This window comes from Protomyctophum bolini (assembly GCF_963924005.1).
Source record: "Protomyctophum bolini genome assembly, chromosome: 6".
Classification (NCBI taxonomy): Eukaryota; Metazoa; Chordata; class Actinopteri; order Myctophiformes; family Myctophidae; genus Protomyctophum; species Protomyctophum bolini.
Genome location: NC_137867.1, coordinates 42,321,112 through 42,422,102, shown reverse-complemented (window position 1 = coordinate 42,422,102; position 100,991 = coordinate 42,321,112). Strand labels below are relative to the sequence as shown.

At 43.3% G+C, this 100,991-nt stretch overlaps 3 protein-coding genes across 11 annotated transcripts; 2 read left to right on the top strand and 1 right to left on the bottom strand.

Annotated features, from left to right (window-relative positions):
• The first annotated feature begins 1,914 nt into the window (after positions 1-1,914).
• gle1 (GLE1 RNA export mediator) lies at positions 1,915-17,543 on the top strand. Its single transcript, XM_080765099.1, has 16 exons — positions 1,915-2,100; positions 2,852-3,154; positions 4,456-4,611; positions 5,340-5,488; positions 6,354-6,414; positions 7,114-7,227; positions 7,657-7,806; positions 7,934-8,159; positions 8,621-8,733; positions 9,678-9,890; positions 11,552-11,742; positions 12,129-12,258; positions 13,217-13,321; positions 13,962-14,044; positions 14,671-14,734; positions 16,498-17,543. The coding sequence occupies exons 1-16, from the start codon at positions 2,002-2,004 to the stop codon at positions 16,564-16,566; spliced, it is 2,226 nt and encodes a 741-aa protein (XP_080621225.1). The 5' UTR covers positions 1,915-2,001; the 3' UTR covers positions 16,567-17,543.
• Positions 17,544-17,938: 395 nt separating this feature from the next.
• ptgesl (prostaglandin E synthase 2-like) lies at positions 17,939-25,533 on the bottom strand. Its single transcript, XM_080765529.1, has 7 exons — positions 25,189-25,533; positions 22,801-22,992; positions 22,273-22,328; positions 21,710-21,862; positions 21,102-21,302; positions 20,682-20,799; positions 17,939-20,229 (listed from the first exon to the last, which is right to left on the bottom strand). Exons 1-7 carry the CDS (start codon positions 25,525-25,527, stop codon positions 20,101-20,103), a joined length of 1,188 nt encoding a protein of 395 aa, XP_080621655.1. The 5' UTR covers positions 25,528-25,533; the 3' UTR covers positions 17,939-20,100.
• A 1,559-nt stretch (positions 25,534-27,092) lies between these two features.
• On the top strand, positions 27,093-97,068 carry LOC308317473 (ral guanine nucleotide dissociation stimulator-like; the record flags this gene model as incomplete). 9 transcript variants are annotated; one of them, XM_080766501.1, is made up of 18 exons in its annotated part: positions 27,093-27,545; positions 72,000-72,304; positions 72,730-72,804; positions 74,215-74,435; positions 76,085-76,209; positions 76,485-76,700; positions 77,178-77,281; positions 77,756-77,840; positions 83,447-83,524; positions 84,056-84,142; positions 86,210-86,242; positions 87,539-87,663; positions 88,617-88,712; positions 89,427-89,649; positions 91,727-91,801; positions 92,305-92,742; positions 94,873-94,987; positions 95,618-97,068. In XM_080766501.1, 18 exons carry the CDS (start codon positions 27,525-27,527, stop codon positions 95,791-95,793), a joined length of 2,598 nt encoding a protein of 865 aa, XP_080622627.1. In that variant the 3' UTR covers positions 95,794-97,068. The 9 variants fall into 9 exon arrangements, with proteins under 9 accessions (XP_080622627.1, XP_080622630.1, XP_080622625.1 ...); XM_080766504.1 differs by lacking the exon at positions 27,093-27,545 and adding an exon at positions 37,856-37,951 and having other exon boundaries at positions 74,215-74,408; positions 92,428-92,742; XM_080766499.1 differs by lacking the exon at positions 27,093-27,545 and adding an exon at positions 37,856-37,951 and having other exon boundaries at positions 74,215-74,408.
• Positions 97,069-100,991: the final 3,923 nt, after the last annotated feature.

Below are 100,991 nucleotides of genomic sequence, written 5' to 3'. Positions count from 1 at the left end.
ACCTTCACAGCTTTCTGCTTCTATGCAGGGCCGACGGCGTGGAACACTCTCCCTCCATACCTTCACAGCTTTCTGCTTCTATATGGGGCCGACGGCGTGGAACACTCTCCCTCCATACCTTCACAGCTTTCTGCTTCTATACGGGGCCGACGGCGTGGAACACTCTCCCTCCATACCTTCACAGCTTTCTGCTTCTATATGGGGCCGACGGCGTGGAACACTCTCCCTCCATACCTTCACAGCTTTCTGCTTCTATACGGGGCCGACGGCGTGGAACACTCTCCCTCCATACCTTCACAGCTTTCTGCTTCTATGCAGGGCCGACGGCGTGGAACACTCTCCCTCCATACCTTCACAGCTTTCTGCTTCTATACGGGGCCGACGGCGTGGAACACTCTCCCTCCATACCTTCACAGCTTTCTGCTTCTATATGGGGCCGACGGCGTGGAACACTCTCCCTCCATACCTTCACAGCTTTCTGCTTCTATACGGGGCCGACGGCGTGGAACACTCTCCCTCCATACCTTCACAGCTTTCTGCTTCTATGCAGGGCCGACGGCGTGGAACACTCTCCCTCCATACCTTCACAGGAAAGCCTCTGTATGGACATGTTTAAAGCACAGCTCAAAACATATTCTACTACTACACTCTTGCTTTTCGTTTTAAAAATCCTTTTTGTTATTCATGTCCTCACTGTATTGGGCGGCTGTGGCTCAGGAGGTAGAGCAGGTCGTCCAATGATGGGTCGGTGGTTCGAATCCCGGCTCCTCCAGTCCACATGTCGAAGTGTCCTTGGGCAAGACACTGAACCCTACATTGCCTCCAATGAGTTGGTTGGTGTGAGCTTGCCACCATTGGTGTGTGAATGTGGGAAGTGAGGACGCTGGCGTCGACTGTTCGCCGCTTCACCTCCCAATGTATGAATGAATGAACCACCATTGTAAAGCGCTTTGAGCACTTGGAAAAGCGCTAAATAAAATGCAATTCATTATGTATTGCCTTATTCACTGCTATTATTTTAATGTTGTTTAATTCCTTTGCTTTTCTTTTTTTTCCCTCTATTGCTCTATTGCCCCTGTTCATGTCATGAAAAGGGCTATACAAATCAATTTATTATTTTATATACAGTAATTGTTTCTCCCTCTTCCAATGTGTTCTGTTCTCTGACTGCAGGCTGCAGCGATGTTGATCCTAAGCTCTAGCCACTCTTTGTTTTAAAAAAAAAGCTATATATTTTTAATCAAAATAAATACTAAAATACACTTTACATCTGTGAGAAAACTGGATCACAAATCAGCAAATGCATGGGGGTTGATTGGTGTCAATTTGGGGGTACTTGAAATGAAGGTCCCAGGCAGTGAATTTAGTGTATGCTTACTGAAGAATATGGATGAAAGACGATTCAAAATAAGACTTCTCAATAAACTATAGAATTAAAGTTTCCCAAACCCACGCAGTTCAATGATCTGTTCATTTGTTTCTCTAATGTAACAAAACGATGTATTAAAGCTGACCGGGGGTCATTGCTATGCTGGCTTGTGGTGGACATTTTTGTAAAACAATAATATAAAGAGATAACCATAACAGTTCGGAGAGGAGAGGAGAGGAGGGGGAAGAGAGAGAGAGAGAGAGAGAGAGAAAAGAGGAGAGGAGAGAGAGAGAGAGAGAGAGAGGAGGAGGAGGAGAGGATCCATCCTTCCGTCCATCCGTCCATCCATCTATCCATCCATCCATCCATCCATCCATCCATCCATAGGTATTCTTTCCCAGCTCTACATTTTTTTAACCGACTTTATAGTCAAATAAAAGGAGTAACCCATAGATAGCCCGGAACCATACTCACGTTCATACAGTTGCACGTCGGACTGTTATTGCATCTGGGTTGTTTGAACTTGTTTCCGGCCCCCGGCTAGCCTCAGCCTTGCTAGCCCCCATACTCTCTTTGCTAGCCGCTTCAACGTTTTCACAGCTCAGTTTTTAGATCCCATCATCATCATCATCATGCCTGCTGAAAGTCTACGATGGGAAACATTAGATGCCTTGAAAAACTCATCAAAAGGAAAACTCAAATATAATACGGAGTGGCCAGAAAAGGGCGAGGTGAGTAAGGTTGCTAGTGTTGAGTATTAAATAGCCCTGGGCAGTGCTTACAGCGAGTCTCTCTCTGTCAGAGAGAGACTCGCTGTAAGCACTGGACCAGGGCTAAGTATTAAACAGCTAGCTAGCTTCCAGAAAACATGATTTCTTATTATCTTCCCCAGAGTAATCTTCCCTAAGTCGAGTTAGTTACGCGCTAACTTATTATCAATGCAGTGGTTTTCAACCCTTTTCATACCAATGAAGGTCCATAATCATTATTTATTCGCCATTTAAGTCACAGACCACCGTTTGATGACATTTAGCTAAATCCACTAAAACGAAAGAATATTTGGTTGTCGTTGGATAGGATAACAGCAGGCAACCATTGGTACCATTAGGAGAGATAACAGCAGGCAAACGTTGATCAAAATAACAATTATTTTACAAACATGCTTGTACTTCCTGTAAATGAAGTAATGCAGATGGATAACAATAATTTAACTCTTGAGGGCGTAAAGCGTGTCCATTTGGTTTCATTTTCCACTCTCAAGAGTTAAAGATCTACAAGAGTCCATTTGTTTACCAACTCTTCCATCATTTAGCTGGGGACCACCTGGAACCCACACTGTGTGTGTGTGTGTGTGTGTGTGTGTGTGTGTGTGTGTGTGTGTGTGTGTATGTATGTGTATATTATAGATCCACCATTTATACACCGGCCCATCAGATTATTTTTAGATTGCGTTGAGGTCTGAAATGTGTGTGTCCCGTACAGGATATTTTAGCGGGTTACAACGATGTCCCCAGCTTGTCCCCTCTGTCCGGGTTCATCTTGAAAAGACTCAGTCCCAGAGTGCACCAGAACAACAGCAATAAGGCCTGCTCCCTGGGAGGAGGAGGATATGTCTCCCGTGACTCCAGTCCGTGTGAGGAGATCCCGTCATCATCTCCACTGTCTCTGAGCCCAGTTCTGTCGTCGTCAACAACAGCAACCCCTCCTCCTCCACCAAACCTCGGTGGTCTTTCATCATCCACTCCACTTGTTGTGGCCCTTTCCTCAAAGACTGACACGGAACAGGCAAGTCGCGCGATCTCCCCGTTCACTTGAAACTTTTCTTTCCCCCCCCCCCTGGGTCTTCCAGAGATTAAAAATGGGGTGCATTTTGCATTCCCAAACGCAGTTTATAGTTTAAGGGACGCAATAAAACAACGACCTCTGCATCCACGGGATGCACTACTGTACTGTTTTTTTTTATATTCTAGTTTATTTTGCTAGCTTTAGTTATAATAATCATTTCCTCTTCTGTTTTCTACATGGATATAACCACATTATAACCATATGAAATGAAATGGCAAATTTGTAAAAATGGCAAAATATGACTCTTAACTCATAAAATGTCCCTGGGACTCATTACATTGAAAACCTATTTACAACCCTGGTCTTCTCTGAATATCTTTGTCACATTCATTCATCAATAATGTCCGTACACTACACGGACAAAATGTGTCATGTCAGTGTTCTTATTTTGATTATAACAATAAGCCAATTACTTGAATGTCAAGTCTCCGCGTTTTCTTTCTTCTGACACAGATTTATGACACTAATAAGGCACATTATCAGATTATTATTATTATTATTGGATCTCAAATGGTTTATTTGCAAGCAGAGTGTACAAATAAATGTAGTTCAGTCTCAGAGTTACAGACCTGTTATGGTCATTCGGGGGCTACAGTAGCTCTTTAAGTGTTTATATATTATCGTCCGGTCGTTTGGTACATCCGTGGCAAAAACAAAAGTGTCCACCACAAGCCAACAAGATGACACTTGCGTTGATCGGTGATTACAACTTACATTACGTTCCTATTTTGGAAGGCCTTTTCGTCATTAAGGCATGAAATTTAAAAAGATTCTGACATTTTTCTGAAATACCCATGTTTCTGTATCAGTGGTGCTCAATATTTCATGTCAAGAACCCCAAAAATGATATGTAATTTGCCACCGACCCCCATCTGAAAATATGATATTCCAGGAACCCCTCAGAAGCAAAACATTTAGTTAAAAATGTTCGCTTTGAAAGAATATATATTCAAAGATTTGTGCCGCATTTTCACGATCTTTCAAAAATAGCAGACCTACAAGCTCGTAGCGCGGCACAAATGAGCTTGTAGATCTGCTATTTTTCAATAGCTAAAGTATACCAATGCTTAGAACACCAAAAGGGGTTCCCGCCCCAAAATGGGTTAATGTATGACAAATGTTCAACATGGAAACTATTATGATGATTATGACAAAATGATAGCGATTAACTCAAATAGATGCGATGAGACGATAATGTGGTAATAATAATTGTGACAGGCCTAATTAACGATCTTCTGCAGGTTGTTGCTGACGATGGGAGGAGTGGTCCCGGAGAGGGTCTCAGTCCCGCGTCGAGTCGGCCGCCAACGCCCACCATCTCGCTGGTCTCTCCCAGAGCTACGCAGACAGCTGGCTGCATCCGCATATGCGAAGAGAAGCACCGTGCCAAGGCCAAGGTTGTTAACGCTAAAAGTCACTAATGATCTTTTCCTAAATCCATTCACTTTTTCTGAAACTGTTTCTCAAACTACTTCATGTCAAGGACCCACAGAATTATTATGTAATTAAAGCAAAGATTTGAGTTTAATAACGTTCGCTCTGAAAGAATATATATATTATTGAAAGATTTGCGCCATATTTTTCACAGTTTTTCAAAAAATTGCAGATCTACAAGCTCATAGTATAACGTAATGCTTAAAGCACCAATAGACAACCGCAAGGTTCCCAGTTCGATCCCTGTGGGCTCTCCCCAGAGTTAGTGTCAAAGTGTCCTTTTTTTAATTTATATATATATATTTTTTGTAACCCATTTTTCACCCCTGTGTCAATCATCTAATGTGATCCTGGGCTCTACACATCCTCCACCAACCTGGGGAGAGCAACGGACTTGAACTCATGCTTTCTTCATGCTTGAGTGTTCAAGTTGCTCCTTTACACCTGACAAGGGGGAGTTTCCCTGGTTGGACGTAGCGTGTGGAAGGAACACGTTATTCCAACCAGTTCCTTTCCCCTCCATCAGGCGCCCCGGCTGGCCAGGGGGAGGCAGTTTAGAGACCAGGATTACTGCATGTTTTTGTGAGGGTACCTACCCTAGGGGACACGGGGAGAACATGCAAACTCCACACAGAAAGGCAAAAGTGTCCTTGAGCAAGACTCTGAACCGTGTGTGTGTGTGTGTGTGTAGACGGAGCTGAATCTTCGTCAGGAGATGCAGGAGCGTCTGGTGGCCTCCGTGGCCAACCGCGAGTCTGAGCAGCTGAAACGCTTCGAGGAGCTGATGGAACTGAAGCAGCGACAGGAGCACCAGAGCATGATGGACATGATGAACAGAGAGTACGTACTGCACGCTAAACAATCATCATTATTCAAATGTGTTTTGTTGTGATGTGTTTGTTTTTAAACCCATTTAGACCTGAGGCCGATTCTACAAACGTCTTCAGCTGAAAAACCCTATGACCCTATCAGTCGTTTTTATGTCAAGGACCCCCAAAAATATATGCAATTGTCCGCCGACCCCCATCTGAAAATATGTTGTTCCAGAGAGTAGACCCACCAGAATCAAAGATTTGAGTTAAAAATGTAAATATATATATATATATATATATATATATATATATTCTTTCAGTCATTTCTAACTCAAATATTTTCTTCTGGAGGATCCCTGGAAACATATTTTCAGAAGGGGGGTCAGCGGCCAAATACATTTACATGACGGGGTCTTGGGCATGAATGACTTTGAGAACCACTGACATAGAAACAGATTTATTTGAAGCACGTTTTCAAGTGTAACCCTAGGATTATTTCACCGTCCCGTCCGTGGCCTGATCAAAAAGGATTATTTCACCGTCCCGTCCGTGGCCTGATCAAAAAGGATTATTTCACCGTCCCGTCCGTGGCCTGATCAAAAAGGATTATTTCACCGTCCCGTCCGTGGCCTGATCAAAAAGGATTATTTCACCGTCCCGTCCGTGGCCTGATCAAAAAGGATTATTTCACTGTCCTGTCCGTGGCCTGATCAAACAGGATTATTTCACCGTCCCGTCCGTGGCCTGATCAAAAAGGATTATTTCACTGTCCCGTCCGTGGCCTGATCAAAAAGGATTATTTCACCGTCCCGTCCGTGGCCTGATCAAAAAGGATTATTTCACCGTCCCGTCCGTGGCCTGATCAAAAAGCTCTGTTTCTGTTTTTCTGGCAGAACCAAAGAGAGCATCGGGCGCCATGAGAAGCTGAAGGAAGAGCAAAGACACAGGATGAAGGTAGGATGGATGGTCTGTGTTGTGTGCACTGGTGTTTTTGGCAGCAAATTTTAGTTCTTAGTCTCTTGAATAGTTTTCATTTAGTTTTAGTCACCTGGAATGTTTTAGTGTTAGTCTAGTTTCAGTCGAATAAATATCATAAGATTTTAGTCGACTAAATCTACAGTTGATTTAGTCGAACAAAATGAAATGAAAAGGGTGGGATATATTCCTCAGCCTAGTAGGAAAGTCTGTGAAAGATTTCACGTAAATTGCACGCTGCGTTCATGATTTGAGGCTTTTTGTTTGAAATGGACCAATCCTGCAAACTTTGCAAGCCAATATTAGCCAATTAGGATGGAATATGAAATATCGGACGGATATGTCTTGCACACATGACTATAGTGTGCAAGACGATTTCCTGCAACGATTTGCAGGATTTTTGAACAGAATCTGGAGGAGTAATATCCAAAAATGTGTTTTTACAAAAGTCGGCCTCCTGGTGGCGCTATAACAGGCCGTTCTTGAAAATCTGTGGTAGAGGTCCATCGTTGGCAAATTTGCAATCGACCGGGTTAACGCCGGAGCGTCGCGTTGCGTTTCATTGGCTGCACGTTTTGTAGTGTTTGTAGTAAGTGTGCGACGATGATGAATAATGACAATTTTCAAGTGTAACCCTATGATTATTTCACCGTCCTGTACGTGCCCCCCCCCCCCCAGATCCTGAACCTGCGGCTGAGGGAGGCGGAGCAGCAGCGTGTGCGCGATGCCGAGTCGGAGCGGACGCGGCAGTCGGAGGGCCGCGACAGGCTGCGCAACCTCAACACCATCCAGGTACTGGAGAAGGAGAAAAAAGTACCGGAGATCCGGGGTAACACTTAATAGTTTAAAAAAAAAGAGGAAAACTGTATTAAACCAACGTGTTTGGACCCGAACTAAGCTGTGAGGACTAAAACTAAGACATTGACACTTTTGTCAACAAATAAAAACTAGACTAAAATGTTAGATGGGGACTAGCGTACAAGAGATCCAGTTATACTGTAAGTCATTTTACAATATTGGTTGCATGCTGAAAATAGCCGAAAGATCGGCTATTTTCCAAGTGTAAAATCAGTCATTACAACGGCATCAAGGCCCGCCCGAAATCCATTTTAGTCGACTGTAGATTTAGTCCACTAAAATCTTACGATATTTAGTCGAATGTGACTAAAACTATATGAAAACTGTTCAAAGAGACTATGACTAAAACTCCAAACCATCCAGGAGGAGGTGCTGCAGCTCAACCAGCTGCTGGAGCCGGCCGCCGTGCAGGCCCAGATCACGGGCCCCGCCCCGCCAGACCTCCCCGCCTACATCACCCGCGGCAACCAGCTCTGCTCCCAGGTGTCCGAGGTGGTGCGCACCACCAATGAGGTCTGTCTGTCTGTCTGTCTGTCTGTCTGTCTGACTGACAAATATATATGGAGGCCATCATACTGGCGGTGATGTCCTTAATGCTCCGGGCTAATCGCCCAACAACATATCAATGTATGGTTCCCAGGGTGAGTTCTGCAGCGTGGAGGACATGGCCGTAGCAGAGCGGGCCCTCCATGAGATGCGCGCTCTGGTCCGTCTGACGCAGGAGGAGACGGCCAAGGCCCAGGAGAGGAAGGCCAAGGAGCAGCAGGACCACGAGGCCCGCCAGGCGCAGGCGGAGCTGCATGCGCAGCAGGAGGAGCAGAGGAAGAAGGCGGCCATCGCAGCCAAGGAGAAGGCACAGCGGAGAGGTGAGACCGTCGTCACAGAGTTAAAACAGACTCCCCTGTCATCGTCAGGGGAGTTGGAAGAGAGAGAGACTGCATCCACACTGTCGCGTCACAAAGTTGCTTCTTGCCCACGAGTGGCAAGACCAAGAAGTCTTTTCCTGGTTTTTAAACCATTCTGGACGGGAACCCCCTTTTGGTGTTTTAAGCATTATGTTGTACTTTAGCTAATGATCTACAAGCTCATAGCGCGGGTGCCGCGCTACGTGCTTATATAATTTTTGTTTTATTGTTTAATGCAACCGTTAATGCTGCTCAAACATTTTCATGTCAAGGACCCCCCCAAAATTATATCCATTTGGCCGCCAACACCATCAAAAAAATTTTAGAAACAAAGATTTGAGTCAAAACTGTTTGCTTTTAAAACAACATATATATGCTAAGGTTGTCAGAGGGAGGGTTTGTAACGGTTCTCCTTTCCACAGGTCTGCAGACCAAAGCTGAAGAGAGCACTCTGAAATGGTACAAGGAGCTGCAGGCCAACGCTGTGCGCTGTGCACAGTTATTTGAGGACCTCAACGACCCAAAGGATATGCAGGTGGGCTCATGCATTCATGTACACGCAATTCTGTATTCATGTTGTACAACATTGCACACCCACGGCGCCGTGGAATGGAGTAGCAATGGGCTCTACGTATGCACACGGAATAACTCTTACTACAAGGACTATTTAAAGAGGACGATTGTTTTTGTTTCAGTGGTTGAGCCGCTAACAAACGTCCTCCTGCTGCTTAACGACTAGCCTACAAATACACTGTCTGTGAGCATCTTTGTATCTTTTGCATCTGCCCGTGTGGGCAGCATAACATTGTGGCAGAGTAGAAACGTCTGTTTTTGTATATACAGTATCCTGTCTTCAAAATGTAAATAGTATCCCAAACGGCACACTTTACTACTTATTTAGATGGAAATAAGTGAATTAGCACAAAAACCCAACCCCCATTGAGGGCTTATGGTAGGGGAAATAGGCTTAGCCAATAATGCACTTTTACGTAACAACTACAAATAAAGGTAAGAAAACCTTGTATTATGGAATTCTCCTTTAAAACCTTGCGTTGTAAAATGTGCTGCTATATAAATAAAGTGGATTGGATTGGAAAGGGTTTCCCAACACACATTTCACTATAAACGTTCACACGACCCTTCTGGCTGTCAAGCGGTAGAATAGAGTTGGTGTCGAAGTGTCCTTGAGCAAGACACTGAACCCCTAATTGCTCCTGATGTGCTGGTTGGTGCCTTGCATGGTTTCCGCTGCCATCGGTGGTGTGTGGGGGTGGGCACAGAAAAACTTCAGTGCACTGTGCTTACACAGTGTGAGAATGGGTGTATGTAAAACGCCTTGGATAAAATTTAACCTTGCATTTTGTTAAGTCTGCTAAGTCCTTACACATTGTAATTGTGTGTCAAATCTAAATCAACAACTGTGTACGAATCCTTCTTTTATTTTATATATACTGTATATATATTTTTTTATGGATTCAGACGAAGAAGTTAAGAATGGAGCTCCAGAAAGCGGCCACCATCCCAGTCAGTCAGATCTCCAGCACGTCTGGCTCGCTGCTCAAGGAGATCTTTGACAAGATTGACAAGCTGCTGTGCGGGCGCTCCGTGGTGTCGGCGGGGAAGTCCGTGTCCACCTCGCAGCACCCCAAGGGCCTGGAGTACGTCAGCTACAAGCTGGCCGAGAAGTTTGTGGTGAGTGACTACTAGTGCCCGGTCGGGCCCGTTTGTTGTGTGGAACAGTGGGGGTTTCAACCACCATTCTGGGTGGGAGGGGAACCCCCTTTTTGGTGTTTTAAAGCATTATGTTCTACTTTAGCTATTGAAAAATAGCAGATCTACAAGCTTGTAGGTCTGCTATTTTTGAGAAATCGTGAAAATGTGGCGCAAACCTTTTGAATATATATTCTTTCACAGCGAACGTTTTATATTTGGGGTCCTTGACATGGAAATGTTTGAGAACCACTGGCATAGAAACATGGGTTTTTCAGAAAACTGTCAGGATTTAGAAGACTTTTTGTAGAATCGATGGTAGGTCTAAATGGGTTAACGCTTTTCAATATCGAGGCCCATTATTACAGTGGTTACCAAACTTTTTCATGTCAAGGACCCCCCAAATTGACACTCATTAACCCCCCATTAGAAAAGATATGCCAAGGAAGCCCCATAAGAGAAGACGGTGATTTTCACCAATTATTTTTTTTCATTTCAAGAATTCCCATGTTTGTCCTGAATTAGGCTACGGACCCCCGTTTAATGGCACTCTGGGACCCAAATGTATATTGTAAAATGAATGTAAATTTAACTCTGAGAGTGTACAAAATGGAACCAAATTGACCCGTTGGTGTCCATTTGGTTCCATTTGTACATTCTCTGACTTACAGACCCATAAGGGTCCATTTGATTCCTAACTATCATTTAGCTGGGGACCCCCTGGAAGTCTCTCAAAGACCCCTAGGGGTCCCCGGACCCCACTTTGGGAACCATTGCATTTATTATTCAGCATTTATTTGAGCCACGGACCACCATTTGATGAGATTTAGCCTCAAAGACCTAAAATAAACTAATATTTAGTTGATGTTAGATAAGATTCCATGCTGTATTGATGTGGTACCATCCATAGGAGAGATAACAGGCAAATGTTAATCAAAACAATTAAACAATTATTCTACATTCTCTAATTGTGTAGACTTCTTGTAATGATGTAATGTTTAACAATACTTTAACTCTTGAGAGCATACAATGCAACCCAAAAGAAGAAATCAATGAAAAATTAAAGGAATTCCATCAAATATAAAACAAATGTTTAAGAGGTTTTTGGGTCTTGGGTCAAAGAAGATTGCAAACCACTGAATAATTGAATATACAACTCTCTGTGTACAAGCATTGGTGCAGGTGTGCAGGGAAGCCACTAGGGGGCTCCCAATGACAACACCAGTATAGAATTTCAACATTGACAAACATGAGTTGTCGCCTTCTGAATAAAACACTCCTAATCTGGGCTTGAAATTTATATTTCTGGATCACCATCCTAGATACTAGATGAGAAGTACATTCCAGACATTCATTAAATACAGAATAGCCACCGGGCACCGGTCTAGTTTAAGGGACACTTCACCCTTTTTACAAAAAAAATAATATGTTAATGACGTTTAGAAGATTAACACTTTCCTTGGGGTCTTTAATATGTGGTTTTAGATCATTTAGATTTTTAGCAGTGAGCCCAGTGTCCATGACACCAGAGACACTGTGCCTCACTGCTACAATCTAAATGATCTAAAAACCACATATTACACGCATAAAGACCCCCCCCCCCCCCAGGAAAGTATTCTAAAGCTTCTAAAATCTTTTTTTAGAAACAAGGAGAAGAGGAGGTGGCGTCTCACCACGAAGCGGCCTTCCCCATCGCCGCCGTGGCGTCGGGGGTTTGGGAGAAACACCCCAACGTGGGAGAGCTCATCCTGGCCCACCTGCACAAGAAGTGCCCTTACGCAGTGCCCCACTACCCCCCTATGAAGGACGGCACCTCTGTCGAGGACTACCAGAGGTAAGTGTAGTGCCCTTATCGCACGGGACACGTGGTACCTACTCTAGGGGACACTGGGAGAACATGTGAGGGTACCTACTCTAGGGGACACTGGGAGAACATGTGAGGGTACCTACCCTAGGGGACACGGGGAGAACATTTGTGGGTACCTACCCTAGGGGACACGGGGAGAACATGCAAACTCCACACAGACAGGCCCTTTCGCCAACCCCGCCTCTGGTATGGGCACTGATGACACGGAGGAGAGGAGAGATGTTATGTTCCATATTTCTTTCTTCAAAATTGCATTTGAGAGAAATGTCAAAAACTCACACCAACACAGGGTTCTGGGTTCTTATGGGGTCTATCCTGTCTGTGTCACAAGCATGTGGTTCTCACATCTACAGGGTTCTGGGATACCGCGTAGATGACAACGGGGTCGAAGGTCAGGACGCCTTCCTGAAGAGAATGTCTGGAATGATCCGCCTGTACGCCGCCACCATACAGCAGAGATGGCCCTACGGCCCCAAGACAGGGGTGAGACTTGTCCCCGATACTCTGGTTTCATTGGGTAAGGGGTGAGACTTGTCCCCGATACTCTGGTTTCATTGGATAAGGGGTGAGACTTGTCCCCGATACGCTGGTTTCATTGGATAAGGGGTGAGACTTGTCCCCGATACTCTGGTTTCATTGGATAAGGGGCAAGCTTTATTCCATAACACTTGTTTTCATTGGATAAGGGGCGAGCTTTATTCCATGACTCTGGTTTCATTGGATAAGGGGCGAGCTTTATTCCATGACTCTGGTTTTCATTGGATAAGGGGCGAGACTTATTCCATGACTCTGGTTTCATTGGATAAGGGGCGAGCTTTATTCCATGACTCTGGTTTCATTGGATAAGGGGCGAGCTTTATTCCATGACTCTGGTTTCATTGGATATTTGGCAGTGCCTTCCATAGATACAATTGACCTATAGCTAAGATCCTCCCCAAACTGCTACGGTCCAATCACCATAACATGGGTTAGACAAACCTCTCCACCAATAGTTTTCCTATATGATAAAACATTGTTTTAAAAAAGATCCATCCATCCATCTTAAACCGCTTATCCGTAGTCGGGACACGGGGGCAACAGCTCCAGACGTCCCTCTCCAGAGCAAAATTAGTGACTTCCTCCTGGGGGGATTCCGAGACGTTCCAAGGCCAATGAGTCGGGGTAACTGAAAACGGTTCAACCCCGCTGGAAAAGGGGCCTGGATGTATCGTTTTAACCTGCGTGATGGCGAACTTCCCATGCATCAATTTCTGGAACATTTTAATCCATAAACTCCTTCAGTTAAAAAAGTGAAAAAGGGACATTTTATTTGTGTTTTTGTTATATAAACCATGTGCAATCACTGCGACATATGCCACATACAAACCAGCTCAACAGAGTCGAGTAGCTAAATCCATGTTCTCTGACTCCATTTTGATGTATTGCCCCTGCTTCCTCCAAGCCTGACCCTCATGGCTTGAACCACGGCTGGCGCTGGCTGGCTCAGATGCTGAACATGGAGCCGCTGGCTGACATCACCGCAACACTGCTGTTTGACTTCCTGGAGGCGAGTTCACTTCATACAATGCATCAGTGTTGGTTTTTGGCAGCAAAAAAAAAAAAAATGTTTTAAAAATCCTAGTCTTTTGAATGGTTTTCATTTAGTTTGAGTCACATTTTAGTCACCCGGAATGTTTTAGTGTTAGTCTAGTTTTAGTCGTCTATATGTCATGAGATTTTAGTCGACTAAATCTAAAGGTGATTTTCGTCGACTACAATTTATTTTGTCAGGCCTCGATGCCGCCGTAATGGTTGATTTTACACTTGCTGAAAATAGCCGATCTACAAGCTCACAATGCGTCGCAGACTCGCAGTGCGACGCGTTGTGAGCTTGTAGATCGACTATTTTCAGCAAGCAACCAAGTGAAAAATGACTTATAGTGGATCTCTTGTCCACTAGTCCCTTCCTAACATTTTAGTCTAGTTCTTATTTATTGACAAAATTGTCAATGTATTTAGTCTTAGTTTCTATTTAGTTTCAATTTAGTTTTTGTCAGTGAAAAAAGGTAGTCGACGAACATTTTCGTTTTAGTTTTAGTCGACGAAATCAACACTGCAATGCATACCATATAAATATTTATACAGCATATACACCAGGTGTAAACCTCTCACTGTGTCCCATGTGTTGCTGATTATAAATCCCACAGGTGTGTGGCCACGCTCTGATGAAGCAGTATCAGGGGCAGTTCTTGAAGCTCATCCTGCTCATCAAGGAGGAGTACTTGCAGAGGTGCGTGGCGGTATAGCCTTTTTACGTCCAGAAAACATGTGGGCAAAATACATTTATCGTGCTTGCATGTAAATGTGCTCCATTTGGTAAATATTATTAACCCCATTTAGACCTGAGAAAAGATTCTACAAATGTCTTCTAATTCCTGACAGTTTTCTTGAAAAACCTCATGTTTCTGTGTCAGTCGTTCTCAAACATTTTCATGTCAAGGACCCCCAAAATGTTATGTAATTGGCCGCCGACCCCCATCTGAAAATATGTTGTTCCAGGGAACCCCCCCAGAAGCAAAGATTTGAGTTAAAAACCTTCACTCTGAAAGAATACAGTATATATTCAAAGATTTGTGCCGCATTTTCACGATAAAAATAAATAAATAGCAGACCTACAAGCTTGTAGCACGGCACTCGGTGCCGCGCTACGAGCTTGTAGAGCTATTTTTCAAAAGCTAAAGTGTAACATAATGCTTAAAACACCAAAAGGGGTTCCCGCACCAGAATAGGTTACAAACCTAGTTTAGTGGTAACAACAATGAAGCTGACGGGGGAATCGTACCAGCAACTGTTGCCTGGCTGTAGACACCAAAGTTTGTTTTTCACCTGGAACTTTTGTGTGTGTTTCTCTCCCAGGATTGAGGCTGTAACCGGTACAGGGCAAATGGGCTCCGTCATTCGACTCAAGGAATTTCTAGAGGTGAGTTCTAAGTCCTTCTGAATGAGAGACACTTCCACTGTTGATTCCGTCGACTAAAACGACGACGAAAACATGTTCGTCGGCTACCATTTTTCACTGACGGAAACTACATGAAAACTAAGCTATGACGACTAAAACTAAATGTATTGACAATGTTGTCAACAAATAAAAACTAGACTAAAATGTTAGGAAAGGACTAGTGGACAGGAGATCCAGTATAAGTCATTTTACACTTGGTTCCATGTGTAAAATGTAAAATCAGCCATTACGACGGCATCAAGGCCCGACAAAACACATTTCAGTCGACCAAATCGACTGTGGATTTAGTCGACTGAAATCTTGCGGTATTTAGTCGACTAAAACTAGACTAACATTAAAACATTCCAGGTGACTAAAATATGAATAAAACTAAATGAAGTTTCATTCCAAAGACTATGACTTCAAACTAAAATGGAACTTTGCTGACAGAAATCAACACTGGACACTTGGGAGTCCAGCAGACGCTAGACATAAAACGATACACTAATAATTATGCTCCCACTGAGGTTATCGCGAGTTAAACGTTCACGGTCACGTCTGGATCTTCTTCATGGAAATGGGCGTATACAATACATTACACATAATAGATACAGTAATTAGGGCTGTCAACAGATCTTATCGATTATAGTTTAGCTGGGAATCAATGTTGTGCCTCTCCCCTTTCCCCATTGGCCAGAGGGCAGGCAGCTTTGCCCGTCGCTTCTTGGTGTCCCATTGGCCAGAGGAGCCAATCGGACTAGGTCTCCGAATTGGATCGCTTTACCTTTCATGAGCGTTCAGTTTCACCTGAAAATGAAAATGTTTGAGAACCACTGACCGAAATATGAGGTTTTTCTGAAAACTGTCAGGATTTAGACGCCTTTTTAGAGAATCGTGCTCATGTCTAAATGGGTTATTCTACTAGAAATGCTTTCTCTCTCTCTCTCACTCTATGCTGCCTACGCACCTGAAGTTTAAATGACGCTGCCATTCGTTTACTGGCAATAACAGACCCATGATTTCTTTCACACCCATCCAGAGGTCCAAATGGAGGTTATTTCTCCATCTCATTTGGATCCATCAGGCATCAGATAACATTATAGAGACAACTAGTGCGGATTGGCGATTGGGTGCTGCATTTGTCAAACGTTGAACTTGCAGTAAACATAATTCCCCTGACACATCATCACTCGGCTTATACTGTATGGAAAAATGGAACATAGCATCCCCCCATCAAGGCAATTTACATATTATTCTAAAAATGTTATGAGTAACTTATGTGTACGGAAAAAAAGAACATTGACACTTGCTGTAGAAGTCACCATGTCTATGAAATCCCATTTGTCAATCAAATATAATTAAAAATAAATAAATAAATGTTAATATTAAAGGGACATGTTGACAGATGCATGGTGGAATGATGGTAAATAATATCATGCTCAACATCAATATCATACACAGCTGATCTACAAGCTCACTGCTCACTTGTAGATCTGCTATTTTAAGCATGCAACCAAGTGTAAAATGACTTATACGGGATCTCTTGTCCACTAGTCCCTTCCTAACATTTTAGTCTAGTTCTTTTTTTTTTTTTACGAAATTGTCAGTATATTTAGTTGGAGTTTTAGTCATCATGGGTTTGTTTTTATGTAGTTTTTATCAGTGAAAAAAAGGTAGTCTATGAAAATGTTTCGTCGTAGTACTAGTTTTGTATTGAGGCCCTTTCTCTGTGTCCTTCCGTACAGACGTCATTAAGAAGCAGGCAGATCGCTCCGCCCAAAGGCCAGCTCAGCTCCCATTTCTGGAGGTCATGATTGGAAGAGAGGCATAAGAGCTTTGCTGTGCTGAAGAAGGCCCTAGTCCTGCATTAGTACCATGTATCCATGTTTGCTGTGGGTTAATAATGCGCCAAGTCAAAGTGTTTGTTTCGTCAGCAAGCTAGAATTTATGCCAATGAAATGTTAACCGCTTTCATTTTGACCGGAGAGAAAATGTTTTACTAGCCTTTTGTCAGCGAACCATAATAGACGACACCAGGGACGTGCACACATAGACATCAAAGGGGGCTTCAGCCCTTGCCCTTTCCAGACCACGGATGCAGCATTTACTACATGGTGAAGGAAATTAACACAGTTTTTTACACTGAACAAATTTGTTTAGAAATCCAGGTCGTACACACCGCATCTCCACTAGCTAAAGAGTGCTGGGTTGCACCCCGAAAATAGCTGATCTACAAGCTCTCAACGCGTCGCAGCGCGACGCATTGTGAGCTTGTAGATCTGCTATTTTCGCATGTATTTGTCCAAAAGTGCCCTCTTAACCCATTTTGGGCGGGAACCCCTTTTGGCGTTTTAACTAAGCATTATGTTATACAGCAGCATCTACAAGCTCGTAGGTCTGCTATTTTTGAAAAATCGTGAAAATACGGCACAAATCTTTGAACATAATTATATATTATTTCAGAAGACTTTTTATTCATTTCGTCGTCAGGCCTAAATGGGTTAAGGGATTTGATCCCCTGCCCCCCTCTAACACTCTGCACGTCCCTGGACAACACAGTAATACTATGTTGTACATTTCTTTTCATGCATATTTAAGAATTGTTTTGTAGTAGTTAAGATGCCACTTAACTACTGCTGATTGTTATCAGATTAACAAACTGTACAATTCGATGTATCGTATGTAAATGCATCTCCTAGTATCGTCACACGATGCATAACTGACCTAGAATTTTAAATTAAAATGTCACTTTTCTTGATTGAAATCATTGCCTACTTTCAAGATGTGTGGAGAGAAGGCAGGGGAAATCCTTGGAACAGTATCTTCTGAAGGGGTTTCTCTTAACCCATTTTGGGTCGGGAACCCCTTTTGGTGTTTTAACTAAGCATTATGTTATACTTTAGCTCGTAGGTCTATTTTTGAAAAATCGTGAAAATCTTTGAATACAATATTCTTTCAGAGCGAACGTTTTTAACTCAAATATTTGCTTCCGGGCGGGTCCCCGGGAACAACATATTTTCAGATGGGGGGGCGGCCAAATACATATAATCTTGGGGGTCCTTGACATGAAAAAGGTTGAGAACCACAGGGTTTTTCAGAAAACTGTCAGGATTTAGATTAGAAGACATTTGTAGAATCGTCCTCAGGTCTAAATGGGTTACGGCTTTTAAGCATAATACACAAGACAAACGTTTGTCAACTTTATTTTAACTTCTTAAAAGTACAGTATGCACATCAGTGTGGCTTTATTACCACTGCATTTGAAGCTTCAGTGGAAATCGGTCTAGCATTGACGGTATATCAGCATAATGATTTATGAAGATCGATCAGCAAATAAATAAGAATGAAATTAACCCTCAACATCACTAACTGTTATGAACCAAAGCAACGGAACTTAACATTTACAATTTCAGACTTCAAGCCGTCAGTTTTATCTGGAAAAAAATATTTGCTAAATAGTTTAATTTAATCATTAAGCACATCTTCAAAAATAACAGAATTAAGACGCAAACAATGCATTTAAATCTTCGAGCACAGACACATTTTGTTTCTCCACGCGAGTCTTATCGCGACCACAGGTCAAACCCCTGGATAGCCATACATGGAGAAGACTGGATCATCACCTAGATCTGCATATATGGAGCCGGCCAGCAACTCTACATCTGACCTCAAACCCGTAAGATCTCCAGTCCATATATGGAGCTGACCTGTTCTGACATTCCATATGTTGATCCTTCCCCCACCCGTCCTTCCTCTTCGACGTCTCCCTTTTGACTGATTAGTTATTAGTGCATCTACCTCCAGACAGTAATGGAAGGATACAGTAATGTCTAAAATGCAACTTAAATTAGAAACACTAAAGGAAAGGGTGAATGTACCGTTATGAAGTATTGCTGAACAAGTGAAACGTTTATACAGGAAACATTCCGTCTACCATACTGCATAGGAACCCTGTTCACAGTGAAGACATTCTGAACATCTTGTTCTAGATTTCAGAGGTGCAATACAATAGACAGAATCCACAGCACATCTGAAGGATATGCTCCAACACAGGTTAACCCATTCTGACCGGGCACCCATTTTGGTGTTAGCATCATGTTATGCTTTACCTATTGAAAAATAGCAGATCTACAAGCTCATATCGCGCCACCGAGTGGCGCGATACGAGCTTGTAGGTCTGCTATTTTTGAAAAATTCGAAGAACGACTGACATTTTTAGAATCTGATCCCAGGTCAGAATGGGTTCATCAGACCAGTGTGTGTCCAGTGGAAACCTCGTATGAATCTGATCTCAGGTCAGAATGGGTTAAACGACCACTTATGCCTTACTGCCCTATATATGAAAATAGCTCATCTACAAGCTCGACTAAGAAGTGCCGTTTTCGACTATAATGACATGCCCAAAATAGGGATGCCGGCTTTTAAGTGGTTAATTAGCCCAAAAAAAAAAGAAGGTATTTAAGCAAATGCTGCAGATCTTACAGATGGAAATGAGGAATGAATTAAAGATGAACCGGAATACATGTGGAGATCTGACATGGCACTTCCGTTTTTAGATGGAATCTCGACGGCCCTCTTAGGTACCAATTTAATCCTTTAAAAACAGGAAATATGTCCTTTTAGGCTTTAGCCTAACATTTTTCTAAATTAGATATACAAGCTCATCGAGTCAGGGGGGGGGGGGTTCCGTGGCCAAATACATACAGGATTTAGAAGGCATTTGTAGAATCGTTCCCAGGTCAAAATGGGTTTTAACCAACTAGCGCAGTGGTTTTCAACCAGTGGCCCGGGGACCACCAGTGGTCCTTGAAGGGGTTCCAGGTGGTCCCCAGCTTAAATGGAGAGTTGCTGAGTTGGTAACCAAATGGTTTCCTTTTTTTTTTACGCTCAAGTTACATTATTGTTAAACATCTGCATCACAAATGTACAAGAAGTCAATATTAGAGAATGTAGAATGTTATTTTTGATCAACATCTGCCTTTAGTCAGGCAAGGACCCCTTTGGGAACCACTGAACTAGCACATCTGCAACTGTTGTTGGTGCTGGTCTCCCTCTTCGGTGTACACCCCTGGTAATGTCCAGGAGAAAACAGACACACACAAGATTGTAGCTTCAATAAATAAATAAAAAGCCACGCTTCGGAAGTGCAGGATAATATTTTCACGCCGTTGTTACGTTTTCAGTTATTTCCATCATTTACAAAACAGGCATTCCTCTACAGCATCTCTTTATAATGCCGATGAATCACATTCTTGTGGCGTTTGTGTGCGTTTCAAGTCCTTTTCCAAGCCGCTGCCGCCGCCACCCCGTACTCTTCTCTCCTTTGTCCCGTGTGTTTTGTTTTAACTTCAGCACCTCCCCTCGTGGTTCTGTGCTGCTTTCTCCATGCGGCGGTACCAGAGTTTCACCTTGGTGTTCTGCATCATGTCATCGAACGCCTGCAAGCCCTCCATCACTCTCAGGATCCCGTAGACCGCCTACGAACGGAGAGATAGATTTTAACCCCTATATATATATATAATATAATATATTCTTTCAGAGCCAACATTTTTAACTCATATTTGCTTCTGGGAGGTCCATGGAACAACATATTTTCAGATGGGGAGTCGGCAGCCAATTACATATAATCTTGGGGGTCCTTGACATGAAAATGTTTGAGAACGACTGACACAGAAACATGCGTTCTTCCGAAAACTGTCATGATTTAGAAGATATTTTTAAAGAATCGTCCTCAGGTCAAAATGGGTTAAAGAGAATGGCACCTTAGTGACCTTAACCCTAAACTTATTTGCCTTTATTGTTGTGTGACTAAAGCTAAAATGAAAACTATTCAAGAGAGACTATTCAAGACTTCACTTCACTTCATTCGAGACTCACTATACTAAAACTAAAATCTAAATGTTCTGCCAAAACAAACCCCACTGCTCACCAGGTCTGCTAGGTTTGGCTTCTCTCCACCCATGAACTTTCTCTTCTTGCCAATGGCTGCAACCCAGTCATTGACGGCCTTGTAGAGGTCCTGTCTCACATCGTCCTGCAGGTTGTATCTGGACAATAAAAACAAAGCAAAGACGTGTTAAAACACAGAACCGAGAAAGAAAATGCTTTTTTCCCTCTCCCCCACCACCCATTGAAAAAGGGGGTAAGGGTAATAGCAAGGAGTACATGAATCACAGTATCCCCAAACAGAATTAACACAACTTTAATGTGTGATCCGAGATCATCGTATTTCATGAAAAATGCTTTAAGTCATTTTGAACTGAGGTCGAATAAAAAACATGTCAACATGTGCTCAACCTTTTTCATGTCAAGGACCCATAGAATTATCTGTATTTTGCTTGTTACTCACTTATTTTTCAGCCTTTTGGAGATGATGAACATGGCTGCAGCGCCAACATATTTGGCAAAGAAGCCTTCAAAAGTGCTAAACTTGCCCTCGCGGACAATGTAGTCGAAAGAGGCCAGGGCTTCACCCGTGGTCCGATACACGTTGGGAGATATGAGGTGCACCAGCCAGTCGTCTGCCCACATGCGCCATTTCATCTCCTCTCTTGAAAAAACAACAGGGAAACGGGCAGAAAGGTTGAGTGATTACAATGAGGCACAACACAGAAAACATTTTTACATTTAACCCATTTTGGCCGGACGTCGAGAAAAAGAAGAAAAAAAGTCTTCTAAATCCTGACAGTTTTCTGAAATACCTAATGTTTTTATATCAGTTGTGCTCAATATTTCATGTCAAGGACCCCAAAAATGATATGTAAGTGGCCACGACCCCCCCCCCCCCCCCCATCTGAAAATATTTTCAGATGTGGGTCCGCGGCCAAATACAGATCATTCTGGGGTGTCCTTGACATGAAAAAGGTTGAGCACCACTGACACAGAAACATAAGTTTCATAGGTCTGCTATTTTTTGAAAAATCGTGAAAATGTGCCCAAGTTTTTAAGTCCACATACTTCTGAGAGCCTTTTTCTGGGTACAGCTGCTGGGTCTCCTCCTGGTCCAGCATCAACCAGTACTTGTTGTTGTACTCGGTCACTTCCTTCCCCCGGTCATTGACCGCCTTCATCTCTGGGTAGCAGCGAAGAACCTCACCGACAGCTTTCTCCCTGGAGAGACAGTGTTTTTGGCAGAAGATTTAGATTTTTGTTTTAGTCATAGTTTATTTAGTTTTAGAGACATTTGTGTCACCTGGAATGTCTTAAATCTACAGTTGATTTAGTCGGCTAAAATGTGTTTTTTGCGGGGCCTTGAAGCCATCGTAATGACTGTTTTTTACACTTGCTGCGTTGCGACACGTGAAAAATCGGTGTTTATCAGTGAAAATAAAAGTTGGCACAGAATCAACACTGCCGGAGAGATAAATCGTGGGCCGAAATAAAAAGGCAATTACATTCTGTTCAGTGACTGATTACTGGTATTATTGGCATGACATTTTACAATAGAATACGATGACCGCAGGGCTAGATTCACAAGAGGATAAAGTCATCATTTTAAAAAGGGGGATGCTGTGACTTACTTGCTGACTAAGAGGGTCTTCAAAGAGCTGATGATAACCGATGAGTCATTCAGTTGCTGGTAAATGGAAAAGAAAGCGGATGTCATCAGACAGACGCTATAGCAGCACTAAGTATAACAACAAGGTTTTAGTCGAAGCTGTATGAGGTTGTACAGCAGGCTTGGGCTATTGTATGCAATTCTGTGATTAAAACCCATTTCGACATATTTGAACTGGGGACTGTGTTTTGACAGGCCTTGATGTCATTGTAATGGCAGATTTTACACTTTGGTTGCATGCTGAAAATAGATCTACAAGCTCTAAAAGCTTGTAGATCTGCTATTTTCAGCATGCAAACTGGATCTCTTGTCCACTAGTCCCTCCCTAACATTTTATTCTAGTTTTTATTTGTTGACTTAGTTTGTCATCATAGATTAGTTTTTATTCCATAATCCATTGTAGTCAGTGAAAAAAAAGGTAGTCGCCGGACATTTTTCGTCTTAGCTTTAGTCGAAGAAAACGACACCGATTGGAAGCCCTATAGCTTACCAGTTCACCATCGACCATCAGGATGGGCACTTTTCTGTAGGTGGACCACTTGATCTCCTTCCTCATCACGGGGTTCACCTCCACGATCTCGTAGGCCAGTCCGTGGTAGTCCATGAAGGCTCGCACCTTGCTGCAGAAAGGACAGGTCTTGTACTGATACAGAGTCAGCTTCAGTCCGCCAGCAGCAGGAACCTGAAATAATACATAGATATACCGTATACTATACAGCAGTGTTCCGTCCGGGGGGGACCCCCAGGGGTCTTTGAGGGGAGTTCCAGGGGGTCCCCATAGCTAAATGATAGTTTGGAACCAAATGGACCCTTATGGGTCTAACTCTGAAGAGTGTACAAATAGTTCCATTTGTACATTCTCAGATACATTTATAGCGCCCGGTTCACTTTTACAGACAGACCGGATGTTGTCCCGGATGTGGCTGCAGCTAAGTGTAGCCAACAACGGACTAGCGACTGGACAGCAGCCTAGGAGCGTAACGTAACAAGTGTTCCTAGGCTGTGGAGTATTTTTGTATTTGTATTTATTTATTCAGCACAGTACATTCAGACATTCTGTGCGACGTGGTTCAATGACGATGTTTTGTTGTCGCTTTGCTGCTGTCCAGCTCATAACATGAGACATTAGAGAGCTTAGGAGGCAGGCAATATCATACTACTCTCCCATTGGCTTAGGCAGCGTGTGTGGCAGCCAATCAGGCCTAGGCCGCCAGTATGACTACTAGGGTGTCGATCTTGTCGTCTACATTTAGTGAGCTTTCATTAGGTTTCACCTGACCAAAAAACTATATTTGGCTATGATTCATGATGACCATTTTTGTTTTCGGCATTCTGATTCTATATTATATGCTTTATTTTTGCTACACTGTGTTCGTGTTCGGGCATTGCACATTAGAGCACCATTGTTGCACTGAATGATCGTTATAGACCTGGAAATTGGGTTAAAAGTTTTGGAAATTCATCTTATCTAACTTAAACTATAAATAAATGCACCAAGTCCCTGTGTGTACGTACGGCTGTAATCCACGTAACTCGAGAACCGCTCGCCCCACCGACTTCAAATTTGACACACGCGTTCCACAACCCCACCGGGAGTGCAGTGCCCAGTGTCGAGTCCGTTGGATAGCCGATTGTCCAGAACCAGCACAAAACCCTCTGCCCGGCCCTGATCACCCATCTCCATATATGGAGCTGGCCTGTTCTGACATCACAATGATTGTTCTGACATATTATGCATAGACTCCATATTTCGGCATGCCCGACAAAGAACTCCATATATAGGCATAAAGGGACACAGATACAATAACTGGGTGGGGCATACATTTCCAACTTGCAGCGTTCCAAGTAGGCAAGTAAGTGTCCAACAGGCACGGCTCTAGTTGGTAAACATGTGTAGGAACCCCTCTATATACAGGCCTTTAGTGATCCTGCAAAGGAAATTCAATTCACCAGAGGATGCACAGCAAAGATACCGATGCAGAGTGATGCTGCAGAGTTCACACTGACAGCTACAAAAGATACAAAGTTACACATCGGGCAGCGATGCAACATATCTGTCACAGAGTCGCTGCTGAAGACAGTGTCGAATTGTTCGATCAACACACGCTTTATTGACATCAAGCATGCATCCGATGAGCGAGACCAATTTAAATATAAAAGGAAAATAAATAATGAAACTTGGGAGTTAAAAAAAACACAGAAGTGGCTGACTGAAATGTTTAGTGGAAGCCAGCTCAACTTGGATCGGGTTTTATGGATTTGTGTAGCAGCTACAAATGTATGGTGTCTACTCTAGCCCACTCTCCTTGCATCTTTATTTTGCTGCCTGGGCTGGCTTGAAAAATGAATGGTAGTCTAGTTGTGTAGCTGCCAGCGGTGTGTACTGTGAACACAGCATAAAGTACTGTAGGATACATATAGCAACAAGGTATGCAAAAAGCAAAAAAGAAAAGAACGTCATCGAGTCATGCTCATCTTTGTTGTTATTACAGATCTGTACACAAGTCCCAAACCACACCACTGATTCGCCATGCAACTCCTTGCAATGCAACATGCAACCATTATCCCCCACCAATCCAATGGCAGATGCAAGGTGCATTGGTTGCCCTTAAAACTGTTTTGTTGCTTCAATCAAGGATCAGTTGCGATTATATAGTTGCATTTGGGCTTCAGTCAGAGTTAACACTGTGGACGTTACTGTGGGCACTTGACACATGGGCATTTTGTTAAATGACCACTGTAGGTCAACTAGTTTTGTAGGACAAGTGGTTTTAGCCGGTCACAGCCACAGATGTTTCAGTAAGCAATGTTTTAGGTCACGATGATGCAGCATATATCACATATCACCAACGCAACACATTACTAGTATTTGTTTTACCTTGGCAGTGGCTTCCTCTTCGGCGAGGTGCTGCTGTTCAACGGAAAACTTAATTGTCTGATACAAGCCTATCCCACCGCCCAGGAGGAAGGCACAGCCGAGGACCCTGCTGCCGCTTCCCCGCAGCAGAGCTGCCGCCGGTCCGGAGGCTCCTCCGCCGCCGCCACCGGTGGTGAACAGCCTGGATCGGAACCCTCCGGCCCCGGGCCCCCCGGTCCCGTACGCTCTCCTGGAGCCATGCAGAGACCGGCGGGCTGCCAGGGAGGAGGACGACGGACACTCCAGAACATGCTTTAATAAGCCGACCTTACTGAGAGCTCTGGCACAGGCGGCCGCCATCTTGGATTTTTACATAAAACTCCCAGAGTGCTCCGCGGTGACTCCTCCTCTGCTCCTCCCCTCTATTATGGGCTCCTCCAGCCATAGATATTCCTCCACCAACATGTGACGCACATGTGACACGTTCTAGAGCAGCTGGTTCCAATCAGAGTTTTAAGGCCGTGACCCCCCCAAATAATCATATTTGAACTGGGACCCCCCTCACCAAAAAAAACTAAACATAATGGACTCCCCAGTCCCCAAAATGATCATATTTGAACTAGGGACACCCAAAAATGATCATATTTGAACTGGGGAGTGGGTGACTCGTGATGACACGTCATGCGGCTCCGTCACACCTCGTGACACGCTCCATATATGGCCGTCTCCATATATGAAGATCACGACACTGACCTCATCAAACCCTGGATATTCATATATGGAGAAGACTAGATCATCACCTATAGATCTGCACATATGGAGCCGCCAGCAACTCTACATCTGCAGACCTCACGGACACCAGCTTAATAGTTGAACTGCTTCTTAACTACTATGCCGTATTAAGAAGCTCTGTTGTTTCAGCACGACCTCGCCCGAGAGGAAGAAGTATATACATTTTGTATTGGATATTGTACGACAAGTCGACGACGACGACAAGATAGCACCCCTCACTTCACACAGGTGTGATTTTTTTTGTCTTAACACAAACATTAAAGTGTCCTTTAATGTCCTTTCATGTTGACAATGATTGGATAATTTAAGTTATATGTAGATTGTAGCAAATCGGCTATTTGTCCTACACAAAGTATAACCTACATTCCCTCTGACAATGAATGGAGAATTTACGTCATAGGCTATATGATATCAAATGTGTACAGTCTGAGCAAATCGACATGTTGTCATGATGATGTACGTGTACGGTAATAAGTGAGGGGCGGCCCTCACTTCACACGGGTGTGATTTTCTTTTTCAATATAGGAAACGAAAACTGTATTTTGTAGACTAAAACTGTATTTTTACTCGAGTTGTTGTGACCCATTAAAATGAGTCCCGTGTGTGTGTGTGTGTGTGCGTGTGCGTGTGTGTGTGTGTGTGTGTGTGTGTGTGTGTGTGTGCGTGTGTGTGTGTGTGCGTGTGTGTGTGTGCGCGCGTATCTGTGTGGACTGCAGCTCCTCTGTGTGGTCAATATATTTTACAACTCAGCCCTTTAAAAAAAACACATCCATCCCCATCCATCCATCAACGGGTCAGCCATCCATCCAGCAGCCAGCAGCAGCATCCATTTAAAAGCATCAGTCAGTGTATATCCACATTTAACGTCGATCGTCGACTATATAGCTGCATTATTCCTATTACTGTATGCATTGTGGGATATGCTGTAGATTAATTAATAACGAAATGGGATTTATATAAAATAAAATAAAAAGACGAGAGATACACACACACGGACGGTGACGGACCCGTTGTGTGTGTCACAGTGTGTGTGTGTGTGTGTGTGTGTGTTTTATTTTCCACGCACGACTGGAGGAGGAGGAGGAGGAGGAGGAGGAGGAGAATATACCAAATGATGTAGGCAGATCGAGAGAGAGAGAAGAAGACAAATACATTTTTGATTATCGCTGCCTGGATTGTGTGCTTCTCTGCTAGCAGCTATAGCTAGCGTAGAGGCTGCTAACAGCTCGCTGTTTATTCCCCATGGTTTCTCATTTTCCGATCGGGATGAATATAAAATAAAACACAAGAAGTGATGCTTTTTCACTCGGACGGATGTGCATGGTGGTCGAGGAGTCATTGAGGGCATTTCCCCCAGATAGAAACCGACCATCCTTTACAATGTTAGCTATATAAGGAGCATCACATATTTCTTTCTTTTTTTTCCTTTCTTTTTCTAAATCCGTGTGAAATGCTGATGCTGCCTGAAGACCAAGGAGAAAGACATTAAAGTGCATCTGATGACCTGAACGTACGTGTTTGTATGGATACAATACGGGCTCCACGAAGGTCATGATTCTGAGAGAATGATCATGCTGGAAAAACAGGTAAGGTTATATATATATTTGTGTATTATTTTATTGATCATCATTCATCATACATGTCCTGAATTCGGCGTTGTTGATGATGCTTTGATTGGGAATGGCTACTGCTGCTGCACCTGAGCTGGGATATGATTGAACCAGGGACCTCATTAGTGTCTTTTGTAATTAAAACACATATTAGACATTCAATCCAAAAATACGTGTATATATGTATTCATATACTGTATTCATATACTCCAGATTTAGGTGATTAAGCTGACCAAACACACTGGAGTATGACTGAATTGGCCTTAATATCAGGCAGGGCATCACCACTGTTGTTCCATGTTGGTGACAGGTCTATGGCCTTCAGCTATTGGTATTCTGGGGACACATTATGTTTTTACATTGCCATGGTGACACATTGGCCTACTAGAATAAAGAGTACAATGTGACGTTGCAATCAATCAAGCAGGACATATTGTGCTTTTGCTGTTTAAGAATATACTGTAGAATTACACACGCACACGTAAAGATAATTTACTTAAAATACATGGCAAAAAAAGGATTTGTTTTTCTCATTTTGAATAGATGATGTACAGTAATGGTGTTTGCACTGTACAGTGTAGGTGTGTGTACTATAGTGCCAAGATCAGGTGCCAAAGACAGTGCCAAATTCTGCCAATGAATACACCAAATACACCCCATTTCTCTTCATCTCTCTTCATCTCTCTCTCTCTCTCTCTCTCTCTCTCTCTCTCTCTCCTACTCACACACACACACACACACACACACACACGCACACGCACACGTCATACATGTCCCTGCGTTTGTTTTTCTACTAAAGGCCTCATTGAGATGCGTTAACAATAGCCACTGTCTGTGATGTTCTTGGCCCTGAAGTGGACCTCTCGTCTAGGAAATGCTTGTCCGTCAGCAGTGCCCCGCCGTACTAGCATGCACACACAGGTCCACAGCCTGCGTGTGTCCAAGAGTGTGTCCCATTGTCTCTCTTCAGCATCGTCTCTGTAGCCTCGCTATACCCGTGTTGTTTTTAGCAGCACATTTTGATTTTAGTTTTTAAGTCGTATAGTCTCTTGAATGGTTTTCATTTAGTTTTGGTCATATTTTAGTCACCTGGAATGTTTTAGTGTTAGTGTAGTTTTAGTCGACTAAATATCATAAGATTTTTAGTCGAGTTTTAGCTTGTAGATCTGCTATTTTCAGCCTGCAACCAAGTGTAAAATGGATCTCTTGTCCACAAGTGTTAGTCCCTTCCTAACATTTTAGTCTAGTTTCTCTTTTGATGAAATTGTCAATACATTTAGCTTAGTTTTAGTCATCATAGCTTAGTTTTCATTTAGTTTCCATTGAGTTTTCGTCAGTGGAAAAAAGGTAGTCGACGAACATTTTTCGTCTCAGTTTTAGTCGACAAAAACAACACTGCTCAGTATACGGTACCCATGGGGGAAAGAAAGGCCTGGGGCGGAAACCCATTGGAAAACCTGGCATAGGAAGTGGGAGTCAACTTGTATTTCGCTATAGCCAATTTGGTGATGTCAGTGTTCTCCGTTGTTTTCTACGGGGGAGGAGAGAGGGGGGAGGGGGGGGGGGGGACTCGGATCGGTAAACCAATAGGGTCCACCGGCTGTTTTCGCCGGCACCCACCCCTACTTCACCCATTTTGACCTGAGATCAGATTCTAAAAATACATATAAAATATTCAGACAGTTTTCTGAAAAATCTATGTGTCTATGTCAGTCGTTCTTCGATAAAAAAAAAAAATCAGACCTACAAGCTCGTAGCGCGCCACCGAGCTTGTAGATCTGCTATTTTTCAATATCTAAAGCATAACACCAAAAGGGGTTCCCGCCCAAAATGGGTTTTAACATGATATTAATGAACAGCATCAGGGCAGGAAAACATGTTTTTCATCCCAAGACGCGCACACGTCACCACATTCATCTTATCTTCACCATTATGTAACCACATAATACTTCTAGACCATAAATTGGATTTACACTATCACATCTAACACCACACGTCCGTGTTGTTGTTGCTTCTCCGTGAATGTCGTGTGTCCGAGTGCAGAGACACACACAGCGCGTAGATTTTGAACGAAGGCAGACAGCGATGTGTCTTTGGCCACTGAGCGTGTTTTGTCCGTGCTGGGCAGGTTGTAACTGACGAGATAATCGATAAAAGTGCGCCGTCTGTGTTTTCATCGTTTCACCACAGTTGTAGGAATGGCCCGCTGTGATTGGCCAGTAGCCCCAACAGCCACAGAGCTTGGTTGAAAACGCAGAGGTGATAAAGTCAGTGACGTATCACGGCCACAAAGTACATCCACATACTCCGCATACGACTTGTGTATGACTACCATTATTGTATTTTCCTTTATTGTTGCAGTGCCCGGATAGAGCGTTAAGCTTTGCCACAAGGCTTTCCATTTTACAAAGAGCATTAACAGCGCTCTGTTCTTGAAGCTTGACTTCACTCCTCCTAGGCTAGCACATCTGACATCTTTCTCTGATGGAATGTGACAACTATCAGAGATTTTGTCTTTGTCCACAGGGAGATTTTTTTTCCTCCTCCACTAGGAGCATTAGTTTGGTGTGTGCAGAAAGAAGGACTGGTTCCTTTTTTGTTTTTAAGTCCCTCGTACCAAATCATGTATTTCTGATTGAAATGCACAATGCACATGGCGTTTTCAAAATACAGAAAATACTACTTTTTAGACGTCTCCGTCTCTAATGAAATTGTCTGGTTAATTACAACATAGCGTTCTGCGAGCCCCATCGTTATGAGTGTCAATTCTTGACTGTCATTTGTCGATTCAAAAATAATGTTCCTGGGCCAGTCGCTACAATGGTGGGTCCAGTGATCTTGAAAAGTCACTGGCCCAGAGGACCAGGCCTATAGAGTGTCGCAGCCCCCCCCCCCCCTCGAGAGATCCGGAAAAGAAATCCCCATTCATTTTCCTCATAGACTTTTCAGAAAGTATTTATTTAAAGACGTTTACGCCGCGGACAAAGCCAACTCTTGTCGTGACAAATCATGACAATAAACACAATGTTTTGGGCCAAACAAAGAATTAGAAAGTAGAAAAACACTTTTTGTTGTTTTTCTTCTTTGTAATTATTTGTTGTCATGATTTGTCACGACTCGAGTTGGCTTCGTACGACGCTTAAAAAGTATTTAAATAAATACTTTTTGAAATGTCTATGGGGAAAATGCATTGAGATTAATTTCCTGGGCCTGGCGTCGTCATGAAAGGGGGCGGGACTGCGACGCTCTATATCCAAACATCGATGGGGTTGCGTCAAGACCCGCCCTGCAGCACTGTCTAATGTTTAATGCAATTTATTTGTGCGTGTTATATTCTTTGTTGAATTACTGATGACAAAGTCAACAGTATGTATATCCATAACATAAGCAAGCAGCAATGCACGCTAGCAGACAATACACTAGTTCTTTCTTTCAATCATTTTATTGTTATTATTTTCACACAATTATATTACATGATCATCGGCTTCTTAATACACTAGGTTAAGCTCGTCACATGAAACTCTATACCGTCATATGCATACATCTGGTGCGTATTATCAAAACATTCGAAAGTAGCCGGCGTATCTGTGTGTCAGATTGTAAAAATAATAATGATCATAATAATATTAATAAAATGATTGAAAGAAAGAACTATAGTGTCTTGTCTGCTAGCGTGCATTGCTGCTTGCTTATAATATGGATATATATATATATGTTGACTTTGTCATCAGTAATTCAACAAGAAATAGTAAATGCATATAACACAAAATATTTGCATTATACAGTGCTGCAGGGCGGGTCTTGGCGCAACCCTATCAGCGTTTGGATATAGGCGATATCGCAATGTTCAAATGCTTTCTGGTCATACAGTCTCCACTCTGAGCATGAGCAAGCCATAAAGGGGAAGTGAAGACTCCTCCGCACTTCCGTTTCGTCTTGCGCAATATTATCTGAATATAAATACTAGATAGACGTCTAAGCATATATAGCTTGCTGTTACTAGTTCTTTAGCAGAAATGGACATTAAAAAGAAAATGTAAAGATATTTTAAAATGTATTTTCAACGGATTGCTCAGATTTCGGGGGGTGTAGTTCCAGACTCTATATAGCATTCAGGAGATGTAGTTCCAGACTCTATAGAGCATTCAGGAGGTGTAGTTCCAGACTCTAAATAGCATTCAGGAGATGTAGTTCCAGACTCTATATAGCATTCAGGAGGTGTAGTTCCAGACTCTATATAGCATTCAGGAGGTGTAGTTCCAGACTCTATATAGCATTCAGGAGGTGTAGTTCCAGACTCTATATAGCATTCAGGAGGTGTAGTTCCAGACTATACATCATTCAGGAGGTGTAGTTCCAGACTCTATATAGCATTCAGGAGGTGTAGTTCCAGACTCTAGCATTCAGGAGGTGTAACTCCAGACTCTATCATTCAGGAGGTGTAGTTCCAGACTCGGAGATTGTGAAATAGTTGTCTGGCTAGTGGCTACGCAAGACAGATACCTTGCTGATACTAGTAATTATATTACTCAGTGTCATATGTTGTAGCCTAAGTGCGGTTGTGTGGTTTGCTCTTGTTGTAGTTGTGTGTACCTGCACTATCCTGTGTGTGTAGTAGTTGTGTGTACCTGTTGTGTTAGTTGTGTGTAGCTGACTGTATAGTGTATACCTGCACAGTGCACAGTCACCACCCTGTCCTGCCTTTGTCTTTAGGCCACAGGAGGCTGCACTGTTGATTACACAGTGCAGCTTCCAGTTCCTGAGCATCCTGCCCTGTCTTAACCCATTCTGACCGGGCACCCATTTTGGTGTTGGCATCATGTTATGCTTTAGCTATTGAAAAATAGCAGATCGACAAGCTCGTAGCGCGCCACCGAGTGGCGCGCTACGAGCTTGTAGGTCTGCTATTTTTGAAAAATCGAAGAACGACTGACATTTTTAGAATCTGATCTCAGGTCAGAATGGGTTAATCAGACCCAGTGTGTGTCCAGTGGAAACCTCGTATGAATCTGATCTCAGGTCAGAATGGGTTAAGTGGCTCCTTCAAAATCCCTGGTTTATACTTTGCCATCGTTGCAGCTGCGTTTGTTGCTCAGCGAAAATAAAAATAAAACAGAAATGTGTTATTTATGCCTCCCTGAGCTGTACGGTATTATAGGTACGATGAAGTGTACATTTTCTTTAGCTGGGGGATTCTTTCTGTTTCTGGCTGCCCTCCCTGTGAGTGAGGAGATGGCTTTCCCTTAACAGTTTCCATGGTAACCCCGGCATTCTACAGTATTCTCCCAGCCGTGGGACGTTACGGCCCCTGCATGTGAAAGCAGTTCACACACTGTCTCTGCACCCCCCCCCCCCTCCCCCTCGCTCTTCTCTCTCTCTCCTCTCTCTCTCGTCTTTGCATTCTTTTCACCGTCTGTTGTTGTGTGAACATAATGTTGGCACTCTGTCTGTCTTCACTTTGCACTGTACTTTAAATCTTAATGTCAGCGTTCATTTGCATTTGTATCGGGATACATAGAATTCTGTCTTTTTTTTCCCTGCTCCGTTTTAAAATCTGCTCTCTTGCACACACACACACACACACACACACACACACACACACACACACACACACACACACCACACTGTGTAGTTTTAGCCTGCAGGCGAGAACCTATTCTGATATTCTGACTGGGCCTCATTTTGTGTGGCGTTGTTAAATGTTAGCCAGTGTGTACTGTGTAGCTGTATAGTCTCACGTAGCCAGACAACGATTCCACAATCTCTGAACGCTATATAGAGTATGGAACTACACAGAGTAATCTGTTTTGTCATTTCCGTTCATGAAAACATATTTTAAAATATCTTTAGAGCTTTTTTTTTTAAATTTCCATTTCTGCTAAGCAGCAAGCTATAGGCTATGCGTTATTTTTAGGGTAAATGTGCACGACTGTAAAGATGAAACGGAAGTGGGGAGGAGGCTTCACTTCCGCTTTATATTTTACGCATGATAGAGATTCCGTTGCTCCAGACAGTATGACAGTATATGACGGAAGCATTTATACATTTGCGAGAGGCAACAGTCTGGCAACGCGAGTCTAGCCAGTGTGCAAAGACAAAAAAAGAAGTATTGTATTTTAAATGTGGAAACCTGTTTGGCATGAATAAGCACAATCATGTGCTGTCTCTGAACTATTTGCTAGTGCAACACAACAGATGAATGTTCAGGGACAGTGCAGAGAGGCAGGGGCTGAAATCTGAGAGGGCACTTTAGGACAAAGGTAGCAAATAGCAGATCTACAAGCTCACAATGAGCTGAGAGCTTGTAGATCAGCTATTTTGCAGAGCGCAACCCAGCACTCTTTAGCTACTGGAGATGCGGTGTACGACATGGATTTCGCCCCTCACCAACCTTAATCCGGTCGTTTTAACGCACACCTCACCAACCTTAATCCGGTCGTTTTAACGCACCCCTCACCAACCTTAATCCGGTCGTTTTAACGCACCCCTCACCAACCTTAATCTGGTCGTTTTAACGCATCCCTCACCAACCTTAATCCGGTCGTTTTAACGCACCCCTCACCAACCTTAATCTGGTCGTTTTAACGCACCCCTCACCAACCTTGATCCGGTCGTCTTAATGCACCCCTCACCAACCTTAATCCGGTCGTTTTAATGCACCCCTCACCAACCTTAATCAGGTGGTTTTAACGCACCCCTCACCAACCTTGATCCAGTCGTCTTAATGCACCCCTCACCAACCTTAATCCGGTCGTTTTAATGCACCCCTCACCAACCTTAATCAGGTGGTTTTAACGCACCCCTCACCAACCTTAATCCGGTCGTTTTAATGCACCCCTCACCAACCTTGATCCGGTCGTCTTAATGCACCCCTCACCAACCTTAATCCGGTCGTTTGAACGCACCACTCACAAACCTTAATCCGGTCGTTTTAAAGCACCACTCACCAACCTTAATCCGGTCGTTTTAACACACCCCTCACCAACCTTAATCAGGTCGTTTTAACGCACCCCTCACCAACCTTGATCTGGTCATTTTAACGCAACCATCACCAACCTTAATCTGGTCATTTTAACGCACCCCTCACCAACATTAATCAGGTCGTTTTAACCCACCCCTCACCAACCTTAATCTGGTCATTTTAACGCACCCCTCACCAACATTAATCCGGTCGTTTTAACGCAACCATCACCAACCTTAATCTGGTAATTTTAACGCAACCATCACCAACCTTAATCTGGTCATTTTAACGCAACCATCACCAACCTTAATCCTTATGTCTAACCAATGCTATGTCTAACCAAAGGATGCCTCCCATGCTGAAAGGAGTGGCATTTGCATTTCTTTCACCATAGTAAATGCTGCGTTCACGGCCTGGAGAGGGCAGTTGTTTTACAGACTGGTAAAAGGGCAGGGGCTGATGTCTATGTGTGCACGTCCCTGGATATGCTTCTTCAAAGCTGGGCAAATTGCATTGTTGTATATAAGCTTCACAAGTCAGCTATCATCCAGTCTATCGTATCCTGTGTTCGGTTCAGAGGCAAACTTCCAAACTGTAAAAACAAAACGACACCAAAAACAAAAAACATCTCTTGAGCCATTGTGTCCGTCTCAGTTTAGCCAATATTTAGTTTTTTAGTTTTTTAATGTTTTCAGCCAAAGATTCCACATAGAATGCCATTGTCCTTATGTAACCACATTAAGCCTGGTGTCCCAATAGCGGCGAAATCTTCCCAAGAAAATTCCAAACATTCGGTCACCGATGGCTGAGTGGTTGAGGCGCATACCACATATAGGCTCTAATGAGTCGTGGGTTTGATTCCCACAGAGTGTCATTCCCTGTCTCTCTCTCTCTCTCTCTCTCTCTCTCTCTCTCTCTCTCTCTCTCTCTCCCTGTTTCTAAATAAAGGCAGAAAATCCCAGAAAATTGCGCCACATTTTCAAGATTAAAAATTTTGCAGATCTACAAGCTTGTGGCGCGCTATGAGCTTGTAGATCTGCTAGATCAACAACTAAAGTATTAATGCTTAAAACACCAAAAGGGGTTCCCGTCCTGAATGGGTTAAAGAAGACATCGTAGACATTGTATAATTGTTCATTTCATTTCCACAAATAGCTAATCTACAAGCTCACAGGCACAGTGTCACAACACAATGTGTCGTATAATTATACTGTATGTTCTGTTTCGTACGTACAGGGAAGCAGGGAAGTCAGTTTACTTTGTGGTGCTTTTGTTAGGTAGTACATTTTAAACAATGGTCAGCAAAAATAAAGGTTTGGGAAAGTCAGAGGACATGGGCATTTCCCTGAAGAAACATTCATCTAGCTTACTAGTTGTTTCATAGGTTTAATAGGTTTACCTTGCAAGAAGGAACTCATTCCTTCCACTGCACACATGCCCTGGTTGTTTTTGCCAGGTGCTTGAAAAGTGCCCGGAATGCATTTGCACGCAGCACTACTCACGACCGCAAAGACGAACGTACTGGACACTTTTTCACGATAGGCTGCCTCTAAGCCAAACGGGAGACTTGGCCATAAAACCCGTAGTCTGAACGGCAGACTAAACACACACTCTGAACGCCGCAACGTCTAGCGAGTGGGCGACAGAAGCTAATGCTATGAGCTAACTGGAGCTAGAGGAAAGCCATAACAAAACACAGAACCAACATAAAGAACGTCGGAAACGAACGAAAACGGGAGCTTGTTGCGCCGGTTGTTTGTTTTTATATCGACGCTGCAGCGGGTAATAACCCATTTTAGGCGGGAACTCCTCTTGGTGTTTATAGCATTATGTTATACTTTAGCTATTTAGCGAGGCACAGAGTGCCGTGCTACGAGCTTGTAGGTCTGCTATTTTTGAAGAAATCATGAAAATGTGGCGCAAATCTTTGAATATATATTCTTTCAGAGCGAACATTTTTTAACTAAAAAAACAACATATTTTCAGATACATATAATTTTTGGGGTCCTTGACATGAAGAGAAATACTGAGCACCACTGATATTAGAAACATAGAAAAATGTCAGAAAAATGTCAGGATTTAGAAGACTTTTTTGACGTCAGGTCAGGATAACGAGCCAGGAGAATATCAGTCATCATCATCAGCAGCAGCACCTGCTACACTTGGAGCTTTAAATTGTAAATGCCTCGTCTCAGCCCCTCCTTTACGTCTTCATGCAGGCAAGCTTGCAGCCTGGAGCAGCTGTATAGCGCTGTGTGACGATGTGTGGCATACGGATGGAGTGTGAATGATTTAGTGAGCGTTGTACAATTATATGAACCAACTCGCGCAGCCTCGCTCGCTCGCTCCGCTCCGGGCAGAGCGAAAGACGCGAGAAACGCTACGGACGGACGGACAGTCACTGGCTCATGGCGTGCAAGGCAAGTTGAGTCTTATAGTGCTGAGAGGTTGGGCAATGCCTACCTACAATACCATCTGCAGGGTGGAATAGGAGGAGAGGGGACTAGAGCAGAGCAGCTGCTTGTTAAGCACAGGCATTCCCTTGTGAGAGACACAAGTGTTTGTTGGGGGTGTGCTGGAGTGGGTGTGAGAGGGAGGGGAGGGGAGGGGGGGGGGGGTAGAAGGAAACGAGGGGAGTGGGAGGATGGTGGATGTTCTTTTTTTCTCCTCTCAGTCCTCCTCAGTAGAGCCAGCGACAGTCAGGCAGAGCGACTCGCCAAAGGAAGGTAGCAGCCAGTCTGGGAGTTATTTTTTATTTTTTTTAATTCTTTGTACTTCTCTTTGTTTTTCTTTTTCTTTATGTGTGTTTGATGCAAGAGGGAGAGCAGCAATCTGTTGCTGTGTGTGTGTGTGTGTGTGTGTGTGTGTGTGTGTGTGTGTGTGTGTGTGTGTGTGTGTGTGTGTGTGTGTGTGTGTGTGTGTGTGTGTGTGTGTGAGGAGGAATCCTCTGTGATGTCGTTGGCTTGCTGCCGTCTCACTCTCTGCAGGTCTGTGAGATCTGTTTTAATGCAGCAGCACCATGGATACTATTACTAAGTCTGTTCTGAGATCTGTTCTACAGCAGCATACATGGATACCAAGTCCCTGTTCAGTCTGATCTGAGATCTGTTCTACAGCAGCATGGATACCAAGTCCCTGTTCAGTCTGATCTGAGATCTGTTCTACAGCATACATGGATACCAAGTCCCTGTTCAGTCTGATCTGAGATCTGTTCTACAGCAGCATGGATACCAAGTCCCTGTTCAGTCTGATCTGAGATCTGTTCTACAGCAGCATGGATACCAAGTCCCTGTTCAGTCTGATCTGAGATCTGTTCTACAGCAGCATGGATACCAAGTCCCTGTTCAGTCTGCACAAAGCCCTGGCTCAGCCGGTCAAGATGTGCATGTTTGATTTCCCCGTCACCATCCTGGACGATCTGGTGAGAATTAGAGTGACGCCTGTTACATCTTCATTATTGTACCAGCAGAGCTTTTGTGATATGCTGCAGCTCTCTCTCGCTGTGTGTGTGTGTGTGTGTGTGTGTGTGTGTGTGTGTGTGTGTGTGTGTGTGTGTGTGTGTGTGTGTGTGTGTGTGTGTGTGTGTGTGTGTGTGTGTGTGTGTGTGCGTGCGCGCGTGCGTGTGCGTTCATAACATGTGCCCCATGTATGTATATATATTCGTGCACGGTATACCTTATACTGTATTTGTGTCGATGCTGCCTATAGGCTACATAAAGGCAAATGTTTTGGTCTATACTTTGTGTACAATAACAATTCAAAGGAGCTTCATAGGCATGAAAACGTATAGCTTTACGTTGCCAAAGCAAGTGTCAAAATATAACTAAAACTAAAACGGTTGGAGGGAAATTACAGTTGAGCATTGTGTAAACCGAGCTATGTCACATTGCGTCGTTACATACAGCAACAAATAGCAGCAATTGTTTGCAGTCACTTTGGGACAAATAGCAGCATTTTTTTCTCAAGACTTATTTCAACAGTATAGAAAAAGCACTTGTGCAGTTGTGCACCGTATAGTGCACGTGTGTGAGTGCGTGCTTCTAGATTGGTATAGTGCATGTGTGTGAGTGTGTGCTTCTAGATTGGTATAGTGCATGTGTGTGAGTGTGTGCTTCTAGATTGGTATAGTGCATGTGTGTGAGTGTGTGCTTCTAGATGGTAAAGTGCACGTGTGTGAGTGCGTGCTTCTAGATTGGTATAGTGCATGTGTCTGAGTGCGTGCTTCTAGATGGTAAAGTGCACGCTTGTGAGTGCGTGCTTCTAGATGGTAAAGTGCACGTGTGTGAGTGCGTGCTTCTAGATTGGTATAGTGCATGTGTCTGAGTGCGTGCTTCTAGATGGTAAAGTGCACGTGTGTGAGTGCGTGCTTCTAGATTGGTATAGTGCATGTGTCTGAGTGCGTGCTTCTAGATGTTAAAGTGCACGTGTGTGAGTGCGTGCTTCTAGATGGTAAAGTGCACGTGTGTGAGTGCGTGCTTCTAGATGGTAAAGGGCACGTGTGTGAGTGGGTGCTTCTAGATGGTAAAGTGCACGTGTGTGAGTGGGTGCTTCTAGATGGTAAAGTGCACGTGTGTGAGTGCGTGCTTCTAGATGGTAAAGTGCACGTGTGTGAGTGCGTGCTTCTAGAGAATACCAGACAACTCGCCCCTTTACCAAATGTAGTTAACAGTTAATTTAGTATTTCCCTCCCTCTCTGAAATCTGAAATTATCTTGTATACAGATTTATTTGATTGCATAGTAGTCGATCTCTATACTCTTTATTAAATTTAGAAAGAACAACATGTCACAGAGACGGTGACTGCTTAATTAAGTTAATTTAGTTTTATTAATCACATTTCTTCCATGTAGCCCATGTTTTGTAATGGCATCATCATGCTATTATGCCCGTGGATATACAGAGTTAACTTAACAATGATACATTAATATGATAATACCTTTTTATATAATCACCAACATGAATTATGTAAATGTCTTTTACTGGTAACGTATTGTAGTACTTCTGCATTGCAGTATTGATACTTTTACTTAAGTAAGACATTTGAGTACTTTTTACACCACTGGCTGTACCACCAGTTTCAGCTCCGCTCCTCGGTCTGTGCCAGTCTGGCACACATCCTGTGTGTGTGTGTGCGTGCGCGCGTGCGTGTGAGATGTGTGCCAGTCTGGCACACATCCAGTGTCCATTGTGTGTGTGCGTGCGCACATCCAGTCAGTGTCCAGTGTGTGTGTGTGTGTGTGTGTGTGTGTGTGTGTGTGTGTGTGTGTGTGTGTGTGCACATCCAGTGTGCGTGCGTGTGTGCGTGCCAGTCTGGCACGCATCCAGACAGTCCTAGGCAACGCATTCTCCCAGCGGAGGAGAGAAGGCTATGCCCTTTGATATTTTGACGTGTTTAGTCATGCCTGTAATCTCATGGAGTCCATTGAATATGCCCCTGTTGCTGTTTGTTTGTTTGTTTGTTTGACCATAACCTCTGCAAATCTATATGGCTAGTGTTGGTGTCAGTTATTTTGCTGTTGTATCATCATTCATCGTCATGATTATCATTATAGGGGTGAGAATAACATTTCGTTTGGAATTTCTTTCATGCTTCTTCTTGGCATAATTATTACATTTTTAATAGTGTCGACGTGCCAGTAGGAGGCCTCTCTTATTATGTGTTTGATTAGTGTGGAAACCAAAGTCTCTGTAGACCTCGTTCACATGATTGTTTAATGTTTATTATTGAAACCGAAGTCGCCACCAGGGATGTGTTAGAGAGGCAGGGGCTGACCTCCCGTAAGAGGGCACTTTTGGACAAATATAGCGAAAATAGCAGATCTACAAGCTCAGAACTATTTTCGGGGCGCAACCCAGCACTCTATAGCTAGTGGAGATGCAGTGTATACGACCTGGATTTCTAAACAAATTTGTTTAACTTGTAAATCTGGAAAGGGCAGACGGGTAAAATGGCAGGGGCTGAAGCCCCGTTTGATGTCTATGTGTGCACCTCCCTGGATATCTAACTATTCATTCTAGATGTGTGAGGAAGTGAGAGAGGGTGGTGTGGAGTGCTGTGGCTTTGGCGTCATCTGTGGATCTGTTTTGGCGATAGGCAAATTGTAGGGCGTTGAGTGTGGTTGTTGATCATCTCTCTGGCAAGTTTCTCAACACATGTACTCACTATGGGTGTAAGTGCGATAGGCCTGGCCCTCCAGTCATTGAATCCGGTTACTTTGCCCTTTTTTTCGGGACCGGAACAATGGTTACTGTTTTGCCGGGACTTAATTGGCACTTGTTCTTCGTACTTCTTTCTACCACCTCATCTACAAATGATTTGCTTGCTTCGTGGACCACTTGGGGGTCCGTGGACCACCTGCCTCAAAATGCATGTGTCAATAATAGGCTGTGATCTATCTTGGAACGGGTCGGGTAGGGACTAGTTGATCACAAAGGATTGGCATAGATTTCAGTATAGCAGTCATAGCTCCTGGCTTTAGAGTTACCGTAGGAATACATTTTGAATTATTGATATCATTATACGAGGCTGGATATCACCTGGGAGTGCATGGGACTTTGGCTATTTTAATACTTTGATATGAAGTTTTGTCCTTTAGCAGCGTCATAAGGCTAGTAAGCCTCTGTGAAGTTTCCTGTCTTTTCCCCCCCCCTAATGTCAACCATTTCTGACACAGAGGAAAACGCAGTCCATTCAAAGTCAAATAAAATGGAAGTTTGAACAGGCTCAGCCGAGCTGGGGGGAGATCCATGGAAACACAGACTGTGCGTGCGTGCGTGCGTGCGTGCGTGCGTGCGTGCGTGCGTGCGTGCGTGCGTGCGTGCGCGTGTGTGTGTGTGTGTGTGTGTGTGTGTGTGTGTGTGTGTGTGTGTGTGTGTGTGTGTGTGTGTGCGTGCGTGCGTGTGCGCGTGTGCGTGCGCGTTGTGTGTGCGGCTGTGCGCGTTGTAAACAAAGATTGCACGAGGGAAAGATATCCCAGAAACGTACAAATTGACTTACAATGACCGATACCTACAATCAAAATAAATCATGTTTTATGGCCAAAATACACAGTTGCAGAGAGAGAGAGAGAGAGAGAGAGAGAGAGAGAGAGAGAGAGAGAATCCTCTCTGGACAGCTGAATCTCCTGTTGGCCGGCCGGCCACTTAGCTGGCTTTGAGCCCGTTTCTCACACACTGTCACTTCTCTGCACTAAATACACCGTATACTCGTATAGCCTCTAGAGCAGTGCTTCCAAAACCTTTTTGCTCCAAGAACAAGAAGACAAGGGGTCCATTTGAGGTCCATTTGGCTCCAAACTATCATTTAGCTGGGGACCCCTGCAACTCCCTCAAGGACCCCTAGGGGTCCCCAAACCACACTCAACAAACTGACCACATTCCCGGTGCGCATTTCCAAACGCACCCATTTAATTCCATAAGCTATAATATAGAGACATATATTTCCTATTTGTCCACATACATGCACATATATGAACCTGAATGTGGCATAATATATGCAGCATAGGCTATATTCTGCATTGCTTGCCATATATTGGCATAATATCTTAATATATTTAAAATAAAACCATAGCACCACCATTAGACTTTTCATGCCCCTCACCCCCTAGAAGGCGCTCGCGCACCACAAGGGGTGCACGCAGCACAGTGTGGGAACCACTGCCCTAGTCTGTAGGTCGTTGTGTTGTTTACTTTTGCCTGCACCCACTGTTGTCATGGTCAACCAAAGGAGCATTCTACTTGTTTCCTGGTGAATTTGATTGTCTTTTCTTAAACACGCCATACCCGCCCTATTGTTGTGCCATACACACAGGCCTGGTTCGTTCTCCACTGTGCTATCAACTGCACATCTCTAGGCCTATCCTATGTGTGCCTGATAACAAGTAAGCCCTGTGTGTAGCTTATTGTATTCCACGTAGAATTGTGACTGTCATTGTCATTGTACTGTCGTCATTCAAAAACATTTTGTCTGCTTCCTGTTATGTTTTTATGTTATCTATTTCGGACACGTTACATTCGTGGACTGTCTGTGCTATTCTGGGTACTATTATCTCCTAAACACATAGGGTACAGCAGGCTTCTTTTATCATCGGCCAAAAGCCATCCTTTTTCCTGTTAGCGTCTTGCTCACGCTGTGCCCTGTGCCTCATCATGGCCTTATTGTCTCCCCCAGACCGAAGGCATGGGGAGAGAGAGTATCATATTTTAACACATTTTGTGCCCAAGACGTCTGTGGACATCTTTGAAAAAGTGGTGCCAAAGTTTGTGTTATTGCCATTGAGAATGCATTGGGCGTTTAAGTTAAATAACACAGAAAGTGTCAAACATTTCAAAGTAAAAAGTTACAGCATGTGTCTCCACAGTCAGCTGAATTATAAAAAGTGTGAATGGAGTTTCTAGGTTAAAGTGATTTTTTTGAAAGTTTTGCGTGGGCACCATAGACTGTAAAAAATATGGACAAAGCGTTCCGCGGGTCTAACATGAACTTAAAATGAAGCCTGTCAGTCCTTCTATTGTAAGTCGCCATCTTTCTAGATCCGTTTTGGCCCAGCTGGCCATTGGCTGGCCCAGACAACGAGGCGGGACTTCCCCCCTTCTTCTTCGTTGGTTTTTATTTTGACTCGAGTGGGAGGGGGATCCCGTTCATAGACTGTAACGGTAGCCACGCCCCTCAGAACATGCGCGACTTTATGGTCATTTTTTTAATAAATGGGACCATAATTTTCCAAAAAGAATATTATGACATTAGAAATGAGACTTTAAACTAGTGACTGGAAGAAAAAAGTATTCATGACCATGTTTATTAAGGTAATACAGTCTAGGTGAAGTTGGGCCAAAATACATGGACTTCTATGGGGCTATGGGTTTTTCTGAGCCCAGTGAGAGCGCCACAACAGGCCATTATATGAACTTTCATTTCCTTAGTGGCTTCACAAAATATCCGTCTGACTGCCCCCCTGGTGGGCACTTAACTGGGGACCTCCCCCAATATAATCACATTTAAACTGTGTCTCAGGTTGCGTCCTCTGAGTCCCGCCACACCAACAGAGGGTGAGCAGGATGGTGTGGATCCATAAGGATGCTCTGTGCTCTCCTCCTACAGCGCTATAGTAGAGCTGTGTGTAGATTGTGTGTGTCCACGCTATTGCATTAAGCAACTAGTCGACTAGTTAATCCACTAGTCGACCTTGTTGGTACTAGTTGACTAGTTTCTTGTCCCGATTTTGTAGGCCTCAAGATCAGGTAGATTATAGGTATAGTCACCAATGTACATTGTTTTTAAATGTACAAATATTTATTTCCAAAAAGAAAAAAGAAAAAAAACGTTTTTTTTTTTTTTTACACATAATAGGTAGTTAAACAACTAGTCGACTAGTCGACTAGCAAACTAGGCAACTAGTCAACTAGTAAAAATGACTAGAAGTGAATGCCCTAGTCCACGCCACGGCAGGGAAGATTTGAGCCAATAATTCCCTCCGCACTTTTGACAACTCGTTGCAGCGATGTCCATCTCTTATGTGTAGCCTAGTTATTATTTTATTATTTCCATCTCTTATGTGTAGCCTAGTTATTCCTTTTCTCTGCTGATATATTGCTCCGGGGGTGTAACTTTCTTCCTTTCTGAAGTGGGTTTCTGAAGTGACGCGCGATGCGCTTCCTTTATTCTCTCCTGTGGACTAGTTTGGACCGCTTCTGTTCTGGGAGCCGGCCCGTCGGTAAATTGCCTCAACGGAGAAGCCCTCGCATTCCGAATAAGGATGTGGCCGTTCGTTTGATCCATTTAGACCTGAGGAGGACGCGTGGGTGTCGCCTCATAGCTTTTAACCACTTTTTAACGATTCTTTTAAACTTTTGCCGTCGAAAAATAGCAGACCTACAAGCTCATAGAGCTATGAGCTTATAGATCTGCTATTTTTTGAAAAATTGTGAAATATCTGGCGCAAGTCTTTGAATATATATGCTTTCACAGCATGAAATAGATTGAGAACCACTGACATACTGTATAGAAACATGGGGTTGTTCAGAAAACTGTCATGATTTAGAAGACATTTGTAGAATCTCCTCACCTGCCAGTGAGGAGCCCCCACCGGGAGGACGTAGGGGGTGTAGTGACAAAATATTACCCTCCGTCTCCGTCTTTCCTCCCCCCAGGGTGGTGGGCAGATTCCTTTTATATTAAAATGTTATTCATACATTTTCAGGTTTAAAGACAAGAATGACACACTGTACAAAACAAACATTCTCCCACACACACACAAACACACACACACACACACACACACACACACACACACACACACACACACACACACACACACACACACACACACACGCACCCTCCCCAGTCCCCAACCCCCTTTAACACTGAAAAGGAAAGGGAAAAAGAGAAAACGAAAAGGATAATGAAAACATTATACGATAATACACATCAAGAGCAGAAGCGGAAAGACTAATGTAATATTTTTAATTGTATATCAAAACACTTCTTATGGGTAAAAAACAAACAAACAAACAAACCAAAAAAAGGTTCTTCCTAAAGTCCCAGATCTTATTTATTTATGTAACACTTTAGTTTCAACTGTAATTCTTCTTGTCGCGTGCATGCGTGCGTGCGTGCGTGTGTGCGTGCGTGCGTGCGTGCGTGCGTACGTGCGTGCGTGTTGTCTCTTGTCAGATCATTGGGACTCTGAACCTTGTACTCCTTCTATACTGATAGTTGTGTGTACGGTGCGGTGCGGTGGTGAAACGTAGTGGCTCTAGCTAGGCACTACTACAGTATGCACCAGCGTTATTACCTGGCCGATGGACGGAAGTATACATTATTACTTTCTCACACGGTGCATCTTTCCTTTTCCCCTCTGCTGCCTGGATCTGGAATTCCCTTTGAGACGACTTCAAACACAGCCAAACGCTTTCATTTTCTGTTTACACTCGTATATATCTACCCCGGCGGGCCGCGTGGTGCGCGTTGCTGTGTTGTTGAGAGAAGAACTATTGTTTCAGACCTACTGTATATGGACGGACAGACCTACGGACAGACAGACCTACGGACGGACAGACCTACGGACGGACGGGACGGACAGTTCTGTTCGTTCGTGTTGTTTTCTTTCTTTTTTTTAGCACAAAGTTAATGTTTTCTAGTGTTTGTTCCCAGTATGTTGACACAGCTTGTTAAGTAAACATCTATTTTTGTTGAGGGGGTTCATGATCCAATCTGGTAATGAGTGAGGGGAGGAGGCTCTGTTGTCAGTATACGTAGCTATAGTCCCTGTTCCCGCAGAGGGGACAGGCCGTTCCCGTCCTGATATACGTGTCCTCTCCCCCCCCGCGCCCCCCGTTGTCCTCGGGTTGTTGTTGAGCGAAGCAGTGATGGGGTCCACGAGGGACCGGTGGACCTGTGGCTTGATGGGGAGACCGCTGCTGGGGAGACCGGGGGCCCGCTCCTCCCGGGACCGTGGCTCTGTGTACCGGGCTGTGGTGCTGGTGAAGCTGCTGGAAACGTACAGACAGGTACAGTATATAGGCTCTGTGGTGCTGGTATAGGCTCTGTGGTGCTGGTATAGGCTCTGTGGTGCTGGTATAGGCTCTGTGGTGCTGGTGAAGCAGCTGGAAACGTACAGACAGCTACAGTATATAGGCTCTGCGTTGATGGGGGGGGGGGGGGTTCTTGACATGAAAATGTTTGAGAACGACCGACAGAAAAATGGCCTTTTCTGAAAACTGTCATGATTTTGATTTAGAAGACATTTGTAGAATCGTCCTCGGGTCTAAATGTGTTCATTAGTATTTAAACGTGACAGTACTAGTGGTGGGAAGTAACAAAGTATACATTTACTCACTACTGTACTTGAGTAACATTTTGAGATACTTTTACTTTATACTGGAGTGTTTAGAAATTACAATACTTTTTACTTCTACTACACTACATCTCGGATCCAAATGTTTTCTTACTTTTAGTTGAAAACTTTAATAACTACGGTAGTTACTTCGATTATTTTTTACAAAACATACATTAACCACTTGATTTTTCTAAATGGGACATTCTGCACATTTTGATGCAAATAAATACTTTTGCACTTACTCAAGTTCATTTTGAATCACAGACTTTTACTTGTGAGTATTTCAATACTGCATTATTGCTTTAAGTAGCCTATATGCTTAAGTAAAAGGTGTTTAGTAGGTATTTTCCACCACTGAAACACGAACACGTATTAGCTCGTTAACACCTGCGTGTTACACTACGGTATATTAAGCCACTATTCTAGTTTGAGGACACTTTGAGGAGACTTGTTAAAGCGCAGACTAAACTAAACCACAACGGTCTATTTAAGCCGACTTCCAACTCCTAATGTGTAATGAACTGCTTAATTTAATACAAGTTGTGGTTTGATGTCAGGAGAACAACTTTAGGAATGTCGCAGCACCACTTCAGTGTTCTATAGCAGATCTACAAGCTCGGACCACCATTTGATGAGATTTAGCTTCTCAGACACAAAACTAGTATATGTTTTTGTTATCGTTGGATAAGGTTTTTCCACAATTCCCTGCTGTAATTATATATGTTGCTGGTACCATAAGAGAGACAACAGGTAAATGTTGATCAAAATGTGTAGACTTCTTGAAGATTTAAGTAATGCAGATGTTTAACAATAATGTACCTCTCACGGAGTGTAAAATGAAACATTTTACACTCTCAAGAATTAATGATCTATAAGGGTCCATTTGGTCACCAACTTTGTATCATTTAGCTGGGTGGGACCACATGGAATTGGAACCCCCTCAAGGACCACTGGTTGAAAACCACAGTTCTACCAGATATCAGGACAGGCACAGATCTTTACTTTCACCGGCAATTTGTCATCATCGTCGGATGAAAATAATTGCGATACGTTCACTTTTGTGACCTGTTGGGTTACTTTCTACATAATGGAACTTCTATTTTAGTTCAAATCACATTAGAACTTTCTTTCCTGTGTCTAAAACGTGGTCTGTCATGACCATTATCATTTTACCTGTTCTGGGCTGGAACCCCTTTTAGTGTTTTAAAGCATTATGTTATACTTTATTTTGTATTTGTATTTGTATTTGTATTTAAATCTACAAGCTCATGGTAGCTGAGCTTGTAGATCTGCTTTTTTTTTATCGTAAAAATGTGGTGAAAATCTTTGAATATATATTCTTTCAGAGCGAACGTTTTTAACTGGAATCTTTGCTTCTGGGAGGGTTCCTGGAACAACATATTTTCAGATGGGGGTCGGTGGCCAATTACATATATTTTTTGGGGTCCTTGACATGAAATATTGAGCAGATCACCACTGATACAGAAACATAGGTATTTCAGAAAACTGTCAGGATTTAGAAGACATTTTTTAGATTTCGACGTCAGGCCTAAATGAGTTAACTTATTCTACTCTCTCAGGTGAAAACAAAAAACTTAAGGGGCGAATGGATGACTCACTTCCCCCGAAAACAAGATTTATTGATCGATTGACATTGATTTCACAGTATGTATAACCTTTCAAACGAAAACAACAAGTCAATACAAAAACTGCTACTTTGTGGATGAGACCATGATAAAGACTTGTTTACATCAAGGCCCACCATTGTCGATTCATCATGACAATTAAAGACGAACAAACATACACTTCTCTGAAAAGAAAACTAGGAAATCATCATATATAAAGAAAGTTATTTTAAAAACAGAAAAACATGTAAAGTATGGGGGGGGGGGGGCTCTGAAACAGTAGAGATTAGCAGTCAGACAGCCTACGGTGACATCACATCGCCTGTCTTGTTTTGTTACCTCACAGAGACCGTGTCTGACAGAGAGCTGTCAACACTTTAGGCCTGAGGCCGATTCTAAAAACGCCTCTAAATCCTGACCTAAGTTTTCTGAAAATTTTCAAATATTTATATAGCAGCATCAAAACATTTACATTTTTGAATACTGTACATACTGTACAGAACCCGGCCTGAGGGGGTAAAACACAAGGGGTTCCCGCCCAGAATGGGTTGAGTAGGGCAGGAAGATAAAAACATCTTGTATAGGTGGAATCCTAAATCCACCATGACGTTTACAAGTCAAATAACAAACATTTAAAAAGATAACCCCAAAGACGGCGTGATTGGTTTTGGTTTGTTTTTATTATCATGCTGAGAAAAGGTGTGTAGCCTACTGTACGTACGGTAACGGTAACGGTAGCAATCTTTGTGTTGTTGAGCTTCAGAAACACCTTGCATAACAGTGCGTGGGCTCTGCCCTATAAGTACAACCACATGCATTATCTGACTACTACTGTCTGTCTGTCTGTACTGTCTGTACTGTCTGTACTGTATACTGTCTGTCGCACAGCGATCATCATATTACTGGGCAGTGTTGTTTTCGTCGACTCAAACTAAAAACAAAACTAGAAACGAAAAATGTCCGGGGGGGGAACGACATATTTTCCGATGGGGCTCCCCAAATACAGATAGTTGTTGTGGGGGTTCTAGTATATAGGCATAAAGTAGTTTTGAGAACCACTGATATAGAAACATAGGTTTTTAAGAAAACGGTCGGGATTTAGAAAACATTTAGTAGAATCTGGCCTACAGTCCTAAATGAGCTAAATCCTCAAAAATACAGAACATTTGGCAGAATGATCCTCTGGCTCTCTGAGGAGCAGTCATGACTCATGATGAGCGCATGCCTCCGCTCTGCTCTGCCTCTCTGGCACCTGGTGGTGGGAGCTGAAAAACTCCTGCTTTGGTCCGGGGACCCCCAGGGGTCCTTGAAGCAGTTCCCGGAGGGGTCCCCAGCTAAATGATAAGTTTGAAACCAAATTTGAAATGAGTTTGAAATTAAACGGGTTGAGAATCACTGCTAGAGCCGTACAAATTCACTACTTCTTATTTTTATTTTTTACATTTTGTATTTATTCATGGGATTTCTTAGATTTGGGTATTTGTTTTAAAATTCATTCAATTCTTTAATTTATTCTATTTAAAAAAACAAAATATTTTGAATTTCTTTTAGATGTATGAAAAGAAAATTGAGTTTTTACTTGAGTTGTGTGAAAAATTGGTCCGTGACCTGCAAGATGGTTCCCACTGTTTAAGAAACTGTGCCCAAATGTGCGCATGCACACACACACACACACACACACACACACACACACACACACACACACACACACACACACACTCAACAGCTGCAGTCAGATGTGTGTATGAAATATGAAACGTAGCCGAATAGACAGAATGGAATTTAAGTTTGCACAATGATGAGAAAGGTCAGTGAGGTCACAAGGGGCCTTTTGAGGAAGAACCTCCCTGCTGTTCAGGCAGATGTTGGCACACCTGCTGTTGTCCCTTTTCAGTGTCTGACTTTGACAGCCAAACAATTGTGATTTAGTTTAAGTCCTAGTCTTGTTATTCTTGTTGTTGACGTTTTAGTCATATTTGAGTCATCTGGAAGGTTTTACCTCCTAGTCTAGTTTTGGGAACCTTGGTGTTTTAAGGTTCATGTTATACTTTAGCTAATGAAAAATAGCAGAACTACAAGCTCATAGCGCAGCACCGAGTGCAGTGCTACGAGCTTGTAGATCTGCTATTTTTGGAAAATCATGAAAATGTGGCGCAAATCTTTGAATATATATTATTTTAACTCAAATCTTTGCTTCTGTGGGAGTCCCTAGAACAAAATATTTTCAGATGGGGTCGGCGGCCAAATTCATATAATTGTGCTTGACATGAAAAACCTTGAGAACCACTGATTTTTCTGAAAACTATCAGGATTTAGAAGACATTTTTTAGAATCGTCCTCGGGTCTAAATGAGTTAACTAAAAATCATAAAGATTGTATGTATTTTTGCTGGTGCCTTGATGGTGTGGCAGGTTTTACACTTGGTTGCATGCTGAAAATCTACGCGTGAGAGATTGTTAGCTCTGTTATTTTCAAAGCAACACCCGGGCGCAACCAAGCATGGAATGACTTGTCTTTTAGTTCTACTGGATCTCTTGTCCACAAGTCCCTCCCTGACATTTCTAGTTTTTTTTTATTTTAGTAAACAAAATCAACACTATCCATTTTTCTTGAGTGATACACATAATGTGGATTGTTTTGTCTCAGTAGTCAGTACTGACCAAAAGGGGGCGACAATGTTACATGAAAAATGCATGGAAGCGTTTTGCTGTTTTTATCTATACTAGGCTGTGACTCAGTTGAGTGGCTGTCTGTCATCATTGTTTTATGAAAAGAACTCCTTGGTTTTAATGTGAGATATAGAAGGCAATGCACATACTGTAAGAACAAGAAGAAGAACTCAATACTTTTCTTTGAAGTAAAAAGTAGTAATAACAATGTAGACATTTTTTATGCTGCAGATGGAATGCCCATTTTTGCAGACTGCCCATTTCAGAATGAACAATATTTATTGATCATTGACCATTTAAGACCTACTTCACGGCTATTCAAATCTTTTGATGTTTTCAAAAAGATTTGGAGGATTCTTTTGGATTAATAATAACTTGATTTATTAATTAATTCCAAACGTATACTTTGAGAGATGAATAATAACACATCTGATCATGAAAAGCATTTAGGATACCTTGTAGTGGAATATTAATGCTTGATTTCTGTGTTGGTTTCATGTTTCAATTCTGCATTGGTATACCTTAAAATTAAGTACTTTTATTTAAGTACTGTACTTAAGTACAATTTTGAGGCATTTGTACTTTACTTGAGTATTCCAATTTCCAATACTTTTACTTCTACTCCACTACATCTCAGAGACAGAATTTGTACTTTTACTCCACTACAATTATTTGAAAACGTTAGTTGCTTTGGAGATTTTCAATGCGTCGCAGCATTGACATACTCTGGAAGTATGTAATGTATTTCTAATCTATATTTATATAGTTAGCATCATTTCCCAGATGCGTGACGTCACGCTGAAGGAGGGGCCAGACGAGCCCAGTGTGTGCAGTGTTGCCATGTCTGCTTATTATAAGCGACTTTGGGGTAAAGTGTAGTTGCTTAATCTGGCTTTGTTTCCTAAATGTTGTTTTAAACCAGTGAATCTCACACATTTCCATGATGTCAAGGACCCCCACATGAATGTATTTGTTCCAAGGAAGGGAGGACCCTGATGTAAACATATGTATTTTTCTGGTTTTATCCTCGTAGCAGTTTTTGTATTGATTCATTGATTGATTGACAATTTTATTTCACAGTATGCGGAATGGGTGCATTTAAAACAAAAGCACAAGTCAATACAAAAACTGTTACTCTGGACGAAACCATTATTGGTGGGGGGGACGAATTGCAGCCGTCCGTAGGTGCCCTTAAGGAGTCAAGGGATTTGCATGTCTTAATGGCTGTTGGTAGGGCGTTCCACATATTGGTGGCAAAGGAGCGAAATTAATCCCTTGTTTGAGCTGAATCTGGGTTGCACATGGTTTGTTGAACTCCCTCTGGTGTTGTGGGTGTGGGCTTCGCTGACATTAAGGAAGTACTTAGACAGGTACAGTACATGGGTATCTTGGTGGTGTAACGAATCTTGTGGACCAGACCCATTGCAAGATGCTGTACTCTGTCATCAACCCTAAGCCATTCTAGCCCGCAGGGGTGAGGTGCGTTCGGGGAGTGAGGCCAAGTAGCAGAGGCGGAAAGTTCTTATAACGGCAGGGGGTTCAAGCAGTCACGCCCCCCCCCCCCCCCAGCGGTGGAGAAAAAAAAGGGGTTTGTTTTCCGACATTTGTACTCTCTACCTGGCAGCAGAACAAAAGCCACCTTATTAGCATTTGAATGCGGCATGGGCGGCGGCGCAACACCTATCTTCTAACCCCTCGTAAGGCTTATGCAGTGGGTTCAGTCGCGCCTTTGCCAAAATGCCAGGGGGTTCAATCGCGCCTCTGAACCCACGGAGTTTCCGCCACTGCCAAGTAGTAGCCTTGACCTGTACCCATTCCACAAACGGTTATAGAGTGGGTACAATAGAGCGTCGCAGTCCCGCCCCCCTTCATACCAGGGCCCAGATTTCCCGTTAATTTTCCTCACAGACATTTCAAACAGTATTTATTTAAAGACCTTTTAAGCGTCATACAAAGCCAACTCGAGAATATATTCTTTCAGAGCCAACGTTTTTAACTCAAATCTTTGCTTCGTGGGGGGGGGGGGGGGGTCCTGGAACAACATATTTTCAGATGGGGTTCGGTGGCCAATTACATATTATTTTTGGGACATGAAAATGTTTGAGAAACACTCATATAGAAACATGGGGTTTTCAGAAAACTGTCAGGATTTAGAAGATATTTGTAGAATCGGGTTAAAACATACATACACAAGGAAAGTACTAGGCCTACTAGTAAAGGCAAGTACAAAAGGCAAGCACTGGTCCGGGGTGAGTTGTCCAACATTCCTTCTTTTTTTGGTCTTGTTTTCATCGACGTGGGTTGCTTATTTCTCTCACAGTGACACAATCTGGCAACACTGTTCCCTAGCACTCAGCTGGGCTGTTGCCGCACGGCGCGCATGCATGTACTGACTGACTGCAGCCGGGGCGCACCGTACGTAGCATCCTCACATACACAGCTCTGAGACAGTCACCGTGCGTGTGTACGTAGGGCTGGGGGGTAAAAAAAACCAAACCATGGATGTCCGACAAGAAGGCAGCAACATTACAACTGATCGTCATCATCAGACAGCAGCCTAATATAATATAATGGTACTCCTCCGTGCTTTGTTGTCGTCGGGATGAAAACCGAGCCGGGATACCACCACCACCACCACCACCACCTCGATCAGCGGCTCGATGAGATGTTTGACGCCGGGTGGAGGGTGCGCAGTATCTGGGATGGGGTGAGGCTGGAGGTCGCCGAGGACGACAATCCTCCGGTGGTCCTGAGCAGTTTCACGCACTTGGACCCCGACCTGCCCTCGTTGGAGGTGAGCGCGGAATAATGAGGATGTAGTTGTTGAAAATATTATTTTATTTTATTTAGCTATTTATTTTTTATTTTTTGGTCGATCACTTCTTGGATTGGATTGTGATTTGTGCGGTGATGCGTGTTGTGTTGTTGACACAATTAAATTAAAGGGAGCTTGCTGGCACGAGAAAACATATACGTTTACATTGTTTACAAGTGTCAAAATATAATAATGAACTAGTTGAAAGTGGGGGAAGTAAATAAAGTACCGGTATATACGTTGGCAGTTGGGCCTTGGTATGTCACATTGCGTCGTTATATACATAATGTTATATACAGTTTTATAAAGCTTTTTTTTAAAACTAATAGTGGCAATCTTTTGACACACAATAAGTGTTATATATTACTAGAATTTCGTGCGCGCTTCGCGCGCACTCATCCCAGAGCTACTTCGCCACGCACTATGGGAAGAAAGAAATGCCGGGAGTTGACTCCACATGTAGTAACGGATGGGTTATTGGAAATGTACCATTGTTTTGTCCTGAATCTTTCCACAGCCTAATTACTAAAGGATTGTGACTGTGGGACAGACATACAGTCTGACATACAATAGGCTACACGTGTGCACAGTGAATAAACAATGACCTATATGCCCAGATTTCTTAAATTAACATAGTTGGATTTTAACAGAAAGACAATGCCATAAATCAGTCAAAGTAAGTGACAGACTCAAAAGTAGCACACAGCATGCAAGGCAGCGATGCATGCATGCAAACATGTTTGTCCAGCTGAGATTTAGTGTCTCCATCTCTCTGTGGAAGAGGTTGCACATGACCTGTACGGCCACACTGAGGCGCTCCAACACAAACACAGACACAAAACAACACCACGCTGTTTGTCCAGTTGACCCAAATCAACACCAATACCTAGCCTGTTTGTCCAAAACACAGTATCTGCTGGCCACGTTTCTACTTCGCCACAACCTAATGTTAGTAACAAATGTAGGGGAGAGCCGCCAAGGTTGTAACGCTTCACGGTTGTAACATGGACGTTATATCTTGATTGGTCAACGCCACCATGACGCCATCGCGTCAGTATGTGTACAGTAACGTACTCTACGTGCCCAGGAAGTTTGAAGTGTTTACCTTCAAAATGCGTATAATTTTACACCTGGAGTATATGTGTGCTACAATTTTTGTCTTTGGTGTTGGTGAATAAAAATCCACATGGATGTGTTCATGCTTATGTTCTTCATTAGTTTGCATCGTGTTTAGACGGAATTCACGTTCATTCTGGTCTGTAAGCAACTGCAAAGAAAACTTGCAAAAGCGGGTCATTTGTAACATGTGTTACAAATGGTCCGCTTCCATTCAATGCGATATGTAATATTTACATATTTGACATATTGGCCAATATTATATGTTCTGAAATTGTATTGTATTGTGTAGTGTATTCTAAAAGTAGTTTAGGGTTGTATAACATTGTACAACTCAATCAATCAAACGTTTGTTTAATCAATGTATTGCCCCATTGAAAAAAAAGAAAAGCCCAAACTGGTACACCCGATACTATTTAATATTTCCCTTATGTTTGATATTTTCTTATCACATCCATGGTATGAAAACAATGCTAAGGAGTTGCTTCAATTAAATATAATTGCTTTAAGCTGAAAACGGGTTATTAGTTATTATGTGTAGTGTAGTGTAGTCAACATGTTAAGGCTCATACACACTGCCCGGTATTTGCTGCGATTATGCTTTCGGGGAGCATTGTTGGCGCTGGCCGACAAAAACCCCTGATCTGACGTTAAGTGGTGCCCAAATGGTAGATCACGATCTACAAAGGCTTTGCAGGTAGACCACATGACATAGCAGTAAAAATATATATAATTTTAATATAAAAAACGATTGTTGCATCTTCCGCTTTAGATGACCTGAAATGACTTGAGTGATTGACATCAAAAAGGGCCTGTCAGCTCAAACACACAATGCAATACTTGTTGTTGCTTACAATCATCAGTAGCAAAGTCAAATACCAACAAAAATAAAAGCCTACGATTTGCATTTTTCCCCCTCTATTTCCCATTCCATGTGCGTTTATATGAAAGGCCCCTCAATTACATTTTGTCACTATTTGCAGCAATGGGATGATAGTTTTATTTGGTGGGTATGTTGAGCTGGTGGTTTTGAAAGTAGCTCTCAAGTCCATAAAACAAACTAACATAGGCTACTTCTCTATAAGCAGAATCATGAATAGGCCTATTTAATTTATACAAAAGGAGAAGAGAGAGAGAGAGAGAGCAATGTGTTTGTGTCTCAAACTTTGTCTAATATTGTTTTAGAGCAGTGGTTCTCAAACATTGTCATGGCAAGAGCAAAGGACCCCCAATATTTTTTCAATGTACAAAAATAATCCCAAAATTGCGCATCTATAAATTCTAAGCATGTGAGCCGGGACTGTGTGTGTGTGTGTGTGTGTATATACATTCCGTCTGTAATTCCCTGTAGGCTTCACGTGAATAATGTTGTGTGCGCGCGTGCGGAGAAATAGTTATTTAATGAATCGCATGTTGGTGTGTGTGTGTGTGGGGGGGGGGGCCTTACAGGCGTGCATGTGCGTGTGTGTGCGTGCAGGCGTATGTATACATTAGGGCTGTCACGATTCGCCTAGTCCACGATTCAATTCAATTTTGGATTTGCAGCTCACGATTCGATTCGATGTTCGATTCGCTATCACGATTCGCCTAGTCCACGATTCAATTCAATGTTCGATTTGAAGCTCACGATTTGCTTCGATGTTTGATTAAATTTTTTCAATCTATTTTTTTAAAACCTTCTTTTTCAGCATTGAGGGCTATATTCATTATAATTTAGGCCAATATCTTGGTTTGTAAAGAAAAACACTTGTTTCCCAATAAGTCACATTTATTTTCTATAAATAACAAATCAGAATGAGAATAAGAAAAGGTTGAACAACTTTGGGTTTTATGCCCTAACATTTTTTAAATGTTTCTTTAAGATGAGATGACTTGTAACATTCTTGTTAAGCTCTAAGTAAGTAAATAAAAAAAAATAAAAAAAGACAAATAGTATATAGACCCATCTGTTGTTAGTTCAAGTATTAAATACTAATTTAAGTGTGTAATTTCACTTATACACTACCTGGTTATAAATAGCTGCAGTAGGCTACACCATTTTATGCAGTATTTTATACTATTTCTATTTAGTGTACATTTAGTGGATGTGGCTTACATCCGGTCTAAAGCCCACCCACTGTATGCGCTGATTTCCATACACAATCCGTATCCTCCCCTCACCGGATGTTGAATTAACAGTACTAACGGCCATATATTTGACGATCTTTTACACAAAACGATTTTAACGGGCAACGTTTCACATGTATTATTAGTTTTATACATTTTAGGAGTGAAAACATGTGTGACCTGCATGGCATTTTGTAACGTGGTTCTGCTGTTCTGCAACTCTCATTAAATATTGAAAGCCAGCGTTTGCCACCACTGATAGTGGTCGCATGTCTGCAGCTATGCAGACCGCAACTCCGTGCGTTAATTGTTTTGCACGGGGCGAATTAGCTGAGAGCTTTTCTCTATAAGAATATAGTTGGCTGTGTTGTTGTCTTTGTACCATCGTCGTTGGACAGATTGATGTCTTTGTGATGTCTGCTAAGATGCTGGCCCATATTTGACGTGACTTATTTCCGTGTATCATCGTCGTCGCTGTCTACAACAGCACTGGCCATGGTGAAACGCAACAGCCGTCTCGTTCTCTCACTTGTCAACTCCTCTCTGTGTGTGTGTGTGTGTGTGTGACTGAGTGTGTGTGTGTGTGTGGCACTGCTCCGATACAGTTGGATTTTCGTCTCTTTTTTTTCTCCATGCATTCGCATGGGCGGAATGGCCCGGCCGCTCGCGGAAGTAAATTGGCTGTGTGGCGAAAATAGGCAAAGTGATCGGTGTAAGGGTGATATTTTGGCCCAATCCGATTATTGACAAAGAACAATGTTGATGTAACTAAGGGAATCGTCGAGTCATTTATTTTGTAAATAAAGAGATTTAGATGGAATAAGCGAAATAGCGATCGTATAATCTCTCCTGTTCCTTCTGTCTCTCATCAATGTCCTGCGCGAGATCAGATTCTGTGCTGCGCGAGATGACATTGTCAAGCTAGTGTGGGGGCGGGGCTGGTAAGAGAGGGCAGTGTTGCCAGGTTTGCGAATTGTAAGCGAGTTGCAGTGTATGCAAGTAGCGTGGTTAAATTCCTTGTGTTGTGGCAACAGCGTAGGGCGCAGCAAATACGACATTGAGGGGTAGAAACCATCCCGGGCGCGTGGTTCATGTAACATGTGTGTCACTGTGAAAGACTGGCCCCATTAAGTGAACGTAGTTGGCGTAGTAGACGCCAACATGACGATTTTGGTAGACGCCAACATGACGATTGTGACGTAGGCTGTTGACGTTGAGCAATAACAGCGTGTTTCATAAAAGTAATATTTCCAGAGTAAATAAGACACTTGAAGGGCTAAAAAATAGGCTATGTCAGTTCGGGGAGCGTGCCGAATTTATTTTGCATATAGAGATGTGTGGTGAAAGTGTGGTTCGGTCGGAGATAGAGCATGAAGAATGAGCATGGGTACACCTTTTCACTTGTATATATAGATAGTGCCAGAGACTGTGCTGGAAAGGACCGTTTACAGTTCAGTTAGCAGTTCTCAAAGTGATGATTCATGTGAGCCTATGTTTACAAGTGGGCCTCCTCTCCTCATATTTAGAAATGATTGCTGGTTATAATAAATATAGGCCTCCATACTCCCAAAAGTGTAGTTTGCTGTCTCAACCATTCTGTTGCCAGTTGTTTAATCATTGCCACTGTACTGTACTGTACTGTACTGTACTGTACTGTACTGTAGGCCTACTGTTCATAATAATATCTTATCTTCTTCATGTTCATCTCTTGAGTATGATGAAGCATTCTTCACATAACACAATTCACAATTTAGGCATTTATCAGACGCTCTTAATCCAGAGCTATTTACAGTAAGCAAGAGCAACACATGGTAATACATAGAAAATAGTCAACGAGGAGACTAACATCCGTTTTACAATGAAACTATGCCTATACTGTACACTATAGAGCGCTATGTCTACATTTATGTAATTTAGATATAAGCATTTCATGTAGTCTTTGCATACGCCTGTATGTAAGGTCGCAGAGGCTAGTGCAAGTGCCGCGGCAAGTGCTACACGGTTTAATATCACGTACATGTAGTTTTACCACTTTAAAGCAAGGAGGATGGATGAGTAATCACATTTGGTGTCTTGGTCTTACGTAATGTCGGATGAGATGCGACGAGGACAGGGATGACGATAAGTGATAGCAGCATGGATGGAAGTGCCTGTTGTGTCCAGCTCGTACAACAACATAACCTTCATCCTCACCATGAGATTTATTTTTTAGTTCTTTTGGCCGTCGATGTTTGTTTCTTAACGACATAATCAACCCTGTAAGTCTAAGCCAGGTTGGGACATCACAAGCACGTTATTAATGCCTGTGTGTTGCTGTGTTCTGCATCTCTGTGGCTTTTTAGATGTGGCTGTGTAGTTTCTTCTCTCCTGTGCTAACTCTCTCTCTCTCTCTCTCTCTCTCTCTCTCTCTCTCTCTTTCTCTCTCTCTCTCTCTTCTCCTTTAATCCAATCCTGTGTCCACTAACACAATTACCTAATGCCTATAATCCCCACTCCTTCACAAGGCAAAGCGGCCTTACCTTCCTTCAGAGCACAACAATGGCAGCCTTTCTTCCCCCCTGCCTCTGGGCCAGTTAGTATGCTTGTTGCACATTATTATTACGGTTATCCAGATTGTGGATGCTTTCTTTCAGCTGTGTGTTATACAGGGCACAAGTCCAACTGGGTTAGTGATGCAGGGGGAAACCTAAGCCATTTGTTGATCCCCCTGGGCTCTGCGTTCATGCGTTGGCCCTGGAGCAGTTAGCCTATATATATCATATAGTCACTGTAGAAGGTCAGATGGCGTTCTTGTTGAAATGGGAGTTTGCTCAGGGAATAGGGATCGCATGACCTTAGTTCTGAGTTCTATTAGTTGAACGTATTGGTCTTCTCGGCCACAGCAGAAGCTGCGTCAAGACCTAACTTCCCAGGCACATGATAGGCCTACCTATGGTCTTCCAGAGATTAAAATAGGGTGCATTTTGCATCCCAAAGACCAAAAACGCAGTTTATAGTTAAGGGACGCAATAAAACAACGACCTCTGCATCCACGGGATGCACTACTGTACTGTTGTTTTATTCTAGTTTATTTTGCTAGCTTTAGTTATAATAATTTCTTCTGTTTTCTACATGAATATAACCACATTATAACCTGCATATAAAATGAAATGGGAGTTAAATGCTGCAATTTGTGAAAATGGCAAAATATGACTCCTAACGTCGTTGAAGTGGGACTCATAAAATGTCCCTGGGACTCCTCTAAAAGACCATCCCTGCATCCCGGGACTCATTACATTGAAAACCTGTTTACATCGATGGTCTTCCGAGACTGCAATGCCGATGATGATGATAGACCGATAGACCGATGTTGAACACATATCTCCACTCACGGCACTGAGGAGATTATTGACCTTACAATTTACATTTGTATCATAAGTAGGCTAAGAAACTAACATCCGTCTAACGGTAGAATATCTGTACAGTGAAACTATAAGTATACACTGTACAGCATGCTATGTCTACATAGCATGCTATTCGAAATGACATAAGTTTAGGCTATGCATACGGGTCGTCAAGGCTAGTGCAAGTAGTGCTGCTGCGGGGCTAAGCTAACCTTAGTGATGATGGCTCAACGAGAGTGGACGACTTGCTGTGTTAGGGTTTAGGGATGATGTCATCGGTGCCAGTCACCAGGGACGTGCAGAGTGTGTTTGAGGGGCAGGGGTTGAAATCTCGTAAGAGGGCACTTTTGTACAAAAATAGCAGATTTACAAGCCTGTAGAGCAGCTATTTTCGGGGCGTAACCCAACACTCTTGATCTACTGGAGATGCGGTGTGTACGACATGGGCTTTGAAACAAATGTTGTTCAGCGCAAAATGGTGCGTTCAATTTAAGGAAAAAAAGCAATTCTCCTGAATGGCATGGAAAGGAAAGGAGTGGCATTTGCAATTCTTTCACCATAGTAAATGCTGCAACTCGTGGTCTGGAGAGGGCAGTTGTTTTACAGACGGGTGTAAAAGGGCAGGGGCTGAAGCTCCCCTTTGATGTCTATGTGTGCACGTCCCTGCCAGGCATCTACGTGCGATCGACCCACACAGAAGTTGGTTTTGTTGCCGTCGGTCAGTGCATGGGCCTGCTTGATGATGAACGCATTCAGGGAAAAACATATCCAGTTGTTGCGTTGTGAGCTTAATTGCTGATCTGCTATTTTCACTACTTCTACAATTTTAGCCACACTTGGATGACTAAGTAAGTAGATCATTACGAGAAAAAAAAAAAAGATTTAGTAACCAGATGAGCATTATTTTAGTCGCAACGATGATCAGTATTTATCACAGAGTGTGTAGATTCAGTGAAAATACCGTAGCCAATCTACAAGCTCTGTGACAAAATGTGATCATTGTGTGACTAAAATAATTTCTTGTGTACATAAGAGTAAACTTATTTTAGTTTGGCTTCCTTCAGACAATGCAACAGCATATACATAATATAATATAACGGCAAACACATCAAAACACAGCAAACAATCCATCAATCCATTCATCTGCAACTGCTTATTGCACGAAAAACACTCCTTGGCCTAAATACAGCCATAGCCGTCATCACAAATGTGATGAGGTCAGCACATTTGGGCACATTTGGGCAAGTGGATATGGCCGAAGTGTTTTTCATGCAAAACTAATGCTTGGAATGGATTCAGAATCATGACAACCCCCTAGTTTGACATGTCACATGCTACTTAAAGTATGATGACATTTTTGCCTTGGTCTATGGTGTGGTATACAAAAACACATACAAAAATGGCCATAACTTCTTTTTCGCAATGTTTTCCGGCAGAGCAGGCCTCTCATTCTGTGAACCTTTAATGACCAAGTGAATAAAAAAAAAACACAAATAAAAAGTATGGCATGACATCACAGCTCCCTCTCAAATGTTTGGTGCTGGCCAATTATGAATGATGTGCTTACATTGTTCCGTCCCATCCTTCAGAGGGGAGGCGGAAGCTTGGCTTCATCCCGCAGTCGGTGAGAAACCGGAGACACGGACAGAGGGAGCTTTTGTTGTTGCAGCTCTTGAGCTCATTTCAAATGGAGACTCATTTTGAGTAGCCGAGGAGTGCAGGGAGCGCCAATGAGAGAAACAGACAGTGGTGGGGAATGCCGAAGGACAGGCCCTGCAGCGCCTGGAAAACCACTATTTCTCCTAAGCAGTACTGTTACTTGGATATAAGGCTAGGCTACTCTAGAAGGACGCATCAAACCGTCATTTACTCATTTTGGTAATCTTGAGGTCTACTGTGTAATGTTGGATGCAGGCTTATAAAGATGTTTAGTCACTTCTACATACCAGTCACAAATAATAGCTGCTGGCTCATAATATATGGCAGTTTTTCAGAAATCAAAATTTTCATTGATCATGCGATCTATGATTCAGACAGCTAGGCGATCTCACGCAGTTCCTAAATTTGAGCAATAATCGTGCAGCATTGGTTGGCTGCCCAGTTCATTTTAGTTACTCTTGTGTTTTTGCTACGAGAGAGAAGACTTTAAGAGAGGTTTAAGTCGAGCACTTGTCTGTTTAAAGCCACAGTGGTTATGGCACCTCCAGGTGAATGTAGTTAATGTTCAGGTACTACAGACTTTCAAGACAATACATATTTTCATGGAAATCTCAATTCTTGTGGAGGAAAAATCGAGATTGATTCACATTTGAGCAAGAATCATGCGGCACTAGCTGTTGTTACCACCAACCTATCCACTTCATGCCTTTTGGCACATATTTATGTACTGTACAGTGTATACTGTACAGACACAAAGCCATACCAGATGATCCTGAAATCCTATTCTCAGTGAACTCCAGCGAGGGTGAGAAAACCATGAAACGGATACTACTGGTCAAAGTTTGTCTAGCAGCAGCCAGAGAAAGCCCAGGGGTTTAAAAACCCATGGTTTAAAGTGAGAACAGAGGGAAACTAACACAAGACAGGTGAGTCAGTGAATTGTCTCAGGGCCAGTAGTACGTAGGCCTACGTTACGTACCCAGTGCCCTAGTGACCTCGTCACTCGGTTTACTGAGTTTTACTGAGCTCCAGGGAAATAGATAAGCGTTTCATCTTTCCATTGGTATTCAAATTCTGATCCTAATAATTGAAATTGATATTAGTGGCACGTAAACGCTGACAAAGCCGGTTTAGTCCTAGTATCGGTGAGAGAACCGGCCTGGCGGTGACCCACTTTTGAATTGTACAATTTAAATGGCTTTAATAACCTAATCCAGTGGGTTTTTTTTTTTTAAAGGAAAAGAAAATGGCTTAAACCTTCAGCTTTTATTGGATATCACTTTAATTTGCCCAGATGTTATAAAAACAATAAAAACAAATCAATAGACAGACATTCAGAGACTCGTGGGATTTTATATAGATAGGTTTCTTTATTTTTTAATGAACATTAGGACAAATGAAAGTAATTTTCAGTAATAATAGTAATGTATATTTCATTTGTCTATCTGCTATAGAGACTGAGAATTACATTGTAATATTACTTAGACATGTTTCCCGGGCATTAAAGGTGTGTGTGTATATATAGGTAACGTAAATAGTTTAACCCATTCTGAACGGGAACCCATTTTGGTGTTGGCATCATGTTATGCTTTAGCTATTGAAAAATAGCAGATCTACAAGCTCATAGCGCGCCACCGAGTGGCGCGCTACGAGCTTGTAGGTCTGCTATTTTTGAAAAATCGAAGAACGACTGACATTTTTTAGAATCTGCTCTCAGGTCAGAATGGGTTAATCAGACCAGTGTGTGTCCAGTGGAAACCGTATGAATCTGATCTCAGGTCAGAATGGGTTAACAATGAGTCTTGTCATTTGAACTGACAAAATCTGAGGCATCGGCATCTCATAATTCCTAACCACCTTCAGAATATCCTTTACATTTCCCAAGCAGCACTGTTTTCCCCCAGTTGATATGTGAGACCTGTAGATCGGCTATTGCCATTTAACTTTTTCATTTGTGAATCACCCTTTGTTGATTATCGTCGAGTGCCGACGGCACTGGGTCACTTCGATGCCTCCAGATTTAGGCCAAAGGAAGGATTACAGTATACATGAGAGCAGTATTGTACTATAAATTACTTGCGGTCATAAACGCTTGTGGTACACATGCATGATCTATTGATCTCGTGGCAGCACCACTGAACTGCTTATTGTAAACATGATCTCGTGGCAGTACCACTGAACTGCTTATTAAAGAGGAAGCCGGTGCCTCATTGTGCTAGAGGTGCTCATAGTGGATGCATATGCTGTTGTATACGCTTTAGTTGTTTACAATATCGACTGGTTTGGAGCGGGTTTCGCTTATAGCTTCAAGTGAAAGATTCCCCCTCACCAGAATTGGAACATCGCTCAAAATGGTTTTATACGTTTAAAAAAAAATATATTTATGGCCAGACGATAATTCTCAAAAGTGCGTGCTTGCGGAGCTGTTTTGTGTCTGTGACGCTGTGTGTCAGTAATCATAACTTGGGACTCTCTCTCTACTAATGCACTCCCACAAAAAAAATACAAAGTTTGGCCTTGGGGAGGGGAGGGGATTTGGCTGGTATTTCAGTGTTTAGTTTAGGCTATATGATGATGTGTGTTGCGTTTGTCTTTCAGTGTGTTATTGTACCAGGTGAGGTGACAGACAGTGTTTGTGTTCAGTCAGTCCGCTGTGCGCACAAAGTCCAAAAACATGTCTTTCAGCCAGACTTGCTTGACGGGGAGAAGCACATGAAGCGCTGGCAAATGTTTTGCTCATTTTAGAACATCATGGACTGTTATTCGTGTTCTGATAACACCTCCTCTCTGCCCTATTGGACATTAACCCATTTTGGGGCGGGAACCCTTTTTTGGTGTTTTAAAGCATTATGTTATAGTTTAGCTATTGAAAAATAGCAGATCTACAAGCTCATAGTGCTAGGAATATTGTAATATTACTTAGACATGTTTCCCGGGCTTTAAAGGTGTGTATATAATAGGTAACATAAATAGTTTAACAATGAGTCTTGTCATTTGAACTGACAAAATCTGAGGCATCGTTATCTCATAATTCCTAACCACCTTCAGAATATCCTTTACATTTTCCTAGCAGCACTGTTATTACCCAGTTGATATTACGTGTTCAATACAAAGTCTGTTGTTTGAGTCGGTCTTTATCGTGCATAGTTTTCTGCTGTCAGGACTCGGAAGTCAAATGTTATTACGTATTTTATGTATAGGCTATGAGCCAGCTGACTGTTTTTTTTTTGTACGAATGGCGAAACCCAGCAAAACAGTCTCTATTGAGTCACCACCGTGTTGACAAGAGCTTTGTTACGGCACTTCTGTATTTCAGTGTTGCTGTGGGGGGGGGGGGGGGGGGGGGTGCGCAATAGAGACTTTGGGAAACCCAGAATATGTTGCAGTCTCACTCAATCTGAAGCAGTATACCTTCCTTTTTCGTGTTTAAAGATATTTTTGAGGCTTTCTTTTTGCCTTTATTGATAGATATACAGTAGCTTTATAGGAAACGGGGAGAGAGATGGGGGGGGGGTCTATGAGCTTGTAGATCTGCTATTTTTCAATAGCTAAAGCATAACATAACCACATAACATATTAACCCTAGCTCTTTGGAAAAATCCCCATTTTTTTTCTCTCTCTCTCTCTACCTCTCTCTGTCTCTCTACCTACCTCTCTCTCGTCTCTCGAGTTCCTCCGCATTCTCATCTGATGATAGTTTGGTTTGACATTCCTCTGTGTTTGTGGATGCTCAGCAGAGCACCTTGGCAGTTTGCACTGTTGGCTTCTCATGGCCGGTGTTCTTCTTGACAGATACCTGGGTGTTGTTGTTATAGCACTTGGTGTACACACTGTACAGAACATTCTTCCAAAACCTTCACAACCTGTTGGATGGCACCGTACTTGTGAATGCTACCCTGGCCCTCAGCTTGAACGACACTTTCTGAAAATAGCAGATCTACAAGCTCGCAACGCGTCGCAGTGTGATGCGTTGTGAGCTTGAAGATCTGCAATGTTCAGCATGCAAACCAAGTGTAAAACTTTTACTGGATCTCTTGTCCACTAGTCCCTTCCTAACATTTGTCTAGTTTATTTGTTAACGAAATTGTCAATATATTTAGTCTTAGTTTTAGTTGTCATAGCTTAGTTTTCATTTAGTTCTCATCAGTGACAGGGTAGACTACAAAATCAACACTGCAGATAATATTTCTAAAATTATGTTGGTTACCTGATTTACCAAAATCTATTTGAATTTTAAGTTTTATGACCTCAATTACACCCACAAAAAAGTTTTCTCTGGGGTTTGGAAGCATTTTGAGCTGCAATGAAAACAGGCAAAACAGTGAACTGAAAACGGTGACAAATGCTGGCAAATCCCATTGACATACAGTATATGGGATTTGCAGGAACATCTGAGAATTTGTTTGAGCCAGAAAACTCCAGACCACAGAAAATGTACTGAATGTTAAAAGTTCAAGTTTTTTGGGTGCAATTGAACTCGAAAAACCTAAAAAAAGAATAAGAAAAATTACAAAAACGTATTTTGATGACGAAGCCTAAAAGGCAAACAGGATTACAAATAGTAACATTACAATGTTCAATGCAAAAATAAACAAGATTTAATCGTTAATCGTGACAGCGTATAGTCACATATATAACCTCACCTCAGTGACACCATTTGAAATATACAGGTCCAGAAAGATGAACACAAATCACTCTGGAAATAATTATTATGTACTTTGCAACATGCTACCCGGCCGGACCGAGCCAGGGTCAGCTCTGTTGTGTGCACGTGAGTGCTTGCTGACGAAGCTAGCTACCCATTTTTGGCAACCTTACTGTATTCTGGTGTCTATTTAGAGAGCCCACATACTGTAGCAGAGGACCATTTGACTAAGCAGTGAGTCAGGCCAAGAAAGTGAATGTGTGCCATGAGCCTAAATCATCGGATCTAGCAGCTCACAAGCCGTCTCATTGCAATGCACTGTGAGCTTGTAGATCAATGTTTTTGTGTGTGTTTTTGCCCAGAATAGTGATGCCATGCCATGGTGGTTAAAGTAGCAAGCTGCGTGCTTACAGCTAGTTTCCTTCCTTGTTTTGTTTACTTATCCTCCTTTTGAGGAAGACCCTTATATAGTCGTCTGTCTCTACGTATGTGTGACGCAACGTATCCCCTGGAATAACCCCCGACGTTAAAAAGTACCACATTCTGAATTTAACCCATTCTGACCTGAGATCAGATTGATACGAGGTTTCCACTGGACACACACTGGTCTGATGAACCCATTCTGACCTGAGATCAGATTCTAAAAATGTCAGTCGATTTTTCTAAAATAGCAGACCTACAAGCTCGTAGCGCGCCACTCGGTGGCGCGCTATGAGCTTGTAGATCTGCTATTTTTCAATAGCTAAAGCATAACATGATGCTGACACCAAAATGGGTGCCCGGTCAGAATGGGTTAAAAAAACAACAATCCTGCATGTGGCAGCCTGTAACCGCAGAGCGGACACAAGGCAGCTGCTGTATATACACACACAATTTACAATTTAGGCATTTAGCAGACGCTCTTACATTTTTACATTAAAGCGATTTACATTAAGCAATAACAAAAAGCATGGCAATACTGTACATCACATACATAAAAGTACAGTAGTTATCATGAAACATGCGTAAGCTAAGAACGTAACAGTGGAGTATCTGTATAATGAAACTATACATATAAACTATACACATACTATACTATACATATGTACTATAAAGTGCTATGACTACATATAAAAATGCAATTCTAGTGCTGTCTACGTAACATGCTATAAGTCTGTATAAAATGTGTCTACCTAAAGTGCTATCTAAAGGGGCAAGGGCTAGGGCACACACACACACACACACACACACACTCTCTCACTCACTCACACACACACACACACACACACACACTCACTCACTCACTCACTCACTCACTCACACACACACACACACACACACACACACACACACACACACACTCACACAACACAAATGGAGGCTTTCCATTTTTAGGCTCTGCATCACCACCCCCCCACCCCCCCCATCGCTCGCATATCACTCAAACGATGAATGGGACCGTTGTTGCTGTGACCGACTCCATGGATTAGAGAGAGAGAGAGAGAGAGAGGTTGCCCTTGAGTCTTCCCCTTGGTTGTGTGTGTGAATATGATAGCAGAGCGGCCGACCTCTTTGCTGCAGCCTGTATGATAAAGCAGCTCTCTACTGTCAAGGCCCTCTCCTTTCCTCTCCTCTGCTGCTTATCTGCATTCTCTCACACAACAGAACTGCAGCCCAGACTTCCCTCCCTCAATTACCATACAATAAATACATCAGTGGTTCTCATTCATTCAACCAGTGGTTCCGGGGACAACCAGTGGTCCTTGAGGGGAGGGGGGTGTTCCAGGTGGTCCCCGGCTAAATAAGTGGCGTATCCATGAATTACGTTTTGGGCAGGCGAGATGTGTTAATTGTCGCTACAATCGTAGCACTAAAGGTTTTCAAAGAGATGTACCTGCCAGACGAGTAGGACACAGAGGCTGAAAGGCATGCATTTACATTCCAATGGGTGATTGAGGGTCGCGCTCTACCGCAACGGCCAATCAGCTGTCCACTAATAGTTCTGAGGTCTTGTTTTTGTCCTCTTGTTTTTTTCCTCTTTCGGCCTGGCCGAAATCCATACAATGAGAAAAGTCATTGTATGGATTTGGGCCAGGCCAGAAATGGATTTGGACAGGCGGACGCATGCCCTCACCTTATTGTAGATACGCCTCTGCACCGATGGAGGCGGAAACCATGCGGTTACCATGGCATCCAGCCACTCTACCCCTGAGCCACCGCCGCCAAATAGACGGGGACCCTTATTAGTAATAGATATTTAGCTCTTGAGAGAGTTCCCTGGAACTATATATTTTCAGATTGTGGTCGGCGTCCAATTACATATCATTTTTGGGGGGTCCTTGAAAATGTTTGAGAACCACTGACATAGAAACATAGGGTTTTTCAGAAAACTGTCAGGATTTAGAAGACATTTGTAGAATCGTCCTCCGGTCTAAATGGGTTAATAGTACAGTGCATTCATTATTTTATTTACAAGCTAATCCCATGAATATACAGTAAGCTGTTTTCTGATTCTGTGGACCAAAAACAAGTGAGCTTTAGAGAACGGCCTGCGGTTCTGCTTTAGTTTTTTTCTTCTTCTTCAGATCGCCAGCAGTAACCCACAGCTGCTCTCGATGTGCGATGGTGTCATGGCAACCAATCACAACAACAGAGGAACCTGGCGGTGACTGTGAGGTCACTGAGTATAGAAGCAAGCAGCGGAGTCAGGGCCAGTGTTGCCAACTCTCGTGAGAGAAATAAGCCAAACCCATCGCCACAAACAAGCCGACTGTTGCGAGAGAAATAAGCCAAAACTCCCCTCGAAAATCAAGCCAAAAACAAGCCCAAATTTAGCCTAAGCTCAATAAAAAATACTTGATGCATTTTAAGTAAGTACTAGTAGTAAGTAAGTAATTGACTTACTTACTTGTCTACTGTATAATATTAAATGTTTCAGTCATTTATTATACTATCCCACACATACAGTATACTTCAGCCAGGGCTTAGCATTATGTTATGCTTTAGCTATTGAAAAATAGCAGACCTACAAGCTCATAGCGCGCCACTCGTGGGTCTGCTATTTTTGAAAAATCAAGAACCACTGACATATAAACATAGCTTTTTCAGAAAGCTGTCAGGATTTAGAAGACATTTTTAGAATCTGATCTCAGGTCAAAATGGTAGAGACACCAGACCGACTGTCACTCAATGTGATTCACACTCCCCCCCCCGAACCTATGTGGAATTAATAGTATTATATACATCAAAGAAATGTTGGTTGATTTTCAAAACAAGCCACCGCATTTTAAAAACAAGCCAAAAAAAAAGAAAACCCACAACCCACGACTGGTCGTTTTTTTTACCCGCGACTCTGTAAAAAATAAAAAACAAGCCCAAATAAAGTTGCGGTCAATAAGCAGACTTGGCAACCCTGGTTTCTGTCGGGGCCCACTGGAGGAGACACATCCGTTTGTAGAAATGGTCACCGATGACTAACACACTATTAGGGTCACACACACACACACACACACACACACACACACACACACACACACACACACACAACTGGGGCCATGCATGACGGATGCCTGTGTGTCATCCCAGATTTACATTCCTTCCCATCGCATGTCATTAGTCCGACACCCTGTACTCCAAACCCTAACCATCGCATGTCATTAGTCCGACACCCTGTACTCCAAACCCTAACCATCGCATGGAGCCTGGGCCTGCACTACGACGTACAATCATTCACGTTGACAAAATACCCATTTGGGTAAATTGGGTTATATCGGGACCGGGTGGTGTACGGCTAGTGGTTCCCAAATTAGGGTCCGAGGGACACCCAGGGGTCCTTGAGGGAGTTCCAGGGGGCCCCCAGCTAAATGATAGTTTGGAACCAAATGGACCCTTATGGGTTCATGTCCAACATTAATGTCCAATACGTTTGGGTTCATTGGTACCTTTCTGATGCCTAAAGTTGGTACTATTTTAGGTATCATTAGCATACATTTAACACCAGAGTATAGAGCCTATCTGCTGTGGTTGATAACAGTGACGCTGTCTAATATGTCTTTGTAGTTTGTAGGTTATACTTGAATAAATAAATAAAAATTATCCAAAAATCTGACTAGTACTAGCACTAGCATTATAAATGGCCACAGAGCTCTCCTTCATTTGTCCATTCACTGAGCAAGCGGCTTGTGATAATTCCCGGGTGGGGCAGTATGCAGGGTTTAGCTTGCATTGTACTAGCCAGTTATCCAGTAAGCTCTGTTTGTTTGGTGACAATGCCATTGTTGTTTGTTCATATAATTGACATGCATGTATTCACTGAAGTATATAACGTATGAGTCAGAAAGAATGGCACAGACGAGAGAGTACATTGTCTCTTTGGTGAAGTGGTCTCTTTGTCTTCTTGGCCCGGTGTGGTTGGGTATCACAGGCAGTGGAACTAGCATGTTGAGGTGTGTCGGCAGCATACGGCTGGAATTTGGTAAATGCAGGGCTTAATTTGTGCCGGAGGTGAAGGCGGAGCTGAGTTCTGGTACCTGCCTGCTGCGCTCCGGGGAATCTAGAAGGCGCTCGGTCACCTCAAAATGCACATACGATCGAGCGCCGAAGTCTGACGTCAATATCGGTAGAGGGCCACAGGTTCATGACGTACTTTTTATTTGCATTGTAATTCTATAGTGGGATTTCAGATCGCCTCATATAATAACTGTGTTTGAAAAATAAACATCGCCCCGGCCGCTTCACTCATATGGATATGAAGAATCAACTGACTGAGAGAAAACGCTAATGTTACTGCTGCTCAATTAGTTGCATTTTCACTAGAAACAGACTGTATCATATACTGTATGAGTGACTGACTGTCGCAAACGATACAGAGACACCTCCCTGACAATAACGCAGAGACAGCTTGTTTATTTAAGGACCACAATGCTTATATGAAATGATTCTAAGATGAGCCCATGTTATTCTCCATAGAGAAATTACTTCCGTGAACCCGGGGGAATCGAGGGGCTGAGCAGGTGACGTCAGGACTCAGTTGAATAATAATAAATAGCTGAAAAATAAAAACTTATTGTATATAGAGCACCGAAGTCCTATCACATTTACCCCTCAATGTCCCTTCCTCCAATGGAAAGGGACAATGGATTATCCCTTCCTCCAATGGAAAGGGACAATGGATGATCCAGAGGCGTTCCAAGGCCAGCATGGAGATATAATCCCTCCCACCTGATCCTTGGTCTGCCACGGGGTCGGAAGTATTTCATCCATTTTGGGGCAGGAACCCCTTTTGGTGTTTTAAGCATTATGTTATGCTTTAGCTATTGAGAAATAGCAGATCTACAAGCTCATATGAACTTGTAGGTCTGCTATTTTTGAAGCATACATACATATGTTCTTTCAGTGTGTAAGTTTTTAACTCAAATATTTGCTTCTGGGGGGGTCCCTGGTCCGCGGCCAAATACAGATAATTCTGGGGGTCCTTGACAAGAAATATTTTGAGAACCGCTGACATAGAAACATGGGTTTTGTAGAAAACCGCCAGTAGAATCTTTTCTCAAGTCTAAATGGGTTAAAGTATCTCCGGGGTGTTCACGAGTGAAGTCTTTCTGACCCGTTTTCTTTTTTTCCTTCCTGTCCTCCAGAGCTCGACGCAGGAGATCGGCGAGGAGGTGGAGGAGGGCGCCGTGTTCACCATCACGCTACGCAAGGTGCAGCTCCACCAGTCGGCCAGCAAGGGGCAGCGTTGGCTGGGCGTGGAGACGGACGCGGCGCTCTCGCTGTACGAGACGTGCAAGGTGCGCACCATCAAGTCGGGCACGCTGGAGCGCCTGGTGGAGTACATGGTGACGGCGTTCCGCGGGAAGGACTCCACCTACGTCACCATCTTCCTGTGCACCTACCGCAGCTTCGCCAGCACCCGGCAGGTGCTGGACCTGCTGCTCAACCGGTGAGGAGAAACACCTGGATTACAATGTTGGATTCTGGAGATGCCAGCATTTCTTCTACTTAAGCATAAGTGAATCATAAGCGAATCATAAGCATAAGCGAATAAGCCAAAGTAACCTATTCCATTTTTTACACTCTCAGAGTTAAATTAACATTGATTTTACAATATAAATTGGGGGTCCCAGAGATAGAAATGCCATTAAATGGGGGGTCCATAGACTAATGCATGTCAAACTGGGGGTCCTTTTTTAAACTGGTTGAGAATCACTGCTAAAATCTTCTCTTATGGGGGTCCCTCGCATGCCTTTTCAAATGGGGTCCGCACTGCTGTGTACAGTACATGGTTCCATGAACTGTCCTGTGAGTGTAATTAATCTTCCTATGTGCTGTATGTATATCTCTGAAGTGATCTTGTTTATGTCCTAGGTATGCCCGGCTCCAGAATCTGCCTCTCACCACCTCACACAGAATCTCCCAGGATGAATGCACAGAGCTGAGAAAGTAAGACTCCCTTCCTTCAGAGTCAAAGACTAAGCTTTTCAGCACACGGAACGAACAAGGTCCCTTTTTAATAGTTGATGGGATACTTTAATCCCACTGTTAGTTTAGAGTGGACAATTACAGTAGCAAAAGTTAAATCATAACACTTTGATAAAACACAGAAGGAAAGGGAGGCGGAGAGATCACCAGCCGCGCTCTTCCCTTTGTCCTTCAGTGTCTCTAACATATTCTCTAACTTACTGATTACGATGATAATTACAAATTCAGTTGTTATATCAACAGATCTAGACTTTTTTTTTTTTTTTAAGATATATTTTGCGGCTTACGCCTTTTATTGGTTTTTTGAAGGGACAGACAGTAGGCTGACAGGAAACGGGAGAGAGACGGGGGAAGACATGCAGTAAAGGCCGTGTCGTGCTCGGGAGTCGAACCCGCGGCACACTGCGACTGGATTACCAGTCGGGTGCCCAGACGGTTACGCCACCACCTGGGCCAACAGATCTAGACTTAATGGAAGCATTAGACATTACACTACATGGTCAATTTGTACAATGAAAACTCAACTCTTTGTGTTCAATCTCCATAATGAATGTACGGCTAAAGGAGAATGTGATTATGTTTGCCCTTTTTTGTTTTGCGTCTGCTTTAGTATTGATTTTGTCGACTGAAACTATGGCGAAATTTTTTCGTTGACTATCTTTTTTTCACTGACAAAAACGAATTAAAAACTAAATGAAACCTAAGCTTTGACCAAATAGACAATTACGTCAACAAATACAAACTAGACTAAAATGTCAGGGAGGGACTAGTGGAGAAGAGTTGGTTGCATGCTGAAATTCGGCAATTTTCAGCATGCAACAAAGTGTCGGCTAAACTCTTATGATATTTAGTCAACTACTAGACTTAAGGTATAACATTTCAAGTGACTAAAACATACTGGGCTACTCGATTTAAGATGGCTCAGGGGCCACTCAGCAAAATTCCATAAGTCCAAGGGCTGCAAAATGGCAGTATTATTTTGAAACGTTTACAAATGTATTGTGTAACAGAGACTACACGACTAGTCTAAGAATTAAGGACACGCACAGTAAAAAGCTATCTATAAAATCTATAAGGCCAAACGTCAATGAACAAAAACCTTGTGAATAATGATGTCACAAAACATTCACAAAATGTGAAGAGAACATATAATGTGTGGCTAATACTCAGCTGACATCGAAAACAACTTGAAAATCGAAAATTAACATAGAAAATAAGTAATTATATTTGTATTGGTATGACCATGACGGATTAAGCGGGGGCCCGCATGCGGCCCACGGGCCGCGGGTTGAGTAGCACTACTAGACTAAAACTTTCATTCAAAAGACTAAAACTAAAAACAAATCCCCCGCTGGTCCGTTTCCCTTGCAGCACGGTGTCGTCTATCCTGGGAGCGTGGTTGGACCAGTACTCGGAGGACTTCTGGACTCCTCCAGACTACAGCTGTCTGCACCAGCTCATGTCCTATCTACACCTGCACTTCCCCGGGTCGGACCTGGAGCGCCGCTCGCGCAACCTCCTGGCCCACTTCCACCGGCGGCAGCAGTGTGAGCCCGATCACAACGGTACAGTGTTGACTGTGTCGACTAATGGTGCGTTCACACACAGCCTCGCGTATAGCGATACTAATATCACTGCATGGATATTGGTCTCGCGTTTAGCGAGACTAATATCACTGCCTGCATATTAGCCTTGCGTTTAGCGAGACTAATATCACTGCCTGCATATTAGCCTCGCGTTTAGCGAGACTAATATCACTGCCTGGATATTGGCCTCGCGTTTAGCGAGACTAATATCACTGCCTGGATATTGGCCTCGCGTTTAGCGAGACTAATATCATATTTGCATACTGGTGGGCCCTGGTTGGTTATAACCTGTGTTATATTCCACACGAATCTGGTTGGTCATATATCTGCCCGGGGTGATATATGCTTTGCAAAGGCTGGCTATGTGAGGCTAGCGGCTCACGTGAGGCATATGCAAAGATGCAAATATGCAAAGATCACAGCATGCTGTATTCGCGTGTGGCCGTACTAGTGATGTGTGTCAGCAAAGATAACTTTATCCTCCAGCTCCATGTTTTTGTCAGCCAGAACAGGGTGGAGGAAAAAAAATGTGGGGGGGGGGGGGGGGGGGGATATATATTTAAAAAAAATAACAATTTGATTGGTTTGCGCTTCGCTGGGTCATTGCAGCTACACTCGTAGCTTTGCATCTGGAAGTTGAACCCATAGCTCAGCTTCCATTTTTAGCATTGCAGCTTTGTGTCTTTTGCAGCAGCATCTGCCCCGTGTGAACGCACCATGAGACTATGACGAAAAATGTTCTTCGACTACCTTTTTTTTCTCCACTTGACTAAAACTAAATAACGACTGACCTACGATGACTAAAAAGCCCTAAACCACGCCAGAGGGTTCGCCATGCAACTCCTTGCAACATGCAACTTCTTGCGGCTACTTGCAACCATTATTCCCAATGGCAACTTGCAAGGAGTTGCGTTGGTGTGGTTTGTTTTGTTGCGAGGAGTTGCAGCGGGTGTGTTTTGGGCCTAAGACTAAATATATTGACATTTTCGTCAACAAATAAAACTAGACAACATTTTTACGGAGGGACTAGTGGCCAAGAGATCCAGTAGAACTAAAAGAAAGGTCATTTATGTTTGGTTGCATGCTGAAAATAGCAACGAGACACGTTGTGAGCTTGTTGATCGGCAGCATACCAAAATACATTTTAATTTGGGATTTGCTGTTGGGAAGAATACGCTATTGAATATATAATTCAATATTGAGCCCTTATATAGTTCATGAGTTATTGAGTCCTTATATAACTCAATAGGCAATTGTAAGCTATTATAAGCATGCGACGCATCAAAAGGCCAAGTATGATCTTCAAATCCAATGGAGAGAGGAGAAAAAAAGAAAAGAAAAATACTGTATGAACAATGTACATTATACATACATGGAGTAGGGGCAGGAAAGCTGTTTGCAATAAAATAAATGGTAAATATAATAAATGCTAAATGTTGAACTATTCTCAGTTTTTTTACTATGTACATTTTTGAAGACTAGCGACCATGTTGTAGGAACTTGAGGATTGAAAAAGAAGGAAAGAAAGACAAAAACAATTGAGATGTTCATCCAGGGTTTGTGTTTTTGTATGTATTTCTTTTACAGGGGACCACATCGGCTGTCCTTTATATTATATTACAGTTATAATATATTATAATTATATTATGTTACAGGGGACCACATCGGCTGTCCTTTCGCTACACAGGAAGAGAGTGGCTTTGAGGATGAACTTCCTGCTTTCAGCTTCCTGTCGTTTGACCCCATCATGGTGGCGGAGCAGTTCACACTCATGGACGCTGTAAGATATCTCCCCTTCCCCTAAATGCCTGCTGATGTATATGGATTCGTTATGATGTCCCCACGGGGTGCATACTTAGTTTAGACTAGTCATTGGTTAGACATGGGTTAAGGTTTGGTTTAGGTGCGTGCTGCCCCGTGGGAGGTTAGGTTTAGGGTGAGGGTTTGAGATAGGTTGTAGTTGTAGGACTAATGACTGGTCTAACCAATGACTAGTCTAAACCAAAAACTGTCTAAACTCACACGTCGTACTGCATCCTGTCATCTCTCTCTAAGGACCTGTTCAAGAAGGTGGTTCCGTACCACTGCCTGGGCGGGATCTGGTCCCAGCGGGACAAGAAAGGGAAGGAGCACCTGGCGCCCACCATCCGCGCCACCGTGGCCCAGTTCAACTCCGTCACCAACTGTGTCATCACCACCTGCCTGAGCAACCCCACACTGAAGCCCAACCAGAGGTCCCGGCTCCTGGAGCGCTGGATAGAGGTGGCCAGGGTACGGAGAAACCTACCAGAGGCAGTGTTTGTTTTTTTGTCAACTTAAAACTATGACGAAAAATGTTCGTTGACAACCTTTTTCCCACTGGCGAAAAAACGAAATGGAAACTACATGAAAACTAAGCTGCAATGACTAAAACTAAAGACTAAATATATACTGTCGATTTTGTCGACAAATAAAAATACTAAAATGTTAGGAAGGGACTAGTGGACAAGAGATCCAGTATAAGTTAAAGACAAGTTTCAGCAAGTGTATTCCAAGTCATTCCAACAGCATTTTAGTCGACTAAATCAACTGTAGATTTAGTCGACAAAAACTAGACTAACACTAAAACATTCCGGGTGACTAAAATGTGACTAAAACTAACTTAGTAGTGGACCTGTGTGTGCAAACGAGTTCAACCTTATTGAGGGACAGTCAGTCACTGACCGATGGCAGGACAGTCAAAGAGCAATGTGTTGTATTGTTTTCCAGGAGTGTCGCATTCTAAAGAACTTCTCGTCGTTGCGAGCCATCCTGTCTGCACTGCAGTGCAATGCCATACACCGCCTGAAGAGGACCTGGGAGGAAGTATCGAGGTATGACGGAGCGATGGAAGTGATTTAAACATGTTTGAAAGTGAAATATCCGTTTTAGAGATTCCATTTAGACCTGAGAAATGATTCAACAAATACCTTGACGGTTTTCTGAAAAAAATGTTTCCATGACAGTGGTTCTCAACCTTTTTCACGTCAAGGACCCCCAGAATTATCTGTATTCGCCATCTGAAAATATGTAGTTCCAGGGACCCCCCCCCCCCCCCCAGAATCAAATATTTGAGTTAAAAACGTTCGCTGTAAAAAATATATATTCAAAGATTTGTGCAAAGATTGTTCAAAACTAACAGATCTACAAGCTCATAGTGTGGCACTCGGTGCCGCGCTATGAGCTTGTATATCTGCTATTTTCCAATAGCTAAAGTATAACATTATGATTGAAACACCAAAAGCGTTCCCGCCCCATAATGGGTGAAAGGAGAGGTGAGCTAACGCCGGCCTCATTCTGTTCAACAGGGAGAACTTCCGCACCTTCCGTGAGCTGTCGGAGATCTTCTCGGACGACAACAACTACTCTCTCAGCCGAGAACTGCTGGTCAAGGTTGGTCAGACAGGACAGTTACTCTTACGGAGTAGCGCCGGTCAAGTCATTATTAATCTCACGCTTAAACCCATTCAGACCTGAGGCCGGTTCAGACGCGTTTCACACAACATCTCAGAAGGTCGTCGCTCAGACTAGACTTGGCCATCGTGCACACGTGCACGTCATGACCATCGTCCGTCCCAGATAATAAAAACGTCTTTGATCATTTTCAGGGTGACCCCGATGCATTTGTGAGCACTTTTTTTTGTCATCAAAGTTTTAATGATTTTTACAATAATACAAATAATACAATACAAAATACACATGAGTTACACAAAAGAAAAATACAAGAAAAAACGAACAAAGACACACAACTAGCAGTCAAAAACTACACCACCCCTCCACATTCTGTTGTTGACAATAGTGATTATATAATCTGTAATCTATTACAATTACAAATTGTTAATGCAACCATCCTTTTAATATACAAATAAAAGTAGTCCCATTATTTCATGGAACTTTCCTTTGACATTAACTTTGAACCCCTCAAGACCTATTCGTAGTCCAGTTTTCGGTGATAAGGTGAGCACCAAAAACTACAACATGATGTCACTGAGGTGGACCCCGCTCACAAAAAACAGAGAGATCTCTGTTTTTACTAACCACCGTTTAGGTGGTCACCTCTTCACCGAGAAGTATGAATAGGCCTTCACTTTGCTACACTAGTTCCCAAACACTGGGTCGTGTTCCATTTGTGGGTCATGGACAACTTTTTTTTAATATTATTATTTCAAAGGACAAAAAATCTAAAACTGTCATGAATTAAACACAACATGCAATGATATGTTTCAGTCATTATGAACAGATCTAAGAAAAATCTAAGAAATTCCATGAATTAGAAAACAAATGTTTAAGAAGTAGTGAAAACTAAACGAAAACTATCTTCAAGCTCGAAGCGCGGCGTGAAGCGACGGCGTCGCTAGCTTGTAGATCTGCTGTTCTCACTAGATCGGATCCCGGGGAAAACATCACATTTCTCTTTTGGGAAAGGTTGGAATCAGATCATCGATTCCGACCAGCCCTCCCGCTCCGTCCCGTTGTGTCGAGGAGGAGCTCCTGTTTTCCAAACAAACAAATAATCAATCGCCCTGCGTGCGTTATGTAAAAATCTAACTCTGAAAGTGAAACGGATAAGATACTGTAATATGACCTGTCATCATTGAAGCACATCCTCATATCTATCAGAGCACAGCTGCACTTCAGTTGGGCCCGAATGAAACAAAATCTATAACTGAGCAAAGAAAAAAACATCCTGCACCGTGTTTAGGAACATGGTGTGTCCTGTTGGGATACAACATGGAGCTATCACTCAGTGTTCCATGGCTGGGTGTTGAGCAGTTGATAGAGCTGTTTTCCTCTGTGTGCAATGGGCTCCGCATGCACACACAGAATAACTCTTCCTACTTCCGCGCCATTTCCCTACTTCCTTCACAGGTGGTACCGATGAGGCTAATTAAGGCTCTGTTCCATTTAGTGTGCACTGTGCAGTGGTCCCGGGCCCCTCCCCCCATTTGGAACCCACTCAAGGACACTTTGAGACCCACTGAGGTAGCAGAGTGTTTCCAGTGAGCCAACACGCACAATAGCAGGGGAGGCTTACTTTGGTCCGACATATCATTGGTTCAAAGGAGCATTGGTCCGACTCGGTTAGGTTTAGGTGTGCTGTGCTGCCCCGTGCTTGCTGTTATGGTTAGGGTGAGGGTTTGGGTTATGGTTAGGGTGAGGGTTTGTGCTAGGTAGCAGCACCCTAGAGTCTTTTTGACCAGAATGGAACAGAGCCTCCATTAGCATCATCGGTAACACCTGTGAAGGAAGTAGCGAAATAGGCCCAAGGTCCTTCCAAAATGGCGTGCTTGCAATATGCATAGAGCCCATTCAAACCACGTTGCTGACTGAGCACAATAAATGTACGGAAGTGTGTTCAGGGACGCGATGACAACTGAACAGATTATTATTGTTCTAACACGACATGCTATTGCTACAGTATCAGCATTTAATATTCAACCTTTCACACAGGGGTTCTCAACATGTGGGTCTCGCGCAGACCCCTCAGGGGGTCCCGAAATTATTTTGGGGGTCCCCAGAAGATTTTCCCTGGTATAATCAAGGAGTGTGACATGCAAGGCGTGGAAGGAATATCCCAAAGACTGTAAAAAAAATGGGACGCAATGCCTCTCTGCTTGGCACTACAGCATCAAGGGTTGGATTGGGGGTTAGTTAGATCAACTACAAATTATTCCCGAGCGCGGCACAGCTGCGGCTCACCGCCGCTCCAAGAGATGGGTCTAATGCGGAGAACAAATCTCGCATACGGCAATGTATGTGACAAAATAGTAGGACTTTTAACTAACTTAACTTTAACATGCACTCCTGTCTGGTGGTGGTGGCAATGATCAGTAGTAAAGTTTCTTTTTTGTTGTTGAAAAGGTCAAGGTCAAAATTAGCGCCTTCATAGTCAGGAAGGGAGGGAACAGGAGAAGCTTTGAGTTAGGGTTTTCGTATCATGCATGGCCCTGTACCAGCCTGCTTACGGCACGGATAACCAACAGCATAGGCCAGTTATCATACATATTTGAAACTGGGTTTTTTTTTCAGGCAGGAATTGCATTCTTTCCAGATCAGAGACAGCTATAGATTCCATTCTCTTTGATGGAGTCTACAGGGAATGTGCTAATTCAGTTCACAGCAGCAGAAGTTCTCCTTCTGCACTTCACTTCACAATGGATTATTCATTAGGTGGAGTTTATTTAGAATCATCTCCCCGTCTCTTGCTTTGGATCAGGGTTCCTACTTCCTACAGTGTTTGGAACTGAAGTATGGGAATTAAATTGCATTCTTTTTGGATCGTGGGGCTTCAACAAAAATGTAATAAAAGTATGGTATAAAAACGTCACAGGTGAGGTGACCTGTGCTGTTCCGTCCGTTTTTTATTTTGTATTATTCAAATGTGAGTTGCGAGCCCCGCCTAGTTCTTGTTCTACATCATTATTAGGGATCAGTGTCGACTAAAACTAAGGTGAAATCTTATCGTCGACTACCTTTTTTCACTGCCAAAAACTAAATGAAAACTAAGCTACGATGACTAAAACTATACTGACAATTTCGTCAACGCATAAAAACTAGACTAAAATGTTAGGAAGGGACCACTGGACAAGAGATCCAGTATGTCATTTTACACGCGTGCTGAAAATAGCAGATCTACAAGTTTGCGACGCGTTGTGAGCTTGTAGATCAGCTATTTTCAGCGAGTGTAAAACAATTTAGTCGACTAAATCAACTGTAGATTTAGTTGACTAAAATCTTATGATATTTAGTCGACTAAAACTAGACGAACATTAAAACAGTCCACTGAGTCCAGGTGACTAAATGAAAACTATTGAAGAGACTATGACTAAAACTAAAATCAAAATGTGCTGCCAAACAACACTGACAGGGATATATATGGCATAGCGGATATCACTGCCCAGACCACTTCAATACACCTACACACAATCCTTCCACTACTTCTACACATTACTATTATACAGTATAACGGCACCGAAGAGAAAGCAGAAAAACTGTGAGTCGAACTCGGAAAGTATACCCAGTGCTGATTGGTTCCGGCTGAATGCTTCACAATCCTGCAACAACCAAGGGGCTCCCCCCCCCCCCCCCCCCCACGTAACATGAGCTCCACAGCTGGGCCTGACGACGCTGTGCACAAAGCAGTGGAGTGGAGAACGCAACTATGTCGTACATTTACAACAACAAAAAATATTCCAGTAAACTTTTGAGTTACATTTACTTGACTTGAGTATATCCATTGATACATAAAAACGTCTGCTCCACTACACCTCAGAGGATGAATACAATTTATAATTTACGTCAAATACTTTGACGATAAAAGTATAAAATACTTTGTTTTTGTTTGTTTGAATGCAGGCCTTTGACTTGTACCACAGTATTTCTACATTGTGGTATTGTTACTGTTACTTAAGAACAAGTAAAGAACAAGATGTACTTGTTCTTTTACAAGTAGTACATCTTCAGCCACGGTGCAGATGGAGCTGTTCCAGAACATGCGTACGCCCTCGGGTTGACAGCGGCAGGGACGTGCAGAGAGTGTTAGAGAGGCAGGGGCTGACATCCCGTAAGAGGGCAGTTTTGGGCAAAAATAACAGATCTACAAGCTCTCAACGTGACGCAGAGCGACGCGTTGAGAGCTTGTAGATCAGCTATTTAGCGGGCGCAACCCAGCACGCTTTAGCTAGCTAGTGGAGATGCGGTGTAACGACCTGGATTTCCAAACAAATTCTTTCAGTGCCAAATGCTGCGTTCCAAGTTCAGGAGACTTCGGAGAAAAAAAAGGAATTCTCCTGAATGCTGCCTTCCTTTCCGGCATGGAAAGGAGTGGCATTTAGCATTGATTTCACCATCAGTAAATGCTGAATTCGTGGTCTGGAAAGGGCAGTTGTTTTACAGACGGGTAAAAGGGCAGGGGACTGAAGCCCCCCCTTTGATGTCTTATGTGTGCACGTCCCTGTACTGTACGGCGGTGATGTGGCTCACCAGGCTCTACTGCACGGCGGTGATGTGGCTCACCAGGCTCTACTGTACGGCGGTAATGTGGCTCACCAGGCTCTACTGTACGGCGGTGATGTGGCTCACCAGGCTCTACTGTACGGCGGTGATGTGGCTCACCAGGCTCTACTGTACGGCGGTGATGTGGCTCACCAGGCTCTACTGCACGGCGGTGATGTGGCTCACCAGGCTCTACTGTACGGCGGTGATGTGGCTCACCAGGCTCTACTGTACGGCGGTGATGTGGCTCACCAGGCTCTTATCTACACCTGCCACAAGCTTCTGACTCCTGACATCATCGAACGGGGGGGGGGATTCCCTCGGGGGCCCAGTCTGCCCTGGGTGATTCCCTCGGGGGGGGGGGGGGGGGGGGCCCTGCCCTGACGTAGCCAGACTTATCTGCCTTTGCAATGCGTTTGTCTGTCTCTACACGAGGATAGGGCTATTCTGGTAACACTCTGGTGGTGACAAGTAGTCAGGGGGTGTCAGGTTCCAGCTGTTAAGTGGTTCAAGTACAGGTTTCCCCAACACACCAGCGTTTTCGTCGACCTTTTTTCACTGACAAACTAAATGGAAACTAAATGAAAACTAAGCTATGATGACTATAAGACTAAATATATTGACAATTCCATCAACAAATAAAAACTAGAGTAAAATGTTAGGAAGGGACTACAGTGGACAAGAGATCCAGTATATATTTTTTACTCTCAAATCCTTGCTTCTGGGAGGTCCCTGACTGGAACGAAATATTTTGAGTTGGGGGTCGGAGGCCAAATACATACAATAATTTTGAGCGTCCACAGTGAAACGTAGAAACGCATGGTTTTTCTCCGAAAACTGTCTCGGGTCTTAATGGGTTAATTAATGTCCATGGGTAACATGTCTGTTTTATTGGCACAAGTGATAATTATTATGTAATGTACTGTATATCTACGGTATATGAAAATGTTAAGAAGGGTTGCTTGTGTGCGTTCTCTAATGTCTCTGTATCCTGCTGTGTGTAGGAGGGAACCTCTAAATTCGCCACTCTGGAGTTAAACCCCAAGCGAGCTCAGAGGAGGCACCAACAGCAGAGGGAACTGGTGAGTGTGATTTTTGTATTAATAATGTTGTTTATTATTATTATTATTATTATTATTAACTTGTCTATCCAGGGATGGCTGCCGCCTGTGCATGCGTTCATTTTCATTCAAACAGCTGTACGTCCTGGGATTCTCTGTCCGTTTACTGCTGGCCAATGAGCAACTTCCCCTGGAGCTATTTTGTGAGAAATGCCTTAGACCTGACAATTTAAAGAAATTCTTCAAAATCATGACAGTTTTCTGTGTTGTGTTTCTATATCAGTGGTGCTCATTGCTCAATATTTCATGTCAAGGATCCCCAGAATTATCTGTATTTGGATCGTAGAGTGAGAGGGCTGTATTTTGCGTGTCTTAAGTACCAGGTCTTATTACCTAACTTGAGTAAACTAAAGACCTGGAGGCGTGATCAATGCCATTTGGCTATTCTGAGTGGCCAAAAAGCATTGATCACGTCTCCAGGTCTTTAGTTTACTCAAGTTAGGTAATAAGACCTGGTACTTAATGTGGTTTTATCATTAACTCTGTTCCCAGGGAGTGATGCAGGGAACCATTCCTTATCTGGGGACCTTCCTCACTGACCTGGTCATGATGGACACGGCTATGAAGGATTACTCTGAGGTAAAGACACGTTTAGAAATAATGACAATGATAGCGTTACGGGCGGCTGTGGCTCAGGAGGTAGAGCGGGTCGTCCAATGATCCGTGGGTCGGCGGTTCGAAGCCCTCGGGCAAGACACTGAACGAACATGCGTCGCTGGGTGCGAGCTCGCCACCATTGGTATGTGGGAAGTGAGGACGCTGGCGTCGACTGTTTGCCCCCCTTCACCTCCCAATATATGAATGAATGGACCATTGTTAAAGCGCTTTGAGTGCTTAGAAAAGCACTGCAAAAAATGCAATTCATTCATTATTTTAACGACCATGGAGGCTAGTCGTCTCTGTCTGTCTGTCTGTCTGTCTGTCTGTCTGTCTGTCTGTCTGTCTGTCTGTCTGTCAAAACAAAGTGTATGCACGCTGCTTGCCTCTAGGCCACGGTAGTACCGCTGCAAAGGTCTTTCACATCTTGAAATGTTCTGTAACTTTCATGTCATAATGGAGGTCAGTGAATGAATGGGGCTTAGCCTGGTAAACCCTCCCGGGCGCAGAATTTAAATTTAATTTCTATTCTGCTGCAGAAAAATCAAATGAAATGCGATGTCTGCGACCGCGCCGACCAGGGTCGCTCACAATGCCTAAATAAATGGTGCCAGGGTAGCTCACCATGCTAAATATATGGTGCCAGGGTAGCTCACCATGCTAAATAAATGGTGCCAGGGTAGCTCACCATGCTAAATAAATGGAGCCAGGGTAGCTCACCATGCTAAATATATGGTGCCAGGGTAGCTCACCATGCTAAATAAATGGTGCCAGGGTCGCTCACCATGCCTAAAGAAATGGAGCCAGGGTAGCTCACCATGCTAAATATATGGTGCCAGGGTAGCTCACCATGCTAAATAAATGGAGCCAGGGTAGCTCACCATGCCTAAATAAATGGTGCCAGGGTAGCTCACCATGCTAAATAAATGGTGCCAGGGTAGCTCACCATGCTAAATAAATGGAGCCAGGGTAGCTCACCATGCTAAATAAATGGAGCCAGGGTAGCTCACCATGCTAAATAAATGGAGCCAGGGTAGCTCACCATGCTAAATAAATGGAGCCAGGGTAGCTCACCATGCCTAAATAAATGGAGCCAGGGTAGCTCACCATGCTAAATAAATGGAGCCAGGGTAGCTCACCATGCTAAATAAATGGAGCCAGGGTAGCTCACCATGCTAAATAAATGGAGCCAGGGTAGCTCACCATGCCTAAATAAATGGAGCCAGGGTAGCTCACCATGCCTAAATAAATGGAGCCAGGGTCGCTCACCATGCTAAATAAATGGTGCCAGGGTAGCTCACCATGCTAAATAAATGCAGCCAGGGTCGCTCACCATGCTAAATAAATGGAGCCAGGGTCGCTCACCATGCTAAATAAATGGAGCCAGGGTCGCTCACCATGCTAAATAAATGCAGCCAGGGTCGCTCACCATGCTAAATAAATGCAGCCAGGGTAGCTCACCATGCTAAATAAATGGAGCCAGGGTAGCTCACCATGCCTAAATAAATGGAGCCAGGGTAGCTCACCATGCTAAATAAATGGAGCCAGGGTAGCTCACCATGCTAAATAAATGGAGCCAGGGTAGCTCACCATGCCTAAATAAATGGAGCCAGGGTAGCTCACCATGCTAAATAAATGGAGCCAGGGTCGCTCACCATGCTAAATAAATGCAGCCAGGGTCGCTCACCATGCTAAATAAATGCAGCCAGGGTAGCTCACCATGCTAAATAAATGGAGCCAGGGTAGCTCACCATGCTAAATAAATGGAGCCAGGGTAGCTCACCATGCCTAAATAAATGGAGCCAGGGTAGCTCACCATGCTAAATAAATGGAGCCAGGGTCGCTCACCATGCTAAATAAATGGAGCCAGGGTAGCTCACCATGCTAAATAAATGGAGCCAGGGTAGCTCACCATGCTAAATAAATGGAGCCAGGGTAGCTCACCATGCTAAATCAAAATGTTCTGCCAAAAACAACACTGGTATTTAAACATTGCACACTACGTGATTATAACTCTGCCTAACGTCTGTCTGCCGTTCTGTCTTGCAGGGTGGCCTGATTAACTTTGAGAAGAGACGAAAGGTACGTTTGTTCAGCTTCTGTTGCTTTAATCTATGACTGTTTGATGCATTTCCTAAGGGAAGGACAGTTTGGGCATTTCTTGTATTAACAAAGTATACTATAACAAAGCACTAATTTATCAGTATAAAACTGCTAAGGTCTTGTACAAGTTACAATAAAATGCAGTATTTTAAATATATATTCAATCATTCAAATAGAATGACCCATTTATTTACTCATCGTGACCATATTGTGATAGTTTTTGGTGTATTTTGTTAACCAATTTAAAACACCCCCGCTCTACGCTACGAGCTTGTAGATCTGCTATTTTTCAATAGCTAAAGTACAACATAATGCTTAAAACACCAAAAGGGTGAATGGGTTAAGTCACTGGTTCCTGAACAGTTGGTCGGGACCCATTTGTGGGTTGCGCGCACATTTTATCTGTAACCTTATTTGCCGGTCCCGGCTATTTTTACAACATTTATCTGTGGAAGCTAGTCAAACTAAATGAAATGCCTCAACTCTTCCAAGTACAACATCTGATTATTTTGGGGGGTCTCCGGTTCAAATATGATTATTTTGGGGGGTCTCCAGTTCAAATATGATTAATTTGGGCGGTCTCCAGTTCAAATATGATTACTTTGGGCGGTCTCCAGTTCAAATATGATTACTTTGGGGGGGTCTCCAGTTCAAATATGATTACTTTGGGGGGGTCTCCAGTTCAAATATGATTATTTTGGGCGGTCTCCAGTTCAAATATGATTACTTTGGGGGGTCTCCAGTTCAAATATGTTTATTTTGGGCGGTCTCCAGTTCAAATATGATTACTTTGGGGGGTCTCCAGTTCAAATAGGGGGGTCTCCAGTTCAAATATGATTACTTTGGGGGGTCTCCAGTTCAAATATGATTACTTTGGGGGGTCTCCAGTTCAAATATGATTATTTTGGGGGGTCTCCAGTTCAAATATGATAACTTTGGGGGGTCTCCAGTTCAAATATGATTACTTTGGGGGGTCTCCAGTTCAAATATGATTACTTTGGGGGGTCTCCAGTTCAAATACGATTATTTTGGGGGGTCTCCAGTTCAAATATGATAACTTTGGGGGGTCTCCAGTTCAAATACGATTATTTTGGGGGGTCTCCAGTTCAAATATGATAACTTTGGGGGGGGTCTCCAGTTCAAATACGATTATTTTGGGGGGTCTCCAGTTCAAATATGATAACTTTGGGGGGGTCACGGCCTGAAAAGGTTGAAGACCACTGTTCTGAGTATAACAAAAAGGTTGTAATGTGTATCCTCTGCTGCCCTCTGCAGGAGTTCGAGGTGATAGCACAGATCAAGTTGCTGCAGCTGGCATCCAACAACTACAGCTTCACTCAGGACAGCCACTTCAGAGAGTGGTTCTCCTCCGGGGTGGAGAAACTCACCGAGGCAGAGAGGTCAGTTCATGTTCTCCCCATGTCCCAGTGTATTTTAGAGAGGTTCTCCTCCGGGGTGGAGAAACTCACCGAGGCAGAGAGGTCAGTTCATGTTCTCCCCATGTCCCAGTGTCTTTTAGAGAGGTTCTCCTCCGGGGTGGAGAAACTCACCGAGGCAGAGAGGTGAGTTCATGTTCTCCCCATGTCCCAGTGTCTTTTAGAGAGGTTCTCCCCCGGGGTGGAGAAACTCACCGAGGCAGAGAGGTCAGTTCATGTTCTCCCCATGTCCCAGTGTATTTTAGAGAGGTTCTCCCCCGGGGTGGAGAAACTCACCGAGGCAGAGAGGTGAGTTCATATTCTCCCCATGTCCCAGTGTCTTTTAGAGAGGTTCTCCCCCGGGGTGGAGAAACTCACCGAGGCAGAGAGGTGAGTTCATGTTCTCCCCATGTCCCAGTGTCTTTTAGAGAGGTTCTCCCCCGGGGTGGAGAAACTCACCGAGGCAGAGAGGTCAGTTCATGTTCTCCCCATGTCCCAGTAATCAGAATGCAGATGTTCTGTCCTAATTTCTGACTTCACCAAGAATCTCATTTTGAATATTAACGCTTCCAAAGAGAGAGATCAGACTTGACAGCGCGAGGTATAGTAATGGAACATTATACGTCCCGGTTTTGGGGGGAAATGTAAGGCGGGGCTTTTCAGAGTAAGAAAAAAATTGTCAAATTGTATAAATATATATATAAAAATATATATAAATAAATATATATAAAAATATATATATAAAAATATATATATATTTTTAATGTGGGTCTAATGGTCCCTGCACACTGAGCGCATTTTTGGGATTTTTAGCAGCGATTCTCCATCGGTTTTCCGAAAAACGCGTCCAGTGTGCAACCACCTTTAATGTGGGCACCCCCGGACGTCGCTATTTTGAAAGAATGAAAGGTCACATAATGTGTTCATTGTTCCCACAGCTACAATCTGTCGTGTGAGATCGAGCCTCTGTCGGAGTCGGCCAGCAACACCCTGCGGGCCAAGAAGAACGGAGGCATCATGAAACGCTGGAGCGAGTAAGTGTCACGTGGCATTAACCCGTTTTTGTTATGCTTTAGCTATTGAATTTTTTTTTTGAAAACCACTGACATAGAAACAGCTTTTTCAGAAAACTGTCAGGACGTAGAAGACATTTTTAGAATCTGATCTCAGGTCAAAATGGGTTAACCCGTTTTAGACCTGAAAAAAAAGGCTACTAAATCCTAACATTTCTGGAAAAAAAACCTATGTATTTCTATATCAGTGGTTCTCAAACTATTTCATGTGAAGGACCCCAAAAATGATATGTAATTGGCCGCCGACCACAATCTGGAAATATATTGTTTCATGGATTTGAGTTAAAAACTCTGAAAGAATATATATTCAAAGATTTTTGCCACATTTTCACGACTTTTCGAAAATGGCAGATCCACGAGCTCGTAGCGTGGCACTGAGTGCCGTGCTCCAGACTTCCTTCTCCAGAGCAACATTAGTAACTTCCTCCTGGGGGATCCCAATTCCCGAGGCGTTCCAAGGCCAGTGAGTCGATGTAATCCCCCCAAACTGCGCCTTGGTCTGCCCCGGGGGTCTCCTCCCAGTGGGACGTGCATCGAAGACCTCCCTAGGGAGACGCTCGAGAGGCATCCTGACCAGATGCCCAAACACATTTTTTTATTTTATTATTATTGTGCAAACCAGCGTCTCATGTATCCCCCCTGCGTGTTGTTCTACGTCTCTCTCTCTCTCTCTAGTCGTCAGCTGACGGAGGCGGGCTCGGGGGGCGGGGCGTCAGGCTCCCATCACTCCAAGTCGTTCGACCACTCCCACTACAGGCCGTACCAATCGAGTGGAGGAGGGGGCGGGGGCGACAGCGGCGACGCCCTCAGCGTCACCTCGGTCAGCTCCAGCGGTTCGGACCTGGAGGATGTCAACGCCAGCTTCCTGTCCGACTCGCCCGAGGGACACGAGAGGAAGGTGAGGGAACAGGAAGAGGAAGCGGTGTGACAGATCGCAGCCATGAAACCCTTTCCCCTTCCTCCTTTACAAGAATAACCTTGACCTTGTATAGGCTCCATGCCACATACGCCATTTTGGAAATGACTCTTCCTACTTCTGGGCTAGGAACAAAATGAAAGGAAAAGACACGAGTGGACGCAAATCTCGCACCGGAAGTTCCATGAAACCTTTGTCATTTTGTTGAGCAATATTTAAAGAAGACATATAACACATTATCGTCTGCTGTGTTGCTTTTCGATGTGTACAGTACAGTACACTACACTGTCATTTTATAGAGTTATCTAAAGAGCACAGACTGACCACCGTTTCCTGTCTGACAACCAAATGTCAGAATACCTCAGAGACCGAAGCGATACCTGCCGCTGTTTAGATGCCTCAATAAAATGATGTACTGTGCACATTGAAAAGCAAGTTATTAGAAAACAACCTGTGTTATGTCTTCTTTTTGTCAGGTGAAACCACCTGACCTAATGAAAGCTCCTGAAAACTTCGACCTGTTCTAGCCCTAGTTTATTCCTGAAAAAGGTAGCAATGGTTCCTAAATAGTGTTTGTTCATGAGCCGGTCCAGCCGGCTCCATCCTCTGCCATGTATTTCATCAAACCTCCGGTCCGAGCTTTGCCACCGCAGAGCGTCATGGCGCAGCCCTGGCACCCAGTGACGTGAGCTCATGTTCCTTCCTTTCATTTGGTTCCTAGCTTCCGGGCCACTTCCGACCTCCTTCACAGGTGTTACCAATGATACTAATTAAGGCTCTGTTCCATTTAATGTACAGTGGTTCTTCTCAAACCTTTTAATTTCAAGGACCCCCATAACCCCCTTGTACACTCTCAGTTACACACACCCGTACGGGACCATTTGGAACACACTCAAGGACACTTTGCGACCCCCTGGTGTAGCAGAGTGTTTCCAGTGAGCACAACATGCACAACAGCAGCACCCTGACTCTGTTTGAATGAGAATGGAACAGAGCCTTCATTAGTATCATCCTTGGTAACACCTGTGAAGGAAGTCGGCCCAGAAGTAGGAAGAGTTATTTCCAAAATGGCGTCCGTGCATATAGAGCCCATTGTCTGGAGGCCAGAACGGGACAGAATTCCAGCTTTTCACACCAGTAAGGTCGTTAACTAATTACCCGAGATGCTGACTGCAGCATCATCCATCATGAGCAAATTATATAGGATCTTGTCTCAGTCTGTCTCTCACTTGTGGTACAAATGGTTTCCTCAAGTAGTTCTTCTAGTCTTTCCTTGTCGTCGGACAGTAGACAATTTACGACTTAGGCATTTAGCAGACGCTCTTGACCCAGAGCGACTTACAGTAAGCAAGGAAAACACAAGCTAACAATAGAAATTGTAATCTAGGATCATAGGTATTGGGTAAACCGAGACCCTAGCATTATAGTCTAAGCAGTATTCTATAGAAAAATCGATAATCTGTACATTGAATTGAACGTATCGTATACACACTATAAGATGCGGCAGAAGATTGTGGGAGTGAGTCTGCAGTTCTAACTGCAATGGGAAGTTCATTCCACAGTTTGGGAGCCAGAAGGCAGAAGAGTCTGGGACATGTGGCGTGTTGTCCCGGGTGTTTTAGTGAAGGGAGAAGAGTCTGGGACGTGTAACGCGTTGTCCCGGGTGTTTTAGTGAAGGGAGAAGAGTCTGGGACGTGTGGTGCGTTGTCCTGGGTGTTTACCCAGGGTAACTGGACTAAGCTCAAGAAGTTGTTTACAGCCAGGCCCTGCTCATAGAAAATGTCATGGTAGGGGTTCAATGCGTTGTCCAAGGGCACTTCAGCGGTGGTAATTTTAACGTGCCGTTCCGGCGATACGAACTAGCGACCTTCCGATATCAAGACCGCTCCGCAAACCGTTCGGCCACCGCTGCCCCATGTGGAGACATGTGGAGCGTTGTCCTGGGTGTTTTAGTGAAGGTGTAGTACAGCGTACATGTGCCTACTATCATTCTGAACACTTTATCTTTGGGCTGTGGGTTGACTGTCTCTTTCTCCCCTGTTTCTTCCTCTGTTTCTAGACCTCTACACCCTCAGTAAAACATTCAGTCTCGGCTTTGGGGAGAGAGGCCCAGGTAGCCGACACCACCTCTACGGTAGCTTACTTTCATTCTTCCATACTTTTCTACTTTCCCACTTAACTGTGTCCAGGGCTATTCAAAGAAACATTATACACCACCATGTTGTAATACTGTAGGTTGGATTTCAGTGGTGGAAAAAGTACTCGCATTTATCAATACTGCAATGTAGAACTAGTCTGTTACTAGCTTGTAGATCGGCTATTTTCAAATGACTGAAATGTATATAGGGCTGAAGTGTTTTTGTAACATTGATCAAAGTAACTATTAACTAAAGATTTTCAAATAAATCTGGTGGAGTAAAAGAGTACAATATTTGTAAAATTGCACTTAAGTACAGTACAGTAGGAGTACTTAAGTGCACTTAAATACAGTACTAGTAATGTACTTAGTTGCTGTCCACCAATGAGTGTCTCTTGCACGCACGTACGCACGCACACACGCACAATATATATACATAATATATACAGTATGTACAGTATGTCTTTGCGACTAACTCTTGAACATTCTGGACACACCAGCTGCACACGGCGTCGTGCCTCAGTAGTGGCGGCGGCGGCGGTGTCCCGGTGCAGGGACTCCTCCTCGGTAGGACGGACCACCACCGTTCCAACCCCCCTCTCCTCCTGTGTCCTCCCCTCCAGTTCTGGGAGTGCACGTCGCTGTCCTCCCTGGACACCTCGGGCATGGGCTCCGGCAGCACGGGTTCGGGGGGCTCGGGCTCCGGCTCCGGCTCCTCCTCGGCCTCCTCCTCCTCGGTCTCCTCGTCCACGCCGCTGTCCCAGGCGTCGTCGGCCATGACGACGGCGTCCTCGTCGCGCTCCCACAAGCGCTCGGTGTCGGCCGTGTCCACCTACTCCACGCTGTCGCTGCCGCTGTACAACCAGCAGGTGGACGACTGTTGCATCATCCGCGTCAGTCTGGACGTGGAGAACGGCAACCTCTACAAGAGCATCCTGGTGAGTTTGTGCCAGGCTCTCTCCTGGTCACTTTTTCTGCAAGATGTGCTTTTAAGTGTGTTAAAATAACATTGAAAATATCCCCTAGTTACAAGTACCAAGTCGCCTTGTATTTAAAAACAAAAATGTGAGATGTTTTATGTTGGGTTGTGCCCCGGGTTTTGCACTCTCAAAATAGCAGAGCTGCAAGCTTGTAGATGGGCTATTTTCAGCATGCAACCAAGTGTAAAATCAGCCATTATGACGCCATCATGTCTGCTTCCTGCCTAAATACTTTTTTGCAGACAAAATAAACTCTAGATTTAGTCTACTAAATCGTTATGATATTTAGTCGACTAAAACCTTATTATATTTAGTCGATATAAAACTTTTCAGATGACTAGGCCTTTCTGTATGGCCTTTAAGAGGATAAATTGTTCACATGTGTTTAAAGACAGAGGATCTATTTCCACTCCCGACGATATATTGTGATACTTGAAGACTTCTAGAGTTATGGGAATCCATTATGGCAAGGAATTATCTCACGTTTGTGACTTTTGACCATAATATGTGACCAAATTTGACTGAGGGACTGCCATTGGATTTTTTTTGAATTTTCGTTTTTTCATGTCATATGAAAGCAGGGAATCATAGCTTCAAATTGACATATTGGTTGTTCAGTTTGACCCACACGTTTTGGACGTTTTTATAGAGTAATGTCTTGCAGAGAAACAGCGAGTTGAGAAAACAGGCTTGAAAGGTTCACTTCTTCTCGTCTATAACATTACACCTAGCTACATGTTTAAGCATTTATTTCATGTCGATTTCAGCTCTGACACTTATTTCACAGTATGTGAAGAGTCTGCCTGTGCTATTAACTCATTTTGAAAAGCTGGAGCTTGCGTGATGGCATATTTAGCTTTACCTTTAGTGCTGTGAGTCAGAGGTTAATTGACCCAGACAGTGGGACCCTTTAGTGCTGTGAGTCAGAGGTTAATTGACCCAGACAGTGGGACCCTTTAGTGCTGTGAGTCAGAGGTTAATTGACCCAGACAGTAAGACCCTTTAGTGCTGTGAGTCAGAGGTTAATTGACCCAGACAGTGGGACCCTTTAGTGCTGTGAGTCAGAGGTTAATTGACCCAGACAGTGGGACCCTTTAGTGCTGTGAGTCAGAGGTTAATTGACCCAGACAGTGGGACCCTTTAGTGCTGTGAGTCAGAGGTTAATTGACCCAGACAGTGGGACCCTTTAGTGCTGTGAGTCAGAGGTTAATTGACCCAGACAGTGGGACCCTTTAGTGCTGTGAGTCAGAGGTTAATTGACCCAGACAGTGGGACCCTTTAGTGCTGTGAGTCAGAGGTTAATTGACCCAGACAGTGGGACCCTTTAGTGCTGTGAGTCAGAGGTTAATTGACCCAGACAGTGGGACCCTTTAGTGCTGTGAGTCAGAGGTTAATTGACGCAGACAGTGGGACCCTTTAGTGCTGTGAGTCAGAGGTTAATTGACCCAGACAGTGGGACCCTTTAGTGCTGTGAGTCAGAGGTTAATTGACCCTGACAGTGGGACCCTTTAGTGCTGTGAGTCAGAGGTTAATTGACCCAGACAGTGGGACCCTTTAGTGCTGTGAGTCAGAGGTTAATTGACCCAGACAGTGGGACCCTTTAGTGCTGTGAGTCAGAGGTTAATTGACCCAGACAGTGGGACCCTTTAGTGCTGTGAGTCAGAGGTTAATTGACCCAGACAGTGGGACCCTTTAGTGCTGTGAGTCAGAGGTTAATTGACCCAGACAGTGGGACCCTTTAGTGCTGTGAGTCAGAGGTTAATTGACCCAGACAGTGGGACCCTTTAGTGCTGTGAGTCAGAGGTTAATTGACCCAGACAGTGAGACCCTTTAGTGCTGTGAGTCAGAGGTTAATTGACCCAGACAGTGGGACCCTTTAGTGCTGTGAGTCAGAGGTTAATTGACCCAGACAGTGGGACCCTTTAGTGCTGTGAGTCAGAGGTTAATTGACCCAGACAGTGGGACCCTTTAGTGCTGTGAGTCAGAGGTTAATTGACCCAGACAGTGGGACTTTGAACTGGCCTAAGACTGCGAGGTTGTGTCGTTTCTCAACGTTAAGCCTAATGTTTCTGCCATGCCGTCGGCCAGGTGACCAGTCAGGACAAGACGCCAGCGGTCATCAGGAAGGCCATGATCAAACACAACCTGGAGCGAGAGAAGACCGAGGACTACGAGTTGATGCAGAAAATCGCTGAAGACAAAGGTAGTGTTCTTTAACTCCCGGAGGACTAATTCCACCAATCAAACCACAATAAAGTCCTGTTGTAGAGAATGTTTTGGAGAGCGGTTACTAACGGTATTTTGGATAATCTGGGAAAATGAGCTTGTTGTATTTTGAACAGTACCACACTGCAGTAATTTGGAATTTTGCTACCTTTTTGTTTTGTTAAGTGGTGACATGCTGCCATGTATCTCATAGTCATCGGTAGGCATGTAACGATTCACTTAACTCACGGTAAGAATAAAATCCCGATATTAGGTTCATGATACGATTTTTCATGATTTTTTTTAAATACAATTTTTATTTTCCAGACAAAATTTAAAAACTATTAATATATTATTTCTCTTACACAAATCCAGCGGTTTTCAGACAAATGACCGAAAACTATTTTTTTATGAATATTATTTATCTTACACAAATCCAGCGGTTTTCTTCTTTTTGGCTGCATACAGCCCTTTGCGCACGTTTCTTTCCTTCCAGGGAGCAACATGGAGTCCACCGTATGCGGTCTTTGCTTCCTGTCCGCTTTTAATAGTCCTTGCCATTACCGAGGATATTTGTCAAACCTGCTGTCTCAATGCCTTAACATGTCGCCTCTCCTCTCCTCCTCAGAGCTGCGGATCCCAGACAACGCCAACGTGTTCTATGCCATGAACTCCACTGCCAACTATGACTTTGTGCTGAAGAAGCGAGGCACGGCCCGGCCCATGCGCGCCAAGAACGTGGCCAGTTCCACACTGCCTCGCATGAAACAGAAGGGCCTGAAAATCGCTAAAGGGATCTTCTGAGGGTTGCTCCCACCCCACCTCCACATCCCCACAACAATTCCCCCCCCCCCCCCCCCCCAATCCCCTAAAAACAAACTTTTATCTTCAGGTTGATCTGCTGGGGGCTGGCTATGCCTTCTTCGCCACACACCCTTGGATTCTGACTAAAATCTGAAGGATGAGAGTATTGGGAAAGAGCCAAGGACCAAGGACACCGCGTTACCTGTGGATTTTATCCAGGAGCTATAAGGAGTTAGCGCTTACTAAGAGCTACGCCAAGAGGACCTATAGACTTCAAAAAAGGAAAAAAAGGCTGAGATGTTCTTCTCAACACTGGTTTGTTGCTCCCGCATTCAGAGAGAGAGCTCAAGCAGAAAGCTGCCGTTTGACCTTCTTCTCACCCTCCCCGACTAGTTTCAGCGTTTTCCTCCGTGCTTTGTTCACGGCTCGACGGGACGACGCGTCACGGGAAGGGAAAGGAACACTGAACAGTGAACACTTATTATTATTATTATTATTATTTACACTCTCCGTTAACATTGTGTCAACAACAAGCCAGTGCACAGGAGCGCCACCCGGGGGTTGGCCCACGGTGTGACGGGACACTAGCGCGGGCCAGGACTCTGGTCGGTCTGGTGACTGACCGATGCCGTGGTGTGTTCAAACTGCAGACGAGCAAACCGTGGCACGTCGTGGGTCCAGAGCTTATTGTGAAGCTCGAACAGTTTACGGTCGATTAGCTGCCAATGTTCAAAATAGGTCAAGTTAAGTGAAGTGGTCAGTGCTATTTCAAGCGTAAAGGAAAAAAGAAAACAAGTATAAAATGGAGTCGGAATCCATTTTGGAACAGCCATGAGTCTCACATGCCACTGTTCTTCCTTTCACTTTCCTTTGTTCTTTCTTCTTTTTTTTTATCATAACCACTACACTACACTACACAGAAAAGATGTGGTAATGAATGACCATGGTCAGCTGGCGACAAAACATGTCGGAGACGAGAGAGTGTGGGAAATCTCCTTCGGATTTGAGTAAAGGATCACTCACTCGCTCGGCGGTGTCTCTGGTGGCTCAAGTACTGCTACTAGCCCATTTAGACCTGAGGACGATTCCATAAGATGCCTTCTAAACCCTGACAGTTTTCTTGTTTCTGTCAGTCGCTCTCATACATTTGGCCGCCGACCCCCATCTGAAAATATGTTGTTCCAGGGACCCCCCCAAGAAGCAAAGATTTGAGTTAAAAACCTTCGCTCTGAAAGAATATATATTCAAAGATTTGCACTACATTTTCACGTTTTATTTTAAATAGCAACCTACAAGCTCATAGCGCGGCACTCTGTGCCGCGCTATGAGCTTGTAGATCTGCTATTTTTCACTAGCTAATGTATAACATAATGCTTAAAACACTAAAAGGGGTTCCCGCCCAAAATGGGCTAGGAGCGGGCCGTGACCATTTCTTCAAACAAGAGGGTGATTCCGCACTCACGTCCGAGACGAGAACAAAACAACGGCAGCAAATTGTGTGTGTATATATATAATCATTTCAATTAACACCCACTTTGAAGTGTATTCATTTGCCAATGGACCATACATATTTTTTTTGTTTTGTTAATAGAATCATCATATATATATAGTAACTCTTTTGCTTTGTACATTGTTTTTTTTGTTGTTGTTTCTTTTGCAACTTCTCTGCTCTGATATGGTGCTGCTAATTATTATCTTTCTAAACGAGGAGTTCGTACAAACTGCACTTAACTCTACATCAGCACTGCATTTATTCTTTCTTTCCCCAGGTCGGACTCGGTACGTGAGTACATGACACATACATGACGACGCATACGTGACGCTATGTGTGTCTTTTTGACGGCACTGTGCAGGAGACGGTGCAGAGTTTTGCGCGTCGTCGTCGATACACCTTGGGATTCAAATGAAGGCGGCTGTGACCATTCGGTTCGGGGTGGGTAGTATGATATTACTATTATACTCCATATTTCGGGCATGTTATTATAGACGGAAGTATAAATTAAAAATCTTACAAAAAGTAGTGCTCACCTATTTCTGACAATAGAGGGTATGCATAAAGTGAGTGGCAAAGTGAGTTTTAACGCTGTTTAATGCAATCAGATGTATGGGCTATCAAGACCAAAACGTTTTTATTATTATTTTTGCCACTCAGTAGGTGTCCCCGCATAACTTCCGGGTACGATGATGATGTCAAGCGCGTGCCCTCTATAGAGCAACTAGATCTGCTATTTTTTTTTAAACTTTTCTGAATATAGGGCCTAAGTGTTTACTTTGTTGACTGTGTCCTCCTGGGGCTCTGTAACTGTGTCCTACTGGACCTCTGTAATTCCCTTCATACCAAATCTCTTTTGAGTCAAAAAATACTATTATGACATGCCCAGAATATGGAGTCATATGGACATTAGGGTCCATGTAGTTAAAGAATGTCTTCATGGTTTATTAGGGTCATTAAGCAGGTCTGGAAAAGTGTGGAAAGTAAACCGAAGTCTGGGAGAAGGAAATAAAAGGAAGAAAATGGGGAATGTGTATAGGTATAGGAACTATCTGCACCTTGTGGTTCATAACTGCCTGATGAATGCCCATAGAGCTGCCAAACTCCACAAGAGAGGAACAAATTGTTCTCACTACAATTACATAAAAGGAAACGAGAGAAAACAAAAAAAAAATAACATTGTGCTGTCCTTGATTAAAGTGTGTGTATGTGTGCGTTTTTTGATTCTTTTTTGTTTTTGGTTTGTTTTTGTAATATCTTGGTAACAAAAACACTAGTCACCTATATTGCACTGCAACAACAACCATGTATGCCTTTCTTTTTTCTTTTTGCTTTGTTTAACCTGCATGTTCGCCTCCTCCCATCCATGATCGATTTGAACAAAGTAAACCAACTTGACGATGCAAGCGGAATGTTGCGTGAAAGCAATATGTCGGCGAGCAGCAGCAGGGAAAAGTCTTTGGCTATCTCTCTCTAGCCTGGCCCCAGCCTGGTGTGGTTTCTGTTCTAGACTAGAGGGGGCGGGTGCCAGGTAAAAAACAGGCGGAGAACACTTGACGTCACCAAATTTGGAGCGCTGCGCCTCTGCACCGTTATTGGGTTAGCCAAATGCGGTAGTGGGTCCTATGCCAGATTTTCCAATGGGTCCCTCCCCCCCATAGACATATAAAGGTAGACGCCCTTTCCGGCTCTGGAGCGTATGTGCTCAAGGGAGGGCAAAACTTTCCGAGATTCCTTTGCGAAGCCCCGCGGAAGCATGAGCGTGCGTCACAGAGCGCATGTTCGGGTCTGTAAGTCCCGGAAAACATGTGCTGTGATTGGCCAGTAATCAGTTGAGTGGCAGCGTGACGTAACGTGCCTTCCACTCTTCCGGCGTACTTCCTTCAACACACATCGCTCCAACGAACTGCAGCGGCCAATGAGGCATCTATTTATTTTAATATCTATGGTCCGTCCCTCCATCCATACCGAGGCTGGGCTATCTCTGCTGTGTGTGTGGGTGTGTCACTGTGTGGCGTGCTTTAAGCCTTCGCTGTTTTGTTTTTTTTGGAACACTGTGAGCGTCACCTTTGACTCATTCACTCTGCCCGTGCGTCATTATTCTGACTGGCTGGCACATTAACATGTTGATCACTGTGAGCAATTGATTGATTTCTCGTTCCCTGTAGTATGGTGTCGATAGTGACTATTGTAAAACCCCATCCTCACTCACATAGAATAAATGAGTAGTTGTTGGACTCGCTAAAAGGCAATGTGGCTTTAACCCTTCATGTGCCAAAAAAAAACGGGAGGGCAGGTTTCGCTTTGATTTATGTGCCCTCTGCCTTTCACACCGAGAGAAAAAAAAAGAAAATAATGGAAAAAGAGATCAATATTAAGATATTTGTATGTTTACTGTTTTGTCACATTTTCTCGAAAATGAAAAAATAAAATAATAATCTGAGAACACTAAATAAAAAAAATGTAGTACCCGTTGATGCAAATTCAGACAGTGTTGTTACCCCGTGGGGAGTCCAGAATAACCCCACACACCACTTTAATTAAGCCATGATTTGGAAACGACCACCTTGAGTGTGCTATTATTCTTATGCCAGTTTTTCTTTTTAAAGAACATAAACATTGCTATGTGCACATTAACTGAAATAAATGTCATTATCATGCAGGCATGTCTTTACGTATGAGGTCGATGGGGTGGAATGGCTTGTTGTGAGCTATTCAGCAAAGTATTGAAATAAATGACCGCGATGATGATTTGAATATTCTTTTGGGAGTTTGATCATAATTATAAAGCTGGGTGTAAAAGAGAAAGAAACCGTGAACCAGCTTGCTTTTGGGGTTTTCCTGAACTGTGCCATTTCCATTTTAACAAGGATTTTAAACTTTTTATAACGGCAGTCTATCTTTGTTTTACTTTTCCTATCCCCCCACCAAAAACAAAAAACAAACAAACCCCCACAAAACAATGTAGTATATGGAACTGTCAGCAATTATGTCCTTATTTATTGATTTGTATATAGATATTTTGTTTTGCATTGTACATTCTCTCCTTTCTTGGTTATAGATTAATATATTCATGTATATATGAATAAAAACATTACATTTATAAAAGTGAAGGGCCTCTCTTTCTGGTGACTACTAAAAACTGTATATTTATTTTAAAAGAATGTGCTTCAGCCTTTGATGTCAACATTGGCAGGTCTCGGGGACAATGCGTCACACAAACCACGCTCTGTCACAAATAACTGATCTTCAAGCTAACAACGCGTTAGCTTGAAGGGGTGCCGAAACCGGGCCGGCACCCTGGCCGTGGTGCTATGGGTCTGGAACTTCCGGGGACCCACACATGGAGTTGCACCACTCACTTCACATGTGTGTGATTTTTTATATATATCTCTGCTGTTTGGAAGCTAGAACCCCCCTAATAGTCCGGCAGCCAGGGTTGTGGTGTGGGAAATTTGGTATATAGTTTTTTTTATTGGCCTAAAATATTGTCTATATACATTCATGAATCCACTTGCTGTCAAGTAAGTAGCAATTTCCTCAATTTCCATTTCCGCAATTACCATTTCCGCAATTTCTGCAATTTCCGCATTTCCGCAATTTCCGCAATTACAATTTCCGCAATTTCCATTTCCATTTCCAACTATTAATGGCAGCTTCAAATCAAATTGAATTCTGTCCGTTTAGCTATAAAATGATGTCAGGG

Coding starts and splice junctions, on each gene's coding strand:
- ptgesl (XM_080765529.1), bottom strand. CDS start 25,527: ATGGCGGCCGCCTGTGCCAGAGCTCTCAGTAAGGTCGGCTTATTAAAG. Junction 22,993..25,188: donor AAGAGGAAGCCACTGCCAAG/GTAAAACAAATA, acceptor GTATTATTTCAG/GTTCCTGCTGCTGGCGGACT. Junction 22,329..22,800: donor TGATGGTCGATGGTGAACTG/GTAAGCTATAGG, acceptor TCCATTTACCAG/CAACTGAATGACTCATCGGT.
- gle1 (XM_080765099.1), top strand. CDS start 2,002: ATGCCTGCTGAAAGTCTACGATGGGAAACATTAGATGCCTTGAAAAAC. Junction 8,734..9,677: donor ACGACCCAAAGGATATGCAG/GTGGGCTCATGC, acceptor TTATGGATTCAG/ACGAAGAAGTTAAGAATGGA. Junction 9,891..11,551: donor AGCTGGCCGAGAAGTTTGTG/GTGAGTGACTAC, acceptor ATCTTTTTTTAG/AAACAAGGAGAAGAGGAGGT.